The sequence below is a fragment of the Aquarana catesbeiana genome, linkage group LG06 (assembly GCF_042186555.1).
Source record: "Aquarana catesbeiana isolate 2022-GZ linkage group LG06, ASM4218655v1, whole genome shotgun sequence".
In the NCBI taxonomy this organism is placed as follows: domain Eukaryota; kingdom Metazoa; phylum Chordata; class Amphibia; order Anura; family Ranidae; genus Aquarana; species Aquarana catesbeiana.
The window spans coordinates 145,534,668-145,662,375 of NC_133329.1; the positions used below are offsets into that span (position 1 = coordinate 145,534,668).

The 127,708-nt window shown below is 42.9% G+C and overlaps 1 protein-coding gene across 2 annotated transcripts; it reads left to right on the forward strand.

The window, feature by feature from the left end:
• The first annotated feature begins 12,940 nt into the window (after positions 1–12,940).
• Positions 12,941–121,616, forward strand: CCZ1 (CCZ1 homolog, vacuolar protein trafficking and biogenesis associated). Of its 2 annotated transcripts, none has more exons than XM_073591010.1 (16): positions 12,941–13,251; positions 18,666–18,756; positions 28,468–28,565; positions 29,066–29,159; positions 33,608–33,682; positions 35,531–35,578; positions 46,192–46,275; positions 47,843–48,018; positions 68,056–68,137; positions 69,214–69,275; positions 78,608–78,719; positions 86,383–86,416; positions 100,181–100,298; positions 101,990–102,148; positions 103,254–103,381; positions 121,312–121,616. In XM_073591010.1, exons 2-16 carry the CDS (start codon positions 18,667–18,669, stop codon positions 121,365–121,367), a joined length of 1,416 nt encoding a protein of 471 aa, XP_073447111.1. In that variant the 5' UTR covers positions 12,941–13,251; position 18,666; the 3' UTR covers positions 121,368–121,616. The 2 variants fall into 2 exon arrangements, with proteins under 2 accessions (XP_073447111.1, XP_073447112.1); XM_073591011.1 differs by having other exon boundaries at positions 12,945–13,008.
• Positions 121,617–127,708: the final 6,092 nt, after the last annotated feature.

Genomic DNA, 127,708 nt, shown 5'->3' on the forward strand with positions numbered 1-127,708 from the left:
GTTTGTTTTATCCACAGATGCCCCTTATCTGCATACTCACTTTTTGGCAAAGGTGAACTAACCCTTTAATGAGGGGCAGGGTGTTCTTTAAAATGGGTGCAGTTCTACAAGAATCGGAAACCTTTTATACAATTTAATTAAATTTCAAAGGTAGATGTGGGGCTGTTCATGTGTTGCAACCCCTGCCTGAGTTGGGGATATGCCAGTGAAACACTACCTCCACAATATAGTGACACTTTATCAAAATATTGTAAACATAACTTTTATATGCGAATGCAACAAATAATGAACCAAAAATTTAAAAAAAAAAAATATATCCAACTTGCATAAATTCAAAGGGTACAAAGTGCCAAGTGCTGAGTGATTCAATAGTATGAAACAGTGATGGTATCATCCAAATTTATAATTAAAACCGTGCTCATAGGCAGTCCATATGTGCTCATATACTGTCCATATGTAAAACCAAAACCAATTAAAAATATGTAAATTGGAAAATATCGAGGGCAGGAGGCGGAGCCTAGCAGAGCAGACATGCATTGTTAGAGCTCCACACCGCTGAGGAGAGAAGAGAAGGACAAAGCGGAGCCTGCAGGCTCAAAAGGTATCCATTTGAACCTTTTTGCCCCAGGGAACAAACTGTGAAAGTTTGGGCAGGAAATATGGTACTGGGAGGAAACCGTGGCAGAAATAAAAATCACCTCACAAAGAGCTCACAGGCACTCACTGCAGCTGAAGCAGCTCCAGTCACCTCACAAGATGCAGCATCAGGGCGCTCTCACAGACAGAAAATGTCACAGCAAGACTCTCCATTTGAGTCAGATACAGAACAAATCCTCTCACAAACTTCTCCACAAGCCTCCTCAGTATCCCCAGTAATATTATTACAATTTGAAAAGATGCTTCATAAGGCTTTAAAACAAACCTCAGACCAAATAACAAAAAGCCTAACCAAAGAAATAAGAGAGCTGGGAAACCGCACCGCAGCCTTAGAAATAAAAATGGATGAAATTGAAATTACAACCCAAGAAAATATAACAGAATTGGAACAATTAAAAAAAGAGAATTTAATACTTCAAACTAAGCTCGAAGATTACGAAAATAGAGCCAGACGTTCAAACTTGCGCATAAGGGGAATACCTGAAACTGTGACAGACCTGCAATCTACTATTACTGCTCTATTACAAGAACTAAATCCAGATATCCCTATTGAACGTTTAGAACTGGACAGAGTACACAGAGCCCTCACAGCCAAAAAGAAAGATGGACCCCCACGTGATATAATCACAAAATTTCATTATTACAGAACGAAAGAACAAATACTAATTGCTGCAAGAGAAAAAAAGGAACTTAATTTTCAAGGACACAATTATCAAATTTTTGCTGACCTATCCCAACTTACTATTACTAAAAGACGATCCATGAAACCCCAACTAATGGAACTGCAACGCCACAACATTATGTATCAATGGGGCTTCCCCTTTTCAGTCAGATTTAACTACCAAGGTACAATTTACAGAAGCAGATCAGCAGATGAACTACAACAAACCCTTTTAAAATTAAATCTGACAGAACCCACAAGCAGCAACACTCCCACACGCAGAAGAATAGCGTCATCTTCACCTTCAGGCAGCACCCAGAAAACTTCAGAACAAAATGGGAATCATCATTCTCACAAAAGAGGCCGTTATGCCACATCATCCATGGACCAAGAAGATTCAATGGACTGACATCCTAATTCCTGATATCTCTTCATATATTATACTAAGAGATGGTTCTCTATAAAAAACCTGTATTTATAACTGAATGTAACTGCATTCTGATAGTCACACACTGTGTGGGATCATGTTACATTCCAGTTATATTTCTTATTACTTCTGATTCATATAGCCTTAGAATATATAAGTGAAATAAGGAAATTCTTGTTCAGTTATATATTATCAGGTAATAACAATAGATTTATTACTTTTTAGGACAAATATGTTCAATAATCCGGAAGTAATGGAAGCTTTTTCTTTCTTTTCTTAAAACAAATATATTATTACCTAACTAGTTCCTAGAATTATGTTTTTGTTTATTCTAATCTGAAGCAATACAACCTCAATTTTATGAATTGACATATCTAAACAGTTACATATGAATAAAAAATGTAATTGTTTACTCTAAAAGGGTTAAAATCCCAAAATAATTCAAACTATCTTCATCAATACCAAAGTTATTAACAGTACCTTTCTAACTGAATTATTTAGCCTAGGGTAAGACTAACCATATACAACCACCCTGGAATAAATAATTTCAACAAAAACTATATTCTGCACTCCAATTAATGAAACATCATTTTGATGTCTTTTGACATAGCACTTCTCTCCTGTAAGCGGAAGATCCGTGTACCCCCATTAGCCCTCCTCATTCTCCCAACCATATTATGTGGGAGTGTGACGAAGGCACTTATTCCCCTGAGAGAGATATTTATTCTCTTTCACGGGTAAATTGTGATTACTTGCAAAAAATAATTTATACAATGTATCATCTAATCTCATATGTTTTTTGTTTACTCTTTACTCCAGAATTCACTGGTTTCTTTTCTATCTATTCATCTCTTCAGTCCACACAGGTTGATCTGCGCAGTCAGCTCTGCATAACAAAAAGTAAGTCAAAACTATTTGATCTATTGCCATGGCACCACTGAATATACTTTCCCTGAATGTTCAGGGAATAAATGTCCCTCAAAAAAGGACCAAAGCCTTCCGTACTTTCCATAACAAGAAGGCTCACATAGTATGCCTCCAAGAAACACACTTCACCAAAGATTATACTCCAAAATATATTTCTCCTTTTTATCAACAAATTTACACGGCTTCTGCCTGTACCAAGCAAAGGGGAACTCTAATTGCATTTCACCGATCCACACCATTCACCTTATCATCAGAAATTAAAGACCCAGAAGGTAGATACCTGATACTCATGGGTTATATAATGGATACAGCAATCACGGTGATTTCCTACTACGCTCCTAACAAACAACCTACACCATTCCTCTCACATATATTACAAGTGATTAATACACACAAAATAGGAACAGTGATAATGTGTGGGGATTCGAACCAGGTCCTCCTCCCATTTCTAGATAAATCACCTTTTACACCATCCAAAATAACCTCTAGATTACCTTTTTCTCAACTTCTTTCCAAATACAATCTGGTAGATTCATGGAGAGAAAGTAACCCAATGAAAAAGAAATTCACTTATTTCTCGCACCCTCATCAAACCTTCACCAGAATAGATCATATTTTTCTAACAATAGGAATGATACCAGAAATTATTGCATCAGATATAATTCCGATTCCGTGGTCTGACCATAATGCAGTATACACTACTATATCCTCAGCCATACCAAAAGCGCATGACCCAACGTGGTACTTACCGGGCATAATGCTCAAACACCCACTACATCAGATGGCCATTGAACAAGCTTTAAAGAAATACATATCAATTAATAATACAACAGACATCTCCCCAATAACACTGTGGGAAGCTCATAAGCCTGTCTTGCGTGGTACAATACAAAGACAAATGGCACTATTTAAACGGGAACGCAAAAATCTAGCAAAAAAACTAGAGCTCAATTTTAATGCAGCCTACATATCGTTTCAAGATAATCCATCTCAGAGTACAAAATCTCATCTGGAAAAATCTAGATTGGAATACGATCTATTTCTCACTGAGTCAGTTGATAAATCCCTCAAACGCTCCAAACACAATTTCTACATGAATACAAACAAACCAGGTACATATTTGGCTCGGGCATTAAATTCAACTAACAAATCTTTCAAACCAATACGTTTGAAATTATCAAAAAATGTTTACACTTGTAATCCAGTTAAAATAGTCCATAAATTTCACTCACATCTCGCAACTTTATACAAGACAAACAATGAATTTAATCCTACAGAAGCTGAATCCTTCTTCTCAAAAATAACCTTACCTGAGTTATCTCAGAATCAAAAAAGCAGTTTGGATGAGCCTATAACTATAGATGAAGTTGCTAACGCCATAAAAGACCTAAAACTTAACAAAAGACCAGGCCCAGACGGCTACTCGGCTTTATACTATAAAACATTCTCAGAAATACTCTCTCCCATTCTCACTGAAACTTTTAACAAACTTCTAGATGGACATTCTTTTCGGCAAGAAACACTAATGGCAATTGTTTGTATGATCCCAAAACCCCTTTCTGATGATACTTCCTGTGTGAATTATCGGCCTATCTCTCTGTTAAACCTCGATATTAAATTATTAGCAAAAATAATAGCAAAACGCCTCAATAGCATTATAGGAAAATTAATACATAGAGATCAAGTAGGCTTCATGCCAAATAGACAGGCAGGCGATAATATACGCAGGGCAGTGTTATTGGCACATATTGCTAAAAAACGGAAAATCCCTTTATGTTTTCTATCTCTCGATATTAAGAGGGCATTTGACACAGTATCCTGGCAATATATGCAATATTCATTACAAAAATGGGGTTTTGGACCCCACTTTTTAACATGGATCAAAGCATTATATAATAAACCCAAAGCCTATATAAAATATGCTGGATACAAATCTGAAGCCTTTAATATCGAAAGAGGTACCCGACAGGGTTGCCCATTATCTCCCTTATTATTTGCCCTTATACTCGAACCCATGGCCCAATACATCAGAACAAACCAAACTATAACTGGCATTGAAGTAGGAGGTATTACACACAAATTATGTATATTTGCAGACGATATATTACTTTTTCTATCATCACCACAGGTCTCTGGTCCTAACTTAATACCAGCTCTTGATGGATTTGCAGCCCTGTCCGGCCTTATGATTAATCCTAAGAAATGCCTAGTGCTTAATATTTCACTCACAAACATGGAATTGATCCCGGCTAGGGCTGCACTCCCATTCACATGGGCAGAAAAATCAATCCCATATCTTGGAATTCATTTAACAGCATCTCATTCTGACTTATTCTCAACCAATTATCCTCCTGTATTAAGACAGATCACAAATCTAATAAAACAATGGTCGCAACTTCCTTTATCCTGGATAGGGAAGATTAATGCAATCAAAATGACTATTCTACCCAAATTGCTTTATCTATTCAGAGTCCTCCCTATTCCAATTCCTTCCTATTTTTTGAGAATAGTACAAAAAAGAGCAACTTCGTTTATATGGGGATCTTCTAAACCACGTATACCTATACACACACTACATCTTCCCAAAAATAAAGGAGGCCTGGGATACCCTAATTTTACTAACTACTACAGAGCAGCACATTTGGCCAGTCTGTCCAAATACCATGCAAAACAGGAAATCCCATTATGGGTATTTATAGAGGCTTCAGAAAATGACCCTCTATTAATATCAAATTTATTATGGCTTGATCCTAAAGACCGCTTTAAAATTCATAATCCCATAACTAAACACTTCTTATCTCTCTGGGATAAACTAAAAACCAAATATCAGTTACAATCTCCACACAATCCTCTCCTTTCTTTTATCAGAAATCCGGCCTTTTATCCGGCATGGATCTACCCAAATTCTTTTAAAGCTTGGACAACATCAGGCATTCAGACACTAAATGACTTCATAGCATCTAAATCATTCCTTTCATTCCCATCGCTTAGAGAAAAATATGATCTACCAAACTCTGAGATATTTAGATATCTCCAAATCAAAAATTTCTATACACCATTCCTAAAGGGGGATACACCATTATCCCAATTATCCATTTTTGAATCAATCTGTACAAAAGATCCATTTGCTAAAGGTACAATTTCATCACTTTATAATCAATTATATGGAGTAGCAAATCTTAATAGACCCTCTTACGTTCAGAGTTGGGAGGAGGACCTGGGACGAACTTTAGAAGACACGGACTGGTCTAATATATGGCTCACATCTAAGTCATCTTCACCCAACATCTTGGCACTGGAGACAAATTATAAAGTCCTAACTCGCTGGTACCTTGTACCCGCTAGAGTGGCAAAATATTCACCTAATACCTCAGCTCTTTGTTTTCGAGGATGCCCAGAAATAGGCACATATTTACACATATGGTGGACGTGCCCAGTAATCCAAACCTTCTGGAAGGAAGTCTTCGTGATTGCATCTAAAATATTTAAAAAAATAATACAACCAGATCCATATTTAACTTTACTTAATCTAAAACCGGAATGGTTAACACTCTCTCAATTCAAACTTATGATCCAACTAATAACGGCTGCAAAACAAACAGTGGCCAAGGCATGGAAATCTCCTACATTGGTACTAGCAGAAACAATTCACAGAATGAATAATACAATGTCCCATGCTAAGATGGTAGCCATCGATCAAAATCAAATTCCAAAATTTGAAAAACTTTGGCATCCTTGGATAAAACAACAGTTCCAGTCAAATTTCAATGACTCTGTCCTGTTGCCATGGTAACAGATTAAATGACTTACAGAGACACCCATTCTAAGGCTTCAAAGAGAACTAAAAAGAATAATAAACTGACGAGCGGGACAACCTTGTGGACCATACCTCTACCTTTCAACCCTTTTTCTTCTTTCTCTTTCCTTTTCTCCACCTTACGATTAAAGCTCATTATCAGAATTTATTTGACCTATATACACTCTACTTGTAAACAATATGTATAGTAGGTATAAATCATTTAAATACCTACAAAAGTAACTAAGGAAATGATATATATCTTTAATTTAGGTTTACGTGAACCCAATGTTTAATATTTGAAATTTCATGATATTTACCTATATAAACCCTACTGTAAAACAATGAGCTTACTTTATAGATCCTTGTAAACTTACTTTATGTATCTTTATGTATCTTTATAACATTGTATACTCAATAAACTTCTTTTGACAAGGAAAATATCGTGCTAATTTACTATCCATAGGTAAAGCCAAAATCAATTAAAAATATAAAATGTAAAAGTGACAGGTGCTCTTCAAATTCCTGCCTTCGTTTTTCTTATAGTGCCCCCTATAGGTATTGCACTCACCGGAACAACTCCCCCCTCTCGCAGGGGTATCTCGCTTCAACAGTATCTGCCACTGTCTTTTCTTTCTGTTTTAGCTCTTACTCCATATCATCCACCTGTCAAAACTGGGCTGATTTTCCCACAATAGCTTGTTCTGCATCTTTATAAAAAAGCCCATAACAAAGGTGTCTCTTAGGCCTCATTCACATGCACCAGTCCTGGGACTGCAGAGTGTCTTGTCTGGGCTGTATGGAGAGCCAACCACCTTACACAGCCCTGAGCCCCGGCTCTTCCTCCTCCTCACAGGGCTGTGTGAGGAGGAGGAACAGCTGGGGCTCAATGCTGTGTGGGGAGTGAAGAGGACCTGGAGCTCAGGGCTGTGTGAGGAGGAGGAAGAGCTGGGGCTGTGTGAGGTGGTTAGCTGACAAGTGTTGCTCTCCATATAGCCCAGACGGGTCACTCTGCAGTCTCAGGACTGGTGCGTGTGAATAAGACCTAAAGGCCCGTACACACGATTGGACTTTTTGACAACAAACATGCAAATTAGCTGTTTTGGAGCAACATCCGACTGTGTGTACGCTCCATCGGACAAACTTTTTCTGTTTCCATCAGACTTTTGTTGGCTGTGCGAATGGACAAACTTTCCGGCAACAAAAGTCCGATGGAGCAAAGTCCGATCGTGTGTACACAAAAGCATTGGATTTTTGTACAAACTACAGTACGCGGCCGCGAGAATGTGTCCAGCTCGAACCCATCGCGCTGGATCTCGGCGACAGGGTACTGTACATCTCGTGCTGGCTGCAATAGGAAAAACACATTTTCCTATTGCGGCGAGCGCGAGAGGGTATTCCCCTCTGGGGGCATACCAGGCCCTTAGGTCTGATATGGGTTTTAAGGGGAACCCCCTACTCCGAAAAACTGGAGTGGGGGTCCAATCAAGGTCCATACCAGACCCTTATCCGAGCACGCAGCCCGGCCGGTCAGGAAAGGGGGTGGGGACAAGCGAGCCACCCCCCCTCCTGAGCCGTACCAGGCCGCATGCCCTCAACATGGGGGGTGGGTGCTTTGGGGAAGGGGGGGCCCTGCGGCCCCCCCACCCCAAAGCACCTTGTCCCCATGTTGATGAGGACAAGGGCCTCTTCCCGACAACCCTGGCCGTTGGTTGTCGGGGTCTGCGGGCGGGGGGCTTATCGGAATCAGGGAGCCCCCTTTAATAAGGGGGCCCCCAGATCCCGCCCCCCACCCATTGTTAATGAGTATGGGGTACATGGTACCCCTACCCATTCACCTAGGGGAAAAAAAGTGTCAATAAAAAAAACACACTACACAGGTTTTAAAAGTAATTTATTAGGCAGCTCCAGGGGTCTTCTTCCGACTTCGGGGGTCTTCTGCTGACTTCAGGGTCTCACAGGCCTCTTCTCCCTCTCTCCGGTGTCGTCTCCGCGCTCTCTGGTTCTTCTCCGATGCCTTCTTCCTTCTGCCGGGCTCCTCCGCTATCTTCTGCTCTTTTGCCGCTCTTTTGCTAGCGCAGGAGCCCGAACATCTGGATCGTCTTCTTCCCTCTTCTCTTCCAGAGATGTTGACACGACGCTCTCTCTGGCTGTAATGCTGTCTGTGCGCTCTGCTATAACTTATATAGGCGGTGACCCCGCCCCCTATGACATCACAGTCCCAGGGCATGCTGGGACTGTGAGGTCATAAGGGGGCGTGGTCATAGGATGACATGACCACGCCCCCTTATGACCTCACAGTCCCAGCTTGCCCCGGAATACCTGGCATCGGATGGGCTGAAAGAGAGGTCCATCAGTTTGTGAGGAAGTAATACCACTACTGCTAGCAGGAGATCCAGATAAGGAGTGCTCCCAGTTTGGGTCAGTAGGCCCAGTCTCAGAAGAAGCCGACGTCCCAAATGTCGGCATGCCGCCTGCTTCTTTCTACGCAGGCATAAGTTAAGGCTCTGACAAAATGGCCACCAGAGTCCACAACTGCAGGTACAGTAGTCTAAAGTGGTACTAAACTCTCTAACTCTCTAACTATTTTTCCTCTAGTCCATTATATTAAGTTATTAACAAACATTACCCTTTATAATTCATCCCCAATCACGTGTTACTTACTTTATTTGACATCTTTGAAAATTTTTGCCTCCAGGGATAACCTGGCGCCATCTTAGGTATTGTTTTCTGAGTCCGCATTACAGATTACTTCCGTTCTTGCATGTAGCCCCAGCTGTAATCTCACAAATGCGCAATTGTTTCTTAGTCAAGCCTCGTTCTAGTTCTAATATCGTCCACTTTATGCTGCGGCTGATCTCCACTATAGTATACTGTCCTGTGCCCAGATTTACACCCCATGTGACATCACACGGTCACATAGGGTGTAGTAGGAGGTTGTGAATGAAACAGTAGTCTCATGGTTTTTGAGCGCATTGCCACAGGAAGCAGAAATGAGGTACACAGCATACTTGTCAATGGACTGACGGCACACAGATCGTGCCATGAATCGGGAGTAATGCACATGCACCCGTGATGTCATTAGAAAGAACAGAACGGATTACAAGACAACTGAGCAAATAAGGATGCAACAATCATTAGTGTTATTTATGCTAAATTAAATGTGATAAAAATGTGGGGGAGAGTTTACTACCACTTTAACCCCATCATGCCAAACGTACGCAAATATGCAGCCTCGGCTTAAAGGGGTTGCATCTGCATGCATCACCCGTTACCATTTTTTAGAGCCAGCGGTCGGCTTTCTTGTGATATCAACTGATGCCGATAAGAAGCCGCTCGGCTGTTATCTCAAGCAGCGGGAAGGAACACCCCCTATCCAGTTGCCTTCCGCGGCTCTCCCTGGCTCTCCTGCCCGACTGGGAGGCCCGAGCGACCAGCCGGCGTGTCTGCTAGATGGCCGGAGACCTGAACAAAGCTGGAATCGGCTTTGATCGGGTCTCGGCTCTAGTAACCTGGAAGCGATGTCATGACATCGCTTCCGGTTTACAGAAGACTAATTTAAAAAAATGACAGCATTCAAAACAGCCAAACTTGGCGTTTTGAATGTTTTTAAGTGTAAAGGAAGGATTTGGGCCTGACACTGCCTAATTACTGTCACAAGAGATGTTTACTTTCCTTGTGACAGCAATTAAAGTGATCAGATTTTTTTTTTTTTTTTTAAAGGGACAGTGTAAAAAAAAAAAAAAGAAAAAAAATTGAAAGCGCCCCATCCCTCAGTGCTCACGTGCAGAAGTGAATGCATACGTAAGTTGCGCCCACAAATGTAAACAGTGTTCAAACCACATATGTGAGATAGAGCTGCACGATTCTGGACAAAATGAGAATCACGATTTTTTTGCTTAGAATAAAAAGATCACGATTCTCACGGCGTAAAATCTTTCACATTATACAAATAAAATTGGGCTTAGTTTTACTGGTTATTTTTTTTTTATTCATTAAAGTGTAATTTTTTCCCATAAAATTGCATTTGAACGACTGCTGCGCAAATACAGTGTGACATAAAATATTGCAACAACCATCATTTTATTCTCTAGGGTCTCTCTCTCTCTCTCTTAAATTTTTCACTCTTTGTTATATTGCAGCTATTTGCTAAAATCATTTCAGTTCATTTTTTTTCCTCATTAATGTACACAGAACACCCCATATTGACAGAAAAACACAGAATTGTTGACATTTTTGCAGATTTATTAAAAAAGAAAAACTGAAATATCACATGGTCCTAAGTATTCAGACCCTTTGCTGTGACACTCATATATTTAACTCAGGTGCTGTCCATTTCTTCTGATCATCCTTGAAATGGTTCTACACCTTCATTTGAGTCCAGCTGTGTTTGATTATACTGATTGGACTTGATTAGGAAAGCCACACACCTGTCTATGTAAGACCTTTCAGCTCACAGCGCATGTTAGAGCACATGAGAATCATAAGGTCAAAGGAACTGCCTGAAGAGCTCAGAGACAGAATTGTGGGAAGGGACAGATCTGGCCAAGGTTATGAAAAAATTCTGCTGCACTTAAGGTTCTTAAGAGCACAGTGGCCTCCATAATCCTTAAATGGAAGATGTTTGGGATGACCAGAACCCTTCCTAGAGCTGGCCATCCGGCCAAACTGAGCTATCAGGGGAGAAGAGCCTTGGTGAGAGAAGTAAAGAAGAACCCAAAGATCACTGTGGCTGAGCTCCAGAGATGCAGTCAGGATATGAGAGAAAGTTGTAGAAAGTCAACCATCACTCCACCTCCACCAGTCGGGGCTTTATGGCAGAGTGGCCCGACGCAAGCCTCTCCTCAGTGCAAGACACATGAGAGCCCGCATGGAGTTTGCTAAAAAAACAGGACTCCAAGATAGGTGAGAAATAAGATTCTCTGGTCTGATGAGACCAAGATAGAACTTTTTGGCCTTAATTCTAAGCGGTATGTGTGGAGAAAACCAGGCACTGCTCATCACCTGTCCAATACAGTCCCAAGAGTGAAGCATGGTGGTGGCAACATCATGCTGTGGGGGTGTTTTTCAGCTGCAGGGACAGGACGACTGGTTGCAATTGAGGAAAAGATGAATGCGGCCAATTACAGGTATATCCTGGACGAAAACCTTCTCCAGAGTGCTCAGGACCTCAGACTGGGCTGAAACTTTACCTTCCAACAAGACAGATACCCTAAGCACACAGCTAAAATAATGAAGGAGTGGCTTCACAACAACTCCGTGACTGTTCTTGAATGGCCCAGCCAGAGCCCTGACTTAAACCCAATTGAGCATCTCTGGAGAGACCTAAAAATGGCTGTCCACCAACGTTTACCATCCAACCTGACGGAACTGGAGAGGATCTGCAAGGAGGAATGGCAGAGGATCCCCAAATCCAGGTGTGAAAAACTTGTTACATCTTTCCCAAAAAGACTCATGGCTGTATTAGATCAAAAGGGTGCTTCTACTAAATACTGAGCAAAGAGTCTGAATACTTAGGACCATGTGATATTTCAGTTTTTCTTTTTTAATAAATCTGCAAAAAATGTCAACAATTCTGTGTTTTTCTGTCAACATGGGGTGCTGTGTGTACATCAATGAGGAAAAAAAATTAACTTAAATGATTTTAGCAAATGGCTGCAATATAACAAAGAGTGAAAAATTTAAGGGGGTCTGAATACTTTCGTTCCACTGCTAAAGAATGTTGTGATTCCTGGTAGACTGCCTGTTTTTGCTTTTTTTTTTGCCTTTCTTTTGACTGCTGTCGAGCAGAGAGAATACTCTGCATAGAAAGAATTGGGAAATACTTTGTCAAGATCGTAACGGGGAAAAAATCGCGATAACGATTCTTAACGATTAATCATGCAGCTCTAATGTGAGGTATCACAGTGATTGTTAGAGTGAGAGCAATGATTCTAGCACTAGGCCTCCTCTGCAACTCTAAACTGGTAACCTGCAGAAATGTTTTAAGCGTTGCCTATGGAGATTTTTAATTACCGTAGTTTGTTGCCATTCCATGAGTGTGCGCAATTTTAAAGCATGACATGTTAGGTATCTATTCACTTAGCGTAACATCATCTTTCACGTTATACAAAAAATTGGGCTAACTACAGTTTTTTTTTTTTTTTTAATTCATGAAAGTGTATTTCTTCCAAAAAAATTAAATTTAAAAGACCGCTGCGCAAATACAATGTGACATAAAATATTGTCATGATCGCCATTTTATTCTCTAGGGTCTCTGCTAAAAAAAAATATATACAATATTTGGGGGTTATGAGGAATTTTCCAGCAAAAAATACAGATTTTAACTTGTAAGTGACAAGTATCAGAAAAAGGCTTAGGCGTGAAGGGGTTAACATTGGTCTGTACTGTGCTTTTAGGCTTCAACAAAATGGCCAGAGCTGCAGACACTTCCTGTTAATGATGTGACATAGAGCTCAGCTCTAGTGTTGTAGGTAGAGTAACACTGGAGGCCAGGTGACTGCTGTGTGTTACAGGAAGCAGCAGTGCAGAGAATACACGGTAGAGACTGTGCTCTTGTCACCGGGGTTGAGCTGTATTTTAGGAGCACTGAGTGCTGACAGTTCGGAAGTACAAAGGAGGAGGATTATATGAGTGTGTATTGGAGCCGGGAGCGAGGCTCGGTGGCTGCTGTCCAGATTGCAGAGGATCAGACGGTACAGGGGCTGTACATACTGGAGAGGGGGATGAACCTGCTTCTTCCTTCCCCTATCTCTGTGCAGTGAGCGGAGGAAATCAGGAGAGGTACCGTGTTCTATTCAAAGTGATTGCAGCTGATGTATTTCCTGCACTGGGGACAAGGAGTCTGATAAACAGACACAATCTGGAGCAGCAGGGAATAGCAACCAATCAGCTTCTAGCTTTCATTTTCAAAGCATAAATGGTTATGGTGCACCTTATCAGAAAAAAAAAATAAAAGGTGAACTAACACTCCTACTGTCCAGCACTTGCCTCCTTGGGTGATCCATTTTCACTGTCCACACACACACACACACACGTCCTGGTGCGGCAGTCCTGGGGTTTGAAAACCACGCTGTTCTTCCTTGTCTTTCCCTAGGGACACCAGGATGGAGAAAAGCAATAAGAGCAGTTCTGGTTGGTCAGCATTAAGGATGTGCTCCGGTGTGTTCGCACAGCCAACCTGCAGAGCCCGCCAGGAAGTCGGCACTGCGCTAATCACAGGCAATGAGACATTTCCCGATCTCTGCAGTTGCGCATCCTGACAATGTCTCACTGCCTGTGATTAGTGCAGCGCAGTGCCTACTTCTTGGCGGGCTCTCCACGTGGGCTGTGCGAACACGCCGGGGCTCATCCTTAGTCAGCACAGGCATTTGACCACGCTGATCTGCCCTGGTGTCCCTAAGGAAAGAAGAGGTAGAATAGTACGGCTTTCAAACCCCCTGGACTGCTGCGCCAGGCTTCATGGACAGTGAAACTGAACTGCCCACAGAGGTGGTTGCAGGGGGGAGGTGTAGAGCAGGGGTCTTCAAACTATGACTCTCCAGTTGTTCAGGAACTACAATTCCCATCATGCCTAGTCATTAAGGATGAGCTCTGGCGTGTTCACACAGCCCACGTGCAGAGCCCGCCAGGAAGTCGGCACAGCGCTGCACTAATCACAGGCAGTGAGACATTGTCAGGATGCGCGGCTGCAGAGATTGGGAAATGTCTCACTGCCTGTGATTAGTGCAGTGCCGACTTCCTGGCGGGCTCAGCAAACACACCGGAGCTCATCCTTACTAGTCATGTCAGTGTTTTTTTCAATGCCGCAACAGCTGGAGGGCCGTAGTTTGAGGATCCCTGGTGTAAGGTGTTAGTTCATCTTTTCATTTTGTCTGAAAATAGTAATTTTTATTTTTATTTTTTTCAACCAGCGGGTTCAACATACCCTATGTGGATGGGGGGATTCCTCCAGTGAGCTATTATTTATTTATTTCAGGTACTTATATAGCGCCGTCAATTTACGCAGCGCTTTACATATACATTGTACATTCACATCAGTCCCTGCCCTCAAAGGAGCTTACAATCTAAGGTCCCTAACTCGCATTCATACTAGGGCCAATTAACCTACCAGCATGTCTTTAGAGTGTGGGAGGAAACCAGAGTACCCAGAGGAAACCCACGCAGGCACAGGGAGAACATGCAAACTCCAGGCAGTTGGTGTCGTGGTCAGGATTCAAACCAGCGACCCTTTTTGCTACTAGGTGAAAGTGCTAATCACTACACTAAGGATGAGCTCGGGTGTGTTCGCACAGCCCATGTGCAGAGCCCGCCAGGAAGTCGGCACTGCGCTAATCACAGGCAGTGAGACATTGTCCAGATGCGCGGCTGCACAGATCGGGAAATGTCTCACTGCCTGTGATTAGCGAAGTGAGGCTTCCTGGCGGGCTCTGCACGTGGGCTGTGCGAACACGCCCGAGCTCATCCTTATACTACACCACTGTGCTGCCTCGTATTATGACAGTGGGAAGACTTCCTCCACCATCAGAATACACTGAGCAGCGGTGCCAGCGGCACTGATCGAACAGGGAAAATCCGACAGGCTGGTTGTACAGAATTTGATCAGTAGATTGCTTTCTGTACAACCAGCCTGCCCATACATGGATTGGTTTTTATCCGGGCCCTGCTGAACTGGTAGGATTTAGTTTAACACTTTAACTTAACCACTTACCAACCTGTACATATACATCTGCACTTTGAAGGTGGATATCTCGGTAACAGCAGCAGCTGCTGCCACAACCGAGGTATCCATCTTTACAGGAGCTGGTCGTGTTTCCGATAATGGTGGTCTCTGCGGTGGATTCACCGCAAGATCACCGTTATCGGAGGCGGGAGAGGTGCCACCAACCTCGGAGGCGATCGGGTCCTGTCACTTCCTGGGTATGGAGACGAGTGAGGCTAAGATGGCCCCCACCCGTCTCCATACCATAGGAGGGTGGAAGCGACGTCATAACTTCAGCTCCGCCCATTTGTCTTAAAGGCATTTTTTTTGTTGTAATTATTTTTTTCTTTTTGCATGTAAGTCCAAATATGAGATCTGAGGACTTTTTGACCCCAGATCTCATATTTAAGAGGACCTGTCAAGCTTTTTTCTATTACAAGGGATGTTTACATTCCTTGTAATAGGAATAAAAGTGATCCAAATTAAAAAAAAAGTGAAAAAATAAATTAAATAAAGTAAAATAAATAAGAAAAAATTTTTTTTTTTTTTTAAAGCGCCCTGTCCCGACGAGCTCGCGCGCAGAAGCGAACGCATTCGTGAGTAGCGCCCGCATATGAAAACGGTGGTCAAACCACACATGTGAGGTGTCGCCGTGAATGGTAGAGCAAGAGCAATAATTCTAGCCCTAGACCTCCTCTGTAACGCAAAACATGCAACCTGTAGAATTTTTGCAACGTCGCCTATGGAGATTTTTAAGGGTAAAAGTTTGACGCCATTCCACAAGCAGGCGCAATTTTGAAGCGTGACATGTTTGGTATCAATTTACTTGGCGTAACATTATATTTCACAATATAAAAAAAATTGGGCTAACTTTACTGTTGTCTTATTTTTTTTATTCAAAAAAGGGAATTTTTTCCAAAAAAGTGCGCTTAGAAGGCCGCTGCGCAAATATGGTGCAAAAAAAAGTATTGCATTAACCACCATTTTATTCTCTAGGGTGAAAAAAAACCTGTTTTAAACATATAAATACCTAAAATCCAAAACGAGGCTGGTCCTTAAGTGGTTAAAGCAGAACTCCACCCAAGAGGGGAAGTTCTGCTTTAAAGCGGAACTTCAGTCCTTTTTTTCAACTTTCCATCTATTAAGTCTTCTGTCCTTGTCATTTTAACTTTGGATAGTAAAAAAAAAAAAAAAAAAAAAAGAAATTTCTGCTTGCAAATGCCTTATACAGCCCACTACCTGTTTCTTGTCTGGTAAAAAGTCTAGGCTTATGACATCATGCACAGCTCTCTCTCTCACTCTTGTGAGAGTTTGCCAGGAAGGGAGGGGGGAAAGTCATAAGAGGGCCAATGAGAGCTGCAGAGCTGGAGGTGTGTCTGCGTAAATCCAGTAATTGAACAGGCAGCAGCTTCAGCTGCCCACAGTTAAAAATGTATGCAGGCAGACTCAGCGGAGGGAGAATTGTACAGCATATTTGGCAAGTACAGAATCACGGTGTATATAAAATGATATGAAAAGTGGTTGGAGGGAAGCTTCAGAATGGCAAAGATGTTTTTATTACAAATTATGTGAGCAGACTGCAGCTCCTCTTTAGGGCCTCCTCCACTCTTCTTTGATATTTGCATTTTTTGGGGGGCAGGTAGGTACCTGGTTTTGATAGGATGGATCACCTAAAGCGGACCTTCAGTCATTTTTTCAACTTTCCATCTATTAAATCCTCTGCCCTTGTTGTTTTAACTTTAGATAGTAAAACATTTTTTTTCTGCCAGTAAATACCTTATACAGCCCACTCCCTGTTTCTTGTCTGGTCATTAGCCTAGGCTTATGACATCATGCATAGCTCTCTCCCTCTCTCAGTAGGGATCCGAACGACCATGCTTCCCTCCTAGAGGGTGGCAATCTGCCATCCAGCCTATTGAACACTCGCAACAGGCGAAACGCTAGATTATGCCTAAAAGTGCGGTAGTGTCAGCAGTCTCTCTCTAGTGGGTCCCCAAACATATTCTGCTAGCGACACCCCTGTCTCCCTATCCTGCACTGTAGAGGCCAACTGTTTTTTTTAACCCGCTCACCTCAGCTATGAACACCCCCCTCAAAGTGGCTTTAAAGGCTTCCCATTGGAGAAGATGAGACCCAGTATTTTCAGCCCAGAAGTGATTAATAGCCTCAGTACACTTAATCGTCACGTATTCCTCTTGAGGCCAACTAGCTTCCATCCACCAGTGACGGATCCCCGGTTTTGGCCCCAGATTGAGTTGCAGCAAGATGGGAGAATGGTCAGACGGGGCTCTAGGTAGGTAGGATACCTCTCTGACCAGCTCCATACCTTCCCCCTCAGCCAGGATAGTGTCTATACTGGAGAGTGTCTAGTGTGTTTCAGAACAACAGGATGGTGAAAGCGCCAGACATTCCTAAACCCATGTGTAGACACGGTGATTAGAGGTTTAAATCAGGTGTGAGGAGGTGACACTAAGCAACACTGGCCGATCTTTGACTTCTACCATGTTGTGCAGGTAGATCTCCACCTCTTTAAGGTTGCCTACCCCTGATATAACACAATTGGGTATTTTTCTAGGTGCTTTTTTTATATTATTTGTTTATTTTTGCTGCAAGGTAGCCCTACCTTCTGTCTCACCTAAGCAAGAATGATGTTGCGCTCATGTGTGCAGATGCGCTGAAGGTCTCTGCTGGGCTTCAGGACAGGGCATAGACCTTTGGCACATCTGCGCACACACACAGGGTTTCCATGCATAGGCATGTGAGGACAGCAAATTGAAGGCGGTCCGGGACCTCTCTTCCTGTGTACACATGAGCGCAATTCGATACATGCGCAGATGCGTTGCAGGGCTCTGGCACATTTGCGCACTTTTCGGACAATGGAAAATAGCAACACTAGTGGAGGGGAGGGGGGTGGAGCCATGATTAAGGGAACTAAAGCTTTTTACATTTTTATTTTTTTATTATTATTATTTTTGTTTGTTTTGGGACTTTATTTGATTTTTTTTTTTTTTTTTTTCCCTCGCTGTCTGACAACTGTTTCATCGGACTAAAAGTGGAGGGCAATCGACACTAGGGTCACAAACAGCAATATAACGCTGGCAGGGCTTCCTGTCTTCTCCTATACTACTGAAAGAAACTGATTTTTATCTGTGTCTGTTTTGCTATCGGAGATTTTCTCCCGCTTCCTGCCTGGTGAATCCATTGTCATGGGGTCAGTAAGTGAGATGCAGTCTCTCTAATGGAGCCATTGATAGCAGTAAAAATCTGACAGGAGTTCTTATCCTTTTTTTAAATTTTTTTCCAAAAAAACATTTTGGCTCAATATACTCTTTAATTGCCTTTTGATTTGATACTGAGGCATGCTCGTCAAAAGTGGTTCATTTGCATAACTGAATTATTGGCAGAAGTAGATGTGGGTCTTACAAACAAGATGAAGGAATGAAAGTAAACTGACCATTTCATAACCGTATTAATTTGTGTCTTGATCTTTTTCTAGGATGGCGTTTGCGGTGCAGGAGAAGCACTTTGCCCCATCCTTACTAAGTTTTTTCATCTATAATCCCAAGTTTGGCCCAAGAGAAGGAGAGGTAATAATACATTGATATATCTTTAGCTCTTCAGTAGTCTAGCCAGACACCTAAGCACACAGTTAAAATGTACACTAGCCTTTAAAGTGATTGTAAAGGATTTTTTTTCTTGGAAAACACAAATCCCACCCACTGCTTAAAGAGAAATTGAACTCTGGAAGTTATGTCAGTCAGACAGACAGAGGGAAAAGGACTTTTCACCATTATTGCTTGTGGTCTCCATGAAGCTGATCTTTCCCTCATTATTGACTTACTATGTCTTGTTCTGCACTGTCTGTGTGAATGCACTCATTTTAGAGGCTTTGCTTTCCTAAATCTGAGCCTCCAGCCAGGAAAACCGTGAGCAGCACGGTAGAGACCTCATCAAATCTCACTCCAAATCTCCTAAGACTAGAAGTCAAAAGCCTTAGATCTAACACAGCAGATATAGAGATAAAGGCATGCCTAGGAACCCCGCATACCTAAAGTAATAACCAGGAGCGGCCCATCCATTAAGGGCGCATGGGCACCGCCTCCCCATCCATTTGTCCGGGCCCTTTCAGGACGCGTAGTGGTTGTTTGCGGGGTTGGTGTTTTTTTGAAGCACCTATTTAGAGCCCGAGGCTCTAATAGGCTTCAAAAGAGTGTGTGCTTGGGGTGCAGAGAATGCGCTTGGAGCCCACCCAGATGTGTGAGAACAGCGAATGAATATTCGCTGTTCTCACACTGAATCTCCTCTCCGCCAATCAGGAAGCGGGTCTGGGACCCGTTTCCCGGTTGGTCGAAAGGAGAAGCGTTCTGATTGGCTGCCGAGGAGGTGGAAGGAGACGGAAGCCACCGAGCAAGGGAAGGAGAAGCTGGCGTGATGCCCACGGAGGAGAGCAGGGGAAGCTGCCCATGATTGCCTACCATTGATGGAGTAAGTGGACTGACCAACCCGACCAGGGGGGGCTGCGGGTGCACTGTTTGCCGCCCCCCAAAAAAAAATTGCCGCCACTGTTAATAGCTAAACTAGCACTGCAGCAGTAGAGTAGCCATGTACTGATGTTCCTTCATGTGACGATTAGCTTCCAGGTGCTTCCATGTTGGTAATGACATTGTGCGGCATCTGGGTAAAATCTGCCTATAATTGCAGAGATAAGGCTTCATCAGGAGCTCACTACAGTTTTTCTAGCCAACTTGTCTGACATTTACATGTAGCTCATGCTCATGACCTGTAGTGGGATTGTTCTCTTCCCTGTATGTAAAATTGTAAAAAAAAAAAAAAAAGCAACATTTAATGGGACAGTCTGATACTTCTGAAGTTATGATTGCACATTGCTCAAGTTTTAACCTTTGCACTGCCTCATTGTCCCAGCAGTACTCAGCTATGACATCACTTGTGGCTTATAGGCTATCTTAGACCAGCCTTACAGCACTTTGCATGTCTTTATTGCCCTTTGCATTGGCCCATTGAATCCAGCTGACATTGTTGCTAAAATATTCTGGTAATAGGGATATAAAAGAGGTCTTGTGAGTGTAATTTAAACTTTGAAACTAATTTAGCCCCAAGCAGGAAGCGAAATCCGTTAATATAAACTAATATAATTAGTTAATATAATCAACCAATTTCCACAATTATATGTGGCACCAGAAATTACGTTTTACTTGTTTGATTTGAAATTGATGCTAAAAGGTGACAGTAGTTGGGGACTATTGGGCTGTGCCCTAGCATTGATTGTTGCCTTATTCAAGCATTTATAGTGTCAAAAGACCCAGAAGTAATATTATAGTTTTAGGTCACGCCTGGTGGGCTCAGTCCACACCTGGCTTCTTACACTACATTCACACAGACAATTAGCACACCCTCCAAATTCCATTGGCAAGCACCTGCAGATTCTTCTTGCGACTGGATTGACAGGTGTGTGCCACTCAGCCAATTCAATGCAATAGCACACAAAATGTATCCAGCCACAATTGTTGCAGGTAATTGTTGGCTGTGTGATTAGTCACAAATGGCTGCAGTTGCCTTCAGCCTGTCATTTCATTGTATGGGCTAAGCCGCACCAGCTTTTCTTACACACCTGTCCTGTCAAATCGCAGGGTGTGCTTAATCGCCCATATGAATGCAGCCTTCTATGTCTCACGTGTCTTTCTTTCCCCTAATCGTCTTTCAGGACAGCCTGAGAGTCCTCCCCTCTGTTGGAAACACCTGCGCCAGCTTCTATAAATTTCCTCCTTCCCTGCTGGCTACCTCAGTTATTTGTGTTTCCTCCAGAGGGGAGACACCACAGGAACCAGCCAGGAGAGCCAGAGGGAGGCTCAGGTAGCATGTCCTGAAAGAGGAGTAGACTCCTTGGACAGACCAGGGAAGATGTTAGTGCAGACCCACAGCGGTTATGACACTAACCTGGTCAGGAAATTTTTTCTATAGATTGCCACCCCCGCATCCCTGAGCGCAGGTTGAGGTCGGGGGGGGCTCCCTTTTCATCACCGAGCGCGGTGAAACTGAGCGCAGCTCCTGCAGTCTCATGCCCCCAGCAGCGTGTGAAGTACAACCACGCCGGGTACTGGGTCTGCGCGGCCTGTGGCGGGTGACGTCATATCCAGCCGAAAGGGGCGTGCACTTCCAGGTTCGTGGCTTCCGGTTCCGGCCGCGAATATTGAAAAGGAGCCAGGCATGGGCTGGAGAGGAGCCGTTTATGCTGTAGAGACAGCAGAGGCTCCGGAGGGGACACAAGGATGGCGGATGCAGAAGACTTAGACCGCACTGCTCCAGCAGAGACCAGCTCCAGCCATATAAAGGTAGGTTAAAGACCCTCCGGTGTCAGAGGGTGGATTCATAGGGCCCCTGGTGAGGCAAGCCCGAATGAAAGTGTTGCACTCCTGCAATTATGCAGGGGAGGGTATTGTGTATTAATGGTTGTGGGGTTTTTCTTATGTCTTTTCAGAAAACAGAAAAAAACAGGGCCCCTCATGTTTCAAAAAGGAGGTGCCCTTCCTGTAAAGTTACCCTTAGAGATTCCTGGGAAAAGCCATTATGCAAGGATTGTATTAGTAAACTAGTACAGGAGCATTCTTCAGAGCAGGGTGAGCTAGCGGCATCTGTTAAGGAATTGTCCAATACTTTCGAATCCTTCAAAACCTTTTTTGAAGGGTTTCAGATGCCACAGCTTCAGACTGCTCCTCCGACAACAACGTTACCGAAAACACAGGCAATACCCTCCACTAGTGCAGGTCCTTTAGTAGCTCCTAGAGAGGAGGTGGAAGAGGAACCTGACAGTGCAACATCCGGCTCCCAAGATTCGGAGGGGAAAGCTCTGGATGGGGCCTCCAGAAAGCCATCCCGATACAAACTCTCATTAGAAGAGGTAGATCATCTTTTAGGGGCCATTTATACCACACTAGGTATATCAACAGAAAAGAAGCCGTTATCCTTGCACGATCAGATGTATGAGGGCCTAGGGGAACAGGAAAAGAGGACTTTTCCTGTTCATGAGGTCCTAATAGAGGCTATTAAAAAAGAGTGGCAGGAACCTGAAAGAAAATTTTTTTCTAAGGCCTTAAAGAGACGGTTTCCCTTCACAGAGGACCCTGCATCAGTATGGAACAAAACTCCAAAACTAGATACCGCCTTCTCGCAGGTGTCAAGGCACACGGACTTGGCATTTGAGGACATGGGGGTTCTATCCGAGCCGATGGATAAAAGAATGGACTCTTTGTTAAAAAAATCATGGGACTCGACAGTGGGTAGCCTGAAGCCAGCTATGGCGGTCACGGTGGTGGCTAGGAACGTAGAATTCTGGTTAAACCAATTACAGGCTCACATTGACGAAGGAGCTGTGAAGGAGCAGATTCTAGCTTCATTTCCCACACTGCTGCGAGGCATTGAGTATATCGCAGACGCTTCCGCAGAACTGGTTCAGATGGCAGCCAGGTCCTCCGCACTAGCCAATACCACAAGAAGGGCTCTAAGCCAAACTCTGCGGGATTCCCTTTACAGGGGACCTGCTGTTCGGACCAGGGTTAGAGAAGTTGCTGGACCGAACTGCAGATAGGAAGAAGGCGTTCCCATTGAAGCGTAAAGCAGATTGGAAACAGCCACAACAAAATAAGAAGAGGCAAAGAGGGAATACAAGATCCCGCTTTACAACTCCCAAGATGGAGACCCAGAGGAAACCTTGGGTTCAGAGAGGGAAAGGCAAGGGAGGAGCGATTTTTTTTTTTTTTTTTTTTGTCCTCTTGAGCAATCCCACAAGAAATGACAAAGTAGTCACAGTGGGAGGAAGACTGGGGGCCTTCCTCCCGCAATGGGGAGAAATATCTTCCAACTGATTTATTCTGAGAACAATAAAGGAAGGATATCGTTTAGAGTTCTCAAGATCACCCCCAAACAGGTTATACATCACCAAACTTCCAAAAGTCAAGGAGAAGGCCAGAGGATTAATGAGATCCTTAAAGGAACTTAAAGAACAAAGGGTGATCATCAAGGTACCAAAGGGAGAGAGAGAGGGAAAGGTTTCTACTCCCACATATTCGGGGTACAGAAAACTTCAGGAAAGGTCAGACCAATCATCAACCTCAAACCTCTAAATTTGTCTATAGCCTACAAGAGGTTCAGAATGGATTCCATATATTCAGTAAGGGCGCTATTGCCCCCAAACTGTTATATGGTTTCTCTAGACCTAAAGGACGCATACCTCCACATCCCGATACACCAGGAGTGTCAAAAATTCCTAAGATTAGCAATGGAGACGGAAGAGGGAATCATGCACCTTCAATCTCAGGCTCTACCCTTCGGCCTCTCCTCATCGCCCAGAATTTTTACAAAAATTCTGGCCGAAGCTCTGGCACCATTACGGGTCAAAGGCATATCCATCATTGCCTACTTGGACGACCTCCTGTTTGCAGAGTCGCCCGGGAAGTTACTAGAAGACCTCAGATATACGCAGATGTTCTTAGAGAGTCTAGGTTGGCTGGTAAATTTGGAAAAAGCAAACCTACAACCCACTCAGAAAATAATATACTTGGGGTGTGTCATAGACTCAGCGCAACAGAGACTGTTTCTACCAAAGAGAAAATAGGGAAAATTCAGAGGGAAGTAAGCATACTACAAGCCAACTTGCCATAAGGCAGATAATGTCAACTCTGAGACTGCTAACATCTGCAATCCCAGCAGTACAGTGGGCAGGCCTGCATTTCCGGCCACTGCAGATGTTTCTTTTAAAGAGATGGGATCACAGGCAAGAATCCTTAGACACCAAGGTGCTATTGCCAGCAAGGGTAAAAAGAACCTTATGGGTGGTGGAAGAGAACAGAGAACATGAACAAATACCCATTTCCCGAATCCTAACCACAGACGCGAGAGGCGTAGGGTGGGGAGCACATCTAGGCCCTCAGATAACACAAGGGACTTGGGAAAAGGAGGAGAGGATGAGATCATCCAACTGGAAGGAATTGAGAACAGTATGGTATGCACTCCAAACCTTCCAGAAAGAGTTGAGCAGTCACCATCTGCAGATCAGGTCGGACAATGCGTCAGTGATCGCCTATATAAACAAACAGGGGAACAAGAAGCGGAACCCTGTGGACCTTAGCAGAAGAAATCTTGATATGGGGAGAAGAAAATATACTCTCATTGTCAGCAGTCCATTTGAAGGGGGATTTAAGCAAAGTAGCGGATTTCCTCAGCAGGAAAAAAGTAAGAGAGGGCGATTGGGCGCTAAAGCAGGAGGTATTCGAGCAGATTGCTCAAAAATGGGGAATACCTCAGGTGGACTTGTTTGCCTCAAAGGAAAACAGGAAAGTCAGAGCGTTCTTCTCCCTGAAAAGAGAGGACGGAGCGCTTGGGGTAGATGCGTTAGCACAAAGGTGGGCATTCAACAAATGCTATGCCTTTCCCCCCACCAGTACTACTACCAGCGGTAATAAGGAAATTACGTACGGAGAATACAACACTAATTCTCATAGCGCCCTACTGGCCCAGGAGACCGTGGTTCTCTATGCTCAGAGAATTTGCGGTAGAACCCCCCTGGGTATTACCGATCCAGGAAGATCTACTCTTCCAGGGTCCAGTACACTGCCCCCAAGTGGAAAGATGGAACTTGGCCGCATGGTGTCTGAGGAGCAGTTGCTGGAAGCAAAAGGGTTCTCAGGCCGTCTAATAGACACAATGCTGAAAAGCAGAAAGATTGAGACATGGAACATCTACCAAAAGGTATGGAGGTGTTTTAACAGATGGTGTACAGACAAAAAATTCAATACACAAAGCTCAGTGGCAGTCCTGGAGTTTCTACAGGACGGGATAGACAAAGGACTAAGTCTTAGCACGCTTAAGAGTCAAGAGTCAGCACTTTCGGTTTACCTGGAAAAGAGATTAGCATCTGATCCGTGGGTAATCAGACTTTTTAGATTACTGAGCAGACAAAGACCAATACAAGGTACAGTCTTTCCAAAGTGGGATCTGTCATTAGTGCTGCAAACTATGACAGCAGACCCCTTTGAACCATTTGATAGTTGCAACCCGAAGATGCTGACGCTTAAAGCAGTCTTCCTGGTGGCAATTTTTACAGCTAAAAGGGTCTGTGAGATAGAGGCCCTATCAATCAGGCCCCCTTTTTTCAGATTTTTCAGGATCATATAATCTTTAGGATGGATCCGGGATTTCTGCCTAAAGTGGCCTCGAAATTCCACAGAGGCCAGGAGATTGTGTTACCATTGTTTTGCCCAAATCCTTCTAAAGAACAAGAACTAAGATTCCATAGTCTAGACGTGAGGAGATGCGTCTTGCATTATTTAGAAGCAACAAAAGATATTAGGAAGACGGATTCCTTATTTATTTTGATTTCTGGAGCAAGGAAAGAGCATAAGGCCTCAAGACGCACCATAGCCAGATGGCTAGGAGAAGCCATTGAACAGGCTTATAGGTTAGGAGGCATGCAGGTTCCATAGGGTATCAGGGCACACACCACAAGGGCAATGGCAGCGTCGCAAGCAGAGAGAGCTGGAGCAACGCCGGAACAGATTTGTAAAGCGGCAACCTGGTCCAGCTTTGCCACCTTTGTAAGACACTATAGAGTGGATCTTTGGGCGGCTAAAGATCAGACCTTTGGACGCAAGGTCTTACAAGCTGTGGTCCCGCCCTAGGGGTAAATGCTCGTTTATCCTCTCAGGTGGCTGTCCTGAAACACGATTAGGGGAAAAACGAAGTTACTTACTGGTAACGTTCTTTCCCGGAGTCATTCAGGACAGCCGGGTACCCACCCAATTGTGTATTAAGACAAAGATTTCCTTACAGGAAATGTGATATAATGAATTGTGTATCATATGCTCTTGTGTCTCCTCAGCGGAATGGAGGTGCTCTTTAAAGAACTGAGGAGCCAGCAGGGGAGGAGGAAATTTATAGAAGCTGGCGCAGGTGTTTCCAACAGAGGGGAGGAGCCAAGGTCTCTCAGGTGGCTGTCCTGAAAGACTCCGGGAAAGAACGTTACCAGTAAGTAACTTCGTTTTTTTTTTTTTTATATACCTAACTCCTGTCCGCTTGAGAGCTTGTTCCTGCTCATCTTTGCATGTTTCAGCACCTTCTCTGGCATTCTTCATAGTAAAAAGTAAATAGACATACTTGACAGGGAGAGCGTGACCTCCTCCTAGTGGTCACAGCAAGTGTACAGACCACATAACCCCCAAGATATATAAGACAAATGATGTTATATCACGGTAGTCGTAGATATTCTAATGATCCTTGATATTGTAATGATACCTGGCGACCCCTGCGTGGGTTCTTCCCTGGTAATAGCCAGATGTGGGCTGAGCTCTTGTACGTCTGTACTGTTTTGTGTTTGTTAAGAAACTAAAAAAAGTTTAAAAAAAAAAAAAACATATATAAGACAAACTTGTAAAAAAACTACTGGAGAAGAAGCAGACCTGACATCATGTAACTAAGGCCCCACACACTATTAGATTTTCTGCAGATTTTTGTCTTCAAATGTATCAAAACCATGTAGTGCAAGGGCCTGCCTGATTGGATACAAGTTGAAACTCTTAAGGTTTGACCTCATATTATATGGTTTTAGTAAATCTGAAGAAAAAAATGTGCAGAAAATCTAATAGTGTATATGGGGTCTATCACACGTGCACACGCAAGAAACCCCTTGGAATTAAATGGTTTTCTGCAGTAATTTTCCATAAATTGTGAACTGATCCTCTAAGACACAACACATAGACAAACACAGTGAGGTTGATTTACTAAAATTGGAGAGTGCAAAATCTGATGCAGCTGTGCATGGTAGCCAATCGGCTTCTAGCTCCAGCTTGTTCAATTAAAGTGGAACTTCCCGCAAAAGTGGAAGTTCTCCTTCAAGTCCTCCTCTTCTGCCACGTGCGACATGTCATTTTTTTGGGGGGGAGGTGGGGGGAGCGATTTACCTAGTTTTGACGATTACCCACTCCCACTTGGATCGCAGTCGTCTTCTGGGACACGTCACAGGTCCCAGAAGACTGCAGGACCATTCACAAAGCTTAAGCTGATAAAACACAAACAATTATTTATTTCTTGTGTCTTTATTGAACACAGTCATTAAACATTCACAGTGTTGGAGGAAAAAGTAACTGAACCCTTGGAGTTAATAGCTAGTTAACCTTTGGCAGCAGTGACTTAAATTAAGCGCTTTCGGTAGCTCTGGATCAGAACTGCACAACATTCAAGAAGAATTTGTGACCACATTTATGATGTCTGGTGTGAACAGTTCTCTTGAGGTCACTCCACAGCGTCTCTATGTGATTAAGGTCTAGGCCAATGATGGCGAACTTTGGCACCCCAGATGTTTTTGGAATTAAATTTCCCATGATGCTTATGTACTCTGCAGTGTAGTTGAGCATCATGGGAAATGTAGTTCCAAAACATATGGGGTTCACCATCACTGGTCTAGGCTCTGACTGGGCCACTCCAAAAGGTGCATTTTCTTTTTCTGAAGCCAGTCTGTGGTGGATTTACTTCAATGCTTAGGGTCATTGTCCTGCTGTATCACCCAACTTCTACTAAGCTTCAGCTGACAGACAGCCACTATGACATTATCCTGTAGTACATTTTTGTAAACTTGGAAATTAAAGAATATGTTACCCCAAAATTTCATATTCCTGATATGTACCACACACTTGTATGAAAAAGTATCCTGTTCTCTTTGTATTGCTTCCTTTGTGTGAAATACCTAGTGTTCCTGCCAGTCCGACTGCTTTTCTATTAAAAACTGACCACACTAGGCAGATACAGGGGTGACAGTCCCAGAAAAGTTGCAATTGGGCACCATCTCTTCATCCTCTATCACTAAATGTAAAGGAAAATCTAGCCATTGGGACAAATGTGAAAAAAGAAGAAGAAAAAAAAAAGTTTAGAATTCATATAATTTCCGTGTGTGTGTGTATATGGGCTTATTTGGGGGGTAGGGCTTAAATCGGGGAAACGGTATATCTCTATCTCTCTAGATCTCTCTCTAGATCTCTCTCTAGATCTCTCTCTAGATCTCTCTCTAGATCTCTCTCTCTCTCTCTCTCTCTCTCTCTCTCTCTCTCTCTCTCTAGATCTCTCTCTCTCTCTAGATCTCTCTCTCTCAATCTCTCTCTCCCTCTCTCTCAATCTCTCGATCTCTCTAGATCTCCCTAGATCTCTCTCTCTCGATCTCTCTAGAGCTCTCTCTCTCTCTCTCTCTCTCTCTCTCTCTCTCTCATTTACTTATTTGTTCTGTTTTTAATTTGCAGGAAGAAAACAAGATTCTCTTTTACCATCCAAATGAAATAGAGAAGAATGAAAAAATAAAAAATGTTGGTTTATGTGAAGCAATTGTGCAGTTTACCAGGTACATGATCTACATACACATGTATTGTTGTGCCTAGCTTAATGTGGTCCTTTCGGAGGCACGTTTTACCTGCCAGCACTGCTGAGCAGTTTGTCCCGCTTATAACTTGTGCCATAGAGAAAATGTCTGAATGTGTTTGTTTCAGATTTACAGGAAATCAGCATGTTTTTCGGGGATCTGCGTCCCCTTCTTAGGGCTAGCTATAGAGTAAAAGCTCTCTAACTTGAACACCTACAGCAAAAAAAACCTGACTGCGTGTCTACCCCTTTACCACTTTAGCCAAAACTTTTAAAAAGATTCGGCATAAGATGCACTTTAAAGTGGACTGAATGTTGTGATCTACCCATTCTATCCTACAAAGCCAGGAGGGCAACAGTACTATTTGAAGTTTCAGCTTTTCTAGTTCCTTTGTGTGCTGCTTCCCAACTTTACAATGAATATGTTCATCTGGAACTGTGGATTTTACTCTCGTTGACTGTTCTTTTATGTTTATTGTTTAGAACATTTAACGCATCAAAACCAGCGCAGTCGTTACACACACAGAAGAATAGACAATATTTTCATGAACCTGAAGAAGGATTTTGGATGGTTATGGTATGACTTTAAAACTTTTTGAATCCACGTAGACTTTTAAAAATGTCACTCCTCCCCAAAGTGATATTTTGGATATACAGTTGTGCTCAAAAGTTTGCATACCCTGTCAGAAATTGTGACATTTTGGCATTTATATTGAAAATATGACTAACCATGTCTTTTATTCAAGGATAGTGTTCACATGAAGCCATTTATTATCACATAGTTTTTTGCCTCCTTTTAAATCGTAATGATAACAGAAATCACCCAAATGGCCCTGATCAAAAGTTTACATACCCTGGAATGTTTGGCCTTGGTACAGACACAGAAGTTGGCACACACAGGTTAAAATGGCAATTAACCACTTGCCTACCAGGAAATTACACCCCCTTCCTGCCCAGGCCATTTTTCAGCTTTCAGCGCTGTTGCACTTTGAATGACAATTGCGCGGTCATGCTACACTGTACCCAAACAAATTTTTTATCATTTTCTTCACACAAATAGAGCTTTCTTTTGGTGGTATTTAATCACTGCTGGGTTTTTTATTTTTTACAAAACAATAAAAAAAAGACCAAAATTGTTTTTTACTTTCTTTCTGTCAGTAAATTTTGTAACTAAGTCATTTTTTCGCCTTCACTGATGTGCGCTGATGAGGCGGCATTGATGGGCATTGATGGGCACTGATAGGCTGAACTGGTGGGCATTGATGAGGTGGCACTTATGGGCACTGATGAGGAGGCACTAATATGCTGCACTTATGGGCACTGATAGGAGGCACTGGGTGGCACTGGTGTGCACTGTTGGGTGGCACTGGTGGGCACGGATAGGAGGTACAGATGGGCATTGATGAGTGGCACTGATGGGCATTGATCGACAGTGATGGGCATTGATGGGTGGCACTGATTGCCAGCACTGACTGGCATCACTAATGGGCACTGATTGGTGGCACTGGTGGGCACTAATTGCTGTCACTGGTGGGCACTATATGCTGGCAATGGTGGGCACTGTTTTGTGACACTCTATTTATTGTAATCATCCCGAGATGCCGCTAATCGGCTCTCCTCGCCTCACACTCTGTCAGTGTGAGGCGAGGAGAGCCGATTACCGGCACTTCCTTGTGTACATGTGACCGGCTGTGATTGGACACAGCCGATCACATGGTTACAGAGATCGGGGTCGCACCGTGTCCTAGCAACACGGTGTGGCCGTGATCACGCGCGAGAGCAGCCGTTCTGGGACGCCGTCACATGACCGCGTCCCAGAATGACAGCTGCCCCGCCCCGCCATCATTTTTTGGTGGGCGGCAGCAAGCAGTTAAAGGTTAATTTCTCACATTTGTGATTTAAAAACACCACAATTAGTGTCTGTGTATAAATAGTCCAATGAGTTTGTTCGCTCTCAAATGGATCATTATGATTTTAAAAGGAGCCAAAAAACAATGTGATAATAAATGGCTTAATGTGATCACTATCCTTGAATAAAAGTTTTTTTGGCATGATTATTCATATATACCATACGTTTTAAATCTATGACGTGTCTGTGGTGAATGAGCCACACATGAAGAAATAAATTAGTGGCGCTCCCTAAAAACGACAATTTCACCCTTTACAGTGACTAAATTACTCTACTAGTGAACACCTATTTAAAGTGTATAACCAAAAAAAATGATTATATAAAATTAGTGAACACCAAGTGAATGTACAGAATACTGCTAAAAAAATAACATTTATACACAATCCTTATATGGTGAAAACACAAAAAATGTGAAATTATTGTATATCATTAACCCATACAAAATATGTATGTATGTGAACGTGATCCAGTGACACAAAATAACATTCATTTAAAATCGTGCCAAAAAAAGTCCTCTCAATCCCAAAGGTGTAATCTTCCTTCAAGAAATCTGCCACCACACCTGAGTGTTCGGTGAACCCACTCCCAGTGAAAATTCACTCACCAGCTCCAAATGCCTCCACTTGCGTGTGAGGCTTTATAGCATAAAGATTCAAATCATCAGGAATCGGTTAACAATTTCTCCATCCGGAAACACGTTCCATATGTGAATTGAAAAGAAAGTGTTCCAAATAGTGTGATAACGTCAACCAGTTTATTAACACACACTTCAAATAACACTCCAACAGTTCAACTCACATTGTAGAATAAATATATAAGCACAGCAAACTCCACAGCACACTGTATAAGCAGTATCCAACACAGCAACTTGAAAAAACCTCCTGGGGTATACGGTCACGGCGGACCCAAGATAAGCAGGCGTGTATAGTGTTTCTCTCACCCTCTCCTCGCTTGCCTGACTATTGGACCCGATCGCTTCCCAGGTGGGTAAACCGCAGCACTCACTCCTCTGTATGTCATTCGTACGCAATGTTCACCGTAGCTTGGCCACGCCCCGACATGTTTCGTCACACCTGTGACTTAATCATGGGATAGGCCGCTCTCACTGTAAGTCAATCCTTATATCCCCTCCCATCCATGACTGATAGAAGGTACCTTAATGCGCACGCGCCCCACGTAAGCTCCGCGCCTGCGCTGTAGATGTGTCCCCGTGAGCGCAAACCCCCGCTACTTGGGACCGCTGCTCAATGGGTCCTGAAGTACCATATTGCAGTAACTAGTTATCTACTAAAAAATGTCACATCCCCAATGTTAATTATCTTTCAATGACATATAATTCAATAGTAGAAGGTACTTAGTTCGCTGTTTCCAAATCTAAATACCGGACCCTGCACTATTAACCCCTTCATGCTGGTTGCTTTATATATGTTGCTATAGTGAACCACAATATTGCATAGCAACCTGTTCCTCTCCAATGTTCTCAAATTTACAACATAATCTTGTGCATTAATACCAAAACACACATTTAAAACATACTGATAACAGTCAATATTTATAATACTATAAAAGGTACTAAAATAAACATTCGCAATACATCTCCATAAAAGACATCTTGGAATGGCTGGAATTTAATAATCCTAACTACTTGTTATTTGTAAAATTAAAATATTTAAAAAAAATATTTATAAAAAAATATATATAATTACTCATTAATATATTGGTGAGTAGGTAGTTTCCCCTAAATAATTATCAATCATTATATTACCATCTGATAATATATTATATATATATATATAATATTATCAGATGGTAATATAATGATTGATAATTATTATATATATAATATATATATATATATTCATATTCCAACTTTGAGATTCCTGACTGTTTTGCTCACTTGAGAGTTTTAAGTTGTTTCTGTCCACCTTGTGTGTGTTGCTTTCTCCATAATATCAAAATAAAAGACAAAATCCAACTTAGAGAACATGAAGCCCTAATAATGGCCATAGCACATTTGGAGACCCAGAAACACAAGCTCTGAGATCTTACCAATAGAGTCCCTGAGAAATGAAAGAAATTGTTGGGTGAGTTAACTCTTCTGCATATTCCAACTGAAATATCACTTTTGTGTGGAGTGACCCTTTAAAGTTTAATAAAATGTAAATCTTGGATATTTATCTATAAGCTATTGGTTTATTCATAGCAGGTATTACACAAAAGGTAGTAATGATATGATAAAAACAAACAGGAAGTGCAATCCCATAGTACAGCTAAACTTTTTTTATTACAAAAAAAAATATATAAAACATTGCACTCATATGTCAGGTGGAAAAGTACAGCGTCTCATAAACTTCAGCAGCAGCTGGTCATTAATACTTACATGCTGTACTTTTCCACATGACATGTTAATGTAATGGTTTATGTATCTTTTTATTTGTAATAAGGGCCAGTTCACACCACGTGCAGTCAAATGTGTTTTTTTTCTTTTTCTTTATCAAAAATGCATGGAAAGTAGGTTATATGGTTTCCAATGGCATAGTTCACACCAGTGCTGTCAGTTCTAGGGCTTTCCAGTTTCAGAAAAAAAGTAGAACATGCTGCATTTTTCTTGCACTGGACTGTACTGGAATGCATAAAAAAATGCACTGGAAAGCATCAAAAACGCACTGGACCCCAGTACAGTAAAAGAAATCATGAAAAAAAGCACCCGGAAACGCATTAAAAACGTGCATGCAGAAACGCATCCGGAACAGATCTGGAGTGCGTTTTTGTGGTGTGAACCAGCCCTAAAGTTTAACTGCAGTATGGATTGCGCTTTTTGTTTGTTTTTATCTTTTTCCAGTGTTCCTCTCCCCTATGAGGTTTGGGAATCTGCAGTACCTGTATAACTGGGCACTGATTTGAATAGTTCCATATGCTGACAGATAAGGATTGGCTTGATATATGCCTAACGCTCATGTTGCTGTGTTACAGCTGGATTGAGCCTACATAAAGTTTTTAATGTTGTTTGTAAAATCTATACACGGTTAATTGGCCCTGTGCAGTTGCTGTTTTTTTTTTGGTTTTTATGACCGTAATAATATAATTGACACATTGTATCGTGATAAAATCTTCAGGTGGTGAAAAATCCAGTTGTAGAAAAACAAAAAGATGGCAAGACTGTTCTAGAGTATGAAGAAGATGAGCTGCTTGTAAGTATATAATGTATAATGGTATAGTTTTAGAACTTGCGGAATGCCTTTTTTTTTTTTCTTCATAAAGTACCGATAAAGTCTTACTGTGACCATAGCTCTGCTTTAAAATAGAATAGACTACTGCAACATTTACAAAGCACATTTCTATGCAATACACTCTGCTGATTTCAGGACAGGAAACCAGCAGTGCACAATAAAATGAACCAGATAATGACATACCGTGAATAGCTTTCCCTCAATTGGAGTGCGCTGTAGGATACTGGAGTATAATGGGGAGCATCTTCTGATCTTTTTACCTGTATGTGGTTTTCATGTCCGCTGCCATCTGTTTTTTTTTTTTACAAAAGAAAAGTAACTGAACTTCAAACACTGTATATAGCTGGTTGCTAAGGAGGGGGCCGGGAAGCCGTCCGCCTCTTCCTTAACAACTGATGAGTCATCAGCTGTCAGGGGGGTTCCCCCCTGACAGCTGAGTGTAAAAAAAAAAAAAATTGCTGGCATAAAAAAAATAACTGTGAAATCAAACGACGTGCAGTCCCCCCCCAGGTCCATACGAGGCCCTTCGGCCTGGGGGTGGTCCCCTCCGAATCCATACTAAACCGGTTGTTTATTTTGCTTTTTTTTTTACACATTCATCTGGATGACTCATCGTTAAGAACGCGGTGGCCACCACAACAGCTATATACAGTGTGTTGAAGGAGGGGGTTTAAAATTGGATGTCAGTGAACAATCCACTTACATCTGATCCACTGACATCCGTTTATAAACACTTTTTTTTTTTTTCCCCTCATTAGGGGGGGGTCGGGAAGCCGGCCACTGCATCCTTAATAACCGTGAGTCATCAGCTGTCAGCAGGGTTTAAAACAGATGTCAGCGAATCAGATGTAAGCTGATCGTCCACTAACATCTGTTTTTTGTCCATTTCGTTTTTTTAACGGAATAAAAATAGGGTTTTCTTCCATTTTTACAAATGGAGCTTAGCGGAGACTGATGTCAGTGAATGATCATCTGATAACGTCCGCTATCCCATAGAGACACATGTATGTTTGTTTTTCATCCGTCAAGGATGGAGGAAAAACGGACAAATGGAACGCCTGTTTGAAAGGGTCCTAACTCTGAATTGCATATTAATTATCTTTTGTTCTATCTTGAAGAAAAGTTATTATGGTGGTATTTAACTGCATGATGTATATGTACACTCAGAATTTCAGTTTGTGTTATTTTGCTTTGTAGAAACACTTTCCATCAGCACCATATGTGAAATAATCACATTATATGCACATCATAATTTCAGGGAAACTACATGGTGTCCTTATGTGTCCATTTGCCAGGAAACCTGGTGTGTGTGTATGTATGTATATGTATATATGTATATGTATGTATGTATATATATATATATATATATATATATATATATATATATATATATATATATATATATATATATATATACACACACACATTATTCATCTATGCCAAGATCTGACTTGTAGAGCAACACAAACAAATTTAAACCTTTCTAAAGTGCTAAAGTATGAAAAAAAGTTTTGAAAGTTTTTAAATTATAATAATCTTATTAACCAGAATGTATATTGGACATAGTGTGTTCTTCTGTATGCTTTTAAATTATGAACCAAAGTATACCTGTTATGAGAAAAAAATGGAGGCTGCCATCATTTGGTCTGCTGAAAATCCTAGTTGCTTGGCTGTCTCTGACTTTAAAACTTTTCACACAAGCCAGGTAACTAGAGGAGATTATCAATGGCAGCCTACATGTTCCTTTTCTGACAAGCTTCCTTGTAATCGTCCCAATAAGATTTATTTTATAATTGTGTTCACTTACAGGATAAAGTGTATTCCTCAGTACTGCAGCAATGCTACAAAATGTATAAGGTATGAGATCTTAACACATTTTCATTATGCTCTTGGTAAACAAGGTAAAATAATGACCAGACAAGTTTCATCGTGATTAGATATCTATACATGTAACACTTACCTTGGCTAGGATCAAATCGTTTTTAGGTGAGTTTCCAAATAGATGACATGTATAAAAGGTCTTGGAGGACGCATCAATGTCCTATAAACTCCTGGTCAGACATAGAAACTTAGATGGCTATACCAAGAAAAGGTGGATATAAGGCGCTTGATGTGCTTCGTTTATTCTCAGTCAGGGAGCATTGGTTGAACTTAATGGCTGAACCGAGGCAACTCTACCACAACACAAAGTGGATCCAGCCCATCCCCTTCTCCACCGCCCCCTAAAAATACAGTGGCCCTTACTGAAACTTCCAAGGGGAATAGATAAAAGAGCACCAGCCAGTCTTCTAAAAGAGTCTATCATCATTTATTGCAGACAAAATTGAGACAACAGGAAGATATAAGATAACCAACACGTTTCGGGGGCCAAACAATCCCTCTTCATCAGGGCTTAGAAAGCTGGAAAAGCTTTATAGGACTCTAAATATAAAGCCTCCTGGAAAGTGTCCTTTATCAAATGAGGGCCATTAGATGTTAAGACAGAATTGTGCTTGTAAAGCTCATGATAATGTGTTGCTGTTTAGATGTCTTCCTGTTGTCTCCGTTTTATCAATCATATCTAATGATGGAATCATTAGATATGATTAAGATGACCAGCGGGTGATCTATTGGTCTATTTCCCATACAAACTTAGGTGACAGAGCCTAATTGCTGTGTGTCCTTTGGCACACCAGGATGCCCTGCTTAACCACCTCAATACAGGACCCCTTCCTGCCCAGGCCATTTTTCAGCTTTCAGCGCTGTCACACTTTGAATGACAATTGCGCGGTCATGCAACAATGTACCCAGATTAAATTTTTATCATTTTGTTCCCACAAATAGAGCTTTCTTTTGGTGGTATTTGATCACCGCTGGGTTTTTAATTTTTTTACTAGGAAAAACAAAAAAACAAACAGTTTTTTCTTAGCTTCTGTCAGTAAATTTTGTAAATAAGTAAATTTTTTCTCCTTCACTGATGTGCACTGATGAGGTGGCACTTATGGGCACTGATTAAGTGGCAGTGATGAGGAGGCACTAATATGCTGCACTTATGGGCACTGGTGGTCACTGGTGAACACTAGTAGGGATGGGCTTTATGTTCAGGTCGAACATGAGTTTGACTCCAACACTGGCTGTTCGCCGAATAGAGAACAATTTGGGGTGTTCGCAGCAAATTCGAAAGCCGCGGAACACCCTTTAAAAGTCTATGGGAGAAACCAAAAGTGCTAATTTTAAAGGTTAATATTCAAGTTATTGTCATAAAGTGTTTGGGAACCCGGGTCCTGCCCCAGGGGACATGTATCAATGCAAAAAAAAGTTTTAAAAACGTCTGTTTTTTTGGCAGCAGTGATTTTAATAATGCTTAAAGTGAAACGATAAAAGTGTAATATTCCTTTAAATTTCGTACCTGGGGGGTGTTTATAGTATGCCTGTAAAGTGGCGCATATTTCCCGTGTTTAGAACAGTCCGAGAGCAAAATGACATTTCTAAAGCGAAAAAAGTCATTTAAAACTACTCGCGGCTGTAATGAATTGTCGGGTCTCTACAATACACATAAAAGTCATTGAAAAAAACGGCATGGGAATTCCCCCACAAGGGAATCCCGAACTAAAATTTAAATTAAAAAAAAAAAAATGTGTGGGGGTCCCCCCCAAATTACATACCAGACCCTTATCCGAGCACGCAACCTGGCAGGAAAAGAGGGGGGGACGAGAGATCGGCCCTCCCCCCCTCCTGAACCGTACCAGGCCACATGCCCTCAACATTGTGAGGATGCTTTGGGGTAGCCCCCGAAAGCACCTTGTCCCCATATTGATAGGGAGAAGGGCCTTATCCCCACAACCCTTGCCTGGTGGTTGTGGGGGTCTGCGTGCGGGGGGCTTATCGGAGTATGGAAGCCCCCTTTAACAAGGGGACCCCCAGATCCCGCCCCCCCATGTGAATTGGTAATGGGGTACAAATTTACCCCTACCATTTCACAAAAAAAGTGTCAAAAATGTTAAAAAATACAATAGACGGTTTTTGACAATTCCTTTATTAATGTCTTCTTCTTTCCCCGCTTCTTCTTCTTCTTCCATCTTCTTCTGGTCTTCCTTCGGTGTTTTTCTTCTTCCTCCATCTTGTTCTTCCCCCGCTTCTTCCTCTATCTTCATCCTCTGGTCTTCTCCTCCGACATCTTCCTCCGGCTTCTTCTTCCCCACTTCGTCCTCCGGACGATCCGCCTCAATGGGAGTCTCCCGCTGTGTGACGCTTCTGTTCTTGTGAAAGCTTTTTTATAACTGAGGGCGGGACCACACCGTGACGTTCCCGAGTGACCCCGGCCCCCTCTGACGCACGGGGACATCCCTATGGCTTTCCCGGGGCGTCAGAGGGGGCAGGGTCACCTGTTTATGTAAACGGTGACCCTGCCCTGTGGGGGAATCCCTTGCCGTTTTTTTCAATGACTTTTATGTGTATTGCCGAGACCGACAATTCATTATAGCAGCGAGTAGTTTTAGATGACTTTTTTTCCTTTTAGAAATGTAATTTTGCTCTCAGACTGTTCTAAACACGGGAAACACGCGCCAGTTTACAGGCATACTATAGACACCCCCCAGGTACGAAATTTAAAGGAATATTGCACTTTTATTTTTTCACTTTAAGCATTATTAAAATCACTGCTCCCAAATAAACGGCCGTTTTTAAAACCTTTTTTTGCATTGATACATGTCAGGACCCAGGTCCCCAAACACTTTTTATGATAATAACTTGCATATAAGCCTTTAAAATTAGCACTTTTGATTGTTCTTGTTCCTGTCCCATAGACTTTAACGGTGTTCACGCGTTCAAACGAATGTATTGCCTGTTCGCATGTTCTGCATGCGAACCGAACCATGGGGTATTCGGCTCATCCCTAGTCACTAGTGGGCAGCACTGACTGGTATTACTGGTGGGCACGGATTGCTGGCACTGGTGGGCACTGATTGTACTTTTTTTTTTTTTTTGCCCTGATTACCTGTTCTGATGTCCCCTGAGAGGAGATGCCGCTGATTCCTCGCCACACACTCTGTCGGTGTGAGATGATGAGAGCCGATTACCGGCACTTCCTGTATTTACATGTGACCGGCTGTGATTGGACACAGCCGGTCACATGGTTAAAGAGCCGCATCAGCAACACGACGCGGGCGCGCTGTCATATGACATCCACCCAGAACGAGAGCCGCACTGTCCCTCCGTCATTTGAAGTTGGGTGGGCGGCAAGTGGTTAATACCAGTTGTTGCTGGTAAAACAACCCATTCAGCCTAAAATTACAAGGAAAGGCAAACATCTGTGTATAGATATTTAACCACTTGAGCCCCGGACCATTATGCTGCCTAAGGACCAGAGGTCTTTTTCCAATTTGGCACTGCGTCGCTTTAACTGCTAATTGCGCGGTCATGCAATGCTGTACCCAAACGAAATTTGCGTCCTTTTCTTCCCACAAATAGAGCTTTCTTTTGATGGTATTTGATCACCTCTGCGGTTTTTATTTTTTGCGCTATAAACGGAAAAAGACCGAAAATTTTGAAAAAAAATGATATTTTCTACTTTTTGTTATAAAAAAAATCCAATAAACTAAATTTTAGTCATACATTTAGGCCAAAATGTATTCGGCCACATGTCTTTGGTAAAAAAAAATGTCAATAAGCGTATATTTATTGGTTTACGCAAAAGTTATAGCGTCTACAAACTAGGGTACATTTTCTGTAATTTACACAGCTTTTAGTTTATGACTGCCTATGTCATTTCTTGAGGTGCTAAAATGGCAGGGCAGTACAAAACCCCCCCAAGTGACCCCATTTTGGAAAGTAGACACCCCAAGGAAATTGCTGAGAGGCATGTTGAACCCATTGAATATTTATTTTTTTTGTCCCAAGTGATTGAATAATGACAAAAAAAAAAAAAAAAAAAAATATTTACAAAAAGTTGTCACTAAATGATATATTGCTCACACAGGCCATGGGCCTATGTGGAATTGCACCCCAAAATACATTCAGCTGCTTCTCCTGAGTATGGAGATACCACATGTGTGGGACTTTTTGGGAGCCTAGCCGCGTACGGGGCCCCGAAAACCAATCACCACCTTCAGGATTTCTAAGGGTGTAAATTTTTGATTTTACTCCTCACTACCTATCACAGTTTCGGAGGCCATGGAATGCCCAGGTGGCACAAAACCCCCCAAAATGACCCCATTTTGGAAAGTAGACACCCCAAGCTATTTGCTGAGAGGCATATTGAGTCCATGGAATATTTTATATTTTGACACAAGTTGTGGGAAAGTGACACTTTTTTTTTTTTTTTTTTTTTTTTTTGCATAAAGTTGTCACTAAATGATATATTGCTCACACAGACCATGGGCATATGTGGAATTGCACCCCAAAATACATTTAGCTGCTTCTCCTGAGTATGGGGATACCACATGTGTGGGACTTTTTGGGAGCCTAGCCGCGTACGGGACCCCGAAAACCAATCACCGCCTTCAGGATTTCTAAGGGTGAAAATTTTTGATTTCACTCTTCACTGCCTATCACAGTTTCGGAGGCCATGGAATGCCCAGGTGGCACAAAACCCCCCCAAATGACCCCATTTTGGAAAGTAGACACCCCAAGCTATTTGCTGAGAGGCATGGTGAGTATTTTGCAGCTCTCATTTGTTTTTGAAAATGAAGAAAGACAAGAAAAAACATTTTTTTTTTTCTTTTTTCAATTTTCAAAACTTTGTGACAAAAAGTGAGGTCTGCAAAATACTCACTATACCTCTCAGCAAATAGCTTGGGGTGTCTACTTTCCAAAATGGGGTCATTTGGGGGGGGTTTGTGCCACCTGGGCTTTCCATGGCCTCCGAAACTGTGATAGGCAGTGAAGAGTGAAATCAAAAATTCACGCCCTTAGAAAGCCTGAAGGCGGTGATTGGTTTTCGGAGCCCCGTACGCGGCTAGGCTCCCAAAAAGTCTCACACATGTGGTATCCCCGTACTCAGGAGAAGCAGCAGAATGTATTTTGGGGTGTAATTTCACATATTTCCATGGCATGTTTGAGCAATATAACATTTAGTGACAACTTTGTGCAAAAAAAAAAAAAAAAATGTGTCTCTTTCCCGCAACTTGTGTCGCAATATAAAATATTCCATGGACTCGACATGCCTCTCAGCAAATAGCTTGGGGTGTCTACTTTCCAAAATGGGGTCATTTGGGGGGGTTTTGAACTGTCCTGGCATTTTATGCACAACATTTAGAAGCTTATGTCACACATCACCCACTCTTCTAACCACTTGAAGACAAAGCCCTTTCTGACACTTATTGTTTACATGAAAAAGTTTTTTTTTTTGCAAAAAAATTACTTTGAACCCCCAAACATTATATATTTTTTTAAAGCAAATGCCCTACAGATTAAAATGGTGGGTGTTTCATTTTTTTTTTTCACACAGTATTTGCGCAGCGATTTTTCAAACGCATTTTTTGGGGAAAAAACACACTTTTTTAAATTTTAATGCACTAAAACACACTATATTGCCCAAATGTTTGATGAAATAAAAAAGATGATCTTAGGCCGAGTACATGGATACCAAACATGACATGCTTTAAAATTGCGCACAAACGTGCAGTGGCAACAAAATAAATACATTTTTAAAAGCCTTTAAAAGCCTTTACAGGTTACCACTTTAGATCTACAGAGGAGGTCTACTGCAAAAATTACTGCCCTCGATCTGACCTTCGCGGTGATACCTCACATGCATGGTGCAATTGCTGTTTACGTTTGACGACAGACCGCCGATTGCGTTCGCCTTAGCGCGAGAGCAGGGGGCGACAGGGGTGTTTTTTTTTTTTTTTTTTTTTTCTTTATTATTTTTCTGCTTTTTTTATCTTATTTTTAAACTGTTCCTTTCATATTTTTTTTTTTTAATCATTTTTATTGTTATCTCGGGGAATGTAAATATCCCCTATGATAGCAATAGGTAGTGACAGGTACTCTTTTTTGAAAAAATTGGGGTCTATTAGACCCTAGATCTCTCCTCTGCCCTCAAAGCATCTGACCACACCAAGATCGGTATGATAAAATGCTTCCCCAATTTCCCAATGGCGCTATTTACATCCGGCGAAATCTAAGTCATAAAATGCTCGTAGCTTCCGGTTTCTTAGGCCATAGAGATGTTTGGAGCCACTCTGGTCAGCTCTATGGTCAGCTGGCTGAATCACCGGCTGCATTCTCAGGTTCCCTGTTGAGACAGGAGAGCCAGAGAAAAACACGGAAGACGGTGGGGGGGGGGGGGGGCATTCCCTCCCACGGCTTGTAAAAGCAGTCTAGAGGCTAATTAGCCGCTAGGATTGCTTTTACATGAAAGCCGACCGCTGGCTGAAAAGAATGATACCAAGATGATACCTAAACCTGCAGGCATCATTCTGGTATAACCACTCAAAGTCGTGAATGGCGTACCTGAAGACAAAAAAATGGTTAACAATAAAGCACAGTAAACGGTAAAGTATAAAAAATTGCATACCTGAAAAAGCAAACATGATAAAACATAATAACAATAAAACATTGCAGAATAGAATACAGTAAAAAAGAGCAGAACAATAGAGAGAGAATAGAGAGAGAGAGAACAATAAAACGACAACTATTTTTTTTTATTTTATATATATATATTTTTTTTTTACACTTTTTTTTGTAACTAACTTTTATAACTGTAACCGGTTCCAGGTTCGGGTCTCTCAAAATGCGATGGCATCTTGGGAGACCCTGTGAAAGTGTGCCTAGTCTGTGCAATGCTGTACCCTACGCTAATACTCAACTAGTGTATGGTAGCGTTCAAAACATTCACCAATGCAAAGACCAGGATTGTCAGGACAGGAGGGACAATAATAGCGGGTGTCACGCCTATATCCGCGCTTGCTGCAGACACGACATCTTTTTTTGGGGGGGGTTCGTTGGGTAGGGGTACTCGGTAGGACATAAAGAAAATGCCTCTCATGCAGCCGACTGCATTTGGTTGGGGATGTGAATGGGGGAAGTACGGGTGCTGCAGAAGTGGTGGGTTCCCAATTAAGATTGGCGAATGCAGCAGGAAGGGCACTATGGGCACGACGGGCCTGTTTGTCCTCTTCTTGGTGGCAGCGGGACACTACTTGTGCTTGCCACCTCACCAGCTTGAACTGCACTTATGGGACTCGCCACGTCACCAAGTGTTACTGCAGTGCTGGTTTGACTACGACCGGGGTGTACTAGGCCGCTGGTGCTTGCCAGTTCACCAAAACGCTACCAAAAAAACTGTTAGCGATCGCAGGGATCAGGCCTGACTCTGCGAACGCTGCAGTTATGCGTTTAGTGTTTTGTAAGTGTCAGTGATCGATCGATACTGCACTTGGGTGGGCTGGGCTGGGCCGGGCGGAGGGGCAAAACACAGGTGCTAGCAGGTATCTGGGCTGATCCCGCTAACACTGCGTTTTTGGGAACCCTAAACTGCTGGGGACGCTAGTATAGATCTGATCGGATCAGATATTGATCCGTTCAGATACTATACCACTAAGGGAGACGTATGCTGCGTGCGTGGGTGTTAGCGGTACTGGCGCTAACCTGATGCTGCCTGGGGCTGGTGCTTGCCAGTTCACCAAAACGCCACCAAAAAAACTGTTAGCGATCGCAGGGATCAGGCCTGACTCTGCGAACGCTGCAGTTATGCGTTTAGTGTTTTGTAAGGGACAGTGATCGATCGATACTGCACTTGGGTGGGCCGGGCCGGGCGGAGGGGCAAAACGCAGGTGCTAGCAGGTATCTGGGCTGATCCCGCTAACACTGCGTTTTTGGGAACCCTAAACTGCTGGGGACGCTAGTATAGATCTGATCGGATCAGATATTGATCCGTACAGATACTATACCACTAAGGGAGGTGTACGGTGCGTGCGTGGGTGTTAGCGCTACTGGCGCTAACCTGACGCTGCCTGGTGCTTGCTTGCCAGTTCACCAAAATGCTACCAAAAAAACTGTTAGTGATCGCAGGGATCAGGCCTGACTCTGCGAACGCTGCAGTTATGCGTTTAGTGTTTTGTAAGTGACAGTGATCGATCGATACTGCACTTGGGTGGGCCGGGCGGAGGGGCAAAACGCAGGTGCTAGCGGGTATCTGGGCTGATCCCGCTAACACTGCGTTTTTGGGAACCCTAAACTGCTGGGGACACTAGTATAGATCTGATCGGATCAGATATTGATCTGTACAGATACTATACCACTAAGGGAGGCGTATGCTGCGTGCGTGGGTGTTAGCGGTACTGGCGCTAATCTGACACTGCCTGGGGCGACGCATATCACCGCCGGGCGATCAGGGGGCTAAACCTTTATTCGGTAATAAACGGCGGGTGCCCTGACACTATAAAAAATAAACAAACTAACCAGCGTCAACCGTAACAGTTATACGGTGATCAGTGGTGAAAGGGTTAACTAGGGGGCAATCAAGGGGTTAAAACATTTATTAGATAGTATATGGGGGTCCCTGACACTATAAAACGCTGACGGCGAACCTAAATATTTACGTCCCTAACTAGCGTCACCAGCGACACTAATACAGCGATCAGAAAAATGATCGCTTAGCAACACTGGTGACAGGGGGTGATCAAGGGGTTAAAACTTTATTAGGGGGGGTTAGGGGGGTATCCTAGACCTAAAGGGGGGTAATACTAACTGTCCCAACACTGTAACTGTCACAAACTGACACTATGCAGTAATCAGAAAAAAAAAAAAAAAAAAAACCTGCTGGTGTCAGTTTGTGACAGGGGGGGGGGGGTGATTGGGGGGGGATCGGGGGGCGATCGGGGGGGGGATCGGGGTGTTTTGTATGCCTGGCATGTTCTACTGTGTGTGTGTGTGTTGTGCACTTACATTGATGTCTTCTCCCCTCGGCGCTGGAACGGAATACCGAGCTGAGGGGAGATGACATCATTTCCTTTGCTGCTGTTTAGCATACAGCAGCAAAGGAGTGTTCCCATTGGCCGGCGGCGATCGCGAGGGGGGGGCCACGAACGGATGGCCTCCCCCTCATCTCGGATCGCCGGGGAACAGAACGGGACCGCCTCGGGCGGCGGGGGGGGGTCCGATCGGACCCCCCACCCGCGAAAGGCAAATCACGTACATGTACGTGATTTTGCCTGCCCGTGCCGCTTTGCCGACGTAAATCGGCGTTAGGCGGTCCTTAAGTGGTTAAAAAAAAAAACATTACAAATACCTTTTTTTTTTTTTTTTTTTTTTTTTGTGTGATCACATTCCCTCTGTTCTCAGCTGCGTAAAAGCTGTGGGAGGAGAAGCAACAGCACACTGAACTTCCCAGTGAAAGGCTGTGCAGGGAAGGTGTGTCAAGACAAGTCTGATGATTGGAGGAGAGCAGCCTGTGTTCCCAGCAGAGCTAGAGAACTAACCATACTTACTCTCCTGCCTAGTGTGGTCAGTTTTTAATAGGAAAGCAGAGGGACTAGCAGGAACACCCAGGGATTTCACACACCGGAAGCAATACAAATAGAGCAGGATACTTTCTCATACAAGTACAAGGTACAGCAGCCACATATCAGGAATTTGAAATGGTGGGGTAACAGACACTTTAAGTATACTTTTAAATTTACAGTTTTACAGCTGCTGGATGGCGGCTACAGTCTGTGAATAAAAATGAAAAGTGTTGCATTTCATAATACATGAGATGTGACAATTTAATTCCTGGAAAGTCCGCGGCATAGCACTATGGTGGTGAGTCACATAGCGCACTCAAGCTTGTTCTAACTTGCACTCACCTGGGTCATAGACCAGTTGACTTTACGGAATAGTAGAAGAAATAATGTGTGTGTTGCACTGTTGTCAGAAAATGAGTGGCAGGATTTTGGAGCAGCGGATTAACATCAAATTTTGTGTGAAAATTGGCAAAAGTGTGAGTGAAAGTTTAAGCTCTGTTACAACAGGCTTATGTGGAACATTTCATGAAGAAATAGTGTTTTTGAATAACATAGGCAGTTTAAGGAGAGGCAGGAAGATGTCCATGACAACGCAAGACATGGGCAGCCAAATGTGGACTGAGTGCAAACCCTCATATGCTCATGCTGGTGTGTGTGTTTTTTTTTTTTGTTTTGTTTTATTTTTTTATCACAAGAGGATACGTCCCTACAAATTCATAGAAAATGGTACAAAGGTCAACCAACATGGCCTGACAAATAGATTCTCCACCACGACAATGCTCTGCACAAACTTTTTTTTCTTTTTTCTTTTTTTCACAGTCCATTTCGGGAATTAAATTGTCACACCTCATATTTGGTACACATGCCTTTTTAAATTATTTGACTATCCTCACCTTAAATGATTTTTATGCTTCTGTTTTAGCTAGATATTTAGCAAAAAAAAAATATATATATATATTTATTTATTTATTTTTTTTCTTTTTCTTTTTTTATTTGGTGCTCATAACTAAATTAACGTACATTTTATATTCTTTCCCTGTACAGCTATTTAATGGAACATTTATCAAGTCTATGGAAACTGGTGGAGTAATATTGCTAAAAGACAGACTAGAGAAATTCTTTCATCGGGTAAATATTTATGTGTTTCTGTCACTAATTCAAGTAGTGATTTGTAATGACTTAAAGTGAACCTATACCTGGCGAACATATGGCAAAATAAAAGGTTCACTCCACTATAGGGACCCTTATCTTTATACTTTCATTTTTGAAATCCCCACCACACTGATTTGATTATGGAGGGCTGAGAAATTCAAGCTCAGTTTTGACCTTATCAAATCTTCCACAGGCTGTGCATGCTCCCTCATGCACTCACATGACAGCAATTGAGTCTTGTGATTGACCTCTCGGGTACCAAGCACCACACAGTGGGAGGCTGGGGCTGTGTCTCTTGTTCCCCCATATCTGAAAGTAACAGGTTCGGTTTCCCTGTTTGTGTAGTGGATCAGTGCAGTGGTGGAGTGAGTGGAAGGTAAGTAAACCCCCTGAAAGAGGAGCTCCAGGCTCCTTCAGAAAAAATTAAGTCAACAGCTACAAATACTGTAGCTGCTGACCTTTTAATATTGGGACACTTACCTGTCCAGGAATCTGGTGGTGTCTTCACCCGAGCCGATTTTTCAATTCCCTACTGCGCATGTGCAAAGTGTGCTGTGCTTTGTGAATGGCCCGGCAGCGGCGGAAGGAGGAGTTTGCCGCTGTGAAGTTAGCTGGAAGTGGGATTGGGTACCTGTCAAAACCAGGTACCAACCCCCCCCCCCCCAAAAGGTGCCAAATGTGGCAGCAGGGGGGAGGAGGAGGCAAACAATCGGAGCTTCCCCTTTTGGCTTTAAGTCTCCCAAAGTGACCCTGTAGCTTTGCTTAATATGTGCAGAGAAAAACGTATTAAAGTGTTTATATAGGTATCCGACTACCTCTGGATCTTTAGGCCCCATTCACACTAGCGCGTTTTTTGATGCATTTTGCATTTTGCAGAAATGCACGGGAATTTTTTAACATGGGTTCCTATGGAACATGTTCACATCAATGCTTTTTTGTATCTCCGCGTTTTTGGAAAGGGTCGGGGACTTTTTCTCATGCAAAATGCAGCGTTTTGCATGTAATGGTTTTCAATGGACAAGCATCAAAAACGCAAGTGCACCTTTTTTGCAGCGTTTTTGATGCGTTTTTGATGCGTTTTTGGTGCGTTTTTGCCGTTTTTTTTTATTTTTTTTTTGTAATTTTTTTGTAAGACTGTAAAAAAAAATGAAAAAAAAAAAAAAAAACGCAAAACGCAAATCGCGGCAAAATCGCGGCAAAAACGCGGCAAAAACGCGGCTCAAAAACGCGGCAAGCATGAAAAAAAAACCTCCAAAAACGCTCAAAAGCAACATGCATAGGTGTGAATCGAGCCTAAAAGGGGACAGCAGTTCTACCAGGCAGAGACCAAAGTAGATGATGCATTGAGAAGAATGTGGGATGGAGACAGTGAAGAAGTAAAGGTTTCCATAGTAAAGGTTTATGAAGAAGAATGTAGATAACTTAGGAGACATAAGTACAGAAAGGTTATGCACACGTAAATAGACAAAATATTTTGAAATGAGAAACTAAAAAACCTGTTGGACAACATGAGTGACTTTGATTTGTGTTCTTCATCCCACAGTATTTACAGACATTACACATGCAGTCTTGTGATCTGCTCGATGTGTTTAGTGGCATCAGTTTTTTTCCGTTAGATAAGATGACTTACCTGAAAATCCAGTCATTCATTAACAGGGTGGAAGAAAGTCTCAGTCTTGTGAAGTACACGGCATTCTTGTACAATGACCAGCTGATATGGTAGGTCAAATATGCAGATTATTTTTTATTTATGATTATATGGTGTATGTACACGTAGCAACCAATTTTTATTTGACCTGAACGACAGTCTTGCATTAGAAGTTGCAGCAGCTCATATAATTTCCTGGCAAGAGAATGGCCAGACCCTTTTTTTTTTTTTTTGGATAGAGTAGAGAGGGATTAGAACACTTGTCAGGGTTTTTATGGCGGTCTATGCCCCGGTTGGGTAAGATTCACCCTCTCTATCTGTCCTTTTTACTGTAATCATTGAGAGTGAAAGTGAAAAAAATCCCAGATTTTGGTTTGTCAAAAGAGCTGAAATTAAGGGGAAAATCTTCCAATGGGGACTGTAGTTCTGGTAACATCCAGGGATTTGATTTGCTTTGGAGAAATTTCCTCTCACTTCCTATTTTGGATAATGGACAAGAAGTGAAGGGAAATCCTTTCCTGGGAATGCCCAGGAAAAAACCCAAGCCTACTTACCACCAGCTCGCAGACAAGCAATTAACCTGTCTAACAGTATGCGTTAATAACAGGGGTTTAGTCCGCACGCATTTGCAAACGCATGCGTAAGCCACAGAGCCTCGTCACGGCACCCTGATATCTGTGGTCCTAACACTAAAATATGAGTGTCTCCACAGTGGAGGGACATACATTCTGATGGGTAAATGAGAGCAGGTGGACTGAAGGGCAGCCCAACCCTTTCTTAAAGGTACAGGAGCACACCAAACACCCAGCAGGTAGCACAATGGCTACAAAGGTGCTGGTGCGTTGCTGAACCAATACACACACCAACGTAATCACAAAAAACTTGCCACCACCCTCATTTATAGCTGGCTATCGCAGTAAGCGGCATTGGAAGGCTACAAACAGATACCAACAAAGCCTGGGGAATGCCCAGGAAAAAATCCAAGCCTACTTCCCACCAGTTGCAGATTCCTACCTTTTTTTTTTTTTTTTTTTAAGAAATCACTGTGTATTTGTCTGTGTCCATGTGTTGAGTTAATCTGAATGGGAGTTGTTTTATAATCATCAATCAGCTGCTGCACTTGCCAGTCTCTAATGAGGAAACTTGCAACATGATTTCCTGTTGGGAGTATCTCCCCAAAAATGAAATTTTTGTTGCAGGGGATGTCTGAAATCTGACTAGTATCTTAGTGTAGACTTCTGGGAAACTCAGCCAATCGCATAAGCAGGAAATTATGTTTCTGAGGGGTGTTCTGAACACATTCTATGTTCAAAACACCTCCAGGTATCCATCTTGCATTGCATTTTACAGAAAATAACAGTGCTGCAGATGGAAAAGGAATGGTAATTTTTAATAACATTCAATCACAATTTGACTTGAGTCACAATTGTTTATGCTATATTACTTTGTTTTTTATTTGCTATTTTTTTTTTTTTTTTGCACCAAAGTGGAGTTACTGTTTAAAGAAGTAGTCCAGCCTGAGCTCGTTTGTCTGGGCTTCTCCTATGGGTCGCAGGAGTGCAATTCGTTTTTTCACTCCTGTGACCCATTTTCAGCAGGGAACGTCTGCTCTCTGCTGTCGTCACTGGAATCAGTCCAGGCACCATGTCATCGCGACAGTAAAATCTGGATCCTTCAGATGCCTGGACTGACACCCGTCTCAGCCTGAGATGGCTGCTCCCCGACGCTCCACAGCTCAGTGCTCCAATGAGCCTGGAGGAGCAGAGAGGAGATTAAAAGTCAGCAGCTCTCCGCTCAGGGAGCTGAGAGAACCGACCCATCGGTGGTGTTCGATCGCTTTTCTCTTAGTGTAGAGGTGCCGGGGGACAGATGCAACATCGATCCGATGCTGCATCCACCTAGGTAATGTAAGATATTGGGGTGATTCAGCCCAAGTGGTGTATGCGTTTTGAAGAAACACGTGTCAGCCCAGAGAGCATTTTAAGGGCATGGCAGCCCACTTTTATTCAAAGTAAATGAAAAGTTCAAATTAAACAGTAATCTTCCCTTGCAGGGGGTTCCACCATTATTGTATAAATACACACTTCATAGTTATTCAGCCTCCTGGCTTAGCTGCTGTCAACACAGCTGCGTCAGGCCTCACGCCTAGGCCATAGGTCTGTTCCTCAGACCTGTATTCTTGGGTCAAGCTCTCTCCTAGCTTACCCAGGGTTCAAACTGCCACCTGCAGTCTCCACTGTCTGCTTCATGTTGTTCAGTCGTGGGCCACGTTTGCCTGCTACAGACGTGCATGCATAGGTTACCACCTGCAGCCTTAGAGCCCTTTCACACTGGGCCCATAGCGTCGGCGGTAAAATGCCGCTATTTTTAGCGGCGTTTTACCGTCGGATTAGCGGCGCATTTCGCTTTTACCCCCCGCTAGCAGCCAAGAAAGGGTTAAAACCACCCGCAATGCGCTGCAATAGTGGTGTTTTGCCGGCGGTATCCCAGCGCTGCCCCATTGATTTCAATGGGGAGCAGCGGTGGAGGAGCGGTAAACACATCGCTCCTTCACCGATCCAAAGAAGCTGCTGGCAGGACTTTTTTCCGCTAGCAGCCAAGAAAGGGTTAAAACCACCCGCAATGCGCTGCAATAGTGGTGTTTTGCCGGCGGTATCCCAGCGCTGCCCCATTGATTTCAATGGGGAGCAGCGGTGGAGGAGCGGTAAACACATCGCTCCTTCACCGATCCAAAGAAGCTGCTGGCAGGACTTTTTTTCCCGTCCTGCCAGTGCAGCGCTCCGGTGTGAAAGCCCTCGGGCTTTCACACTGGAGACAATGCTGCAGCTATTTGAGGGCGGATTGCAGACGCTATTTTTAACGCTATAGCGCCTGCAAAATGCCCTCGGTGTGAAAGGGGTCTTAGACTCCGAGACCTGCGGTCTCTCTCCTGGAGCCGTCTCCTACTGGGACCCTCCTCCTACTGGGACCCTCCCGACCTCCTTGGCCAAACTTCCTGTCTGCCGGGCAGAGCTGTCTCCAAGTCTGAGCCCAGAACTCTCTTGCTGGGAGGATTATGAAGCCAGCCCACAGGTTTGCAATTAGCATGCCTGCCAAAATCACTATGCTAGTATACAGAATTAAATGGGGTCGCCTCCCCACAGTAGTAAGTATGATGGGTTAAAAAAAAATCAAAAAGCGCATACTTCTTTTACCTCCCCAGCCTGTCTGCCCTTGGGTAGCCACTTTATTCCATGAATTTCTGTATATAACAAACACAAGTCAATAAAATGCTTCTACACAAGTGGAGCTAAAATGACGGTGTAAAAATGATGACATACTCAAGCAGAGTCTTTAATGCTTAATATAATTTTCAAGCAATCGCTGTTTTTTTTTGGCTGGGTGTTTTCAGGTTCACAGCGATTGCAAAGCAGCCAGGAAGTCGGCTAACGCGGCAGTATTTGTACCTTTTTTTTTTTTTTTATGTCTGTATGTGGTGCCATTACACAGTAGGTAGCCCCGGCTGTAAGTCTGTATATAGCTCTATACATAAGTGATGGGGACAGAAATAGCCACCTGTCACTGTAGCCAGCTCACCCTTTCAGGTCATGTGTCCTATTTCTGAAAGGGAATGAGTTGCAGTAATAATTTATGACCCTGGTGTAAGTTTGGTGTGAAAAGAGGAAGCAAATAGATGTGTGACTTACCAGTCCTCAGCATTCTTGTCTGAAGACATTCAATTTTACTATATTTCATTTAAAGAGTATCTGTTGCAAAGCTAAAATCTCACAAGCCATTGATGGAATCTGCCTTTCTTTAGTTCATCCACACAAAGTGATATCATTTTTTGGTGTAGCCACATAGGCTCGGGCTCGCTGCAGCAAAACAAGCATGCAGCAATTGGATCGAGATTGGGCTCAGGTAAGTATTGCGGGGGAGCTACTATTAAAGGTTTTTTTTACCTTAAGTCCTGGTTCACATTGGTGCGATTTGACATGTCAAATCGCCGGCAATGGCATCGTCCTAATTGGTGCGACGCTGCATTTGTGGCGCCACCCCACTTTCAAAAAGTAGTTTCTGTACTACTTTTTGCAATTTCGGGGTGTGATTTTCTTTGACGTCTGTGCAGAAACCCGTGCAGATGTCTGTGAAATCGCAGCCGAAATCAGGACTGACATGCGGGAGTGAAATTGTGTGAGTTCAACTGAACTCGCACGGCTTCATTGCCACAGCCCAGAGTGTGAACCTGGGCTTATGCAGAGAATGCATTAAGAGAAAAAAAAAACTTTTACCTTCACAACCACTTTAAGCAATAACCTGCCAGTGTGACGTGGCAGGCTTTTAACGCTCTGTGAGCTGCACGATTAATCCTTAAAAAATCGCAATCTCGATTCAGCCCCACTCACAATCTTAGTCCGGCATTTCCCACGATTCATTCATGTAACAAGTGCAGAGCTGTTCTCTGCCCGCTCACAGCTGTCAAAAAAACAAAAACAAACATCCACTAGTGTTTATCAACATTGCTCAGTGCTGAGATAAAAGGAAACTATTGTGTTATTTACTAAAGGCAAATCCACTCTGCACTGCAAGTGCACTTGGAAGTGCAGTCGCTGTAGATCTGAGGGGAGCTCTGCTGATTTTATCATCCAATCATGTACAAGCAAAAATGCTGTTTTTTATTTTCCTTGCATATCCCCCTCAGATCTAAAATGACTGCACTCCTAAGTTTACTTGCAATGCAAAGTGGATTTGCCTTTAGTAAATAAACCCCATTGCAACATTTGGTTCTTTTAGATCAAAAGGATGAACTTTTTGGTGTGTAAATGTTTAACCGCTTTAAGCACTAAACCTTTTTCTGACACTTGTTGCTTCCAGGTTAAAATCAGTATTTTCTTCCAGAGACCCTAGAGAATAAAATGGCGGTCGTTGCAATATTTTATGTCACACTGTATTTGCGTACCGGTCTTTCAAATGCAATTTTTTGGTAAAAAATACACTTCAAAGAATTAAAAAAAAAACAAAAAACGAAACAGTAAAGTTGGCCCAATTCTTTTGTATACTGTGAAAGATGACATTACGATATTAACAAATCCAATATCAATGTTTCCCTACCAGTACAGCTAACAGTAAATAATTAACCAATGTTGCTAAGCACAAAAGGAATTAAACTTTAGGAAGTCCATTTATAAGGTATGGTTGTCATAAGTAGACTAGGAAAAGTTGTTTTTTTAAAAAAAAAAACACGTATTTGCAAAACAGAGTGTGTGTGTGTGTGTGTGTGTGTGTGTGTGTTTTTTTTTTTTAAAGAATTCCAGGTATGGATATTTTATATATAGTTGCGTTGTTCCAGCTTGGCTAATACCCCTGGAAGCTGGAAATTGCTGAAGTAGACACCGCTACTCCAGTAAACTTCACTTGCTTCCAAGTCCCAAGCTGAGCACATTCTGAACACAGGAGGTCGGCCGCCCAGCACAGGTGTCATTCAGAGAATGCTTTGCATGCCCTAATTGAATGCAAAGCGTCTTCTGATTGGATGAAGTGAAAGTGCATGGGTTCACTGTAACGCCTCTCCTTTTCGTCCAATCAGAGAATGCTTTGCATTCATGATGTGACTTTTGGCCCATAGTGGATTTTTCTCGTTTTATGTGAAAGCTAAAACCTGGTTATTTTCCGCAGGCAACAAACTCACTTCTGGACTGCTGGTTTCAAAATATGACATCTGGGGATTTAGTTGTTATAAACATGATGCCTTTTTGGCCTTTTTTTATCTAAGGCAGGCCATAGATGGTTTGAATCTTGGCCGGTTCCTGCTGAACCGGCCAAGATTCGAGCCATGTATGGGCAGGCTGAATGTACCCAAGTTGATCAATCAACTTGGGTACAACCAGCCTACCGGATTTTACGTACGATTATCACTAGCAGCTGGTATAGCCGGTGCAGATAATCACTGTGCTCTCCCAATGGGGATGGCTTCCCCTGCTCCCCCACTCCTGCCTGGAGAATACAGTGGTTGGCGGGAGCATTTCCCCTGTCAACACTGTCTGTGTTGCTGGAGTAATCGAGAACCCATGTTTGCAGGAAAGAAATTTGTTCCATGTATGGCTTGCCAAAGTGTCTTAAAGGAACTGTCAGACAGTCTGTGCTGAATTGTGCTAGGCAATCAGATTCAAACTGGCACAGGAAAGAGTCAGCTGGATTATTCAAGTTTAAATCAGACTGGACGTGATCAGGAGACACAGACTAAAACAATCCTGGATACTTTTGCTAAAAACAAGGCTTTTAATGACTAGGAAATGAACAGCAGTAAGCCCCTGTTCACACCGATGTGACTTGTCATAAGATTTGACTGTTCCAAAATGCATGACAAGCCGCACCCTATTGTCGGCAATGAAACCGCTCAAATCGGTGCAACGCCAACTTTGCGGTGCCGCAATTTGAAAAACAGGTTCCTGCACTATTTTTGGCAGTTTCAGGTACGACTTGCATAGAGATCTGTGCATGAAGTGGCACAGATGTTAGCCAAGTAGCACCTGAAATCACGCTGACTTGCTGCTTTGAAGTGAAGTGGCACGATTTCAAGGTAGCATCAATGTGAACCAGGGCTAAATCATAAAGCTGAACTAAATTCATTGATTAAACCGTTTAAAAAAACACAGGTACGTTCCCGGAATGCCAGGATTGCTAACAGTCACATGTCCTTGTGTCCTCAACCAAACTGTCAAACCAACAAATGGCTGGATTACAGAAGCAGCTTCCTTGGCTGTAAAGTATAGGAGGGTTTTAAAACGTTTTAAACCGCGGATGTTGTAAAAAAAAAAAAAAAAAACACCTGCAAGTAAAAATCGCATAATGTGCTAGTATGCAAAGCATATTAGCACATTATGAAATGCTCACCTTGAGGCCGGGTTCACACCTATGCGAATTAGATGCGGTTTTCCCCGCATCCAATTCACATAGCAGGAGAATGTGACTGGCTCCCTATGGAGCCGGTTCACATATCTCCATTGCGGCTGCGGAGCGCACTGCACAGAAACTCTGTGCGTCTTTGGCTCCGTTTCAGGGCCGAATTCAGGCATAGATTCTGCCCTGATTCGTCCCTGAAACGGGGAACAGGGACGCACAGCGCTCCTGTGCAATCCACAGCCGGTTCCAGTGTGAACCGAGCCTGAAACAAAGCCCTCCAGCGGGGTTTACCACTGCTTTGATTATGCTTTAATGCTGTCAGCAGATCTGCCTCTAAAAACTCAGCAGTGTCTAAAAATGGAGAGCAACTGAGCATGTGCAGAGCAGGGTGAAAGTTTATTGCTGAATTGTAAACTGTAGCAGATCACTTATTTTTAGGCCCCTTTCACACTTGTACGACCTGAAAGTCGCGCAAATGTGACGCGACTTAAAGCAATGCCTGTGTGATCTTGAGGTCTGTGGACCTCAAGTCGCATCAAAGTATGGCCAAAGTAGTGCAGGGACTACTTTGAAGTCGCTGCAACTTGAAGTTGCACTGATATGAACAGTACTCATTGGAAGTCATGGGATACGACTCGCCATGCGACTTTGCAGTCCAAAATCGCAGGACAAGTCGCACAAGTGTGAAAGGGGCCTTAATGTTTTGCAAAGCTATACCTACAAAAGGTGCCAGCCTGAAGTGATCTAGCAGGACTTAATTTTCCGACGAAAGTTCCACTTTAAGGTGGAACTAAATCTATCGATTTTAAAGCAGAAAGTAAGGCAAAAAATACCCACCTATGCTGCAACAGTCAGACTCCTGTAAGGTCCCCTGATGGTGCCGGCATCTTCTCCCTGGCTTATTCTTGGCACCAGTCTTCGGCCATCTTGATTGGCTAGCGTAGTCTCATGTTTATTATTTTTAAAGAAAAAAAAAAGTCATACTTGCCTGCTCTGTGTAATGGTTTTGCACAGAGCAGCATGGATCCTCCTCTCGGGTCTTTCTACTTCGGCACTCCTGGTCCCTCCCTCCTGTTGAGTGCCCCTACAATAAGCAGCTTGCTATGGGGGCACCCCAGCTGAGCCGCAGCTCTGTGTGTCCATTCAGACACGGAGCTGCGGTTTGGCCTCGCCCCCTCTCTATCCTAATTGGCTAATTGACTTTGACAGCAGCGGGAGCCAATGGTGATGCGAGGGAGTGATCCCAGATGGCCGAGGCATTTGTGCACATCACTGGATAGAGATGGGGCTCAGGTAGTATTAGAGGGGCTGAGGGGGGCTGCTGCACACTGAAGGTTTTTTTATCTTAATGCGTAGAATGCATTAAGACAAAAAACCTTCTGCCTTTACAACCAATTTAAGAATGGGCTGCAGTAGATTACATTTTTGTTTTGGGGGTTTGATACCACTTTAAAGTCCAGTGGGGTAAACAGTTGAAATTAGTAAACCCTAGTGTTCTCTCTAGTTTCTCTTTAGTCCGCTTTCCACATTAAGTAGAACTATAGACAAAACTTTTTTTTAAATTTTGGACAGAGTAAGGCTTCATTTACAATATGACATTCCGGATCGCGGGCAGAATCGCCGTGATCCTGCCCACAATTCTGAATCGCCGAAAAATGCGGGGCACCCTTGCGATCCGTGTTAAAAAAACAACAAAAAACTGGGGGTTGCAAGAGCATCCCACAATTTGGGGTGATTCGTTATTGTGGGCAGAATCGTGGCTATCCAGAATGCCATAGTGTGAACAGAGCCTAAGGGAGGATTATAACACCTGTAAGGTTTATTTTTGCAATCTGTGTCACATTGGGGATATTTACCTTCACTTCCTGTTCCATAGCCAAAACAGGAAGTGAAGAAATGCCTGAAAATTAAGAGATTATCTTGGGGGGCCCCAGGTCACCAGCATTAGTGTCATCATTGGAAGATTCCCCCTCTGTTAGTTTTCTGGGGACAACCCAAAATTTGGGATTTTGTTTTACTTTCACTTTCAATGATAATGGTAAACAGGAGAAATAGGGTGAATGGATACAGACAGCAATAAAAACTGACAGGGATTCTAATCCCTCTCCACTCTACCCAAAACGTAAAAAAAAGTTTTGCCTTTCGATATACTTTAATGTCTCGGTATACTTTATATGATAAAAAAAATATCTCTGCTTCAGTGTTGTGTAAGATATCCAGGCCATCCTTTTCTTTTAGAATAGGAAATATTGGGGAAACCAGTCCTTGTGTCCTTGTCGGTCAAGCTGTCATCGCTAGCCTCTTTGCTCTGCCATTCCTTGTTAACACTCGGTACTATAGTTGTCTGGCTTCAGTTTCAGATTGTAGATATCTTGCTCACATTACAAGACATGCTATACTGTCTCATTTACATGCTCTATTAAGATATAAATACATGTGCAAGTAGTTTGCCTTGTCTGAGAATCACTTTTAAAATTACTAATAAACCTGACATCCTCCAAGATTTTACCTGCATTGTTATCCATTCATGCTATTTCTCATTTTCCTAATTCTTACCTGTAGCCAATAGTACCTTCAAGGCCATTGATTTATATTACAGGTACATTCTACTATTATAGTGCTATTTTTTTTTTTATGAACAGCATACAGCTGTTCTAGTTGGCTATCATCACTACAGTGTATGGAAACAATGGCTTCCATGGAGCACTGATACAACTTTAATTACATTTTACTGCTACAGTAAATACTGCATTTATATAACCAGGGCATCTCTGCCCTGATCACCGTGGTCAAAGTGCCTCCCTCTGTGATAGTTTGCCTGCTCTCTGCTCTCCTCTCCCCCCCCCCCCCCCCTCCTTGCTCCCTGTCAGCGTCCTCTGTCTGTCTCTGGTCTGGCCCCGCCCCGCCGCTATTATTTTAATATTACAATCTTAAATTTGTCAGTGCTAGCCTCACTATTAGAGGTATGCATAGCATAATGTGTAAGTTGTATTTAAAAACGAGCATTGTAAATACTGATATCAGCTGTCTGGAGGCCGGTCACGTGACTCGCAGCCGCTTTCCAGCTCCGATGGGTGGCTTCTGCGGAGGAGACGAGCAGCCCCGTGATCTCCCTCTGACATCAGAGGAAGATCAGGGCCCCTTCCACAGAAGACATCTATCAGAGCTGGAAAGCGGCCTTGAGTGATGTGACCGGCCTGAAGACAGCTGATATTTAGTATTTACACTGCTCATTTTTAAATACAACTTACACAGTGTGCTATGCCAGCCTCTAACAGAGGGGCTGTCATAGGCTTATAATCATTAACAACCACTTTAAGTGATTAAACCTACCTCGCCATAAACTATCTGGTTATACTGTCAAATTTCTGTGAGCTATTCTTTGATCCAGACACCCCTACAAGAAAGCACAGCCAACACCCAGGCCTCTACATAAGCACACTCAGAGCTTAATTAGATATGCCCTCAGTCTGCTCATTGACCAGAGAAGGAGCATCTGCACACTGATGACTTATTTTTCTGTTCTCTGCTCCTGTCAGCATGTGTAGTGTAAGCGCATGTGCAAGCAGCAGTGCCTGATTGACTGCCAGTGATCACCTTTCCCGTCCCAATCTTAGTTTCTTAATCGTGTATCACGGGACACAGAGCCATAGTAGTTACTATGTGGCTTATAGGTCACCTTCAGGTGATGGAAACTGGCACACCCTAAGACAGGAAGTCCACTCCCTATATAACCCCTCCCCACTACTGGGAGTACCTCAGTTTTTTTTGCCAGTGTCTTAGGTGTTGGTCACGAGTAAAGATGTGCTGTGCTGAGCTCCACTGGAAGATTACTTTTGCTGGGGCAAGCTATGCAACCGGATCCATTCAAAGTGTCTTTTCTAGGCCGAATTGAATGGTACCCGGGCCTCCTGTCCGAAGAAACGAGGTTTTGCCTGTAAGGCTTCTCCTTTTAGAGAGATGGACCCCGGGATCCAGTGCTTTGGTGTTTTCAGCCATAAAGTTTTTACTGGAGGGGTGCTTTACAGGTCCAGTAGTGTGGGTTCCCCGAGGGTCCCCGGTTCCTGAAGGTTTTGTAATGGAGCCCACCATGAGGGGTGAAGATTGGGTCTGTTGGTTTTACCACAGAAATCCCTGCGGTGGGAAAGGTAAATGGAGGTTTCTAAGGAGTTTTAAAATTTTCTCATGAAATGACTCCTTTAAAAGGAAAAAAAAAAGTATATGTTGTCATGCCTAAGAGTCACCACTGGGGGGCTGTATAGAGCACGTACCTTGTCATGCTTTCCTCAAAGATCACGCTGTGCAGCAGAAGCAGCAGGCTTCCCTCTGGCGAGCAGCTCAGACCTCCGGTAAGATTGGGGGGGATTTTCTTCCACTAATCGCCCCCCACCTGGACAAAGCTCTCCCCCTCTCCCTGGATGGGGGAAGCCAAAACGATCGGTGATGCCGCTCCGTTTCTTTCACCGCCCCTGCATGGCGGCTTGTCACAGGACTCCTCCTCAACACCCAAGCCCCCATACACACGCGCCGCTCCCATCGTATCGGAGGCCCGCGCTCGCGCTGGAAAACCCTCTTTTGAAAAGAGAGGGGGGGCGCAATGTGACAGAAGGAGCGGGGCTTAGCGCAGCGTTAGCGTGCAGCAATGTCCAGCGCGGGAGTGTGTTTAAAAGCTCAATTTTTGCTGGCTGCAGATGTCGGCGAGACACGAGCAAAAGGGGCATGTAAAGAGGTTGGTGGCACAGGCATTCTCTTGGCACATTTACTAATAGCATCAGGCTGAGCGTTAATAGCAGTGGCATTGGCTGGACTATTGCTCAAGCAGTGGATGCGATTTCTTCTGGTAGTACCTCTGCATTTGTGCGTCAGCTATGGTCAGAAGGGGGGCTAGAAACACCCCAAAAAAGGGCTCAAGAGGGACTCCTTCAAGCTCAAAAGAGCCTAGAACCATCTTTAAAAAAATGGCATCCTCCCCTGGCAGATCTGAAGTGGCTGGTCAGAGTGAGCCATCTGGGCCGTTGGTTTCCAGCACTGCAGCCCCTGTCTGTTACTGAAGAGGTTTTTTTCCTCAACCATACTGGGGTTGGAGCAGAGAATAGCTGCTTTAATCACATTGCAGAATGGGGCTAAGCACGATAGGTCCCCTTTGTGATGGAAATCACTGTTGGGCGCAGGGTGACTAAGAAAAGAATGAACCCTTAGAATATGATTGGATTACTTAAAATGGGACAGTAATATTTATCCACAATATCTCCCAGGATATATGTAAAGACTATTCTTTGTTTGTTTGATTCTGAACTCCGCATGTTAGTTGAGAGAGCTGATCACATTGGCTTCTAGAACTGGGTAGGAGCCGGACAGCCTACTCATACTATAGTTTGTTGTCCACTAGGCTGAGGAGGGGGGGGGGATCACTGTTTGTATTGTTAATTGTAGATAGCTCCTGCTATTGTGAGAAGGTGTTCTGTGTGTATATTAATGTGTGAAGCTCGGTGACAACAAGTCTGACCTGTAGTGAAATCCTGATTAACTATACAATGCCCAGGAGGGCACGGAGTCACATCGGCTGCTTTAAGGGGTTAGTTAATTAGTTCATGTTAATTCTGTTTCTGGTTACAGTTGTATTGTTAGAGTAATATGAGCAGGAGGAGGTACCTCCTCTTCTACTGTATATAAGACTGTATTCTGGTTCTAATAAGAAAGAGTCTGATTCCTGTTTGACCCTCCGTACAGAGCCTCGTCTCATACTTGGGGGGGCTTTAACCCCTTTCATACTCGGGGTGTCGTTATAATTGGTGGGAAGCAGCGGTATGATTCCCACCCAGAAGGACATCTACAAGAGGACACAGGCCAATGGAAGCACAGTATGAACGGCTAAAGCGCTCTACCCTCAAGGATTTACTGGAGAACTGGGGCCGACCGGCCAACAATCGTAAGAAGAGGGACACTATCGCAGAACTAGTCGAAATGGATACAAATTTCATTGAAACAGAAGGGGAGATTGATGAGTACCTTGCCGATTTTGAACGGCAATGTGCCCTACACCGGGTGCCCACAGAGGAAAGGGTTACCATTTTGTCTGGGAAATTGGCCGGCCGGGCCAGTGAAGCGTTTAGGGCCATCCCAGATGAGGAGATTATGAACTATGGGCTGGTAAAAGAAGCATTTTTGGCCAGGTATGCCGTCACACCGGAGGCGGTTCCGAGAGACGAGCAAGCAGACTGGAGACTGATATACCGAGTGGGCATGCTGCCTACACGGCACGGCATCCCACTGGGTCGCTGGATGCCAAGCAGTATCCGGGGAAGAGGTGCTGCAGCTGTTCCTGCTGGAGCACTTCTTTGACAAGCTGTCCCCAGTAGTCAGAGAGTGGGTCTGGGACCGAAAACCTTTCACCTTGCCTAAAGCAGCTCGCCTGATGGACGAATACACAGACGCCCGCAAACTGGATAACCATGTGGTCAAGACAACAGCTCGGGTGGATTATCGATCAGCGGCACACCCTCCAGCTGGTGCCTATCAACCACAGTCATACCACCCTACAGCACCACCTCCAGTGGGCACTTATTCTCAGCAGCCCAGGTTCAACTCCCAGGACTACTCACAACCCATCGGGTGTTTCGGGTGTAAACAGCTAGGGCACAAAAGCCAGACTGTCCGTTGAATCCAGCCAGGCAGTCCCATTCGTGGAGAAAGCCAGCAGGGGGGAATCCCCGCACACCCATGCCTGCGGCTGACTGCGTTGAGGAGGAAGAACATTGGGGGGTCCTGCACGCGGCTGATCCAGTACAAACAGCTAACCAGGACAACAGGCAGACTGTCCAGGTTAATGGAAAGGTAGCCAATGGCCTACGTGATACTGGCGCCACCATGACCCTACTACAGAAGAACATCATCCCTGGGAGTCAACACAAATGCACTACTCTAGGGCTATTAGTGCTCCGTGGGCAGTGCATCACTAAGCCTCCATGGCTTAAATCTGCAAGGCCACAACTTGATCTTCAATACATACATTTACCAGATTCTATCAGGTGAATGTAAAAAGGCATGAGGATATCGCCTTTGGAGCGTAGTGTACTGCAGGCAGCAGTATAACTCTTCTAGTCTCATGTTGCCCTAATTCTGTGTCTTCCTCCCCTCAGTTGGCATTGCTATGGGACATCCCACATAGTAACTACTATGGCTCTGTGTCCCGTGATGTACCATTAAATAAAATAGGATTTTTATAACAGCTGTTATTTTTTACAGCTGTAAAATCCTTTTCTTTTGAAGTACATCACAGGACATAGAGGTCCTGCCCCTCTTTCTAGTATACACGTGTATTGCTTTGCTACAAAACTGAGGTACTCCCGGTATGGGAGGGGTTCTATAGGGCGACAACTTCCTGTTTAGGGTGTGCCAGTGTCCAGCACCTGAAGGTGACCTGTAACTACTATGGATCTGTGTCCTGTGATGTACTTCAAAAGAAAAGGATTTTACAGGTAAGCTTTTGTAAAAATCCTATTTTATCCTCCTAAAAAGTTTTCAACACTTTATCCTATGGAGGAAAAATTGAATAAAAAATGGGAAATTCCAGCAATTGATGCTGCCATATCCTCTGTCAATAAAAGTTTAACTTGTCCGGTAGACAATGCTCAAATGCTTAATTATCCAACGGCAGGTTCAGTAACTCAGCCTGCGCAGGCAGCATTTGGTGTATGTCAATCCTTGAGAGTCCAGTTTAAACAGGTGCTCAAGATTATTCCTGATCAACAGACCCAAGAGTTGGCCAAGCTACCAGGGGCATTATGTTTTGCAATAGACGCTATGAGAGATTCTATTCTCCAGGCCTCACGCCTTACGATTGGGCTGGTGCATATGTGTAGAATACTATGGTTGGAAAATTGGTCAGCCGAAGCGCCATGCAAAAAGCTCCTGGCTAGTTTTCCCTTTCGCGGTGAACGGCTGTTTGGGGATGATCTGGATAAATACATCCAATTTCTAATGGGAAGAGTTCCCCTCTGCCAGTTAGGAAAAGGAGTAAGCGTATTTCATTTAAACAAGCTTCTTTTCCAGTGCCAGGGGATCAGCCTCCAGGCAGTCTCGACGGCCTCCACCATCAAGTTCAAGAGGTAAACCTCAGGGTCAACCCCAGGGACAAAAAAGGTCTTGGGAAATAAATCTATAAAACCAAGTACTAAGGCCTCCTTATGAAGGGGCGCCCCCCGCTCGCTCAAATGGGGGGAAGACTTCTGCAGTACTCAAGGATCTGGCAGGAAGAGTGTCGAGACAAATGGGTGGCTTCCTCAATAACTCTGGGGTACAAACTAGAGTTCTGAGAGTCCCCATCTCCTCGTTTTCTCAGATCAAACGTTCCCAAGGATCCAGGGAAAAAGAAGTCTCTCTTTCAAGCACTGGACCATCTTTTGTCTCAAAAGGTGATATCGGTGGTCCCCATGAAAGAGCAGGGATTGGGGTTTTAATCAAACCTTTTCACGGTGCCAAAACCAAATGGGGATGTCAGACCCATTCTAGATCTCAAAGATCTAAACCGTTTTTTGATTATCCGCTCTTTTCGCATGGAGTCAATCCGATCAGTAGTCTCCATTCTACAAGGTGGAGAACTTCTAGCGTCAATCGACATCAAGGATGCTTACCTCCATGTACCTATTTTTCCCCGCTCACCAGAAATATCTACACTTCGAGATAGAAAATCTTCATTTTCAGTTTGTAGCTCTGCCTTTCGATCCTGGCTCCTCCTCTAGCCAGATTAAGGGCTCAAGGTATAACTATTCTAGTTTACATAGACTATCTGCTCTTGATAGACCAGTCGGTAGCCCTCTTAGACCAGAGTTTGGTCACCACAGTCAGCTACCTGGAATACCTAGGTTGGATTCTCAACCTAGAAAAATCTTCCTTAAAACCATCAAGGAGATTGGAATACTTGGGTCTGATCATAGATACAGCTCAGAAGAGGGTGTTCTTGCCCCAGGAAAAGATCAGTGCCATAAGGGAACTGATTCAGGTGGTCAAGGCAAAGTAGAATCCTTCTATTCGACTGTGCATGAGATTGTTGGGAAAGATGGTGGCTTCATTCGAGGCCGTTCCTTATGCTCAATTTCTTTCAAGACTACTGCAAAACAGTATCCTATCAGCTTGGAACAAGAAGGTCCAAGCTCTAGACTTCCCAATGCGTTTGTCTCCAAAGGTGCTCCAAAGTCTCAGTTGATGGTTGATAGCCAAGAATCTGCAGAAGGCAAAATCCTTCCTACCAGTTACCTGGAAGGTGGTAACAACAGATGCCAGCTTTTCAGGTTGGGGAGCAGTCCTGGAAAAAGCGACTGTCCAAGGGAAATGGTCCAGTTCAGAAATGACCTTGCCCATCAATATTCTAGAGATTCGGGCAGCATGCCTGGCCCTGAGGGCCTGGACGTTCAAGCTACGGAATTGTCCTGTCAGGATCCAATCCGACAGTGCCACAGCAGTGGCCTATATCAATCACCAAGGGGGCACGAGAAGTCGTGCGGCCCAGAGAGAGGTGAATCATATCCTAACTTGGCCAGAAAACAATATACCTTGCCTATCGGCAGTCTTCATTCCAGGAATAGAGAACTGGGAGGCGGACTACTTGAGTTGCCAGCAGTTGTTCCCGGGAGAATGGTCTCTTCACCCCGACATCTTTCTGACAATATGTCAAAATGGAGAATTCCGAACATGGATCTGTTTGCATCCAGGTTCAACAAAAAGATCTTCAACTTTGTGTCAAGAACAAAAGATCTGCTGGCATGCTGGACAGATGCCTTGGTATTCCCGTGGAATCAGTTTTCACTGATTTATGCATTCCATCCTGTTCTGTTGCTTCCACGACTTCTTTGCAGGATCAAGCAGGAAGGGAAGTCTGTGATTCTTGTGGCCCAGGAGATCTTGGTATGCAGAGATTGTAAAGATGGCGGTAGGGGTCCCATGGACCCTACCACCACGTCCAGCCCTTCTCTCGCAAGGTCCGGTATTCCATCGTACCTTACAAACGCTAAATTTAACGGTTTGGCTATTGAGACCCACATTCTGAAGAAGCGTGGGCTGTCAGGTTCAGTGGTGTCTACCTTGGTTAATGCAAGGAAGCCGGCCTCCAGAGTCATATATTATAGAGTCTGAAAGGCATGTCTCCTGGTGTGAATCCTTGACTTTCTGCAGATGGGGTTAGAAATGAAGCTGGCCTTGAGTACTATCAAAGGCCAGGTTTCGACCTTGTCGGTATTATTTCAACGACCACTTGTTTCACAGTCTTTGGTTCGTAGCTATATTCGGGGGGTAACTCGGGTTAATCCTCTGGTTAGGTCACCCCTGAACCCTTGGGACTTAAATTTAGTTCTGTCGGCATTACAGAAACAGCCTTTTGAGCCGATACGACCTATTCCCTTGGTCCTCCTGACAAGGAATCTAGTTTTTCTGGTAGCCATATCTTCTGCAAGAAGAGTATCAGAACTGGCTGCTCTTTCTTGTAAAGAGCCATATTTAATTATTCACAAGGATAAGGTTGTATTGTGTCCTCATCCCAATTTTTTACCAAAGGTAGTATCAGGTTTTCATTTAAATCAGGATATTGTTCTGCCTTAATTTTTCCCAGAACCCTGTTCTGTGGAAGAAAAATCACTACATTCTCTTGATGTCGTGAGACCTGTCAAAGTCTACTTGAAGGCGACTGCTCAGATTTGGAAAACGGATGTTTTGTTTGTGTTGCCTGAAGGTCCTAAAAGAGGACAGGCAGCATTGAAATCTACTATTTCTAAATGGATTCGACAATTTATTGTTCAAGCTTATGGTTTAAAGAGGAAAATTCCACCTTTTCAAATTAAAGCGCACTCCACTAGTGCTGTTAGTGCTTCCTGGGCAGTGCATCACCAAGCCTCCATGGCTCAAATCTGCAAGGCTGCAACTTGGTCTTCTGTCCATACATTTACCAGATTCTATCAAGTAGATGTAAAAGGGCATTGAGGACATTGCCTTCGGGTGCAGTGTACTGCAAACAGCAGTATAAGTCCTCTAGTCTCATGGTGCCCTAATTTTGTTGTGTCTCCCTTCAGTTGGCATTGCTCTGGGACACCCCACATAGTAAGTACTATGGCTCTGTGTCCCGTAATGTACGATTAAGAAAATAGGATTTTTATAACAGCTTACCTGTAAAATCCTTTTCTTTTAAGTACATCACGAGACACAGAGGTCCTCCCCTTCTCTCTGGTATACACGTGTATTGCTTTGCTACAAAAACTGAGTTACTCCCAGTAGTGGGAGGGGCTATATAGGGAGTGGACTCCTGCCTTAGGGTGTGCCAGTGTCCATCACTTGAAGGTGGCCTATAACCCACATAGTAACTACTATGGCTCTGTGTCCTGTGATGTACTTCAAAGAAAAGCATTTTACAGGTAAGCTGTTATAAAAATCCTATTACTTCTGGTTTCAGGAGGCTGATACTAAGATAAGTTTAGGTACTTCAACTAGTTGCATAAAAAAAACAACAAATAACTTGATTTTATGGTGGTTGTAAAGTCTCATGTTTGTTATTTTTCTCTAAAAAAAAAAAAAAAAAAAAAAAAAACCTGTTATACTTACCTGCTCTGTGCAGTGGATTTGCACAGAGCAGCCCAGATCCTCCTCTTCTTCGGTCCCTCTTCGGTGCTCCTTGCCCTTCCCTCATGTTGAGTGCCCCCACAGCAAGCAGCTGGGGCACCTGAACCGCAGCTGTGTATGTCCATTCAGACACGGACCTGCCCAGCCTTTCTCTCTTCATTGGCTGACTGACTTTTTGATTGACAGCAGCGGGAGCCAATGGCACCTTGCTGCTGTCTCAGCCAATGAGGAGGGGGAGTCCCGGACAGCCGAGTTTCTTGTGCAACATCGCTGGATCTAGATAGAGCTCAGGTAAGTATTAGAGGGGCTGCTGCACACAAAAGGCTTTAGGATAAAAAACCTTCTGACTTTACAATCACTTTAAGCCATTTTAATGAATACTTACGGTAACTGCATTCATTTTAATAATATCTACCCGAACTTCAGATTCAATACTGCACCATAGAATTGGCTGCTTCACTGGCTGATTCTGATACCATACATGACTAAGGTTAGATTTAGACATGCATCTAAATCTCCCTTTTCTCTAAGGCTTGATCCACGTTCGAATCGCGGTTGGCAGGTGGCAAAAACAAGTCCCACCCGTGCATTTTTGCTGTCCCCCCAACCACACGTCTAAATGAAAGCTAATGGATACAAGAGTACTTTTCATACTTTCTTCTTCTGAGATCAGCTCCACTTAGGTGGCGGTTTTTAAACTAGCTGGATAATGTCAAGGTACAATAACCTGTGTCTCCAACCACCAAAAATGCTTGTTATCCCCCTGTAGGTATGTCAGAAAAAGCCCTGGCTTCATAGCCGAGAGCGTCTCTTGAGCATTTTAGAATGTTTGTTTTTATAGCCATCCTAAAGTCTTAATGGAAAAGTATAAGCTAGAGCTGCAAAATTAATCGTTAAAAAATTGTGATCTTGATTCAACCCCCCTGACGATCTCTATTGCAGAGTTTGCCGATTCTTTCATATAACAAGTGGAGAGACTTATCTGCTCACTCAGCTGTCAGAAGAAAACATGCCAAGTTTTTAACATGAAACATTGTAACTAACGCTTCCTTCTTAGATCAAAGGGATAAACTTCTGTGTATAAAGAAAAAATACAGGCAGTCTGCCAAGTTTTTAACAATGTGTAAATGCAGGAAGTTTAACCACTTAAAGTCTAAATCTTTTTCTGACACTTGTTTCTTAAGTTAAAATCAGTATTTTTTGCTAGAAAATTACTTGGAACCCCCAAACATTATATATATTTTAGCAGAGACCCTAGGGAATAAAATGTCAATTGCTGCAATATTTTATGTCACACTGTATTTGCCCAGTGGTCTTTCAAACGCAGTTTTTTTGGAAAAAAATACACTTCAATGAATTAAAAAAAAAAAAAAAACGAAACAGTAAAGTTAGCCCAATTTTTTTTTTGTTTTAATGTGAAAGATGATGTTACGCCGCGAGAATCGTGAGAGAATCGTGATCTATCTTCTAAGCAAAAAAAACGTGATTCTCATTTTAGCCAGAATCGTGCAGCTCTAGTATAAGTATTAATCGCTGGACTGCCACAGTTTTCCATTTTTCTGGGTACTGGTACTTTCACGCTGTAATGAGACTTTTTTTCTAATAAGTGTTTTCTGTTGCAGGAGTGGTCTGGAACAAGAAGACATGAGAATATTGTACAAATATCTCACTACATCACTCTTCCCCAGATACATCGAGCCAGAGGTAAGAACAAACAGGGACCTAGCAGACCTTACAGTAAACCTGTCATGAGAGATATTGGGGTTACCATTGCGGACTTCTTCCTGAAAATGCTAGTTGTCTAGCTGTTATGCTGACTTTGAAGCTAAATTCACCTTTAAATATTAATAAATAGACATATTTTTGCAGGTAAAAAAATGTGCATTTAGTATTTTTTTTATTTTATTTTTTTGTACACAGGAGCCTGCAAAGTATTGCACCCGCAATCAGTGAATCGTAGGTGCAATATTGGTCTCCTGAACTCTCCCTCCAGCTTTCTGCCTGTAGCAATGTGCATGCTAGAAAACTGGAGGAATATTCAAAAGACTATGAGTATGCTGATCAGGCACCTGTAGTCCATTGAAAACCACAACCTGCCTGTCGCGGTGGAAAATGGGGCTTGTAGTCTATTCATTCACTGTGAATGAATGATGCTTCTATGCAGGCAGAGCCCCACATATCTGCGCTGATATTAAACAGTAGTTGTTGGGGGGGGAGGAACCCCTGCCCACTGTCACAAAGGGGGGCTCTGAGGGTGAGGGTGTTCGGTCCTTAGCAATATGTTACAAGTTACAACCTAAATACAGGTGTACCATGTTCCTTTTAATATATTATCAGTTGACGAGTTTTTAAATGTATGCAGATCAGGATATCTGCCTATTTATTCAAAACCTGTCCCCATATAATTTCTGCGTGAGATACAGCTTGTGCTGGAGGTGCACTGCTTTCTCACCGTTTCATAATCATAAAAATGCATTTTGTGAGTGGCCACAATTTACATGTTTATGCACCAAATGGTTAAACATTCCTTTCTGCCTATAATGTAACTGCACTGATGCTAACCACCCGACATATTCTCCATTTTGGGGCTAGGTAAATGTGTAATATTTTTTGGGATGAGTCCTGTTTAATTCCACTCGCATTTAATACTCTAGTGCTACAAGTGGTGTTATACTTGGTTTATTCAGTTCTGTGTTTTATGCACTCTGTCAGATTAATTTGTTTTATTACTGCATTTTTTGCAACATGTGTCTGCTTTGAATGATTATTTAACTTTTTAGCTAGCTGGAAGAGATTCTCCCATACGTCCTGAGATGCCTGGAAATCTACAGCACTATGGAAGGTAAAACTGTTACTATAATTTAGATGCATAAACTAGATCTGGTGTCCAGATACTTTTAAAAATGAACACCAGGCAAACCGCTAAATACACAGATGAAATGCACTTATTGAGAGCTGTTTTACCTGCCTGAATCTTTGTATTTTTGCTCATTCAGCTCTGAGATTTACACAGCTCCGCTATAAAGCGCATTCTTCTCTGGCAGGACAGAAAACCTTAATTTTCTGTACTGCAGCTTTGTCACATTTACAAGACTTGCCCCTCTCTAAGCCTGTGATTGAACAATAAATTAGAAAACACATGCTGATGAGCTCATCCCTCTGTCATTAAGGAATTAAAGAATTTCTTTCCTACAACCACAGGTTGCAGGAAAGGAATTTGCACGATTCCCCATCAACATAGACAGTGCTGACGAGAATCCCCCCTGCCGAGACTTTGTCTGCTCCCGAAGGGGGGGGAAGTTGTGCCCGCAGGAGAAGACCGTGATTATTGCTAGCAGCTATAGCAGCCGCTAGCGATATTCGCAAGTAAAATCCGGCAGGTTGGTTGTATCCAAATTGATCGATTCAGCCTGCTCATACTCCGTTCGAATCTTGACTGGTTCCTGCTAAACTAGACGATATTCGAACAGTCTTTGGCTGGCCTTACATCCCTCCTGCTTATCGGCATGTTCCTGGTTAGTACGTAAGCCTTGTAGCACAGCTGATTGGCCCATTGTGCTGGGTCTTCCTCTCCTAGTCTGAGCTGCGCTTAAAAAAAGCTTATCAATTTAGATAAAATGATAATATGATTGTCATTGTTTTATTCATGTGGATGCTAATCTGAGATAAAATGTATGTTAATGTGTTAAAAGAGAAGTGGGGGAATCCAAAAAAACAAACATACATACCGTATATACTCGAGTATAAGTCGAGATTTTCAGCCCTTTTTTTGGGCTGAAAGTGCCCCCCTCAACTTATTCTCGAGTCACCGCCGTCTGCCTACATGATCAGCGTGTCATGCAGGCAGACGGCGGCCAGCGTGTGCTATTACTATTTGGTGGCCAATTACTGTTCAAAAGCCGCGCCTTCTCCTCGTCTGTGATAGGCAGAAAACTCCATTTCCCAGCAGTCAGTGTACAGCCTATCACGGACATTCTCTCATCCTCATCTGTGGTATGAGGATGAGAGAAGGTCCGTGATAGGCTGACTGCTGGGAAACGGAGTTTTCTGCCTATCACGGACGAGGAGGAGGCGCGGCTTTTGAACAGTGAATGGCCGCCGAATAGTAATAGCACACGCTGATTGGTGCAGAGCGGCACACGGAGGCATGCACAAGACACAGGTAGGATGCACACATGCAGATATACACATGCAGATATACACATGCACATATACACATGCACATATACACATGCACATATACACATGCACATATACACATGACACAGGTACAGGACACATACACATGACACAGGTACAGGACACATGCACATATACACAGGTACAGGACACATGCACATATACACATGACACAGGTACAGGACACATGCACATTTACACAGGAACAGGACTCATGCACATTTACACAGGACTCATGCACATTCACACAGGACTCATGCACATTTACACAGGACTCATGCACATTTACACAGGACTCATGCACATTTACACAGGACTCATGCACATTTACACAGGACTCATGCACATTTACACAGGACTCATGCACATTTACACAGGACTCATGCACATTCACACAGGACTCATGCACATTCACACAGGACTCATGCACATTTACACAGGACTCATGCACATTTACACAGGACACATGGCACATTTACACAGGACACATGGCACATTTACACAGGACACATGACACATTTACACAGGAGACATGACACATTTACACAGGAGACATGACACATTTACATATACACATGACACATTTACATATACACAGGACACAGGCACATATACACAGGACACAGGCACATATACACAGGACACAGGCACATATACACAGGACACAGGCACATATACACAGGACACAGGACACATATACACAGGACACATATACACAGGACACATATACACAGGTCACATGACACATATACACAGGACACATGACACATATACACAGGACACATGACACATATACACAGGACACATGACACATATACACAGGACACATGCACAGGACACATGCACAGGACACATATGCACAGGACACATATGCACAGGACACATATGCACAGGACACATATGCACAGGACACATGCACAGGACACAGGCAGGTATACAGCTGCAGATGGGCATTGTTGACCCTCTTTTTCCACTTACAGTAGCTGCTGCATTTCTCACCCTCGTCTTATGCTCGGGTCAATACGTTTTTCCCATTTTTTTTTTGTGGTAAATTAGGGCCTGGACTTATACTCGAGACTCAAGTATATACGGTACTCACCTAGATTCCTGCAGCATGGATAAGATGCTGCAGCTGTCCCCTGCTGGCTCTACACTGAGAACTGAGCGGTCAGACTGCTGATCGCTTAGTTCTTCGGTCCACTCTGAGCAGAGAGCATTGATTGTCAGTCACTGCTCTGTGCTCTGCCCCTCCAGCACTCACTGCCGTGCCAGATGGTAGAGGGTGTGCGAGCTGCTGGCTCAGGCTCTCAGCTGCTCTCTGACATTGTCGGATCTCTTCAGAACCTGGACCGGCTCTATCTGACGTCCTTTAGCCCACTGTCTGCTGAATCTGGGTCACAGGGGTGCAGAATTAAGTGCACTCCTGTGATCCATGGGAGAAGTATGGCCAAAAGAGGTTTGGCCAAACTTTTTTAAATGATGAGGTTTCCACTATTATTTACAAAGAAGCCAAAAAAAGTAGGGGCCTCTCTCTGTTTATACATACATTGGTTCAGTTCATTAGGGTAAGGTGCTGTCACTTTCTTCTCTTTTTTTTTTTTTTTTTTTTTTGTGGTGAAAAGCCACTTTAAAATACCGCCTGTGAAATTGTTGACCTGACCAAACTGCATAATGGTGCATATAAATTTTCTTGAATCCAGTAATAATACTGAGATACAAAAGTAGCATTTTAGTGAGCTAAAAGCTGCGACTTTTAGCTCACTGAATTATAGGTGATCACCAAGGGCAGGGAGACATTTTAATAAAAGCTAAAGCAGAACTTACTATGCCTATCGGTGTTTACATTGTTACCAGATAACGTGCTTGCTTGTTTGTGAATACAGTGGGGCAAAAAAGTATTTAGTCAGACACCAACTGTGCAAGTTCTCCCACTTAAAAAGATGAGAGAGGCCTGTAATTGTCATCATAGGTATACCTCAACTATGACAGACAAAATGTGAAAACAAATCCAGACAATCACATTGTCTGATTTGGAAAGGATTTATTTGCAAATTATGATGGAAAATAAGTATTTTGTCAATATCAATAGTTCATCTCAATACTTTGTTATATATCCTTTGTTGGCAATGACAAAGGTCAAACGTTTTCTGTAAGTCTTCACAAGGTTGTCACACACTGTTGCTGGTATGTTGGCCCATTCCTCCATGCAGATCTCCTCTAGAGCAGTGATGTTTTGGGGCTGTCGCTGGGCAACACGGACTTTCAACTCCCTCCAAAGGTTTTCTATTGGGTTGAGATCTGGAGACTGGCTAGGCCACTCCAGGACCTTGAAATGCTTCTTACGAAGCCACTCCTTCGTTGCCCGGGCGGTGTTTTTGGGATCATTGTCATGCTGAAAGACCCAGCCACGTTTCATCTTCAATGCCCTTGCTGATGGGAAGAGTTTTGCACGATATCTCACGATACATGGCCCCCATTCATTCTTTCATGTACACGGATCAGTCATCCTGTTCCCTGTGCAGAGAAACAGCCTCAAAGCATGATGTTGCCACCCCCATACTTCACAGTAGGTATGGTGTTCTTTGGTTGCAACTCAGCATTCTCTCTCTCCTCCAAATACGAGTTGTGTTTCTACCAAACAGTTCTACTTTTGTTACATTTGACCATATGACATTCTCCCAATCCTCTTCTGGATCATCCAAATGCTCTCTAGCAAACCTCAGACGGGCCCGGACATGTACTGGCTTAAGCAGGGAACACGTCTGGCACTGCAGGATCTGAGTCCCTGGCGGCGTATTGTGTTACTGATGGTAGCCTTTGTTACGTTGGTCCCAGCTCTCTGCAGGTCATTCGCTAGGTCCCACCGTGTGGTTCTGGGATTTTTGCTCACCGTCCTTGTGATCATTTTGACCCCACGGGGTGAGATCTTGCGTTGAGCCCCAGATCGAGGTAGATTATCAGTGGTCTTGTATGTCTTCCATTTTTTAATTATTGCTCCCACAGTTGATTTCTTCACACCAAGCTGCTTGCCTATTGCAGATTCAGTCTTCCCAGCCTGGTGCAGGTCTACAATTTTGTTTCTGGTGTCCCTCGACAGCTCTTTGGTCTTCACCATAGTGAAGTTTGGAGTGTGACTGTTTAAGGTTGTGGACAGGTGTCTTTTATACTGATAACAAGTTCAAACAGGTGCCATTAATGCAGGTAATGAGTGGAGGACAGAGAACCCTCTTAAAGAAGAAGATACAGGTCTGTGAGAGCCAGAAATCTTGCTTGTTTGTAGGTGACCAAATACTTATTTTCCACCATAATTTGCAAATAAATTATTTCAAAAATCAGACAATGTGATTGTCTGAATTTGTTTCCACATTTTGTTTCTCATAGTTGAGGTATACCTATGATGACAATTACAGGCCTCTCTCGTCTTTTTAAGTGGGAGAACTTGCACAATTGGTGGCTGACTAAATACTTTTTTGCCCCACTGTATTGGGCAATACTCACAAAATTGCACTTAGCAACCTGTGCAGATCTTATTATGCTAGTCTGCACTACATAACTTTTTGTCTTTATGTCTGGTGTATGAAAAGAATCTATTCATGTAGGGCACATTTAGACCTGTGCATTTTCACACATTTTAGAGATTGCATCTTTGGGCAAATCAGCTTGTTTTCAGGTGCATTCAGCTTGGCTTTAGTATTCGTTTGAGTCCCTTACTTCCCAGGTGTATTTGACCTACATAGTTACATAGGTTGAAAAAAGACACAAGTACATCTAGTTCAACCCAAAAAAAACCCATACAATTCCATATACACAATCCTATATCGACAGTGGATCCAGAAGAAGGCAAAAAACCCCAGCAAAGCATGATCCAGTTTGCTACAGCACGGGGAAAAATGAATTCCTTATCCCCGAGGGGCAATCGAATATTCCCTGGATCAACTTTACCTATAAATGTTAGTATCAAGCTATATTATGTGCATTTAGGAAAGAATCCAGGTCTTTATTAAAGCAATCTACTGAGCTGGCCAGAACCACCTCTGGAGGGGAGTCTATTACTGTGAAGAAACCTTTCCGTAACCTACAGTTGACCACCTGATCTGTACTGACTTCCTTCTGCGCTGCATCGGCTTGACCAAGTGGCATCATATTATACCACAATTGTTGACGGGGAATTAGGAAAATCTTGAGAAACCTAAATGTCCTTAGTTATTTCCTCCAAAGATAAACTCCCTCAGCTCAAACTTTATCATCCGATATATACAGTTGTATACTCTAAAAATTAGACATCTGTTTGTTTTCCTCTCTGTGATCACAAAGCGAATTTTCTTCATGCTATGTGGTCCTACCCCAAGATACAATTATTCTGGAAGCAGGTGTGCAGATTCATTGAACCTGCTTTAGGCTTGCTTAATTTAAGATGTCCCAAGGCATACCTATTAAGACTTTTTGATTAACTCTCATACCTAAAATGATTAAGGGCGCTGTACTTTTAAACCCCCAAAAAACATTTTACTTTCCTGAAAATAATATCTTCCTCGCATTTTAAGTGGAAACGGCTAATTCTGTTCTTTCCCTTTACCAACACTGCTAGAGGTTCCTCAACAAGTTTTTACAAGCACTGGGGGCTTTGTCCCATTCCCCTCTTGCAGCCTAAATCTAATATGGTTCTCTGAAGACCACAATTTTCTCTCTGTTCATTTCTTTTATGCGATTTATATATAACTGAATGTACTGTCACCACTGTAAGGTCAGCCAAAGACTGTTCGGATCTTGGACGGTTCAGCAGGAACTGGCCAAGATTCGACCCATGTGGGGGCAGGCTGAATTGTACCCAAGTTGATCGATCAACTTTGTTACAACCAGCCTGCCGGATTTACCTGGCGATTTACTGCTAGTGGCTGCTATAGCTGCTTGCAATAATCACTGTCTTCTCACGGCGGGGACAGCCTTCCCTGCCGGGAGAATAAAATGTCTCAGCAGGAGGGATTCCCCTGTCAGCACTGTCGGTGTTGATGGGGGAATCGTGCAAATTTCCGTGGTTGCAGGAAAGACATTTCTGTATTACATTCCTGTAATACTGACACATAATCACACACATAGGTTGGACTTGATGGACTTGTGTCTTTTTTCAACCTCACCTACTATGTAACTATATGTAACATTTGCACCATCTATGGCCTGCCTAACCGCGATATTTTCTGCTTATGTATTCGAAAGGACATTAAACTAAACTATATTGTTTTCAGTATGTATTGTTCATAAGGAATCATTTTTAGTTTTTTTTTTTTTGCAATTGCATTATCTTGCCTGTTTAACCGTTTCCCGACCAGCTCACACAGATATACTGCGGCAGAATGGCTCCCCTGGGCGAAATGCCTTATGGCTACATCCTTCCCTTTTTTTAGCCACCAGAGGGCGCGCGCGCAGCACCGGAGGAGCCGATGCACGAGCACCGGCACAGGGATTTGTGTGTGTAAACATACACAAATCCCTGTGCTGTCCGGGGAGAGGAGTCATATCGTTTGTTCCTACTAAGTAGGAAAAACAATATGTCTCCTCTCCTAGACAATTCTATCCCCATACAGTTAGAACACACTGAGGGAACACACAAGTAACCCCTTAATCGCCCCCTAGTGTTAACCCCTTCCCTGCCATTCCCGTGACATTTGCACAGTAATCAGTGCATTTTTATAGCACTGATCGCTGTATGAATGCTAATGGTCCCGAAAAAGTGTCAAAAGTCTCCGATCTGTTCGTTGCAATGTCGCAGTACTGCTAAAAATCGCAGATCACTAGATCACTAGTAAAAAAAAAAATAATAATAATAAAAATTACATCTTTCCTATAGTTTGAAGACACTATAATTTTTGCGCAAACCAATCAATATTTTTTTTTTTTTTTTTTACCAAAAATATGTAGAAGAATATATGTTGACCTAAACTGATGAAATAATTTGTTTTTTAAATACATTTTGGGGGATATTTATTATAGCAAAAATAAATATTGTTGTTTTTCAAAATTGTCACTTTTTTTTTGTTAATAGCGCAAAAAATAAAACTGCAGAGGTGATCAAATACCACCAAAAGAAAGCTCTATTTATGGGGAAAAGAGGACACAAATTTCATTTGGGTACAGCGTCTAACGACAAATTGTAAAAAGTGCTCTGGTCAGGAAGGGAGGCAAAATCTTCCGGGGCTGAAGTCGTTAAAAAAGCAATAAAAAAGAAAAAAATGCTAAATCAACCTTATTGAAGTTGCTTTTTGCATTACCTTTGACTTGCATGGGAAGAGACGCAGTTCTGATGCAAACTCCTGTGTACACAGGCACTTACAGTGCCTTGCAAAAGTATTCACCCCCCTTGGCATTTTTTGTGTTTTTGTTGCCTCACAACCTGGAATTAACATGGATTGTTTGAGGATTTGCATTGTTTAATTTACAGAACATACCCACAACTTTGAAGATATATATATATATATTTTTTTTTATTGTGAAGCAAACAAAAAATAGGACAAAATAATAGAAGAAGTCAATGTGCATAACTATTCACCCCCCTAAAGTCAATACTTTGTAGAGCCACCTTAGGGGTTGCTTTAACAGTGTGTTTGGGATCATTGTCCTGCTGGAAGGTGAACCTCCGTCCTAGCCTCAAATCACACACAGAGTGGTACAGGTTTTGCTTAAGAATATCCCTGTATTTAGCACCATCCATATTTCCCTCAACTCTAAACAGTTTCCCAGTCCTGACTGCTGAAAAACATCCCCACAGCATGATGCTGCCACCACCATGTTTCACTGTGGGGATGGTGTTCTTTGGGTGATGTGATTGGGTTTTGCGCCAGACATAGCTTTTCTTTGATGGCCCAGAAGTTAAATTTTCTCATCAGACCAGAGCACCTTCCTCCATACATTTTGGGAGTCTCCCACATGCCTTTTCGCAAACTCAAAATGTGCCATTTTGTTTTTTTGCTGAAAGTAACGGCTTTCTTCTGGCCACTCTGCCATAAAGCCCAACTCTATGGAGCGTACGGCTTATTGCCATCCTATGTACAGATACTCCAGTCTCTGCTGTGGAACTCTGCAGCTCCTCCAGGTTTACCTTAGGTCTCTGTGCTGCCTCTCTGATTAATGCCCTCCTTGCCCGGTCCATGAGTTTTGGTGTGCGGCCGTCTCCTGGCAGGTGTGCTGTTGTGCCATGTTCTTTCCATTTGGTTATGATAGATTTGATGGTGCTCCTAGGGATCATCAAAGATTTGGATTTTTTTTTTTATAACCTACCCCTGACTTGTACTTCTCAACAACATTGTCCCTTACTTGTTTGGAGAGTTCCTTGGTCTTCATGGCAGTGTTTGGTTAGTGGTGCCTCTTGCTTAGGTTTTGCAGCCTCTAGGGCCTTTCAAAAAGGTGTGTATATGTAATGACAGATCATGTGATACTTAGATTGCACACAGGTGGACATCATTTCACTAATTATGTGACTTCTGAAGGTAATTGGTTGCACCAGAGTTTTTTATGGGCTTCATAACAAAGGGGGTGAATACATACACACATGCCAATTATCATTTTTTTATTTCTGAATAATAGTTTTATGTATATATTTTTCTAATTTTACTTCACCAACTTATACTATTGTGTTCTGATCCATCACATATAATTCAGATTAAAAAAAATCATTTAACTAAAGGCTGTAATGTAACAAAATAGGTAAAAAGCCAAGGGGGTGAATAGTTTTGCAAGGCACTGTATTATACCACTTGCAAAGTGCATTCAAATTCTTGCCCATGTTCAAAAATGAAGCCAGTTGAAGTTCAATGTGGGTTCTGAAGTATGCTCGGCAATGGGAATGCAGCAGTTTGGATGCAATGCATGTTTTTTAGGGTGCAGGGTGCAGTGGCAGGTGTCCTATATCTCATATACTAATTTAAGAGTTTGGATTCAATACTATTTGAATATTGTATATAAATATTTACTAGTTTTTCCATTTCCATATTTTATGTTTAGATTCCTTACTGGACCTCTGAACCTCAATGACCCAGAAGCCAAGTTTCGATTCCCCAAAATCTTTGTAAATACAGAGCATGCGTATGAGGAACTTCATTTGATTGTTTACAAGGTAATATAGTCTACTTGATGCTCTTGCTTAACTGAGTAATTGAAGCAGTAATTAAAATATGTAAGAAAACTGTAAATGTATAGTCCTTTTTTAGTAGGCTTACAGTCTTTTCTTTACTTTTCAAACCCATTTCAACTTTCATTTTATTTGGCTTAATACATTTCAGGTGCATCAAAACAAAAGGTGTGCAAATTCTTACAATCTGTAAGTTACAAGAGGCTCTAAAGCCCGGTACACAAAATCAGCTGAAATCAGTCAGTTCGGCAGGAACCGGTTGACATTCGGCCCATGTGCAGCTGTCTGGTTTACAGAATCCGGTCTCAAAGTCTTCAGAAGAATGGGCCTGCTGGAAAACCGGCAAGCTCTGAGTTGCAGAAAGTCCTGATCTCCTGTTTACATTGGGCCTCTTGACTTCCCTCTGTAGGCAGTTTTACAACTGAAGGTTTAACACTACCTGTGCCCCTTAATGGACACCCAAGAAATAGATTTTGAAGGCTAAGCTCACGTTTTCCGACAGAATTTTACTTTTAGTAATAAATAGAAGCATTTTCTAATGTCTTTTTTGGCCAAGCCATCCCAATGTGCTTATCTCTCACTTACGTCGTCTATAGCAGCTTTAAAGTTTCACCTGTTTTTAAAATTTCTGCTTACATAATTTCCTGTAGATCATTTCAAAGCATCTACTGGCTTGCTGCATCACAGAACAGGGGGTGATGGGGCGTGTTTACCACTCCTGGACCACACCTCCCTCATTACTTTATCATCTCTTGTTTTATTTCCACCCACTTTCTGTACAATCTCCTTTAGATATACCATCAGCTATGTGGTGTAAGGACCTGCATGGTTTCATACAAACTTAATAGATTGTTCAGGTGGGTCTTCCTATTCATTGAGTAATCAAAAAAAAAAAGAGACTTTTTGGGCCAAATCCGCAAGAAAAACCATGGGTATAAACCAGAGAAAATTCTCCACTACCCTACAGTAGCGGACTATAGTGGCAACAGAGTGAAGACAACTAAAATAACATCATATTTATTATACATGGTGAAAAAGAATAAAAAGGGGTATCCTGCCCCAGACAAATGGGGAGGAATTGAATACTTTCCATCAACCGTAATTAGCTTACAAATGATCAGTATAATCAATCATGTGCATACAGTGAAATACAATCCATAAAATTATATATGTTGTAGGCTGGTGTCCATACGCTCAAAGTTTTGCCAACAGTTTGGCTTCCTCAGGACCCAGACACAGAAGCAAAATGGATTGCCAGCAAACACAGGCGGCCGATCATTTGTCCCTAAATGCCTCGGGCGGGCATAGGGGTACCGCCGGCAAGTGCCCAGGGCAGGAAGCCAAATCACCAAAATACTAATCCTCCATAGGGCTAGAAATGGAACTTCAGTATACACAAATTCATCTACATCTGGCCGCCATCACAAGGCCACCAAGACCTGTCAGGCCCCGTTCACATTTCTGTGTAACGGGAACTCGCATTCCTAGACACACTTTTTTTTTTTTTTTTTGACATTTTGGAGCGTTTTTGATCATCATTCACTTGAATGAACTTCTTTTGGAGCAGAGCGTGGTGCATTGTTTACTGTCCTTTTTGGTGCATTTGCCGCATGACAATCGCATGCCTGCTGCCCACGCTTGGCGTACCATTAAATTTAATGACAACGCAAGCATAATGCACATTTGCAGAACACTTCTGAAACACATGCGCTGCAAATGTGCACTATGCTTGCATTGTCATTAAATGTTAATGGTACGCCAAGCATGGGCAGCAGGCATGCGATTGTCATGCGGCAAATGCTCTGCAAACGCACCAAAAAGAGCATTCTGTGCGGTATGTCATGCATTCAGAAACGCACAGATGTGAATGGAGCCTCATGGTTCTCACATAAACACATCAGTTTCACTTTCAGGCCCCATTCACACCTAGCTCTGTAGGAACGCATGTTTTTTGGCGCTTTGCATAGGGCAGCCGATTGAATTACACGTGGCAAAGTAGCTCTTGGGACATTTTGGCATGTTGTGGTTTGCACATTTTTTACTGTATTTTGCTGTGTTTGTCGCTTGTTTCTTAACATGGCAAAATGGGTGCGCATTTTGCTGTGTTTGACACTTGTTTCTTAACACAGCAAAATGGGTGCTTTGCTTCTGCGTTTGGAGTGGCATTTACAATTAATGACTCAGAAAACTAGTTTATTTTAAATGTATAAAGGTGGCCATACACTATACAATCTGAGAAAGGTGATTACTGATTGCATTAGAAATGCATGAACCTGTAGAGGTAGGTGGGGGTGGGAGCGATCTCCTGGAGGAAAGGGAGCAAGTTCAGGTTGTGTATTAATGAAGTCAGCTACTTCCTTCTGCCGGTTTTTCCATCCTGAATACCAAATTCAGGGTGGCTAATGGAGGAATTTTCACCAGGACACTGAGGCTGAGGTTATGTCTGGTTTATGAAATAGAAAGCTTTTTTTTTTTCTACAAAAAAGGTACAGTAATGGTATATTGGTACACAGGGGAGACATTTGGGGGAGGGTGGGGGAGGGGGGGGGAGTATACTTAGCCTTTAAAGTCTTGATTATACTTTCTGCTATCAAAAATTAAAACAATTGGCTGTAGTTGCACTTTAAAAGTGGATCACTATATATACAATTTAACACCTTAGGTTTTGGTCTTTGGCAAGTAGTGTAATTGCACGTTTCCTCTGCTTTATTTGATCCTGCACCTAAGCCAGGAGGTGCCCACGCACAGGCCTATTGCCATATCATGACCAATAATCCCCCACTCAGTTTCATTCTGCTGAATATCAGTCATCTTGAATGTATTCAGATCAAAAAGAAAATTAAATAACCATATCCCAAACCCCTGTACCCACTTGGTTCAAGAGATAATGAAGCTAGTTTGACAGCTGCAATGGATTATCCAATAAGCTCAGCTGGCAGCTATAAGATGCTGGTGGTTTAATTTGAAGCTGCTTTTGGCTGTAAGCCTAAATGAAGCATCATGTTTAGAACTGGCAACAGTTGGCATCTGCAAAAGAGTTCCCACTTCTACTAATTGGGTAGGAGGGCTCGTATAGAAATAAGTTTACTGACAGTTTGCTTTTAGAGCCCATTCACACTGTCATACTGCATTGGTGCATGCATGTTAATGTATGTTGTATTAAGGCCGCCCATTCCTTTTACTAAGCTACCTAATGCACCAAAATGTAACAAAAAAGATGCTTGCAGCATTTTTAGAAATGCATCGCAACACCCATTACTGCATTGTGCTGCATTGTAAGTTTGCTAAGAAGGTACATTGGGGTGGCATTCAGATTGCGTGTTCCTGTGTGTTGCAGTAACACACATTTACCATGGTGTTAGTTGGCCCTTATGGTGTTACCTGTCATCTTGGACAGTGATGATATACATGCAAGGCCCGAATCACACTAATGTGACAAGCGCTCCGACTTTGGAGCACATCTTGTCAGAAGTTGCACCCCTAATTAGGGATGTTGAAAATAATTGGCGCATTGATGCATTGCGATTCAGACTTGAACATTTCTGCATCAATGCAGAGACCAGCTGAATTGCGATTTGCAAGATGAGCCTCTGCTCCTCTCCTTCCCAGTGGCGGCTTTAACACCTCCCTCGCCTATGTCAGTGAGGGTTGTGTGTAGCCGGCTGTGTGTTCTGCACTGCTTTCCCTCAAGATCCTTCTCATGGTGTGCAGACTGTGGAGTGTGCTTTTCCCACACAAAAGCCGCAGTGCTGGACTGGTCCAGCATGGCTTCCCGTATACCTCCTAGATGTCAGGCCGGTGCACCGGTGGTATAATATACTAAAGTTTCAGGCACGGCTGAGTAAAGGAGTAGAGCGGGAGGCGAGGGAGTGGGCAGTCTCCAGTCCACCTTACAAATAGACCAGCCTGTCACTGGGCTGGATGGGAAGACTGCGCCCTGCTCCAGATCTCCCCCATGTCTAGTTGTCTGCACAAGACACTGACAGCCGGGAGGAGCGATCGGGCGCTTCCACTGGAACCTGCACAGGAGGTATGGAGGAGGAAAAGGAAGGGCTCAGACATGCAATCCATTGATTTCTGAGCGTTCTAATCCCATCTCCAGTGAGGGATGGGAGAGGAGACAGATCGCCTCCTTGTATACTATACAGACCACAGGTGTGACATCCTCCCCTCTATCAATACATGACATAGTGTCCCCTCACAACACAGGTGACATCCTCCCCTCTATCTATACATGTTTACATGACATAGTGTTCCTTCTACACAGGTGACATCCTCCCCTATATCTATACATGTATACATTACATAGTGTTCCTCTACACAGGTGACGGATCAGTCCATGTACTAAATAAGTACTGTTGTCTGCTGTGTTCAGACTTTGCAAAATGCAGGGAGTGTCCTTCTTTTTTTTCTTTTCTTTTTTTTCTCTTAAGAGCAGATAAAAAAATATGAATAAATATTAAAAAGTATGAGTTCTTCTGACTGCTTGAAATTTTTTGATGAAAACCATGGGTAGTAATTGTGATGCATAGTGGAATCGAATCGTTGACAGGATAATCGTAATCGAATCCTGAGACCAGTGAAGATGCACATCTAGTTCTAATTGGCGCACTTAAGTCTCTCAGACTTAGAAAAGAGTTCCTGTACTACTTTTGGTCCTACTTTGGTACGACTTGCATTAACTTCTATTAAAGAAGTCGCATGCAAGTCGCGATTGGATTTGGCTTTAAAGTTGCGGCAGTCTGAACCGGTGCTAATGGGAAAGCAGTGGAAGCAATAAAAAGCCTACCCACTCAATAGGAATTGATAAACTCACACCTTCATGAATGCTGACTTAGTTAATAGCTAATTTCCCCAATATTGTAAGTGGATCTTCTGTACTGCCACCACTGTTTATATGCCTATTAAATCTGTCTTTTATACATTCTGAGAATGTATTACACCAGAACAAGTTTGCAATTTGATGAAGTCATAACTACTTATTTCTGGTCATTTGTTCAGAAAGCAATAAAGCCAGTTTAGCATAACTGGCAGGCAACTTTCATTTTCTGAAAAAGATGAGCAATGGTAGCCCCCACATTTCTGTATTTATGCATATACAAGATAACTATAATACATTGTTTCTTAGGACCCTGTGAAAATCTCTGGTATATACAGTATCTCACAAAAGTGAGTACACCCCTCACGTTTTTGTAAATATTTTAATATACCTTCACTGAAGAAATTAAACTTTGCTACAATGTAAAGTAGTGTACAACTTGTATCACAGTGTAAATTTGCTGTCCCCTAAAAATAATGCAACACACAGCCATTAATGTCTAAACTGCTGGCAACAAAAGTGAGTATACCCCTAAGTGAAAATGTCCAAATTGGGACCAATTAGCCATTTTCCCCTCCCCGGTGTCATGTGACTCGTTAGTCTTACAAAGTCCCAGGTGTGAATGGGGAGCAGGTGTATTAAATTTGGTGGTATCGCTCTCATACTGGTCACTGGAAGTTCAACATGGCACCTCATGGCAAATAACTCTCTGAGGATCTGAAAAAAAAAATTGTTGCTCTGAAACTGAGCTGCAGCACAGTGGCCAAGATCATACAGTGGCTTAAGAGGACAGGTTCCACTCAGAACTGGCCTCGCCTTTGTCGACCAAAGAAGTTGAGTGCACGTGCTTGGCGTCATTACTGCAGAGGTTGAAGAGATGGGGGGGTCATCCTGTCAGTGCCCAGACCATACTCCGCACACTGCATAAAGTTGATCTGCATGGCTGACATCCCAGAAGGAAGCCTCTTCTAAAGATTCTGCACAAGTAATCCCGCAAACAGTTTGCTGAAGACAAGCAGACTAAGGACATAGATTACTGGAACCATGTCCTGTGGTCTGTCTTGCCTACAGTCAAACATGGTGGTGGGAGTGTCATGGTCTGAGGCTGCATAAGTGCTGCCGGCACTGGGGAGCTAGAGTTCATTGAGGTAACCATGAATGCCAACATGTACTGTGACATACTGAAGCAGAGCATGACCCCCTTCCTTTGGAGACTGGGCCGCTGGGCAGTCCAACATAACGACCCCAAACACACCTCCAAGACGACCACTGCCTTGCTAAAGAAGCTGAGGCTAAAGGTGATGGACTGGCCAAGCATGTCTCGAGACCTAAACACTATTGAGCATCCGTGGGGCATCCTCAAACAAGAGGTGGAGGAGCGCAAGGTCTCTAACATCCACCAGGTCCGTGATGTCATCATGGAGGAGTTAGAGGACTCCAGTGGCAACCTGTAAAGCTCTGGTGAACTTGATGTACCCAAGAGTGTTAATTTAAGGCAGTGCTGAAAAATAATGGTGGCCACACAAAATATTGACACTTTGGGCCCAGTTTGAACATTTTCACTTAGGGGTGTGATCACTTTTGTTGCTAGCGGTTTAGACATTAATGGCTGTGTGTTGAGTTATTTTGAGGGGACAGCAAATTTACACTGTTATACAAGCTGTACACTCACTACTTTACATTGTAGCAAAGTGTAATTTCTTCAGTGTTGTCACATGAAAAGATATAATAAAACATTTACAAAAATGTGAGGGGTCTACTCACTTTTGTGAGATATTGTACATACACAATTGTTAATGTCAGATCACGTTCCCCCAAAAAAGTAGAAATGAGCTGTAGCTTTTCGGAAACTCAGTAGGGAACAGTGGAGAATCGCCCAGATTTTTCCAAGCTGAGAACTTTCCGAGCACTCTTGATGGCCTCTGTTGAGAACAACTATTCTTTTGTTGGCCAAACTGTCAAATGCAAAAACAATTGTTTGTTGCCTATTGCATTGGGTAAGAGAGTCTTCATTCTCCAAGGCTGCATTCACACCTGAGTGTTTTCAGCTTGTAAAACGCTCATCTCAAAAGTTTAGAAATGCCCAACAAGCAAAATCCCATTCATTTAAATGGCCTCTGCTCACATCTGAGTGTTCTGTCACCTGAAGCTCAAAAAAGTACAAGAGCTTCTTTTTGGGCAGATTACAGGCATTTTCTGCTTTTTTACATTGGCCTTTTGACCTTTACAAAATCGTGGCAAAAAACGCTGTAAAATTTGTGGCAAAATCGTGATTAAAAATGCACGACTTTCTGCCTGAATGCAATAAGCTCAAGTGTGAATGCACTGGAGTAATAACAGCAGGATATGATTGGTTGCTGCACAGGATTATTTTCTGTCTTGCATAAGTGATACTGTGAAATCACTTGCGTAATTGTGCCTCTGCCATATCCAATATAAATAATATTAGTTGCTGTTTAAGCCATATTGTCATTTGGGATTAGTGGCCCTTTAATCTTCCTGCTCAGCACAGTACGGTAACTTTGGCGGGAGAAGGTTTCATGTTGGCCGTGTCTGGAATCAACAGCTGTATGTCACTTTGCAGATTGTATGACATTGCCATCTAGACAATGAGTGTGAATGAGATGCCATTGAAGCCAACTCCTGGGACACTCCTAAGCTTTTGTTTCTCTTCATGATAAAATTAGAAAGTACAACATGGATTCCCCTGACAGCATTGTGTGTAATGAAGATTTAATTGTTATGGTGCATCTAGCCAGGAGAACAGATGGCTTAGTGGAACAGTAACATTTCTCTAAATGCTAAACAAGATCTTATTTTTCATTGCAGGCCATGAGTGCCTCGGTGTGTTTTATGGTTGATGGTGAGTATAAGCCTCGCAGGACATATAATGCACCCTTACACAAGGCATGTTTGTTCATTAATTGATGATCACTTTTTTCTTTTGGGTGATATAGCCTATACTAGAAAACCATTGCTTAGCGGTTATTTTCATTAGCCAAACTCGCGAGAAACAGGAGTTCAACTAATGAGTTCCTCCCATTGCATTTAGCATGTTATTAAATGTTGTTGGTAGTGATCTTCATACATTATTCTAACTGAAAAAGTTTGGACAAATGTACGCATTTATCCAGTCTGCGCAAATGTTTCCGATATTTTCTCTAGTATTATTATTTCCAATGATCATCAGCTCCATCTTGTAGTCAAAATGCGGTATAATTTCTGATTGAGGTATTTTAGAATCGTTCACTGCATTTGAGCCACTAGAAAAAGCTGACAATCATAGGAAATAATGGTATTGGAGAAAATATAGGTGACGCTTGTGCAGCCTGGACAAATGCTTGCGATATTCATTCAACAAACGTTTGACCTCATCCGATTTATGATTCTCCAATTTGTTGGCACACATTCAGCATGATCATATGCTGCAAATAGCACAGGCTCCTTAATAGCAATTATTTTTCCCAATGTATGGGCATCTTTACACATAATATCTTCTTGTACACAACAGGTTTAACTTGCAGGTATAATGCTGAAGTCTTTCAGTTTTTGAGTCTTATTTGAAACATGAAAAGTGCTGTAACCCACTAAAATGTTTATCTATCATTGATCTGACTTTGACAACCTGAAATTTGCTTGCAACTGTTTTCCACGCTTTTTAGAGCACCTTTGACCTTTTTGCTCTTCCTTACTGGATACCTTGCTAGGATAACCTGTCATGGCTGTCAATCTGAAAATTCTAGCTTTCTGGCTGTCCTGATTACCCTGTAGCTTCAGTTGTTTCAATTCACTTACCTGGAACAATCATGTAGATCTAAAGTTCTGACTTCACTGGCTGCATACTTGTTCTTGGTTAGTGTAAGTGAATCTATAAAGTATTGGACCCTGAGGAAGCCGGGAAACTAGCATTTCCAGAAGTAGGCAGCCTACATATTTCTCTCAGTATCAGTTTCCCTTAAAGCAGTCTTATACTTAAACTGACCCTTTCCCCATATCCAAATCCCCATTCTGAATATTTTACAGAAAAGCAAAACAAAAAAAACCCTTGCAATATGTCCTGCAGAAAATGCTGCTTCTCCAACCAGGAACTTGATTGGGGTCCCCTGTGTAAGTACTGAATATGCAGAAAGGGTGCCATAGTGGAGACGGTTAACCACTTGCCACCCAAGCCAATGCTGACACTTGTCTCCTACATGTAAAAATCATAATTTTTTTGCTAGAAAAATACACAGAACCCCCAAATATTTATATATATATATATAACGCCTTTTTTTTTTTTTTTTTTTTTGGAAAAAAAAAAACACGTTCTTGAATTAAAAAAACAAAACAAAAACAGAACATTTACACCAATTTTTTTGTATAATGTATAAAAGACATTACGCCGAGTAGATGAATACCTAACATGTCACGCTTTAAAATTGCACACACTCGTGGAATGGTGCCAAACTTGGGTTTGAATGCCGATTGCATATACGGGCGTAACATATGTATGCATTTGCTGCTGCATGCGAGCATGAGGGGACGGGGGCACGTTAAAAATATTTATTTTCTATTGTTTGTTTTATTTATTTTTACACTTTCCCTTAATTTTTTTTTTCCTATCACTTTTATTCCTATTACAAGGAATGTAAACATCCCTTGTATTAGATATAGGGCATGACAGATCCTCTTTCCTGGGAGATCTGAGGTCTAGAAGACCCCAGATCTCTCCTGTCAGCTAGAAAGCCTGAGATACAAAACAAAAAATCGATCTCAGGCTTACCGGCAAAAAAAAGGCAGTGTTTACATCTGCCGATGCCGGAAGTGACATCTGGTCCCCGGCCAGCTCTTTGGTACACTACCGCCGGCAGATACATTCTCTGGCTCCCCGATCTCACGGGTGAGAGCGGAGAAGTACCAGAGGGCAGGGGGGAGGGGGAAAGTCCCCTCTCGCCACCTGTAAAAGCCATCAAGCAGCTAAACCTCTGCTATGATCAACCCGGGGGGAAGTGGTAAAAAACAAAAAAAAAAAAAGACCAGCCTGGCTCACACAGACCCATCCCCCCCCCCCCCCCCCCCGCCTCAGGGCTTGTGAAAGATATGACTTCAGCAGTTCCTGAGCTCAGACAGTTCTAAAATATTTCCACTGTAGATATCTTAGCACTACACAGTATCAGTTTGTGCAGCTTAGCCCTCGTTTGTACACCCATGTGAGGGCTGTGGTTTTGGCTGCAGGAAGCCACAGGTGTTCTGTGCATCCGCATGTAGACAGTCCCATTCATGTCAATTGGGATGCAGAAGCTGCTCGGATACAAGCGCTGCTCCTAATTTGAAATCTGTCCCCAAACGCAGACTTTTGGGAGCAGTGGCTGTGTCCTTGCAGCTGCTGCACCCCAATTGACATAAATGGGACTGCCTGCACACGGATGCATGAAACTCTTGTGCTTCCTGTGCAGGCAAAACACTGCTCTCACACCTCGGATGTAAGCTTAAGTATGCCCATGTGAACAGGATCTTAAAAAATGAATATCACCATATTGTGTAGTTGCAAGCCCCGAGGAAGGTGAAGTGTGCGAGCCCCCGAAACACGCTGGCCGCCTTCTTTTTTTTATTTTTTATTATTTTTTATTTTTTATTGCTCTTCATCCAGTGATCTGTCTTTCTGGACTTATTACAACTGGTATGTGCCCTTGCTGTGTTCTGCATATGTGAAACTTCTACATGCCCCTTCCCTGTTTTGGGGCTACTCTTGTAGCATGGGAGCAGCCTCACCGAAGCAATCCAGCTGAATAATTAGGGAGGTAGTCCTTCATGATTCTGGACAATAATGATAGGAGATCTTGAGCCTGTAGCCGTGAATGTATTGCAGGACTTTCTTTCATGTTATTTATGAATGTAAGGAGGGAGGATTGCCAAACTATTTGTATAGCCTGAAAATATAAGGGCACCAAGCCATGGGGATTGGTCCAAATATACATTTTCCCTGCAGAACAGCCCCCAGAAGCCTGTGCATCAGCAGCCTGACTGTAACTTTGCAGGATTTGAATGAGAAACTCTTCTCACTCCTGTGATGCTGGCAGTGAGTCTGCAGTGTCCTAGAAATTGGCCAGGACATGTCAACACTAATTGAGAGTTTTTTGGCCAGGCTTCTGGGAAATGAGGAGTGGAAATGACCTATAGACATGCACCTATATTAAACAACATTTTACAAAAATGCACAATGTATTTTAACCCACTGGGCCTATATGTGTGCATAGGTTTTTCATAAAGGTGTACTTGGCCTTTAAAGCGTTTGTAACCCTAAAAAAAAAATTTGGATCCTGTTACTTTAAAGCATGTTATTCAGAATAATGCTTGTGCTCTGTAAATTGCCCCTGTATCACCTAAAATACCTGGCTGATCCTGCCTGGTGCTCCCCTCCCCCCTGTAAACTGACCACAGGGCTGCTGAGCCCTGACAGTGGTCAGTTTTAAGTGCCTCCATCATCATCAGCTCTCCTCTGTCCTCTCTCCCCCATCCTCTTCGCCCCCCTCCCCTCCCTGTCAGCTAGTGACAGTATTCCCCCCCCCCTCCTGCTGCAGAAATTACAGTATAAATTACATGCAATCCTCTCTGTTAGAGTCCTATGCTCCAGTGTATGCGCTTTGAAAAAAAATACGCCCATTGCTACCTGAATTCACAGCACCGCTCGGCGCTTACGTGACTCCTCGCTGCTCCCATTCTCCCTGGCTGATGTCTCGGCTCTCTCCTCTTCTCTTCCTCCTCCTGACTGAGGTCAGTAGGGGATTCTGGGCCCATCCCCATCTAGCTGTCAGATCGGGAGAGAGAGCAGTGAGGAGTCACGTGAGCGCCAAGCGGTGCTGTGAATTCAGGTAGAAATGGTCCTATGGTGCAGTGTATGCACTTTTTTACAAAGTGCATACACTGCACCATAGGACTCTTTCTAACAGAGGTGATTGCATGTAATTTACGAAGTGGCTTAACAACCACTTTAAGAAACACTGTGAAGGTGAATCAGATTTGATTTAGACCTTGCTTTCTTTAGATAGTTGTTTTTTTTTTTTTTAATCCCAAATTTAACAACTCCCAAAATGTTTTTTTGGAAGATGTAAAGAACACAGAAATATAATTTGACAGGTTTGGACAGAATCTAATAGGTTACATTTCCCAGTATGAGCGACATATAACAGATCAGCCTGCTGTCACAGTGCTGTTAAACTGTTTGACCCTCATCACCTTTAGAATCAGTATAGAACTTGACAGCACTGTGTGTTTTTGCAACTCTGCCCTATAACAAGCTTGCAAATACCCTGCTGTGTTTCCCCCTCTCTCCTTACTCCATGTCAGCATGAGCACTTGGCTCCTGGTTTCTGCTGAAAGAGCTGTATCCTCCTCCCCTGTTCCTCTTCAAAACCATGGTGTAAGGAGATAGAAATGGAATGAGATACAGAGGAGACTTCTACTTCAACCATAAAATACATGCACTAGAAAATTCCATTCAGTCAGCTCACTTTTCCAAAAAAAAAAAAAAATAAGTCTGGTCAAGAAGTGGTCGACCTTTTGTATATATTATATGCAGACTTTGACCTGTCAGTTTCGTCAAACCTCATTCATTTATAAGTAATCACAGGTGGGCTCACCAAAATGCATTTTACAGCTCTAACAATAAGAACTGTAGAATTAAAGATTGCCATGGAATGTCTCTGCTCTCCTGCTGCAGCATTTCCACAAGCCGAGGGAGTCCCCAGCAGTTGAGCTGACTTAGGAACTTCAGATGCAGATATGATGGAGTTTCTGGATGATCTATTTATACTACTGGGATGAATTACTACCTCTTTGTAGCTAAGAGGATTGGGTGCCTTGGGGACTTTGAGAGATGCTGGTAGAAAAAAGCCTTGTGCCTCAGATAGGTGAAGAGATGTAGTTCAGACTTAAAGTTGCAGTAAAGTAAAAAATGAACCCTACGGATAAGACTACAAAAAGTCTTACCTGCAGGTGCCTTTAAAAGCAGCTTGAATTTTTGCTGTTTAGAAGGTACTGGCATTGGCCTAAGCCGGGGGTGTAATTGGCGCATGTGCAGTACTCTATGCATACATGGAACACTGAGTGTGCCGTAGATGCAGACATTGCTGTGACACTATGGAAACTTGCTTGCATAGGAGTGACATCATTGCAGCCTGGCTGTTCAAACAGCCAGAGTGCACAAAGATGGACGTCTGCAAGGCAAGTCTGTCATAATGTGCTAGTATGCAGTACATACTAACACATTATGGCATTAACATGCAGGGGGTCATTTAATTTTGTTTTTTGTAAGTTTACTTCCACTTTTATGAAGAAACTAAACTCACTGACTAAACTGTTTCTCAAACCATTACATTCCGGGCATGCCGTGAATGGTATCGGTCACAGTTACATGTGCTTTCAGGGGAAATGTCATGCCATCAAATGGCTGGTGTCATAACTGGTCACATGTGCAGTACCAATGGCAACTGCACATCAAATAGAGGCTAAGATGGCAGCCTCCTTGGCTGTAAAGTATAGGAGGGTTTAGTTCTGCTTAAAGCTGGCCAGACACAGCTAGATTTTTATTTCATTTTTATTTTCAAATAGATTTTTATTGATATTTCACTCAGACCTGTCACTTGAATGGAATCCCAGATGTAATAAATGGGTTTCATTACGATATGTATGTTTTTTCCTGAACAAAAAAACTTATTTAGAGTTAGACCCCTTTCACACCGAGCCGCCTATAGCGTCGGCGGTAAAACGCCGCTATACTAAATACATAGACTGAGGGCCAACCTGCCTGGATACCAATTGAATTGATTTTTAAGGAAGGGGCTTACATTTCATAGGTATTGGTAGATCTAAAGAAGATTATACAGAGATGTAACATTCAGATTGCAAAGTGTGTGGCTAGCTTTAGATTTTGCAAGAACTATTTTAAGGGTCTGCCTGACTGGGTATAAATTACATGGATTGTTTAGGTAGGTTCCAACACAACATAGTATTTTTCTAAATCCTAAAGAACTTTGCAATCAGTAGAAAATGTGTGGGCAGTTTAAGATTAATATATTAGTTTTCCCGGTGTGTAGGCCACATGCTAACAGCCCTGACATCTAACATAAACAAAAGGGGGCATATTTATAAAGCAGTGAATGAAAAAAATAAAGCAGTTGTTACCCCAATAAAAAAAAACACATGCTCCTGTCCCTTTAAGGCACTAGCTATAGCATAGTGCTTTTGCCTAGTCAATTGCCCCTTTGTATCTTCTATGGTACCTGGTTGATTCTGCCTGGTCCCGACTTCCCCTCATGAGCTGACCACGTTTATCATAGCTGCTGAGCCATGAGATCGTGGTCAGGATATGTGCCTTGATCATTTAGCTTCTGTCCTGTGCATCTGTGTGTCTTTGCAGTTCCCCCTCCTCTCTCCCTGTCAGCTCCATAGTGTGTAGTGAGAACACAATCTCACGGCACCTCCCCTTTCCTCTCCTCTCAGCCCCTCCCCTCTCCTCTAGCCTTCATTCACTCACAATACTGCTTGCCTAAAACAGAAGGGGAATCTTGGCCCCTCCCACTTGGCTGTCTTAGATCGGGATACAGAGCAGGGAGAGGAGGTGACCACAAATGAGCACAAAAAAATAAGGTATATAGCAGTGGTTCTCAACTCCTGTCCTCAGGACCCCCTAACAGGCCAGATTTTAAGTATTACCTTGGGGAGATGCAGACTAGAATACTGCAACCCATGAGCAGCAAATGATATCAGCTGTGATGTATTTCAGTTATCTCGCAAACCTGGCCTGTTAGTGGGTCCCGAGGAGAGGAGTTGAGAACCACTGGTATATAGGATTAAAAAAAAACACACACACACTGCTTAATCAACAAACATATAGAGGCTAGATCAATTTTAGCCATTTGAGTTTACAACCACTTTAACAATATATTTACTGCAGGCCAAAAAAATCACTTGTCATTTAAAGCACATGCACTAGGAAGATGCATCTGCAATGAATATTTGAATGTCACATTCACTGGTTACATAGTTGGTGAGGTTGAAAAAAGACACAAGTCCATATCAAGTCCAACCTATGTGTGTGTTTTTATGTCAGTATTACATTGTATAGCTCTGTATGTTGTGGTCGTTCAGGTGCCTATCCTAATAGTTTTTTGAAATTATCAATGCTCCCCACTGTAACTACTGCCTGTGGTTGAGAATTTTACATCCTTATTGCTCTTACAATAAAGAACCCTCTACGCAGTTCAAGGTTAAACCGCTTCTCTTCTAATTTTAATTTTTTTAATTCCCTTTCGCTGAAAAGTTTTATCCCTATTGTATCGTGTGTACAGTACGGTATTTGTACATTGAAATCATATCCCCTCTCAAGCGTCTGTTCTCCAGAGAGAATAAGTTCAGTGTTCGTAATCTTTCCTCATAACGAAGGTCCTCCAGTCCCTTTTTTAACTTTGTTGCCCTTCTCTGGACTCTCTCCAGTTCCAGTACATCCTTCCTGAGGACTGGTGCCCAGAACTGGACAGCATACTCCAGGTGCAGCCGGACCAGAGTCTTGTAGAGTGGGAGAATTATCGTTTTATCTCTGGAGTTAATCTCATTTTTCATGCATGCCAATATTCTGTTTGCTTTGCTTGCAGCAGCTTGGCATTGCATGCTATTGCTGAGCCTGTCATCTACCAGGATCACCAGGTCCTTTTCCATCCTAGATTCCCCCAGAGGTTCTCCCCCTAGTGAGTAGATTGCATTCATATTTTTGCCACCCAAATGCATTATTTTACAGTTTTCTAAATTAAACCTCATTTGCCATGTAATTGCCCACCACATTAATTTGTTCAGATCTTCCTGCAAGGTTTCCACATACTGCAGAGAAATGATTGCCCTGCTTAGCTTAGTATCGTCCGCAAATACTGAGATTTCCACACCAGACCATTCTGAGTAATCCCCATTTATCACTACCCTCTGAACTCGCCCCTGTAGCCAGTTTTCAATCTATGTACTCACCCTTTGGTCCATGCCGATACACCTTACTTTGTACAGTAAACGTTTATGGGGAACTGTATCAAATGCTTTTGCAAAATCCAGATACACCACGTCTACGGGCCTTCCTTTATCTAGATGGCAGCTCACCTCCTGATAGAAGGGTAATATGTTCGTTTGGCAAGAACGATTCTGAATCCATGCTCATTACTGCTAATGATACCATTCTCATTACTAAAATATTGTATATAGTCCCTTATCCCCTCCAAGAGCTTGCACATTATTGATGTTGGGCTAACTGGTCTGTAATTCCCAGGGATGAATTTTGGCCCTTTTTTAAATATTGGTGCTACATTGGCTTTTCTCCAATCTGCTGGTACCATTCCAGTCTGTAGACTATTCGTAAAAATTAGGAACAATGGTGTACCAATTACTTAACTGAGTTCCTTAACCACTTCCCACCCACTGGCCGTCAAATGACGGCTGGGCAGTGTGACTCTCGTTCTGGGTGGACGTCATATGACGGCCTCCCAAAATGACCGCTCTCGCACCCCCCGTGGGCGCGCAGCTCTGTGATTGCGGCCGCGCAGTGTTGCTAGGACACGGCGCTACCCCAATCTGTGTAAAGGGCCGCGGCTCTTTAACCATGTGATCAGCTGTGTCCAATCACAGCCGGTCCCATGTAAACATGGAAATGCCGGTAATCGGCGCTCCTTGCCTCACACTGACAGTGTGAGGAGAGGAGAACCGTTGATCAGCGGCATCTCCTCACAGAGGACATCTAAGGATCTAATCAGGGCACTGATCATCAATGCCCTGATTACAATTAAGTGCCCACCAGTGCCAGAACTGTGTGCCCACTACTGCCAGCAAACAGTGCCACCTATCAGTACCCATAAGTGCAGCATATTCGTGCCACCTCATCAGTGCTGCCTCATCAGCGCCCATCAGTGTAGGAGAAAAATTACTTATTTACAAAATTTACTGATAGAAACTAACAACTTTTTTTTTTTTCAAAATTTTTGGTCTTTTTTTTTTTTAGGTGAAAATAAAAAACCCAGGAGTGATTTAATAGCACCAAAAGAAAGCTCTATTTGTGTTAAGAAAATTATAAAAAATTTCACATGGTTACAGTGTAGCATGACCGCGCAATTGTCATTCAAAGGGTGACAGCGCTGAAAGCTGAAACGGGCTGAAAAATTGGGCCTTAGGCACTGGTGCTGGTGCCACAACACTGCAACCCCTCACAGATACTCTAGTTGGAACTAGATTTCCATAATTTTTATGGAAATCTCAGATCCCTTCAAAGACTGCCTAAGCTGATGCTGAGCGACTACCCTGAGTAATTATCCTCTTCCTCCTCAATGATCACGCTGATGGCTTGTAAGAAAATTTTTGGTTCTGGGCGCCACCACCAGTGCTTAAGGCCCAATTTTTCAGCCCCTGTTTAACAGGGGCATGTAATTACAATTTTTGATGCAATACTTTGCAGCAGGGCTCGTTTCTGCGTTCCAACTAGAGTATCTGTGAGGGGTTGCAGTGTTGTGGCACCAGCACCAGTGCCTAAGGCCCAATTTTTCAGCCCCTGTTTAACAGGGGCGTGTAATTACAACTTTTGATGCAATACTTTGCAGCAGGGCTCGTTTCTGCGTTCCAACTAGGGTATCTGTGAGGGGTTGCAGTGTTGTGGCACCAGCACCAGTGCCTAAGGCCCAATTTTTCAGCCCCTGTTCAACAGGGGCATGTAATTACAATTCTTGATCTAATATTTCACAGCAGGGCCCGTTTCTGCGCCCACCAAGAGCGAGTGAGGACTTACAGTGTTGTGGCACTAGCACCACCACCACCAAAGGCCCAATTTTTTTGCCCCTGTTCAACAGGGGCATGTAATTACAATTCTTGATCTAATATTTCACAGCAGGGCCCTGTGAGGGCTTACAGTGTTGTGGCCACAACAACACCTAAGGCCCAAATTTCTGCTGAGTATATAGGGCTGGGTGTAACAAGATGTCCGCTGCTGGCTTACTGCAGCCGAGTGCAAGGTGTACCAAGATAGCCATTGCAGCATACTTAATAGATGTTAAATGACATGAATAATGAGAGGCAAGGAAGGATTTTGCAACGCTATATGCCATATAGCATTGCAAAATCCTTCCTTGCCTGTCATCATTCTTGTCATTTATTATGCAATTGCCAATCAGTGCTGCATTTGAGTGCCCATCAGTGCCGCCTATCAGTGCCATCTATCAGTACCCATAAGTGCTATCTATCAGTGCCATCAGTCAAACTGTCACATGACATTAAAAAAAGTATCGGTATCGGCGAGTACTTGAAAAAAAGTATTGGTACTTGTGCTCGGTCTTAAAAAAGTGATATCGGGACAACCCGACTTATTAATGTTAAGTTTTTCAAGTCTATTTCTAATTCTATCCTCTGTTAGCCATGAGAAGGGTGCTTCCAGTGATGTGTCATGAGGATAAACATTTCAGTTTTGGTTACTGAAGCCCCCGTTTCCCTCGTGAAGGCTGAGGAGAAGAATAAATTCAATGCCTTCTCCATCCTTAATAACTAGATTCCCTTCAACATTCTTTATGGGGCCAATATGATCTGATCTCCCTTTCTTACTATTTATATACTTAAAGAATTTATTGATTATTTTTTTATTATTATTTTACTCTCCTCCGCTATGTGCCTTTCGTGTTCTATCTTAGCTGCCCATATTGCACCCTTACGTTTCTTGTTACATTCTTTGTAAAGTAGGAATGCTGATGATGATCCCTCAGCTTTTGTACTTTTTGAAGGCCTTCTCCTTTGCTTTTATATGCATTTTTACGTTGGAGTTAAGCCACTCAGAACTTTTATTGGCTCTTTTAAATGTATTTCTCATTGGGATGCACTGGCTAATATCCTTGTTTAATAAGCTCTTAAAGCATAACCATTTTTCCTCTGTGTTCTTTGTTGCTTATATTTTATCCCATTTAGTATCTTCTAGCAAGGATCATAGTTTAGCGAAGTTGGCTCTTTCGAAATTCAGTGTCTTTCAGTGTATTCCGCTTATGTTTCCTATTTGTGTGATTTATACTGAAACTAATTGACCTGTGATCGCTGTTTGCTAAATTGCCCCGTATTTCCACATCCGTGATCAGGTCTGTATTGTTAGGAATCAGTAGGTCTAATAACGCTTTGTTTGTTGGTGCATTTACCATCTGACCCATGAAATTGTCCTGCAAGACATTTAGGAAATGGCGAGCTTTAGATGAATGCACGGTTCCTTCCACCCAGTCTATGTCTGGATAATTAAAATCCCCCATTATGACACTTCCCATCCTTCCCGCTAATCCAAACTGATAGGAGGTCCGCCTCCCCCTTCTCCCTCTGGTTAGGGGGCCTGTAGCATACGCCCTGTATTACTATCCCCTTAGAGCCCTTTCACATGAAAAGTGCCCGGGCGTCGGCGGTATTCACTGCTCCTATAGCGCTGCAAAGAAGCTGCTTGCAGTACTTTTTGTGACGCCCTGCCAGCGCAGCGCCCCAGTGTGAAAGCACTCGGGCTTTCACACTGGGTTTGCAGCTGAGGCTTTTTTCAGGCGCTTTACAGGCACTATTGCGCCTGAAAAATGCCTCCAGTGTGAAAGGGGTCTAAGTTTCCTCCCTTTGTAGCTCTACCCATAAGGATTCCACCTCCTCCCTTGCTCCATTAGTGATGTCGTCCCTTACATTCACTTGTACATCTTTTTTGATATACAGGCATACCCTCCCCCCCTTTTTTTTTTTTTTTACCCTCCCTATCGTTGCGGTATAGGGAATACCCTTGAATGGTTGCCAGCCAATCATGAGAGCTGTTGAACCAAGTCTCTGAAATTCCCACAAAATCTAAATCCTCCTCGTACAACAGTAGCTCTAGTTCTCCCATCTTGTCCGCCAGACTCCTTACATTGGTGAGCATGCCACGTAGTCCGGACGCATGCTATCTCCTTATTGGGTGTTCTGAGGTTGCAAATAGGACTTGTTACTGTACTTACCTTGGGTTTAGGTGCTTTTGTCAACCTACCACTAATGCCCCCAATACTATCCTCTGGAATTTGTTCCGCGCTGACTATCTCTACCTCTGGACCCTCCCCTCCCTGTTGTCTAGTTTAAAAGCCCCTATAACTTGTTGGCCATCTTCTCTCCCAGCCGATCTGCACCTTCCCCATTTAGGTGCAGTCCGTCCTTGCTAAAGAGCTGGTAACCGACTGAGAAGTCGGCCCAGTCCTCCAGGAATGCAAACCCCTCCTCTCTACACCAACTCCTCAGTCACTTGTTTACTTTCCTAATCTCCCACTGCCTTTCTGGTGTGGCTCGAGGTACCGGTAGTCTTTCTGAGAATATTACCTTGGAGGTCCTTTTCCTCAATTTTAGCTCTCAAGTCCCTAAAATTGTTTTTTAGGACACTCCATCTTCCTCTGACTTTGTCATTGGTTCCAGTGTGCACCATGACAGTCGAATCTTCCCCAGCCCCTCCCAGTAATCTGTCCACCAGATCCATGATGTGCCGAACCCGAGCGCCCGGTAGACAACATACACTTCAGCGCTTCAGTTCTTTATGACAGATTGCCCTCTCTGTTCTTCTAAGAATTGCGTCCCCTACCACCAGAATCTCTTTCCTTTCCCTTGGCTTTACTCCCACCCTCACTGGAGGAGTTATTCCCCTGGTTGCTAGGGGCATCACTCTGCTCCAGCAATGCTGGTCCCTGACTGGTTTCACCAACGTCACGGGCATACTTATTGGGATGTTCTAGCCCAGGACCGGCCTCCTTGGCACTTTCCCCTCTACCCTTCCTGACTGTCACCCATCTACTCTGCTCTGGTGCCTGCCCTTCTTTATTTCCACCCGCCTCTGTGCTGGCTCCTGCCGACACCTGCTGGGTACGATCCCAACTCTCCTTTAGTGTGGAGAGTCTTTTCAGTGTTGACAGTTGCTTCCCTAGATTCAGAACCTGAGCTTCCAGGGAAACCATGTGCTTACATTTTGCACAGCAGTATTCACCCTCGATTGGATGATCAAGGAATGCATACATGCCGCAAGATGTACACAGAATCGCATCTCCACACCCGCCGGGCATTGTACCCTCTAATTTAATGGGGATTGGGAATTATACTCTGTCCAAATTAACTAACCACTAGCTTCCTGACACTAATACCCACTAATACACAGGTACTCAACACACACACGTGCACCTACAGCACTCATGTACTCACAGCACACTCTCCCCAAAAAAATGTTACAGAAACAATGCAACCTTGCATTCTTTTGGGTGAAATAAACAAGGATCATGGGAGATTTTAATCAGCTGACATCTTTTTTTTTTTTTTTTTTTTTTTTTTTTTTAATGGTTGGTAAATCTGCCAGCTGTTTTGCACTGCTGTCAAATGCTCATGTATTTGGATAGTAATGTTGCAATTGCTGGATCCACCATAGTATTCCCAAACCAAGTATCAGTTGTATGATCTCCTTGTGTTTCAGACATAGGTTTGACCATAAATGGATGCAATTGACTGAGCTTTAGTTGTATAATATACATAGAAGTGACAATTAATAATCTTTGTTATAAAATCTTTGCTCTGATGGAGGTAAAGCCTATGTGCTTATTTATTTTCGTTCTACCTTTTATAGCTTCTGTGCAACTAACGCCGGATTTCTGTAGAAAACTGGACAGTCTTGTAGGACCTCAACTAACAGTGTTAGCTTCAGACATCTGTGAACAGTACAACATCAACAGAAGAATATCAGGGTATGTAACAATGGACTTTGATCTGGGGTGCTATAATGAATAGACATTTGCTGATAGTGTCATTGGCTATGTTAGCCTCTCCCACGTGTGCTATTTGGCCCGGCATTATGATAGGTAGCCCTACTGGCCTTTAGTAACATGTAGGAGAGGCAGTTTAGCTAGTGCTCAACAGCATGTGAATGTGCTTACCTTGCAGGTTTATAGGGTTCTTGCTGAGTTTGATGCACAGAGGGTGGTGGAATCATACATTTTTTTTTTTTTTTTTTTTTTTCACACTCATGTAAAAATCTGAATACTTGAAACCTCCAAACATAATATATTTTCTGAAAGCAGTGGCCCTGTAGAATAAATTGGTGGCAGTTGCAATTTTTTATGCCAAAATATTTATGCAGCGGTTTATCAAATGCATATTTTCAGAAAAAAAATACATTAAAATGAATTTTAGAACACATAAACACAATATAATACTCAATTTGCTTGTTAAAATATGAAGGATGGTTTATGTGGATTTACTTTTAATGCTCGCCAGATTGCCGAGCATGACTCGGTGAGGAAGGTTACTGTGTTCGCATTCTCCCAATGATATATTGTATACTTATATTTATAACATCCACTGTTACCATGCTTAAATGTTTAATGACCTTCAATATTATGTTCAGGTGTCTTTTTATCCGCTCTTCACACGATACAATCTGGAATCTCAAGCTTTCTCAACTATGGACTTTAATTTTAACGATATGCTAAATTCGGAAGCTAAGCTATATTTTTTTTTTTTTTCTTTTATCCCTTTGTCAGGTTTTTTTTTTTTTTACGCTATATATGTTGTAACCATCTCACTGTTCACCTAATCTGTCTGATTTAATTTTTCTTAATAAATTCTTTTGTAAAAGAAATTATAAAAGATGGGGTTGCACGGAGTAAATAGATACCAAACATATCAAGACTCAAAACTGTCCATTAAATGGCCGAAGACTACGGTACCTAAAATACTACAGATGCTGTAAAAGCCTTTACAGCTAGAAATTAACCATGAATTTTGGCCCTTGAATTGTTACTCTCACTCCAATGTTTGCAGTTACATGTGTGGTGCAATTGCCATTTTACATACACATGTGAAAGCTCTACACATGGGAGGATAGGGTGCTTTAAGATGTATTGCATTTTTTTGCAGTTAGCCCCTTGTGATAGCAATAAAGTTAACAGGCCTCTTATGTAATCGCATGGGCAGGTGACAGGTTCTTATGATGTAGTCTTTAGGCACCCCCAGTGTGTCTACTTCAGCAAATCAAGCACATATTGAGCTTGATTAGCTACTTCACCAGCTACAATAGCTGGGGAATTGCTGCTCTGAAATCAGAAGTGATGAAAGGCATGTCCGTCTCAGCTTCAAGTTTTGCAGAGGAGATAATGAAACTGATTTCCTCACACTTCTCATGGTACTTTTTATTGAACAGCCAATCGCTGGCTGAAGAAAATTATACCAGGCTCTTGATTGCAGACATGAACTTTATTTTAATCACTTAAAGTCCAGGATGTTTTAAAATAAGCTAAGGACCACGAGTGGTTAAGTTGCATCACTTTGTGGTTTTGCCGTTTGTATTAATATGTTAATTAGAAGAACTAGCATGGTCTTGATGTGATGTTTCCCAAAATGTCTTTCTCAGAAGTAACTTTTTTTCTCTTTGCTTCAGGTCAGAGAAAGAACCACAGTTTAAATTTATTTATTTTAACCACATGAACCTAGCAGAGAAAAGTACAATACACCTCAAGAAAACCCCCAGCGTCTCACTGACTTCTGTACAACCAGAACTAATGAAGATACTTGGGGACATTAATAGTGATTTTACAAGGTTTGTTAATTCAGGGTTTCTACCCATTATTATTATTATTATTATTATTATTATTTTTTCAGGTACTTGTATAGCGCTGTCAATTTATGCAGCGCTTTACATATATATTATACATTTACATCAGTCATATTCTGGTTAGGGTGACTTGTCACACCTTGATTTAATTTAAGCAATCTGGGTCACCTTAATGGAAAGTTGTAAGGAGAGGAAAAGGGAGGCTGCCATAGCAAATGATTGTAAATGAACCCCATGCAGACCGCTATACATCTTTCATATATTTAGCAAACTTTTTTATATGGTTCACATACAGTATATTGCACTTACTCCACTATACTAGGGCAGGATGGTACTCACTACTGAAGACTACATACCCACTGCCATATTGCGCAATTGTTCCATTATTTTCAGCAGACAGCTACTATAAGTTTCCACCTGCTGTTCATCCACACAATCCAAGTGCTGCTGTGTGAGGATTACAGGATGCTAATATTGATAAAAAAGATTGCTAGTTTTATTTAACAATTTTAAAATGATTGACTATTTTAATGAACACATACATGAATTAAATTGTGTTTTCACGTGTGCATGGAGTTGAGCGTTAACTGGAGAAGAAAAAATATTTTGTCTGAAGTAAAGCTCTCCTATAAGATGCAGGCAAAAAAAAGCTGGTTGGGTCCTAATCATTCCCTACTCAATCCAATCACGTTTTTGCTTCTTATACCTGCAAAATAAAATCAGAGAAAATGTTAAAACCTTACATTACAATATTATATTATGCTAAATAGCAAGGGGAATGTACAATTATTCTGGAGACATTTGTGATTTACTAGTTCTATAAATACTACACTGGCCATGTATTGCAAGCAATTTGAGGGAAATTAAGACTGGAGCAGACTGAATCCAGAGCAGCTATGCATGGGAACCAATCAGCTTCTATCTTTTTTATTTTCAAAGCTTAATCAAACAAACTGAAGATAGAAGCTGATTGGTTACTATGCACAGCTGTTCCACATTCTGTGGGCTCCAGTTTTAGCAAATTTCCATCATCATGTTTATTGGTTGCTTGTGCTTTTTGCTTTATTCTGACAGATTTTTGTTTTTACAGAGCGGATGAAGATGAAGAAATCATAGTAAAAGCAATGAGTGATTATTGGGTAGTAGGAAAGAAGTCTGACCAGCGGGAACTGTATGTCATCTTGAACCAAAAGAATTCCAACCTAATTGAAGTAAATGGTGAGCATTAAATGTCTTTTAAGGCATATATAATTCATTTTTATTCTTTGTCCGGAGCTTTTAATATTGCTTGACAGCAATAAGCCAGCTTTTAATATTGCACCCAGCATAGCACAGTGGCAGCAATGGTATCCAATGTGTTTCCTCACCAATTACCAACAGGACAAACAAACGGCAACTGGCAAAACCTATAACTGTCATTGCAGCAAGGAGCACATGGAACAACAAACGAAAATCCCTAGTTCACTTACCAGCTAGCCTGCAAACAAACCAAATTGTCTTGTCTAACCGTTCACGTTAAAACCGGGGGGGGGGGGGGGTGGTTGCACACTATTTGCTGCTGCTACTACTACTGGCTATTCTAACCAATTGTGAAACAAGGAAGTAACAGGCCAGAGCCCATGATCTTGGAGGCTGGATCCTACAGTGCCTTGAAAAAGTATTCATACTCCTTGAAATTTTCCACATTTTGTCATGTTACAACCAAAAACATAAATGTATTTTTTGGGGATTTTATGTGATAGACCAACACAAAGTGGCACATAATTGTGAAGTGGAAGGAAAATGATAAATGTTTTTCACAATTTTTTACAAATAAGTCTCTGAAAACTGGAGCGTGCATTTGCATTCAGCCCCCTTTACTCTGATACCCCTAACTAAAATCTAGTGCAACCAATTGTCTTCAGAAGTCACATAATTAGTAAGTAGAGTCCACCTGTGTGTAATTTAATCTCAGTATAAATACAGCTGGTCTGTGAAGCCCTCAGAGGTTTGTTAGAGAACCTTAGTGAACAAACCGCATCATGAAGGCCAAGTAACACACCAGACAGGTCACGGATAAAGTTGCAGAGAAGTTTTAAAGCAGGGTTACGTTATAAAAAGTATCCCAAGCTTTGAACATCTCACGGAGCACTAGTCATTCAATCATCCAAAAATGGAAAGAGTATGACACAACTGCAAACCTACCAAGACATGGCTGTCTACCTAAACTGACAGGCCAGGCAAGGAGAGCATTAATCAGAGAAGCAGCCAAGTGACCCATTGTAACTCTGGAGGAGCTGCAGAGATCCATAGCTCAGGTGGGAGAATATGTCCACAGGACAACTTATTAGTTGTGCATTCCACAAATCTGGCCTTTATGGAAGAATGGAAAGATGAAAGCCATTGTTGAAAGAGAGCCATAAGAAGTCTAGTTTACGAAAAGCCATGTGGGGGACACAGCAAACATGTGGAAGAAGATGCTATGATGAAATGAGACCAAAATTTTACTTTTTGTCCTAAAAACAGCCCGTTATTTGTGGCAAAAAAATAAAACTGCACATCATCATCCTGAACACACCATCCCCACTGTGAAACATGTTGGTGGCAACATCATGTTGTAGGGATGCTTTTCTTCAGCAGGGATAGGGAAGCTGGTCACAGTTGATGGGAAGATGGATGGAGCCAAATACAGGGCAATCTTACAAGAAAAAAGTGTGTGATTTGTGCCACCGGGGCAAAACAATAATGTGTAAACCAAGTTCAAAAAAACTTATCAACATGTGGGGTTTGCTGCGGCTACAATTTTCCCACGAATTGTAGTGGAAACAGTTGGAAAATGTATAAAAATAGGTAGCTACGCTAACCCTTTTTTTTAAAAAACGCCGCTTATAAGTGTCAAAAGTATTTAATACTTTATCAGTGTATTAAAGTGACAACCCCAACTAAATATTTGCTCACATCAATAATACTCAATCAATTGTGCATACAAAAAAAAAAAAAATATATATATATATATATATATATATATATATATATATATATATATATATATATATATATATATATATATACATATATATAATTTTTTTTTTTTTCTACCGTCCATAAACGCCCTATCATGTTATCCTATGTGTCCATGCACACAGGCTGTTATCATCAGTTTTTGGCTGGGGCTTTTTTGGCTTTAATTAAACTCAAAACTAGTGGGTTCTGAGAGGAGTTTTTCAGCTGTAAAAACGCTCTTAACGTAAAAAAACGCTGATAAACGCTCAAGCGCTAACGTGGAAAAACGTTTAAAAAACGCTATTGCAAAAACCTTAAAAGATGTTGAAAAACTCACTGGCATTTTTATAACATTATTTTAACGTCCAGAGTGCATGAGGCCTTAATGTGCAATCCAAGACACTCAGGATCTGTGATTCACCACCACCTTCCACAATATGTACTCGCCAGAAAACGGTAATGAAAAAGTCTGTGTTATGCCTTAATCTCTTTGGTCCTTTAAATGGATGATCATAAATATGCCCAGTAGATACAGCAGTGCTCTTTCATGTATCTCCACCTTATGTAAAGACAAACGGCTATCATTGCACAAAATTCCGCATATTTATTTCTTTAAAAAACATCAAAAAGTTTACACTCACATTTAATAGTGCCTTAGACTGGCAGTGAGTTTATCCAGTGTTCCAGTAATAGCCTGTGCTGGGCGTTTCGTTTCAGGAAGTCGGCGTGCGGTTCAAGCATCGATTTCGATGCGGGTCATGGGCCGGAAATTATGTCAGCGTCGCACAACTAGCCTCAATGCGTTTTGCATGTATTATGCATCAGCAGGAAACTCTCTTAGAAGAAAACCTGTTAGAGTCTGCAAAAGACTTGAGACTGGGGCGGAGGTTCACCTTCCAGCAAGACAACGACCCTAAACATACAGCCAGCGCTATAATGGAATGGTACTTTAGATTAAAGCTTACTCATGTGTTAGAATGGCCCAGTCAAACTCCAGACCTAAATCCAATTGAGAATCTGTGGCAAGACTTGAAAATTGATCTTCAGACACTCTCCATCCAATCTGACAGAGCTTGAGATTTTTTGCAAAGAAGAATGGGCAAAAATGTCATTCTCTAGATATACCCAAAAAGACTTGCAGCTGTAATTGCAGCGAAAGGTGGTTCTACAAAATATTGATTGGCTGAATACAAATGCACACCACACTTTTCACATATTTATTGAAAAAATTTTGAAAACTATTTCATTTCTTTTTCGTACATCACGGGACACAGAGCCACAGTATTTACTGAACTGGTTCTATAGGCACCTTTTAGGTGATGGACACTGGCACACCCTAGACAGGAAATTTTAGCTCCCTATATAACCCCTCCCCTTACTGAGAGTACCTCAGTTTTTTCGCCAGTGTCTTAGGTGTTGGCCACAAGTAAAGACGTGCTGAGCTCTGCTGGAGAAATCTTTGTCTTTTCCAGGCCAAATTGAATGGTACCCGAGCCTCGTGTCCGAAGAAACGAGGTTCTGCCTGTAACGCTTCTCTTTTTTTTACAGAGCTGAACCCCAGGATCCAGTGTTTTGTTTTTTTCAGCCATATTTTCCTGGTGGGGTGCTTTACAGGCCGAGGAGTGTGGATCCCCTGATAACAAGGGGCACCAGTTCCTGAAGTTTTTTTAACGGAGCCCACCGTGAGTGGTTAAGATTGGGTCTGTTTGGTTTACCACTTAACCCTGCAGCCGGATAAAGTAAGGGAGATTCCTAAGGAATTTTTCTAATCCTTGTGGGTTTTCTCCTTTAAGTAAATGTTGCTATGCCTAAAGTCGCCACCAGGGTCTGTCAAGAGCATGTACCTGTTCCATGCTTGTCAGTCTTGCTCAGTGTCACAAGCTGCATGCTTCCTCCGAGCCTAAGCTCCAGGTAGGATGTGGGAAGGGGGGGGTTCTTTTTTCAGGAGTGTCCCCCCACAGCTTCTTTCTAGGCTGGAGGCCATGGATCAGTCAGCGGTATGCCGCACCGCTCCTGCTGCTGCCGCCATCACGGCGGCTCTCCATCCACCTGCCCTCCTCTTTCCTCCGCCCCAGCCCCCCCTCCACGTGGGATCCGGTCGGATCGGAGCCCCTGCTCATGCGGGAAAATGGTCCTTTTTTAAAAAAGATGAAGGGGGGGGGAGGGGCGGAGCGTCAGTGAGGCCTCAGCGTGGTTCAACGCCCACAACGCGGGCTATGCATAGCTATAAAGGTGCACTTTTTGCAGGTGCACACGGCTAAAGGAGGGACACAGAGCAGATGGATAGCATGTGAGTGTGGGTGACACAGGCATTCCCAGGCATGTTTACTTAGCATCAGCCTGAGCCTTGATAGCAGCGGCAGTTGCTGAACTATTTTGCTTAGCAGTGGGTGCATTTCTGGTAGTACCTCTGCATTTGTGCTTAGCACTATGGGCAGAAGGGGAGGTACAAATACCCCGAAAAATAGGGGCTCAAAGGGATCTCCTTCAGGCTCTGAGGACCCCCCCTCTGCAACACCATCTCCCCCTGGAAGACCTAGGGAGGCTGGTCAGAGTGAGCCGTCGGGGTTAGGGGCTGCAACTTCTTCTGACATTTCAGCCCCTTTATATATTACTCAGGAGGTTTTTTCCTCAGCCATGAGTGCATTGGAGGAAAGATTAGTGGCCTTAATCTCATCTTCACAAAGTGTAAGAAAATGCATTAGGTCCCCTTCTACCACCCAGGACCCTCAAACAGAGGAACTCTGGGAAAGGGGAGACGAATCCCTCTCAGGGGACCAGGAAGAGACTGATGACTCCTCTTCTGAGGAATCAAGTGGGGAAGGACCCTCTTCAGCTTTACAGGCTGAGAAATTGCTGGTACATTCTCTTACAGAAATGGTCCACTCCACATTTAAGTTACCCGTAACTGAGTCGGTTGAAAAACCCACTTCTTTTTTGGGTCCACTGAAGCCTCCTCAAGCTGTGCATACTTTTCCTGTTCATTCATTGCTGGAAAAACTTATTTATTCTGAGTGGGATCACCCAGATAAACATTTTTGCCTCCTAAAAAGTTTTCAACACTTTATCCTATGGAGGAAAAATGTACAAAGATGCGGGGTATACCAGCAATTGACGCTGCTATATTCTCTGTAAATAAAAGTTTGACTTGTCCTGTTGACAACGCTCAAATGCTTAGGGATCCAACTGATAAAAAGTTGTAATTCCTGTTAAAGAAAATTTTTTCCTTGGCAGGTTCAGTAGCTCAACCTGCAGTGGCGGCAATTGGGGTATGTCAGTCCTTGAGAGACCACTTGAAACAGGTGCTCAAGGTTTTCCCTGAACAGCAGGCCCAGGAGTTAGCCGAGCTGCCAGCGGCTTTGTGTTTTGCAGTTGACGCAATCAGAGATTCTATTCTTCAGACCTCTCTCCTTACGCTTGGGTTCTTGCAAATGCGTAGAAACTTATGGTTGAAAAATTGGTCAGCTGAAGCGCCATGCAAAAAGCTCCTGGCTGGTTTTCTCTTCTGCGGCATAAGGCTGTTTGGGGATGATTTGGACAATCATATCCAAAAAATCTCAAGTGGGAAAAGTACCCTTTTGCCAGTTAAGAAAAGGAGTAAACATCCCTCATTTAAACAAGCTCTTTCTCCAGTGCCAGGGGCATCAGCATCCAGGCAGTCGCGACGGCCTCCACCATCAGGTTCAAGAGGTAAAACTCAGAGTCAACTCCAGGGACAAAAGAAATCCTGGGGGAGGAAACCTACAAGACAGAACGCTAAAGCCTCTTTATGAAGCGGCGCCCCCGCTTGTTCGAGTGGGGGGAAGACTGCTACAGTTCTTAAAGGTCTGGCAGGAGGATTTTCAGGACAGATGGGTGGTCTCCACAATAACGCTAGGTTATGAACTAGAGTTCCGAGAATCCCCGTCTCCTCGTTTCCTCAGATGAAATGTTCCCAAAGACCCAGAGAAAAAGAAGTCTCTCCTTCAATCGTTAGACCAACTTTTGTCGCAAAAAGTTATCATGGTGATTTCCATAGAAGAGCAGGGGTTGGGGTTTTATTCAAATCTTTTCATGGTGCCAAAAACAAATGGAGATATCAGACCCATTCTAGGTCTCAAAGATCTAAACCAGTTCCTAAAAATTCAATCTTTTTGCATGGAATAAATCCGATCAGTAGTCTCCATCCTACAAGGAGGAGAACAACTTCTGGCGTCAATCGACATCAAGGATGCATACCTGCATGTACCTATTTTCCCCGATCATCAGAAATATCTGCGTTTCGAAGTAGAAAAACTTTGTTTGTAGCTCTACCTTTCGGTCTAGCTACTGCACCTCGGGTGTTTACAAAGGTTCTGGCCCCTCCTCTGGCCAGATTAAGGGCCCATGGTATAACGATTATAGCTTACCTAGATGACCTGCTCTTAATAGACCGGTCGGTAGCCCGCTTAGACCAAAGCTTGGTCACCACAGTCAACTACCTGGAATACCTAGGTTGGGTCCTCAACCTAGAGAAGTCTTCTTTAAAACTAGTAAGAAGACTAGAGTGCTTGGGTCTGGTTATAGATACAACCCAGAAGAGGGTGTTTTTACCCCAGGCAAAAATCAGCGCTATAAAGGAGCTGGTTTAGGTAGTCAGGGCAAAAAAGGGTCCTTCTATTCGCCTTTGTATGAGGTTGTTGGGAAAGATGGTGGCTTCATTCGAAGCGGTTCCCTATGTTCAGTTTTATTCGAGACTGCTGCAAAACAGTATTCTGTCTGCCTGAATCAAGAAAGTCCAGGCGCTAGATTTTCCAATGCGTTTGTCCCAATAGTGCATCACAGCCTCAGTTGGTGGTTGATACCCGAGAATCTGCGGAAAGGGAAATCCTTCTTACCAGTTACCTGGAAGGTGGTAACAGATGCCAGCCTTTCGAGTTGGGGAGCAGTTCTGGAAGAGATGACTGCCAAGGGAAATGGTCCAAAACCTAGAGGACCTTACCCATCAACATTCTAGAAATTCGGGCAGCATACCTAGCCCTAAAGGCCTGGACATTCAGGTTGCAGGGTTGTCCTGTCAGTATCCAATCCGACAATGCTACAGCAGTGGCTTTTATCAGTCACCACGGGGGCACCAGGAGTCGTGTAGCCCAGGGAGAGGTAAACCAGATCCTAACCGGAGCAGAAAAGCATGTGCCGTGCATGTCGGCAATCTTCATTCCAGGGGTAGAGAACTGGCAGGCGGACTACTTAAGTCGCCAGCAGTTGTTCCCGGGGGAATGGTCTCTTCACCCCATCTTCCTGGCTACAGTGGGGACGGAAAGTATTCAGACCCCCTTAAATTTTTCACTCTTTGTTATATTGTAGCCATTTGCTAAAATTATTTCAGTTCATTTTTTTTCCTCATTAATGTACACATAGCACCCCATATTGACAGAAAAACGCAGAATTGTTGACATTTTTGCAGATTTATTAAAAAAGAAAAACGGAAATATCACATGGTCCTAAGTATTCAGACCCTTTGCTCAGTATTTAGTAGAAGCACCCTTTATAGCTAATACAGCCATGAGTCTTTTTGGGAAAGATGCAACAAGTTTTTCACACCTGGATTTGGGGATCCTCTGCCATTCCTCCTTGCAGATCCTCTCCAGTTCTGTCAGGTTGGATGGTAAACGTTGGTGGACAGCCATTTTTAGGTCTCTCCAGAGATGCTCAATTGGGTTTAAGTCAGGGCTCTGGCTGGGCCATTCAAGAACAGTCACGGAGTTGTTGTGAAGCCACTCCTTCCTTATTTTAGCTGTGTGCTATTTAAGGTACCCATATAGCACCGTCAATTTACGCAGCACTCCACACATACATTGCACACGGACATCGGCCCCTACCCTCAAGGAGCCCACAATCCAAGGTTCCCAACTCACATTCATATACTAGGGCCATTTTTGGACAGATGCCAATTAACCTACCAGCATGTCTTTGGAGTGTGGGAGGAAACCGGAGTACCTGGAGGAAACCCACGCAGGCACAGGGAGAACATGCAAACTCCATGCAGGTAGTGTCGTGGTTGGGATTTGAACCAGCAACCCTTTTTACTGCTAGGCGAGAGTGCTACCCACTACACCACTGTGCCGCCATTTTGTGTGGTCACCATTATTTTCCAGCACTGCCTTAAACCTCTTGAGTTCACCAGAGCTTCACAGGTTGCCACTGGAGTCTTCTTCCACTCCTCCATGACGACATCACAGAGCTGATGGATGTTAGAGACCTTGCGCTCCTCCACCTTCTGTTTGAGGATGCCCCACAGATGCTTAATAGGGTTTAGGTCTGGAGACATGCTTGGCCAGTCCATTACCCTTACCTTCAGCTTCTTTAGAAAGGCAGTGGTCATCTTGGAGGTGTGTTTGGGGTTGTTATCATGTTGGAATACTGTCCTGCGGCTCCGTCTCCAAATGGAGGGGCTCATGCTCTGCTCCAGTATGTCACAGTACATGTTGGCTTACATGGTTCCTTCAATGAACTGTAGCTCCCCAGTGTCGGCAGAACTCATGCAGCCCCAGACCATGACACGCCCACCACTATGCTTGACTGTAGGCAAGACACACTTGTCTTTGTACTCCTCACCTGGTTGCCGCCACACACGCTTGACACCATCTGAACCAATAGGTTTATCTTGGTCTCGTCAGACCACAGGACATGGTTCCAGTAATCCATGTCCTTCGTCTGCTTGTCTTCAGCAAACTATTTGCGGGCTTTTTTGTGCATCATCTTTAGAAGAGGCTTCCTTCTGGGATGACAGCCATGCAGATCAATTTGATGCAGTGTGCGGCGTGTGGTCTGGGCACTGACAGACTGACACACCACTTCTTCAACCTCTGCAACCCTGCCACCCCTTCAACCTCTGCTGGCAGCACTCATATGTCTATTTCCCAAAGATAACCTCTGGATATGATGCTGAGCAAGTGCACTCAACTTCTTTGGTCCACCATGGTGAGGCCTGTTCTGAGTGGAACCTGTTCTGTTAATCCACTGTATGTCTTGGCCACCGTGCTGCAGCTCAGTTTCAGTGTCTTTGCAATCTTATAGCCTAGGCCATATTTTATGTAGAGCAACAATTCTTTTTTTCAGATGCTCAGAGAGTTCTTTGCCATGAGGTGCCATGTTGAACTTTCAGTGACCAGTATGAGAGAGTTGAAAGCGATAACACCAAATTTAATACACCTGAGACCTTGTAACACTAACGAGTCACATGACACCTGGGAGCAGAAATGGCTATTTGGGCCCAATTTGGACATTTTTCACTTTTTGCCAGTGGTTTAGACATTAAAGCAGAGTTCCACCCAAAAGTAGAACTTCCGCTTTAAGCACTCCTCATCCCCTTACATGCCATATTTGGCATGTAATTTTTTTGGGGGGGTGGAGTGGGTGCCTAGTTTTGAGTGGGACTTCCTGTCCCACTTCTTGCTTCCGACTACAGGTCACCTAGGCGACTCCTCCTTCCCCCCTAGGCGGCCCCTCCCTCTCTTCAATCCTCTGGGACATGTCACTGGTCCCAGAAGATTGCCTGTCCACTCGGAGAGCGCAACGCGACTCACGCATGCACAGTGCGTGCCCGGCCATGAAGCCGCAAGCTGTCACGGCCGGGTGCCCACAGTTTCAATGGAGGCGAGACAGAGAGGAGGGGGAGAAGAGCGGGGCTCAGTACGGCTGCATCGCTAGACCGTGGGATGGGTGAGTGTCTGTTTATTAAAAGTCAGCAGCTACTTTTTTTTATAGCTGCTGACATTTAATAAATAAAAAAAAGCCTGTAACTCCGCTTTAATGGCTGTGTGTTGTTATTTTGAGGGGACAGTAAATTTACACTGTCATACAAGCTGTACACTCAGGACTTTACATTGTAGCAAAAGTGTCCTTTCTTCAGTGTTGTCACATGAAAAGATATAATAATAAAATATTTACAAAAATGTGAGGGGTGTACTGTACACTTTTTAGCTAAACACTTTTACAAAACTCTTCCACTATGGCACATGTATATTAATGGAGATGGGAGATATAAAAACTGGTGTTCTTGCTAACTGAAGTTACAGATTTCATTGTACCTGTGTGTTCCAGTGTTATTCTCATTAGTGTTTGGGAAAGTTCTAATCTTTGTAGGAATCTGCTCTAAAGCACTGACTTCCAAATTATTCATCCACTCATAGCTCTGTGTATGTCTGGTATGAGAAACCCTGCTGGTACGACTGCAATTGAAGTGCCACCCTTGCTAATATCTCCATGCTATGCCTTTCTTAGCCAGGTCATGTTACCGGAATGGTTTTGTGTTTCTGTTCCATGTTAAACTTTGGATGCATTCCGAGACGTCATCAATATTCATCCCATCGTTTTTCAACAGATGGTCTTAATAATTAAAATCTAGGCTCTCTCTCACACCTTGACATTGAAGGCATTTCTGCAGGCAGGTCTAATTTAGCGGGTCTCATTTCAGTGTGATAATCCCGCACTCCCTCCCCTAGGTATAAATGTCATGATCAAGCCTAGTGTCATTTTAGTCAATGCAGGTGTCAGTGTTGTCATCCAAGTGTTTTGACAACCGTAATTGTCACTTATTTTAAATGATTGATGTGCAGGAAATAGGTGCTTGCACGTGTGTGTGTGTGTATATATATGTTGGGGGTCAGGCTGTAATTACATCTGCTTATGGATGTATGGGTATTAATGACAGCTGCTTCTGTATTCAGCCTATTGGTTGCAGAGAGTTATTAAAAGCAATTAAAGGAGTCTTCAAAGGACTGTTTGTATCTAAAATGACAATATCATACAACACCGTTATAATTTTACAAAACCTGCAGCCCTGTGTGCAAAATAGTGTACCCTGTGAATTCATAGCTTCTAAGATTTCTCTTTTAGTTCTTTAAGGAGAAACCATCGCTATGAGCAGGTTTTAGTTAAGCTAGGTTGCAGCAGGATAAAAGCCCAGTACCCATAATGCAAAAGTAGCTCTGCTATTCTAGAAGTTATGCAGTCAGTCAAGGTAATGTAATGGAGGGGCAGGGACAGACACATCAATTTTTTAGTGTCAGGGACTGGACTGCATGTTAGCTGCTCTCCTGATGAAAGGAGGAAGGTAAAAGTGATTCTCTCCTTCAATGCATTCCTCTATCAGAGCCTTGGGGCACATTCAGATCAGTATATATATAAAATCTCCATCCATCTTTAAAGTGTAATTTTAGTCAGACAATTAAGACTTGATAGATCACTTCAGGCTGGCCCCTATTGAAACATTAGAAATAAGTGCCCACACTGTTTAAAATCCAGTAAGGCACTCTCTGCACATTCTCAGTTCTTTATTCTCAGCCCTGTAACTAAAATCAGAGCCACTAGAGATGGATCAGCTGACCGCTTTTAAGATTTACTGTTGCTGAAGGAAGAAGAAAGCAGCAGGAATGACATAGACTCTGTGAGGGAACACAGATTAGGGGAGGAGAAAAGAAAAGCAGGAGAGGTGACAGAACAATCTCTGTTGCCAGGGAGACACAAAAGGGGTAAATGTACAAGGATAGTGTCTTCTGTTATCTGCCCAATTCTCTGTTTTCTCCTTTGACAGCTGTTAACCTGAGCACTATAAAGCTTCTGTCAGCCTTCATATCTATCTGAACCAAGACATACAATTTAAGGCTGGAAATGTATATTTCTTTATCGTACATCACGGGACACAGCACCATAATAATGACTATGTGTGATATATACGCTTACCTTTAGGTGATTGGACACTGGCAACCAATAGTAAGACGGTTCCTCCAATATAACCCCTCCTATACTGGAAGCACCTCAGTTTTTTCGCCAGTGTCTTGAAGGTGATGGTCATGGCTGTTGAAGCTCTTCAATTTTCTTCAAAGATGTCCCACTGAGGACGTCATAATCGGATCCATTCGGATGTCATAACAAAAGCTAAAGTGAATGGTACCCGAACCTCGGTTCAAGAACAAGGTGTTGCTTGTAATGTGTCCTATAAAGGCGCTGGACCCTTGTTAATTTGGTATTCTTGGTCAATCTTGCCCAAGGTAACACCAGAAAGGGTGCTTTACAGGTCCAGGGATGTGGACCCCAAAATATGGGGGACCCGTTCCCTGAAGGTCCTTAGAGGCGCTACCCGCCGTGATAGGGGAAGATTGGGCCTGGTAAAACAGTCCCTGCTGCTTGGGGTGGTGAGTACTCCCTTTGGAAATTTATTATATATATGTATGTATTCCCTCTGAAACCTGCTGGTAAACCTTGAAACCTGTGTCTTACAGATGCCTGGTATGGCGCGCGTTTTGATCAGGCGTGCATGCGCGCCACCGGCGTGTGTGTATGCCTTCGGTGTGCGCACCGTCGGTGTGCGCGTGTGCCGCTGCTGTGCACGTCACAGATGCGGCGCATGCCTCAGGATGGCGCATGCGCTGCACGGCGCACATGCTACTGATCACGCGTGCTCACTCTCAAGCTTAGGCTTTATAGGGATGGAGCTCCTGGCGTGCGTGTGGACAGCACAGAGCGATATTTGGGCGCGTGAGTCTGGAGGTCTTGGACACAGTGGTGACAGGTTGAAGGCTGGTTGTAGTTTGTGGGGAGTACTCCTTTTCTTCCTCGTGTGTAAGCAATGTCTTCCAGAAAATGAATTATAGGGAACAAGGCTAGCACAGGGGTAAGAGTACCTCCTTTAAAAACAGGAGACCAACCCCATGCTGATGCAGCCTCAGTTTCTCCTGAAAGACCTGCAGCATCTAGCCTGGCTGAGCCATTGCATTTGTCAGGCATAGTGGCCTCTACCAATATACCTGCCTCGGCTTATGTTAAAAAGGAGGATTTGGCATCTGCCTTAGCGGGCCTTGAGGGCAAAATAGCTGACATGATTGCCTCTGTAACACGGGGGGGGAGGAAGCGTAATAGATCTCCCTCCCCTGAGCCTGGGCCAAGTGGTGAGTCACTAGAGCACCAGGACTCTTATAGCCAGATGGGTCCAGGTGATCTGGTACCAGAATGGGCAGAGGATTTGGAAGAGGTGGTCATGAAAGACAGAGAGGAAGGAGAGGCTGAAGGATCCTCGGCTGAGGACTCTGGCTCCGAAGAGCCAATTTCAGCCTCTCATTCCCAAAAATTGTTTATCCAATCTCTAATTGAGATGTTACGAATTGAGTTTAAGTTACCCCCGGTTCAGGAGTCTGCACTCTCCTGTTCTACTTTGGGATCTTTGCGACCTCAGCAAATTTCCCAAGCGTTCCCTTTGCATCCGTTACTGGAGCAGGTGGTTTACGCAGACTGGGAGCACCCTGACAGGATATACTTACCTCCAAAAAGGTTTTCTGTCTTATATCCTATGGAGGAGAAGTTCAGGAAGAAATGGGGCACACCTTTGGTGGACGCTGCCATATCTTCTGTAAATAAAAGTATAACCTGTCCAGTGGATAATGCCCAGGTATTCAAGGATCCGGCTGATAAAAAGCTAGAGTCCTTATTAAAGGCCTCCTTTTTGGTGGCTGGTGCAGCAGTTCAGCCAGCAGTTGCAGCTATTGGGATTTATCAATCCCTAAAGGATCGCTTTAAAAAGTTGGTAAATACCTTGCCAGGAGGAATCTGCTGAGAAGTTATCAGAGATTCCTAATGCCTTATGTTTTGCAGTAGACGCATTGAAGGACTCAATCCAACAGATGTCTCGTTTTGCATTACTGTCAATCCATATGCGCAGAGTCTTGTGGCTAAAGAACTGGTCTGCTGAAACACCATGTAAAAGGCTACTCGCAGCTTTTCCATTCCATGGAGAGCGCTTGTTTGGCGTGGATCTGGATAAATATATCCAAAAGATCTCTGGAGGAAAGAGTGCCCTACTCCCTATTAAAAAGAAAGGGAAGCAACCCTCTTATAAAATGCCCAATGCTCCAGGACCTAGTGCTTCTTCCCCTAAGCGGTATCAACGGCCTCAGCCGTCTGGGTTTAAAAGACCACAGGGTCAGAAGAAACCCTGGACCCAAAAGACACCCAAGCCCAACTCCAAGTCTACCTTGTAAAGGGGCGCCCCACTCTCACGGGTGGGGGGCAGGCTTCGGCTGTTTGGGGATGCCTGGGAAGAACTAGTTCGAGACAGATGGGTCATTTCCACTGTAAAATATGGCTACACAATAGAGTTTCAGGAATTCCCCCCAAATCGGTTTCTGTACTCAAGGGTTCCGTCGGATCCAAAGAAAAGAAGATGCCTATTCCTAGCTTTACAGCATCTGCTGATGCAGGGGGTAATTGTAAAGGTTCCGCACGAGGAAAGGTTCAAAGGGTTTTACTCAAACCTATTCACTGTGCCGAAGCCAAATGTGGAAGTAAGGCCCATTTTGGACCTCCAAAGCTCTCAACGTCTTTATAGATGTTTGATCCTTCCGCATGGAGTCAGTTCATTCGATAATAAAATCCCTGAGAAAGGGAGACTATTTAGCGTCCATAGATATCAAGGACCTTGATACCTTCATGTGCCAATCTTCGGTCCACATCAGAGGTTCCTACGCTTCGCTGTAGAAGGCAGTCATTTTCAATTCGTGGCACTACCATTCGGTCTGGCAGCAGCCCCCAGGGTTTTCACAAAGATTCTGGCCCCGGTGTTGGCTTCCCTAGGGTCTCAGAAGGTCTCCATAGTAGGATACCTGGACGATCTTCTAAGGGCAATTGCTCTTGCCCCATGCTGATTCAAAACGTGTCAAGAACAGTACGGGTTTTACAACGCCTAGGTTGGATTCTAAATTTGGACAAGTCAGCTCTTTGTCCGACCCAAGCCTTGGTGTATCTGGGTCTGGTCTTGGACACCGCCCAAGAAAAGGTGTTTCTGCCCCCTTAAAGGTCGCCTCCATAGTGGAACTTGTCCAGAAGGTGAAAAAAGAACTAACACCTTTTATTCGGCTGTGCATGAGGTTACTGGGCAAGATGGTGTCATCTTTCAGCGCAGTGCCTTATGCACAGTTCCACTCCAGAGTGTTCCAGAACAGTATTCTAAAGGCCTGGGACAAGTCGGCTCGAACCTTGGATCAGCCGATGGTTCTTTCTCCACAGGTACTATGGAACCTTTCTTGGTGGTTAAGAACCAGCAATTTGGAAAGAGGGAAATCTTTTCCACCAGTAGCCTGAAAAGTCGTAACTACAGACGCCAGTCTTCTCAGCTGGGGAGCAGTCCTAGAGGAGGCGTCCGTTCAGGGAGTATGGTCCCAGACAGAAATGACCCTGCCCATCAATCTATTGGAGATTCGGGCAGCTCGTCTGGCTCTGCGATTCTGGACATCCAGATTGCGGGGTCTTCCTGTCAGAGTCCAGGCCGACAACTCCACGGTGGTGGCATATATCAACCACGAGGGAGGTACCAGGAGTCGGGCAGCCCAGAGAGAGGTAAACCATATATTGACTTGGGCAGAAAAACGTGCCGTCCTTTCGGCAGTGTTTATCCCAGGGGTGGACAGTTGGCAGGCAGATTTCCTAAGTCGCCAGAAATTGTTGCCAGGGGAATGGTCCCTGCACCCCGAGGTTTTTCTACAGATCTGCCAATACTGGGGGACCCCAGATGTGGATCTGCTGGCATCCAGATTCAATGCCAAGCTGGACAGGTTTGTCTCCAGGACCAAGGATCCGCTTGCTATCGAGATAGACGCATTAGTAGTTCCTTGGGATCAGTATTCTCTGACATATGCCTTTCCCCTGATCCAAATTCTGCCGCATTTATTACGCAGAATACAGGAGGAGCAAAAACCAGTGATCCTAGTGGCCCCGGAGATCCTGGTACTCGGAGATTGTGAAGTTGGCAGTAGGGGACCCATTGGTCCTTCCATGCTGTCCAGACCTGTTGTCTCAAGGACCCATATTCCATCCTTCTTTACGGTTGCTGAATTTGATGGCTTGGCTAATGAGACCAGACTGTTGAAAGACCGTGGTATTATGGGTTCAGTCTTGTCTACCTTGATAAACGATAGAAAGTCGGTTTCTAGAGCTGTCTATTATAAAGTCTGGAAGTCGTACATTTCTTGGTGTGAGGAGAGGAAATGGAGCCCTCGTAGGTATACGATTGGAAGAGTTCTTGCCTTTCTTCAAGCAGGAGTAGACTTGCAGCTCGCTTTAGGGACAATTAAAGGACAGATTTCGGCCTTATTGTTTTTTTCCAAAGACCAATTGCATCCCATTCTTTGGTGCGAACCTTTGTCAAGGAAGTAACACACCTGAGGCTGCCGGTTAAACCACCTTTGTGTCCCTGGGACTTAAATTTGGTACTGTCAGCCTTACAGAGTCAACCGTTTGAACCTATTAGGCATATTCCTTTAGTCATATTGACCAGAAAATTAGTTTTTTTTGGTGGCCATAACATCGGCTAGAAAGGTGTCAGAACTGGCCGCCCTTTCTTGCAAAGAACCTTTTATGATTCTTCATCAGGACAGAGTGGTCATTCGCTTTTGTCCGGATTTTTTACCAAAGGTAGTTTCCAAATTTCATTTGAATCAGGATATCATTTTACCTTCCTTTTTTCCAAACCCTAAGACTAGGGAGGAAAGGTCGCTTCACTCACTGGATGTGGTGAGGGCGATTTACGTGAAAATGTCAGCTCCCTTTCGGAAGACTGACTGTTTTTTTTGTCTTGCCTGAGGGTCCTAAAAAAGGACAGCCGGCAACAAGTTCAACTATATCCAGGTGGATTCATCAGACTATTATCCAGGCGTATGGATTAAAGCGCAGGGTTCCACCTTGGGTTTTAAAAGCACACTCCACTAGAGGAATTAGTGCATCATGGGCAGTACGCCAGCAGGTGTCTATGGCTCAGGTTTGCAAAGCGGCCTCTTGGTCTTCAGTTCATAGGTTCACCAGGTTCTACCAGGTGGATATGAGATCTCAAGGGAGACTGTTTTTGGCCACAGCGTGTTGCAGGCAGCTTTATAGTCTCAGGCCCGTTGGGTTTAGGGATAATGTGTCCCCCCCCCCCCCCTCAGATGCATTGCTTTAGGACATCCCACATAGTCATTATCATGGTGCTCTGTGTCCCGTGATGTACGATAAAGAAAAATAGATTTTTAAAACAGCTTACCTGTAAAATCCTTTTCTTGAAGTACATCACGGGACACAGAGGTCCCTCCCCTCTTTCTGGGATCGTCATTGCTTGCTACAAAACTGAGGTGCTTCCGGTATAGGAGGGGTTATATGGGAGGAACCGTCTTACTATTAGTTGCCAGTGTCCAATCACCTAAAGGTAAGCGTATAACCCACATAGTCATTATTATGGTGCTCTGTGTCCTGTGATGTACTTTAAGAAAAGGATTTTTACAGGTAAGCTGTTTTAAAAATCCATTTTTTACTTGAAGAAAGTGTCATATAGTTTTTGAGACCAAGGAGAGGGGGAGAGGTTCCAATAAGGAAGTGACTGCTCTGGGCTTCAGCAAAATGGCAGCCTCTAGGAAGAAGAAACGGGAGCCATTCTGGAGGCAGTTTTAGCACATATTCATTTTGGTAGACTAAATAATAATGTGGAATAAATGTTAAAGAACATGAATTTTTATTAAACTGTTAAATGGGCAAAGCTCCAGTTTAATGACCTTTTCCCCCTAAGTGGCAGTGTTCTGGCCTAGTGATTGGCTGCTCATGCTTGAGCACTAGGAGTAAAGGAAGAAGGTTTTTTGTTTTCCCCAAAGGTGGATGTACCAGGTATTTCCGAAGGGCTCCAGCAAATGAACAGAATGGTAGAGGAAGCATGACAAAGGGTAACTATTGGTGGAAGAGGGATGATGGGCTAACAAGAGAACCTGTTACTTTGTCCTGAATATGTTTTACCACGCATTAACGTAACGCACGGATGGTTTTGTGGTGTCTTTCCTTTTGCATGACACCCCAAGGCACGTACATTGCAGTGGATCACAAAGCACAGGTGAATATGCTTTGTGTGTTGTCGAATTGTACATTCATACAAAGGAAAGGAAAATTTGGGTTTCTTGGAGTATACAAGGATGTCTAATAAACCAGACTTCGCTCACCAGGCTCCATTGATAATATCACTTTTAGGTGGACTTAACCCAGACACAGCAATGCTCAAAAGTTGTTTATCTGATAGAATTATGCTTGTTATTATATAAAATAGAAAAACATTTCTTCTTTGTTTTGTTTGTTTTTTTTTTACTTTTTTTGCATTAATCATTTGTGTTCATATTATTTATATATGTTTTTTTTTACAGATGAAATCAAGAAACTGTGTGCCACACAATTCAACAACATCTTCTTCTTGGATTAACCAGCCTGAATGGGCAATGCGTGACAACCATTTTGTTCAGAATATCAGTCATATTATTGACTGGAATGACTGTTGTAAGGCAATAGTTGCCTTGTAAGAATCTACTTTCTACATGGAGGCTCAGTAATCAGACCGTTTTTAGGTTTTAAATATTTATCTGATCCGACCGCTCTTTAAACAACTCATTACATTTCTGTTACAGCAGTATGACCGCAAACAATAAATCCACAAATCATTGTTATACTTTTACCTGCCTAATAAGCTGTGTGTTACACTGATACCTTTCCAAGAAATATTTCTTGCTTTACAAGTGACAGAATAAGAAATGTACTTACATTTCATTGCCAAAAAAGGAACCAATGTATTCATTTGACTTTTTTGTTTTTACTTGCAAGGCCATCAAAACTCATCAAACAGATGTTCCTATAATGATAAAACAATCCCAATGATTGGATACCAAAATAGGGGGCAGTGGGCTTGCTGAGAATGGATGTGGGTTTGGGAAAGTAGTTGTGGCAGATGAACATGGATTACAATGGGTTGGGAGGACTTGACGGATATCACTACGTATAAAATGTAAAATGTCTCCTAGCTTGGCTCCTACGTATATTTTAAGGAGAACGCTTCAATGTATAAATTATCAGTAGACTGATAATACACTACACTGGTTTATGGATACCTGATCGTCACACCTATTATATGACTTTAAATACTTCGCATCCAGGCTATTTCTGACACTTCGCTCCTACATGTCAAAAATCATAATTTCTTTGCTATAAAATGACATAGAACCCCCAAACATTATATATGTTTTTTTAGCAGAGACCCTAGAGAATACAATGGCGGTCATTGCAACTTTTTATCTTGCACGGTATTTGCGCAGCAATTTTTCAAACGCGTTTTTTTTAAAAAAAAAAAACAGTTTCATGCTTTAAAAAAAAAACAAAACAGCAAAGTTAGCCAAATTTTTTTGCATTGTGTTAAAGATGAAGTTACGCTGAGTTAATAGATACCTAACATGTCACGCTTCAAAATTGCACACGCTCGTGGAATGGCGCCAAACTTTGGTACTTAAAAATCCCCATAGGCGACGCTTTAAAATTTTTTACTGGTTACATGTTTTTTGAGTTACAGAGGAGGTCTAGGGCCAAAATTATTGCTCTCGCTCCAACGTTCGTGGCGATACCTCACATGTGTGGTTTGAACACCGTTTTCATATGTGGGCGGGACTTACGTATGCGTTCGCTTCTGCGTGCGAGCTCACGGGGACAGGGGCGCTTTAAAATTTTTTTTTTTTTTTTTTTTTTATTGTTAATTTTACTTAAAAATTTATTTTTATTTTGACACTTTAAAAAAAATTTTTTTTTTATCACTTTTATTCCTATTACAAGGAATGTAAACATCCCTTGTAATAGGAATATGACACTATCAGTCCTCTTTACAGTGAGATATGGGGTCAATAAGACCCCACATCTCACCTCTAGGCTGGGAAGCCTAAAATAAAAAAAAAAATAAAACGATCGCCGCTTCACAGCCGAAGCGGCGCCGTTTTTTTGAATGCAGAGGCCGAGCGTGACGTCATAACATCGCGCCCGGCCTCCGAACGATCATAGAGACTCCGGCGACCATCTGGTCCGCCGGAAACCTCTATGGTGAACATCCGGCACCGGCGGATCCTCTATCCGACTCACCAATCGCTGAGGTGAGTCGGTAGAAGCACCGGAGGGCGGCGGGAGGGGGGGTCGTCCCCTCTCGCCGCCCGTAAGAACGATCAAGTGGTGGAACAGCCGCTATGATCGTTCTTATGGTGTACGGAATCGCCGGCTGAAAATGCCGGTATCTGAATGATGTCTGTAGCCTCAGGCATCATTCAGATATAAGCCCCGAAAGTCGAGGCCGTCATATGACGGCCTCCGGATGTCAAGCTGTTAAAGAAGAATTCTAGTTATGGATATTTTATACATAGTTACATTGGTCCAGCTTAGACCAATATAACTGCTTATATACCATATCTAGCTGATGCCCCTGGAAGCTGGAAATCACTGAAGTAGACACAGCTACCCCAGTGATCTCCACTTGTTCCTTGGCTTCACATCAAGCAGCTGCTTTGCTGCATTCTAAAAACTGCATGTTGTCTGCTTGGCATGGACGCCATTCAGTGAATGCTTTGCTTGTCTGAATAAATGCAAAGCATTCTCTGAATGGATGAGGTGGAGATCGAGACTTCACCGCCCACCCTTTTTTTGTCCAATCAGATAAAGGTTTTCATTCATTCAGAAAATGAAAAGCATTCTCTGAATGACGTGTGCCAGGAAGCTGACCTCCTGTGTTCAGAATGCAGCAGGGCAGCTGCTCAGCATGGGATCTGGAAGCTAGTAGCGATAATAGTAGTAGTGAAACGTAAAGTGGTGCCGTACCCATAATGCATGGGTTAACTGCTTGTTTTTGTCTAGGGGATTGGGGAGCCAAGATATTCTCACCTAATCCTCTGATCCACCCAGAGCAAGACTGGTTCCCGTGGCTCCTGCAACAGCGAAGCCCCCCCCCCCCCTGCAGTCCAGTGGTCTTGTGCAGTGGGCAGCTCCTGACGTCATCACGTCCAAAGACTGGCTTTGGATGTGAAGATATCAGGAACAGTGCACTGCTGGTCTTGGGGAGTGTTGTTTTCCGATGGATCAGGTGAGTATAGGCTCTGTGTTCACCCCTAGACAATTTGAGCAGTTAACTACTGCAGTGCAGGCACAGCTCCACTGCATGGGAGAAAAAAAACATTTGCCCAAAGTTGGGCTTTAATGCTTTCCAGTTTCCAGGGCAGGGGCATTGGCCAGGTATGGTATATACATAGTTACATTGGTCTAAGCTGGACCAAAGTAACTATGTCTACAATATCTATACCTGAAATTCTTCAAATGTGAATGCCCCCCTATAATTCAGTTCAGGTGTTTCCAGTGACTGAAACAAAAAGCAAGGGGCAGGGAAAACTGCCCAGCAGTGCACGACCCCAGAGGGATTGTTATAAAGCCTACTGCACAGCGGTGGTGTTTCCAGTGAATGGTGCTTTTAACGTTACAAAGAGATTTTAGCCAATTTTGTGCTTCCGACCTTGAAGCAATAGTTTGGTAGGAGGCACTTTTCTGTTCCGAGATGACTGTGCCCTTTTGCACAAAGCCAAATCCTTAAAGACAAGGTTTGATAACTTTTATGTGTGGAGGAACTCAAGTGGCCTGTCAGAGTCCTGTATCTGTTGAAAACCTTTGCGATGAATTGGAACAGTCAACCAATGCAATATCAGCACCAGGCCTCAAAATGCTCTTTTGCCACAAGCTCTCACAGGTGCTTTCCAAAATCTTGTAGAAATCCTTCCTAAAAGAGTGGGGGCTGTTTCACAACTGCAAAGGTGGGGGTGGAGGGGAAACTCCATGGTTTTGGGTACTGCAAGCTCATATAGGTGTAATAGAAGTCCACAAACTTTTGGCCCTGTAAATTAGTTGTATAAACTTTATTATTTTTATATTGAGTGTGAGCTGCAATAGTACCCCCAATGGATGTTGCAAATCATTTACAACAGGTGAGAGTATTCTCCTCTAATAAAAGTAATGGGGAAAGTTTTTAGCCATTTATAAACAAAAATACACAAATTAACAGATTCTACTTTGCTAATTTCAATATAGAATTTTGTATTTTGCCTGCCGTTTTCTTGTGGTTATTTAAAACACTTTAAGATCTTGATTAACTTGGTCACCTTAAGATGGCTGCATGGTGGTCCCTGTACTTAGTAGATTGGTTCGAGACCAATGTTAATTTTGGCAGCAAAATTCGATTTAGTTTTAGTCTTAGTCTTAGGACTAAAATGGCATTTTAGTTTTAGTCCCATTTTAGTCTTCTGCAATTGTTTTTAGTTTTAGTCGACTAAATCTCCAGGACATTCTAGTCAACTAAAATGTCATACATTTTAGTCGACTAAAATCATTTTAGTCGAATAAAATCATTTTAGTCGCCTAAAATCAAATGGGTGTAGTTAAATTGTAATGCATTATTTAAGCATTTCTACAATTTCCAAACTCATATACTGCTGGAGTGAAAAATCGAATATGTTATTTATGTTATTGAGGTATGAACATGCACTACAGACCAGTGTTAATTTTGACGTCAAATTTCAATTTAGTTTTAGTCTTTTGACTAAAATGGCATTTTAGTTTTAGCCTTTTGACTAAAATGCCATTTTAGTTTTAGTCATATTGTAGTCATCTCAATTGTTTTTAGTTTTAGTCGTATTTTAGTTGACTAACATAGTATTAAGTTAGTCAACTAAAATGTTTTAGTCAACAAAATTAACACTGCTCGAGACCCCTAAAAACAGGGAACAATCCTGGTATGGTACTAACAGTTATCTTCCTGGCTGTGGTCAGCCTCCTTTCCAGGCTATCTCATATTGCTGTTGTCCCATAACTGTGGCAGGAGGCCTCGCTAATAGTATCTAACCATTGTGTCTGCAACTCCCACAAGGAGAAAACACAACGGGGGCTATGTATAAAACATTTGCTGTGCAGATGTCTTAACCATTCACACAAGCACCACAAATGTTGGCTGTATTTAAAATTTCATTCATTCGTTTGATCGTCAATTCTATTTAGTGACCATAATGCAATATTTTTCCGGAAATGGCTCAATAAAAAAAAAAAAAAAAAAAAATACTGCATAATGGCCACTATGTGGAACTGACAATTATAGGTGATAATTAATTTACAAACAATTTGGCAACATTCATGGTACCCACACAAATAGTAAAAACAACCACATACATAAGTGTCAACCTGTTATATTTAGCAACATTCAAATTCCATGAACAAGCAGAAGGAAATAAAATGACAAACGCAATTAACTAACAAGTTCAAAATTTTTAGACCCTGCTTTACAGTAACACATTTTTCCAGAAAACTATAAGTTTTTTTTTTTTTTTTTAAATGCGCACAAGGAACAATACTTTCAGTGAGAATTCTTCTTTGTGCTAGTGGCTGCCATATTCATTGAAATCTTTAGTCACACCATTCCCCCCATGCCCCCACAGCAAAAATCTTCCAGTGCTGCAGCGCTTAATGTGGCTGCTTGACCTGTCATAGGCACTTGTCAAGAGTGCTGACCATGGCCGCCTGTCTGAATCCCTCCATTCATAGAAGATGTACTATAACTTCTATTATTGAAATGCGTTTTTTTATTACTGAACACCATAATGCAACTTCTATGAATGGAGGATGGGTTAGGAAAGAGCAGGAATAGTTGACATTCTTGACATGTATCTACAACAGGTGCAGTGGCTGCATTAACCCCTGCATTAATACATGAAGATTACTGCTGCAGGTGCTATTGGGATTTCAGAGGATGGAAGATTGCAACTAAAAGCAGCAACCAGCACAAAGGACCTTTCTCACTGAATGTAAGTACCGTTCCTCGTGCTGATTAAAAAAATGTAACTAAACCTAGGCTTTTATGACATAGGAATACACTGCCTTGAAAAAGTAATCATACCCCTTGAAATTTTCCACATTTTATCATGTTGCAACCAAAAATGTAAATGTATTTTATGTGATACACCAACACAGAGTGCCACATAATTGTGAATTTGGTGGAAAATGATAAATGATTTTCCAATTTTTTTTTACAAACAAATATCTGAAAAGTGTGGCATGCGTTTGTATTCAGACCCCTTTACTCTGATACTCCTAGCTAAAATCTAGTGGAACTAATTGCCTTCAAAATTCAACTAATTAGTAAATAGAGTTTACCCCTGTGTAATTTAATCTTCGTATAGATACAGCTGTTCTGTGACGCCCTCAGAGGTTTGCTAGAGAACCTTAGTGAACAAATGCCATCATGAAGGCTAAGGAACACACCAGACAGGTCAGGGATAAAGTTGTGGAGAAGTGTAAAGCAGGGTTAGGTTATAAAAAAAATATCCCAAGCTTTGAACATCTCACGGAACACTATTCAATCCCTCATCTGAAAATGAAAACAACTGCAAACCTACCAAGACATGGCCGTCCACCTAAATGGACAGGCTTGGCAAGGAGAGCATTAATCAGAGAAGCAGCCAAGTGGCCCATGGTAACTAGAGGAGCTGCAGAGATCCACAGCTCAGGTGGGAGAATCTGTCCACAGGACAACTATTTACTCCACAAATCTGGTCTTTATGGAAGAGTGGCAAGAAGAAAGCCATTGTTGAAAGAAAGCCATAAGAAGTCCCGTTTGCAGTTTGCTAGAAGCCATGTGGGGGATACAGCAGATGTGGACGAAGGTGCTTTGGTCAACAAAATTGAACTTTTTGGCCTAAAAGCAAAATGCTG

Bases quoted from the DNA above. Each gene is read 5' to 3' on its own strand.
- CCZ1 (XM_073591010.1), top strand. From the start codon at position 18,667: ATGGCGTTTGCGGTGCAGGAGAAGCACTTTGCCCCATCCTTACTAAGT. The intron at 18,757-28,467 runs GTAATAATACAT...TTTAATTTGCAG, and splicing joins TTGGCCCAAGAGAAGGAGAG to GAAGAAAACAAGATTCTCTT. The intron at 103,382-121,311 runs GTGAGCATTAAA...TTTTTTTTACAG, and splicing joins CAACCTAATTGAAGTAAATG to ATGAAATCAAGAAACTGTGT.